We start from the raw sequence: 144,179 nt of genomic DNA on the forward strand, positions 1-144,179 counted from the left end.
CAACAAAATACATAGCCAATACATTGCAATTACATTTTGATATAAATTAACCCCTTAATCACCTTATCGGAAAATAACCACAAAGGTAATTAAGGGGTTAAGCCACCCTGGCCTGATACCTACCCTTCACACATTCATTTGTACAGTGGCTTCATCATGCAAATATATATATATATATATATATATATATATGCAAATATAACTGTATGCTCATCTGCATGTCTTAGGCAGGTATGCAACCCCGCCTTTCCCCATTATCACCCAGCATACAGCACTTCCCCTGCAGCAAGGGATTCTGGGAAATGACATGCAAATGAGCACACAGTGTCACTTTTTGCCTCAATAACCATTTTTAACATGGTTCCCTATAGGCTTAAGCTTGCTGCATGGTCACAGCTTTGAGCACAGCCAGGGTTAAGTTGCATACCCAGAAAACCACCCACAGACAGCTGTTTCGACCTTGATGGGTCTCATCAGTGTGGGGTTGATTTTACTGGGAATGCAAGAGAGGTGAGCATACAGTTATATTTGCATATTTGCTTTCCTGTGGAGGGTTTTTGTCCCTTTTTTACTCACCATAACTTAACTCATTATTATGGTTTAGCCTATCCCATAGCCTCTCTTGCATTCCCAGTAAAATCAACCATTGTATGGCCAATCCCTTCGTGAGCTGCATGCTCCTTAAATGCAGAAGCGCTGCGATTATATATTTGTTTTACATGTTGAGTTACACTGACTGAAAGATGGATCTGTCCTGATAGATTACCGGAGAACAAATCGATCTGTAGCTTAGGTAATTCGTTTTCAATAAAGGTAATCAAAGGCTGCATAAATTAAAACATTTTTTTTAGTTCCGCTCGTATTGCCTCTTTAAATCCCCTGCTTCAACACGGTTAATTAATTTCACTGGTATGTATCTTTGGCACCAGTAGGTGACTGGAGGTGAAAACAGCACAAGTCTGCTCCAGTTAACCCCCTGGTTTAAATCCTGTTGAAAACCCTATTTAGATAAAGGGTGGGATTGCTGCATTAATTGGTTACATTTAAAGCTGCAGTTCAGTCAATATCCTGCATGTGTGTTTTTTTTAATAAATCAGTTCTGTAGTAAGAAAAAATACTTTTAGCATTTTCTGTTTTAAAAAAAACAACTTTTAAACACCAATTTTCTTGTATTCTATTTTAACAGCCATTTGCTAAGGTACAGCCCCTTCATGTCCTGTCACAATCCCTGGCACACCCCTTTGTCAGCCCTGCCCTCCCTCTAGCACATGTCAGTGCAGAATTGCTCATGAATATTCATGAGCTTCCACTGACAGACAAGCAGAATATAAACAGATCCCTTCACTAATTATGTCACCAAATTTCGACCTATCAATACAGTACATGGAGAACGAATTGACCTGCAGCTATACAGTTCTTTAGGTAATTAGAGATTGCACACATAAAACTATTGAAGTAAAAAAATAAATGTAAAAAAAAAAAAAAGACTGAACTGCAGCTTTAAGTGATTGATGTCCTTTTGAACAAAAATGAGACAACTTGAAGTATGTTTCAACGGGTTTGCAAATATAACCCTGTGTGATGCCAAGGTGTTTTCAAAAGGACATGCAACTCGTTATTATTGCTTGTCATTGGTCAGGTTGACGGAACATTCCAAAGTTACCTCAATAATTAAATGTTTACTTTAAGCATGGATACATTTATTTAAGTAAGCAAGTTTATTGTTACAGATATGTCATCTCCAGTCTCATTAACTTATCTTTGAGTCTCATTGATGTTTTACCAAAGTGGTGCCCTAGACTTCACTAGCAGGTCTCACATGCAGGAAGAGAAGGCTTAAAGGTAGTTTTAAAAGAATCAAAATACCTCTATTGAAGTATTGTGTGATAACCTCAATAGTATTAACCTCAAGGGAAAAGAAGTCAAAGCTTTCTATTAGGCACCAAACTGGGTTACATTAAACTCCCTGAAGGGGTTATTCATTAAACTGCGATAGTGCCTTTCATGGTGCTATTGCATGATAATCGTAATTGACATGAATGGGGTTTTTTTTTAAATAGAGCTCTGATTGGTACTATCACAGTGTAATGAATAACCCCCTTTATAATCAGAGCTTCTTAGCAGCAGATTGAAAAAAAAGGAATGTATTAAAACAGAAGTAATAATAAATACAGGCAGTCCTCGGTTATCCGACACAATGCGTTACTCAAAATGGCGTTGGATAGCGAAAAGTCTTAAAGCGAAACACGTTTTCCCATAGGAACACTGTTTAAATGAAAGGTTCCGTTCCTGAAGGCATTTTTAACACTAAAACACACCAAATATTTTACGCAGGCAATAAGATATGTAGCACACACAAATTATATAGTGTATATACTGTATTATATATATAATATAACATGATATATTATATAATAATATAATATATTATATAGTATAATATAATATTATATAATATATATATATATATATGTATATATATATATATATATATATAGGATATACACAAACAACTTTGCAAAGCGTCGTAAGAGCGTTGGATAAGCTGTTTTGGCGTTGTAAAAATGAACATAGGTATGCATGGCATAGCGTTGGATAAGCCATTCGTTGTAAAACGAAGCGTTGTAAAACGAGGACTGCCTGTACATATTTAACACGACTGATGTATAGTGTTCAAGTTCAAAGAAATATTATCCACATATAAAAAAAACTCTGAACTTCTCAAAAGAGAGGAAAAATACTAACGATAAAAGTTCTGGACGTATTGTAAATATATTTAAACATTTATCTTACATTGGGATAGAAAAATGAGGGTCGTAGTAAACATATTTAAACCTCTGGATTAATGTATTACAGCACTCTCAACAATTTTGTGTGTTAGTTTTAAAATGTATTACATTTTAAGAGCTAATATCCCAAACTTGATCTCTCCTTTTTTTTACATTATAGTATATATGCAGCTAATGGCAAAACTGTTGGTTATTGCAAAGCAATACAGAATGCTACAAGTTTAACACAAATGTAAAACCATATATGTCTTCCACATGCTTCCGACACTGATCACTTAAAAGACGTTCCTGAGTGTTAAGTAACAGGAAGTTTGACATTCTTCTATTACCTCATCACAGCGAGCACCAAAATATCATTCTTCAGAAGACACAGAATTTGTCATTTCCTCAATGATTTATTATGCCAGATAAGGTTGTTCTTTAGGGAGCATAGAAGCAAGATTAATGGCAGCAGAAAAAGTATTATGTCTGCACAGCACAAGGCTGATGTGTAATCTTAAGAGATGGGCAAATTAAAGCATTTTATTCACTCAATTTTGAACACAGGTTAAGGAAAATCTGTTAATGTCCCTGGTACAGAAATTGACTGCTGTACATGTTTCAAATGTTGACAACAACAGTGCAACAGATGTAATCTCAATACCGATGAATACCTATCTATGGGTACCTATTAAAGACAAGAATTACAATTAGGACAATAGTTCATGTATTTTTTAATAATACATTAGCCAAATCTAATTGCAATTTTGTTAGGCACAGACATTTCAAATAATTAATCTTTACAAAAGGTGGCTATGTTGAAGATCAACATTCTATAGGTAACAAAAATTAAATGACGTTATGATGTCATAACAAGGAAGTCAATTACAGCTCAGACAGAGGCAGCACGATAACACTATGTCGCTAGGACCAGGAATTAGTTATTAATGTGATTTTTACTTAGGAATTCGCCTATTATGTACCTTACACCAGTGGCAACAGTAGCCATTAGAGGTATGGGAACCTATACCTTAACCCAACACACACTGTAATGGGCAAAATTACTATTATCCAGATCTTGATAATAGCGCATTTGCCCATTAAAAATAAAACATTAGCCAGTCAGCATAAAGTAAATTAAAGTTGTACTTACCCCTGCCAGGATGAAGGCCATCCTCGTCTTCCTCTGCATCTTCTGTGGGCAGCAACAATAAAATAAAAATAAAAAACTTCTGGCCACTAACCCCTTAATCACCTCCCACTACCAACCCGGGTGGCCTATTTACCCTCCATGGGGAAACTACCCCCACCCCTTCTACCCATTGATTGTCACTGTGGTAAACAACACCCACAATACAGGCACGGATTGCCACAATGACAATGAATGGGCAACCAAAAAATGAAAAATAACCACAAAATAAAATACACGACATTTAAATAAAAACAAACTTTTGACAATTAAACCATTGATTATCACTGTAGTAAACTTTGCCCACCATATTGGCATGGATTGCAACAGTGGCAATGTTTGGACAACCTAAAAAAACATAACAAAAAATATAATACATTACAAATTACAATAATTAACAAAAAAAAAAAACTTGCCAATAAACCAATTAATTGTCATAGTGGTAAACCATGCCCAAAATTTCTGCATGGATTGCCACAATGGCAATAAATGGGCAACCTAAAAATTAAAAAGAACCGCAATACATTACATCTAAATATAAAAAAAAGCCATTGCCAATAAACCAATTGATTGTCACTGTAGTAAACCATGCCCACAACTTAGGCCTGGATATCACAATGGCAATAAACCTAAAAAAAAAACTTCTAAAAAATAAAATACAGTATAATTAAATAAAAACAAACATTTGCCAAACAATACATTGATTGTCAATGTGTTTATCTAAACCATGAAAGGGGCATAGATACAACAGAACAGGTTACTAATTGAGCGCCTTGTCCTATCCTGGGTTTTTAACTTATTTTGACACTTTCATTACAGTTAACTTCACGAATGTTACATTGCACCGGTTCATTTTAATATTGCCATCTTATTTTAATTATATTCCAAAAAAGTTACGTTCTATTTTTCCCAGGTGTGCACAGGACCGACGACAGATTTCCCGGGGCCCAGGATTACAGTTACGACCGCTCCCCTGACAGTCTTGTGACCCCCCCCCCCCCTCCATTTCACACATCGCGAGCCCGCTCTGTTTCCCCACATATTTTTCTCCCCTTCATCACACTCCCTTTCATTCTCACTAATCCCCTCTCACTCTACCCCTTCTATCAAATACCCCACTCTCACTCAATCCCTCCCCCGCCTTGCATGTATTTCTCTCCCCTGCGTCTCACTGTTACTCCCTCTTTTCCTCACTCCCTCCCTCACCACCCTGTTACACCCCATCTCTCCTCTCACTCTCCCGGCCCTCTGTCAATTACCCCACTCTCACTCAATCCCCCCTCCTCACTCATTCCCTCCCCCCTCACACAATCTGCTCCATGAAATACATACCAAAAAAACTCACCTCCCCAAATACAAAAAACTTACCCACCCTCGAAATACATACAAAAAAAATTCCCTAGGTAGATGTCATCTAGGTAGGCTGCGACATAAGTCCTATGGGGTCTCAGTACCTCATCCATGAGTCTCTGAAATGTGGCTGATGCTCCATGCAGTCCAAATGGCATTGTCACAAACTGGTATAACACACAAAATCCAAGGGGAGCATGGGGGAGAAACAAAAAAACATTTAAGTGCAGCAGAATGGCAATGTGGAAATAAAAGCCTCCAGATGACTTGGCTCTAATGAATTGACTACTTACAAGATGTAAGAGTCAAATAGGCAGGGTTGACTCAAACAGTCAATGGCAGATGGGTGGTGCAGTTTTCATCAGAGTGGATCAGGTTTCATCAGAGTGGATCAGGTCCTCAGGATGAAGTGCCCCAATATTGAGAGAAAGGAACTGGCATAGCACAGATCACTCAAGGTATAAAGATTTTATAACAATAAAATAATGTACTCACATTCTAACAATTAAAAACAGGCATGTCACACTGCATTAGTGTAGGAAGACTTTAGCCAGCCAGGCTCACCGTCTCGCAGCATTCCCCACTCCTCCGCCTCAGCCTCCGGTCAGCTGTTACACTGTTCCCACTGGCGTCTGACGTCACTTCTGGTTTCGCCGCTCGGTAAGGGCTGGATCTTCCTGCAACTTCTCTGCTGTATGCTCCACTCTGGATGAGGCTCCCACTCTACGTGTTTCGTCATGTGTTACCGTCGACTTCGTCAAGAGTGCTCCATGAAATACATACCAAAAAAACCCGCCTCCCCAAATACAAAAAACTTACCCACCCTTGAAATACATACAAAAAAAATTCTCTAGGTAGATGTCATCTATGTAGGCTGCGGCATAAGTCCTATGGGGTCTCAGTACCTCATCCATGAGTCTCTGAAATGTGGCTGGTGCTCCATGCAGTCCAAATGGCATTGTCACAAACTGGTATAAACCCATGGGAGTGGCAAAGGCTGTTTTGCATTTGGACTTTTTCTCTAAGGGTATTTGCCAGTATCCTTTTGTCAAGTCCAACGTGGATATATGTTCCGCATTACCAAGGGCGTCAATTAATTCGTCCACCCTTGGCATTGGATATGCGTCAAACTTGGATACCGCATTGACCTTTCGGAGGTCCACACAAAATCTTACCTTCCCATCGGGTTTAGGGACCATAACTAGTGGACTACACCACTCACTGCATGATTCCTCATTCACTCCTAAGTGTAACATTTCTTGTACCTCTTTCTCTACCAAAGCCCTATGACTTTCAGGCAACCTATAAGGACGGGAACGTACTTTTACCCCAGGTGCTGTCTCGATCGCATGTGAAATTAAGTTTGTTTGTCCTGGTAAATCAGAAAAACATCATGGAATTGTGTAATTATGGCTAACAAGTCCCCTAATTGTTCAGAGGACAACTGTTTACCCATTGGGATTTTATCATCACTCACGATGTTCTCCCGTGGAGGCTGAGGACCCAAGTCCGTTTCCTCCTCCACCGGGTGAATGAATAGAGACCGCTGCATCTTCCAGGGTTTCAGCAAGTTCATATGGTAAATTTGTTTACCCTTCCTGGACCCTCGTTGAGCGATCTCGTAATCCACATCACCCGTACGGCGGAGTACTTCGAATGGGCCCTGCCATTTGACCAGGAGTTTACTCTCGCAACGGGTAACAATAACATCACCTGGTCTCCTGGGTGAAACACTCTCATGTGCAAAGCAGAGGAAAAGACCTCCAAGCCCGACACTACTAGCCTGGTAGACAGCTTGTATTACGCGCAGGTTGTATTAACCCCCAACACATCGGAGACCAACCATAAGAGAATAAGCACTGTAGCTGTGATGAATCCTTGATCACATTGAATGGGAGAACGCTGGACACGATGGGCCCTTGGTCCCCCTAAGGGAACCGACAGACCCTCGCCTGAACCAGGTAACCCTTAGTGATGCAGGCAGCAGCAAACAGTCACTAGACGGCGTACTCACATCCAGAATCCAGGTAGGTTGAAGTCTCTGGTGTAGGCAGCGTGCATCCAGGAATAGCAGGAACAAGTAAGCAGGAGAGAAAAAACTTGGAGCACAACTATGAAAAAACGAGAACTGGAGGCTAATAGAAAAAATAACAAATTATTTATTGGGACATAACTAATTAAAAAGAGAAACCTCTAACGCGTTGGTGCGCATGGTGCGCTTTATCAAAGAGTAGTTTCAATGGTCTTAATCAAACTCTTATATGGTCTACTCCCTCAAAAGCACCGCCTACCTGTGTCCAGGTAAACACAAATCCCCAGGACACAAATTCCCTGTGAAATGAAACACAGGAAAGGGGCATAATGCTCAGAGGGAAGGGATCCACATAGAGTAAATAAACAGATAAAAAAGTAATAAAAAAGACCAATCACATACAAAAAATATATCAATAACACATATATATCATCTGTGGAAACATAAACATACACATGTCCAAGTCTATAGTGAATATTCAATATATATTTAACCCTTTGATTTGTTAATTTGAATATCATAAGATGGCATATAAATGGTATATCATATCAAACTCCTAGACACAATAGATATGATTTAAAAGAAATATGTAAAACACAATATTATTCTAGAGAAAAATAATTAGAAAAAGTAGAACAAGTAATAAAGAATAGATGCCAAAAGAAAATGTAGGACAATTGAATTAATTAATAAATATATATCTTATATGATCACTTGAAAGCAGAAAAAGATGATAATAATAAATAACTTAATAAACAGACAATCATTATTATCATCGTGAGACGGAAGCATAGCAAGATAAAAAATGTTCATAAAAAATGTTTAAGATCCCATTCTGTATTAATTCCTGCAGGGGATAATGTATCCAAAGAATGGATCCAAAACATCTCCCGCTGGTTGAGGAGCTTTAATCTATCACCCCCTCTCATGGGCATGGACACCAGTTCTACAACAGAAAAATGAAAATTTGATAGACCGCCTGAAGGACAGTCAGTAAAATGTTTGGAACTGGTAACATTAAATCTTTTCTTTTAATGGAACGTATATGCTCCATGATTCTGTTTTTAACAGGACGTATAGTGCGGCCCACGTACCCTTGGCCACAGCCACAGGTAAGAAAGTATATGACAAATTGTGAGTCACAATTAATAAAGGATTCGATCCTATAGTTCTTTTTAGAATAAATAGTCTTAATAGACTTAATTGGTTTTGCATAGCAGCAAACGCAACATTTTCCACATTTAAAAAAACCTTTTATCTTAACAGATTTGTTAGACTTCTTAGAGTATACACGTATGGTTTACCCCCGCTACAGCTTAACTATAGAGCATGGGAAGTGGTGCTGTAAGGGGCATATAACTTGGTACACGGTGGACAGACAGAACCCCTATTAGTAGCACTCTGATCCAGTATGAAATGGTGATAATATAAAAATAACTTTATTAAATGACAATATCGTTAAAATATTGGGGTTTAAAACAATGATTAAATGATACCAAGTGATTCTTACTCTATGGATATGTATATCCAGATGAGTGTACAGTGGTATATTAATGCCCAGTGTTAGGAAAGTTCACTGGCCCTAGTAATCCTCTATAGAGTGGGTTAACTAGGGTTCTTTTGTGGAAGTAACGGTCAGTTAGAGCCACAAATGTAGTGCCCCTGTAATTTAATACTAGTAGGTGCACTAGTGAATGAGACCTGTACTGTGCTGTTTTTATACTGCAGCTAATAGTACATTATAGATACGGTGGAACAGATCTAGGTCTTAGTGCACCTAGTGTTGTGTTCCTAGCACCAACTTATGTAGATGTAGTATATAAGTATAGCTATGAGGTGCTTCACACATATATATTCCAAGTGTTTGATGGTGTTATTGGAATGAACACTAGTATTACTGAATGTATTACAGGTAAATGTGGTGGCACTGCTGTAACTACTGTATAAACTTATACCGAGTTTGCAGCTGAGTACTGCTCCTTATGGGGTACACATACCGGTCAACTGAAAGACCTTCCCCTAGTTAGATCAGTGCTCCTCATTAGTGGTGATGATCTGGCAATCCAGGGGTTAATTACTGGATTGGTTGCCGTTTGCTCAGTGTATTACCCCCTGTGAGTTAAATACTGTAGTGGGGGATTAGCATTCAGGCTTCCTATGTTGGAGTAATAATATGCTGCCAGAATTACTGTGTGCCGTTACTGTTTGGTGACTTTTAAGATCATTGGATCTTACAATAGTCCGTTATTGTGCACGGGCTGAGACACGCTGACTCTTGAATCTAACTGAGTCAGTGTACATGAACTCCGGCTCCGCGCGTGCACGTGGTCACGTGTTTGCCGACGCGCGCGTCTCGCGAGTGCTTTGTCAAGGCGACGCGCGCGTTTCGCGAGTGTTTTGTCAAGGCTAAGGTAATCAGAAGGTTTCCTATGTCTTAGAAGGGTATTTATAGCACTTGGATTAACCTGTAGTGACCCCATTGGATATTGGCGCATGCGCACTGTATGGCTGGTATTTGACTGGGATTTAAACCAGCGATCGATATCCTTGAATCTGAGAGATTATATGGAGCTTTGACATGCTGCTGTGATTGTATATATGGCAGTTTGCTTTAGTATGTGTTAACTATATGTCATCCAAAGTTAACTACTATTGACTATCACTGTTGTGACACCATTACTGTATAAATAAATAAATAATTGATTCAATGTGCTGATGTTTGTCTATGACTGTTTTATTCCTTGTATTGTTGCAATTTCTTTGGTGTTGTATGTGTGTGTTGAATGGCAAGATATGAGACACATGAGGCTGTATCCAAATGTGTGTTAGGAACGAATGCAATGTTGCAGTATGAAGTTAATTTATCTTTTGCATTCATTACAGTCTCTAGCATTCAGAAGTTCTGGGGAGCTTAAATAAAGGGACTGTAAACAAATCCTTCATTGAGGCCTTTGGGTGTGAGAGCTTTAAGGGTATAGATCCATCGTGCTTCCTTCTGTAGGAGCACAGTGTCTATATCACCTTTTCTCTGACCCAAGGAGAATTGGTCTATTCCTGTAAAAAGGATAGACTTGATGTTTCCTTCTTGACAAGAGTTAACATGCCTCGCCAGTGGGGTGTCAACATTGTTACGTATAGTGCCAATGTGTTCCAAAACTCGCTGTTTGAATTGGCGTTTAGTTTTGCCTATGTATATCTTCTCACACTTGCAGAGGCCTTGATAGATAACGCCAAAACTTTGGCAAGTAATAAATTTCCTAATCTGATATGTATGAGAATTATTCCAATTTTGGAATGTTTTGCTAGTAGTGATGTTTTGGCATGCTTTACAGTGATGGCATGAATAGCTACCAAACGGTTTAGGTGATAGCCATGATTTTATGGGGGTTTCCGTGTAGTGGCTGTGGACTAGGATGTCTTTAAGATTTTTAGCTCTCCTGCTCACCATTGATGGATGGGCAGGAATGACTTCCTTGATGTCCTCGTCTGCCTCCAGGATATGCCAATGTTTACGAAAAACTTCCCTGGCTAGATTCCACTGTTTATTGTAAGTGCCGATAAAACGTATCACTTTTGTCTCATTGGTTGGTATTTTATCAGTTAGAAGGTTGGAGCGTGGAGCGTATTTGGCTCTCCTGTATGCTTTTTTTATACTCTTATTACTGTATCCTCTTGTTTTGAAGCGTTGTGCCATTGTTTTGGCCTGTGTTTCAAATTCTGCAGTCGTGCTGCAGTTTCTCCTGAGTCGTAGGAATTGGCCTACTGGTATCCCCCTAATTAGGGTATTAGGGTGGTGGCTCGTGGCCTCTAGAAGGTTGTTTGTAGCTGTTGGTTTCCGGTAGACAGTTGTTTCTATCAGATTATCCTTCCCTCTTGTTAATCGTAGATCCAGGAAGCAGATGGATTTATGATCGTATTCTAGAGTGAGGCGTAGGTTGAGTACATTCTGATTAAGGAAATTGATGAATTCTTTTAACAGTGTGGGTGTACCTTGCCATAACATAAACACGTCATCTATGAAGCGCGTCCAGAGTACGACGTGTGACGTGTAATGTTCCATTTCCTCAGTGAAGACGTATTTGGCCTCCCACCATCCTAGGTAGAGATTCGCATAGGATGGTGCACATTTCGTGCCCATGGCGGTCCCCTGTATTTGATGGTAGATTTTGGTGTTAAACAGGAAATAATTCCTTGTACAGTAAGTACGAACCTCAATAGTTCTATCATAAAATCAGAATGGGTGGAAAAATGTCTACCTCTTGTTTGCAAGTAGTGGTTAGTGGCTTCTAGGCCTATATGATGTAGAATGCTGGTGTAAAGGCCTTCTACATCTAGGCTGACTAGAATGGTGTCAGATGTAATTACAATCCCTTCTGTCTAGTTCATTAAAGGTGGGAACCTAGTCATATTAAATACTTCAGATTATAAGGCCGAAAATCTGAGACTCTTGTCAGACAGAACCTGTTATGAAGTCCTCAGGAGGGACCCCACCTCAGATTATCTGACAGAACTTCACACCATTCTAGACAAAGGACTCCGAAATAAAGTCATTACGCAAAGAGAGTATGACTTTATATTTAACAGAAACCCAAGAATAGCCACCTTCTACAGTGTACCTAAAATACATAAACGCAAAATACCTCCACCGGGCCGCCCGATAGTATCCGGAATGGGAAATGTCACCGAGAATGCCAGCAGCTACATAGATCAGGTTCTGAGACCCTTTGTGGCATCATTGCCATCTTATTTGAAGGACACAAAGGATGTCCTCCAGAGACTTGAAGGGATTGTAATTACATCTGACACCATTCTAGTCAGCCTAGATGTAGAAGGCCTTTACACCAGCATTCTACATCATATAGGCCTAGAAGCCACTAACCACTACTTGCAAACAAGAGGTAGACATTTTTCCACCCATTCTGATTTTATGATAGAACTATTGAGGTTCGTACTTACAAGGAATTATTTCCTGTTTAACACCAAAATCTACCATCAAATACAGGGGACCGCCATGGGCACGAAATGTGCACCATCCTATGCGAATCTCTAACTAGGATGGTGGGAGGCCAAATACGTCTTCACTGAGGAAATGGAACATTACACGTCACACGTCGTACTCTGGACGCGCTTCATAGATGACGTGTTTATGTTATGGCAAGGTACACCCACACTGTTAAAAGAATTCATCAATATCCTTAATCAGAATGAACTCAACCTACGCCTCACTCTAGAATACGATCATAAATCCATCTGCTTCCTGGATCTACGATTAACAAGAGGGAAGGATAATCTGATAGAAACAACTGTCTATCGGAAACCAACAGCTACAAACAACCTTCTAGAGGCCACGAGCCACCACCCTAATACCCTAATTAGGGGGATACCAGTAGGCCAATTCCTACGACTCAGGAGAAACTGCAGCACGACTGCAGAATTTGAAACACAGGCCAAAACAATGGCACAACGCTTCAAAACAAGAGGATACAGTAATAAGAGTATAAAAACAGCATACAAGAGAGCCAAATACGCTCCACGCTCCAACCTTCTAACTGATAAAATACCAACCAATGAGACAAAAGTGATATGTTTTATCGGCACTTACAATAAACAGTGGAATCTAGCCAGGGAAGTTTTTCGTAAACATTGGCATATCCTGGAGGCAGACGAGGACATCAAGGAAGTCATTCCTGCCCATCCATCAATGGTGAGCAGGAGAGCTAAAAATCTTAAAGACATCCTAGTCCACAGCCACTACACGGAAACCCCCATAAAATCATGGCTACCACCTAAACCGTTTGGTAGCTATTCATGCCATCACTGTAAAGCATGCCAAAACATCACTACTAGCAAAACATTCCAAAATTGGAATAATTCTCATACATATCAGATTAGGAAATGTATTACTTGCCAAAGTTTTGGCGTTATCTATCAAGGCCTCTGCAAGTGTGGGAAGATATACATAGGCAAAACTAAACGCCAATTCAAACAGCGAGTTTTGGAACACATTGGCACTATACGTAACAATGTTGACACCCCACTGGCGAGGCATGTTAACTCTTGTCAAGAAGGAAACATCAAGTCTATCCTTTTTACAGGAATAGACCAATTCTCCTTGGGTCAGAGAAAAGGTGATATAGACACTGTGCTCCTACAGAAGGAAGCACGATGGATCTATACCCTTAAAGCTCTCACACCCAAAGGCCTCAATGAAGGATTTGTTTACAGTCCCTTTATTTAAGCTCCCCAGAACTTCTGAATGCTAGAGACTGTAATGAATGCAAAAGATAAATTAACTTCATACTGCAACATTGCATTCGTTCCTAACACACATTTGGATACAGCCTCATGTGTCTCATATCTTGCCATTCAACACACACATACAACACCAAAGAAATTGCAACAATACAAGGAATAAAACAGTCATAGACAAACATCAGCACATTGAATCAATTATTTATTTATTTATACAGTAATGGTGTCACAACAGTGATAGTCAATAGTAGTTAACTTTGGATGACATATAGTTAACACATACTAAAGCAAACTGCCATATATACAATCACAGCAGCATGTCACAGCTCCATATAATCTCTCAGATTCAAGGATATCGATCGCTGGTTTAAATCCCAGTCAAATACCAGCCATACAGTGCGCATGCGCCAATTTCCAATGGGGTCACTACAGGTTAATCCAAGCGCTATAAATACCCTTCTAAGACATAGGAAACCTTCTGATTACCTTAGCCTTGACAAAACACTCGCGAAACGCGCGCGTCGCCTTGACAAAGCACTCGCGAAACGCGCGCGTCGGCAAACACGTGACCACGTGCACGCGCGGAGCCGGAGTTCATGTACACTGACTCAGTTAGATTCAAGAGTCAGCGTGTCTCAGCCCGTGCACAATAACGGACTATTGTAAGATCCAATGATCTTAAAAGTCACCAAACAGTAACGGCACACAGTAATTCTGGCAGCATATTATTATTTCAACATAGGAAGCCTGAATGCTAATCCCCCACTACAGTATTTAACTCACAGGGGGTAATACACTGAGCAAATGGCAACCAATCCAGTAATTAACCCCTGGATTGCCAGATCATCACCACTAATGAGGAGCACTGATCTAACTAGGGGAAGGTCTTTCAGTTGACCGGTATGTGTACCCCATAAGGAGCAGTACTCAGCTGCAAACTCGGTATAAGTTTATACAGTAGTTACAGCAGTGCCACCACATTTACCTGTAATACATTCAGTAATACTAGTGTTCATTCCAATAACACCATCAAACACTTGGAATATATATGTGTGAAGCACCTCATAGCTATACTTATATACTACATCTACATAAGTTGGTGCTAGGAACACAACACTAGGTGCACTAAGACCTAGATCTGTTCCACCGTATCTATAATGTACTATTGGCTGCAGTATAAAAACAGCACAGTACAGGTCTCATTCACTAGTGCACCTACTAGTATTAAATTACAGGGGCACTACATTTGTGGCTCTAACTGACCGTTACTTCCACAAAAGAACCCTAGTTAACCCACTCTATAGAGGATTACTAGGGCCAGTGAACTTTCCTAACACTGGGCATTAATATACCACTGTACACTCATCTGGATATACATATCCATAGAGTAAGAATCACTTGGTATCATTTAATCATTGTTTTAAACCCCAATATTTTAACGATATTGTCATTTAATAAAGTTATTTTAATATTATCACCATTTCATACTGGATCAGAGTGCTACTAATAGGGGTTCTGTCTGTCCACCGTGTACCAAGTTATATGCCCCTTACAGCACCACTTCCCATGCTCTATAGTTAAGCTGTAGCGGGGGTAAACCATACGTGTATACTGTTGACATAGGGGTCCAGCTTACCCCATTCGTGCCCCCAGCTCGCCAATCCAACATATTATGTCTGGTTTCCTTTCTACCTTACCAAACTACCAAGAATGGCAAATTGAGTCAGATAGACTGTTTTCCGCAGAAAATGTACCTTTAGAAACCACTTCTACACCCAATATCTCCAACTACTTTAATGAACTAGATAGAACACTCAAACTCCGCCTCAAAACCTGGTGGGAAGTTACACTGGCGACACACTTTATTCGAGCTCGGCTAGTCCCACGAATTCGGGTATACCCGGGTGTATTGAGGTTTGTGACTGTTTTCTGCCCGAGTGCATTGGGTTATTTTCCAGGCAGGGATTGAAGCATTTTATTCCTGCTGGCTGCAATACTGCACAGTATATATATATATACTGCATTACAATTCATGAATTTATGCCATCTGGTAGACACGCGAAGCATTGCAGCCTATTAAATCCTAATCACTATTATTTAACAGATCAGCCGCCCGTCAGCCAGGCATGAACCCAGGCTGGGAAGGCAAACGCAACAGGGCTTGTCAGAGGTGAGGAGCGGCGCATTCCAGGTATCTGCCAGGTACATACCGGGTATTTGCTCGAATAAAGTGTGTCGGTGCAGTAGCAGCTTTGAAAATTATCTCAAAGCGGAAACCATACCAAGGGGCCTCAGAGCTAATGTAGCACCGGCCCACTACATAACTGACCCAGAATTCCATCGCTCATGGGAACTGATACTCAAACAATGTTCCATCATGCTCATGCAGCTGCTAATAGAACACCAGAAAGAAAGGCTAGAAGCATTTAGCTCAGAGTTGGAGACCAAACTAAAAGAGGCAGACAAGTGGGAAGAAGATCCAAAATTCGATGAACTGGAGAAGAAGCTAGAACTTAACATATCAAAATTCACAGCAGAACTGAAAGAGAGAAAGCGTAGGAAATACGAGAGAGACAAGAAGGATTTTAAAGACGGTAAAATATTCAGATACAAATTTGCTAAAAAGAACAAATATAGAACTAGACCAGCAGATATACAAGAATCCTCTACAGAGTGGGAAACATCTGACACAGAGGAGACAAGATTAAATAGCGGTGAAGGTACTTCAGGCTCACTCCTCACATCCCTGGTTCCACATTTTTTAGACCAACAGAGAGAGGTCCTAACAGGGACAAGAGGTCGAGGAAGACCAGAAGAGGAAAAGGGAAGGGTTTTGCGGAGCAACAGCCCACAGACACAGGGCAAGAAGAGAGGGAAACACTACAGGTATTAACTACCCCTACAGAATTGAACAAGTCCATCATAGTGAACCTCTCAAATTTTGAACTCTCTAAGGACCACATAAGTCTACTTAATAAAGGGTTGTCATTCTCACCTTCATCCAATATAGATACATTCGAATGGGTGAAGGACACAAATCTATTCAGTAGGAAACTCAAATTACATAAATTCCATCGCCTACGAGAACAGAGAATAAGCCAGTCCTTAGACATCCCTCCCAGAGAGCGAAGCAATCAATGACCATAACTCCCTTCTAGAGGAGTCAAATAGGAACCCAGGAGAGGGGCCGTTCACCCAATTAAGACCCAAGTCCAGGTTCCTACCGTTTGGGGACAAATTTGCCAACATAGACGTATTTTGTGATCTCGTCACCAGAGATCTTGAAAATCTACCAAAGTTCAGGATGACTGACAATCTGAGCAACTCTGAAAAAACAGCTCTAAAAGAGCTAACCACAAATACGTCTATAACAATAAAACCAGCAGACAAAGGTGGGAACCTAGTCATATTAAATACTTCAGATTATAAGGCCGAAAATCTCAGACTCTTGTCAGACAGAACCTGTTATGAAGTCCTCAGGAGGGACCCCACCTCAGATTATCTGACAGAACTTCACACCATTCTAGACAAAAGGACTCCGAAATAAAGTCATTACGCAAAGAGAGTATGACTTTATATTTAACAGAAACCCAACAATAGCCACCTTCTACAGTGTTCCTAAAATACATAAACGCAAAATACCTCCACCGGGCCGCCCGATAGTATCCGGAATGGGAAATGTCACCGAGAATGCCAGCAGCTACATAGATCAGGTTCTGAGACCCTTTGTGGCATCATTGCCATCTTATTTGAAGGACACAAAGGATGTCCTCCAGAGACTTGAAGGGATTGTAATTACATCTGACACCATTCTAGTCAGCCTAGATGTAGAAGGCCTTTACACCAGCATTCTACATCATATAGGCCTAGAAGCCACTAACCACTACTTGCAAACAAGAGGTAGACATTTTTCCACCCATTCTGATTTTATGATAGAACTATTGAGGTTCGTACTTACAAGGAATTATTTCCTGTTTAACACCAAAATCTACCATCAAATACAGGGGACCGCCATGGGCACGAAATGTGCACCATCCTATGCGAATCTCTACCTAGGATGGTGGGAGGCCAAATACGTCTTCACTGAGGAAATGGAACATTACACGTCACACGTCGTACTCTGGACGCGCTTCATAGATGACGTGTTTATGTTATGGCAAGGTACACCCACACTGTTAAAAGAATTCATCAATTTCCTTAATCAGAATGTACTCAACCTACGCCTCACTCTAGAATACGATCATAAATCCATCTGCTTCCTGGATCTACGATTAACAAGAGGGAAGGATAATCTGATAGAAACAACTGTCTATCGGAAACCAACAGCTACAAACAACCTTCTAGAGGCCACGAGCCACCACCCTAATACCCTAATTAGGGGGATACCAGTAGGCCAATTCCTACGACTCAGGAGAAACTGCAGCACGACTGCAGAATTTGAAACACAGGCCAAAACAATGGCACAACGCTTCAAAACAAGAGGATACAGTAATAAGAGTATAAAAACAGCATACAAGAGAGCCAAATACGCTCCACGCTCCAACCTTCTAACTGATAAAATACCAACCAATGAGACAAAAGTGATACGTTTTATCGGCACTTACAATAAACAGTGGAATCTAGCCAGGGAAGTTTTTCGTAAACATTGGCATATCCTGGAGGCAGACGAGGACATCAAGGAAGTCATTCCTGCCCATCTATCAATGGTGAGCAGGAGAGCTAAAAATCTTAAAGACATCCTAGTCCACAGCCACTACACGGAAACCCCCATAAAATCATGGCTAAAACCTAAACCGTTTGGTAGCTATTCATGCCATCACTGTAAAGCATGCCAAAACATCACTACTAGCAAAACATTCCAAAATTGGAATAATTCTCATACATATCAGATTAGGAAATGTATTACTTGCCAAAGTTTTGGCGTTATCTATCAAGGCCTCTGCAAGTGTGGGAAGATATACATAGGCAAAACTAAACGACAATTCAAACAGCTAGTTTTGGAACACATTGGCACTATACGTAACAATGTTGACACCCCACTGGCGAGGCATGTTAACTCTTGTCAAGAAGGGAACATCAAGTCTATCCTTTTTACAGGAATAGACCAATTCTCCTTGGGTCAGAGAAAAGGTGATATAGACACTGTGCTCCTACAGAAGGAAGCACGATGGATCTATACCCTTAAAGCTCTCACACCCAAAGGCCTCAATGAAGGATTTGTTTACAGTCCCTTTATTTAAGCTCCCCAGAACTTCTGAATGCTAGAGACTGTAATGAATGCAAAAGATAAATTAACTTCATACTGCAACATTGCATTCGTTCCTAACACACATTTGGATACAGCCTCATGTGTCTCATATCTTGCCATTCAACACACACATACAACACCAAAGAAATTGCAACAATACAAGGAATAAAACAGTCATAGACAAACATCAGCACATTGAATCAATTATTTATTTATTTATACAGTAATGGTGTCACAACAGTGATAGTCAATAGTAGTTAACTTTGGATGACATATAGTTAACACATACTAAAGCAAACTGCCATATATACAATCACAGCAGCATGTCACAGCTCCATATAATCTCTCAGATTCAAGGATATCGATCGCTGGTTTAAATCCCAGTCAAATACCAGCCATACAGTGCGCATGCGCCAATATCCAATGGGGTCACTACAGGTTAATCCAAGCGCTATAAATACCCTTCTAAGACATAGGAAACCTTCTGATTACCTTAGCCTTGACAAAACACTCGCGAAACGCGCGCGTCGCCTTGACAAAGCACTCGCGAGACGCGCGCGTCGGCAAACACGTGACCACGTGCACGCGCGGAGCCGGAGTTCATGTACACTGACTCAGTTAGATTCAAGAGTCAGCGTGTCTCAGCCCGTGCACAATAACGGACTATTGTAAGATCCAATGATCTTAAAAGTCACCAAACAGTAACGGCACACAGTAATTCTGGCAGCATATTATTACTTCAACATAGGAAGCCTGAATGCTAATCCCCCACTACAGTATTTAACTCACAGGGGGTAATACACTGAGCAAACGGCAACCAATCCAGTAATTAACCCCTGGATTGCCAGATCATCACCACTAATGAGGAGCACTGATCTAACTAGGGGAAGGTCTTTCAGTTGACCGGTATGTGTACCCCATAAGGAGCAGTACTCAGCTGCAAACTCGGTATAAGTTTATACAGTAGTTACAGCAGTGCCACCACATTTACCTGTAATACATTCAGTAATACTAGTGTTCATTCCAATAACACCATCAAACACTTGGAATATATATGTGTGAAGCACCTCATAGCTATACTTATATACTACATCTACATAAGTTGGTGCTAGGAACACAACACTAGGTGCACTAAGACCTAGATCTGTTCCACCGTATCTATAATGTACTATTAGCTGCAGTATAAAAACAGCACAGTACAGGTCTCATTCACTAGTGCACCTACTAGTATTAAATTACAGGGGCACTACATTTGTGGCTCTAACTGACCGTTACTTCCACAAAAGAACCCTAGTTAACCCACTCTATAGAGGATTACTAGGGCCAGTGAACTTTCCTAACACTGGACATTAATATACCACTGTACACTCATCTGGATATACATATCCATAGAGTAAGAATCACTTGGTATCATTTAATCATTGTTTTAAACCCCAATATTTTAACGATATTGTCATTTAATAAAGTTATTTTTTTTTTTTTTGTAACTTAAATTTTATTGCATTTTTCCAAACAAGTGATACAGAATACAGTATACATTACATTCATTTTTAGTGTTAATCTCCGCTATAGACAGTACCGTATGTCAGCTTGTGAGACATATCCCGGTTTTTCGGGCCCTACTCGACCGGATTGTTTTGGGTAGACTAGCAATAAAGATAATAACATAATTCACATAGTACGATTGATTCAAATTGACAAACACAAAATCAATAAAGAAAAAAAAAAAAAAATAATAAAAAAAAAAAAAAAAAGGAGGTGGGTAGGAAGGGGGTAAAGGGGTGGCGCGGCCGGAAGAGGAGCATCGACTCGTGCTAGGTCTCTTCACTGCTCCTAGTAAGGTTCTTTGTGGGTTGCGTCCTCTCCAGTTTAACACCTCTGTAGGCGTTCTGTCTATTTGTCTGTGTAGTCGTCGTGAGCTGAGTTTCCGCTCCTAAAGGAGAACGCACCTTCATCTATCACAGCCAGATTGTGTTCCTCTCAACCCCGGGGATATCCGTCTGCGCCAGCCAAGGCGTCCATACTTTGAGATAATTGGTGCCAGTGTCGTTAACTAGACTCGTCAACTTTTCCATCTGGCAGATAAACCACAATCGATTTCGAATCTTTGGGATACTTGGAATTTCGGGGCGTTTCCATAGTGCTGCTATCTCGCTCCGTGTGGCTATTGCAAAATGTGCTATTAGTTTATTGTTTGCTTTGGACAGGCCCGTTAGTGGTCTATTCAAGAGGAATAGCCATGGGTCTGGGGGAATAGTGAGGTCGAAGACTCTCTGTATCCAATGTCTAATTTCTTCCCATAGTGGGGAGATCCGCGGGCAAGACCACAGCATATGTAACAGATCGGCCGATCCTCCGCACTGCCGGGGGCATAGTGAGGAGGATCCAGGCACGAACTTGGCTAATTTCATTGGGGTGAGGTACCACCGCATTAGGACCTTATATGCGTTCTCCTTTAGTGTGGTACTGTACATATGGAGCTTTTTGCCGTGGCCATATATATAGCGTTCCACTCGTCATCTTCTAATGTCTCTCCCAGGTCTCTTTCCCATTGGGTTCTAAATGACGGTGGCTGCTGTCTAAAGCTCGCAGAATCAACTACTTCCTTGTACAATTGTGATGTGAGTCCCTTTGTGTCGGTCTCGGCCAGACAGAGCTTTTCGAATGACGTCAGGGGGGGGGTATGGGGCAAATTTGTTATAAAATGCTCGAAGCTGGAGGTACCTAAAAAATTCTGAGTGGTGTATATCTTTTTCTTCTCTGACGTGATCAAACATTTTAATCTTGCTATTGTAACCCTCCAGATCTTTAATTCGTATATAACCTTTATGTTTCCAAATTGATGCATCTCCCTCCAGAAGGCCAGGAGCGAACTTGGGATTGTTCCAAATTGGGGACATCGAAGAATTACTCGTTGTGAGAGAGTATTTAGTCTTATTAGCCTCCCAGATAGACAACGAGTTGGTCATTGAGGAAAGCGGCATGTTAGCAGATCGTCGTGCTGTTTTAGGTAGCCAAATCAAGTTGCGTATTTTTAAAGGAGCGCAGGCAGCACTCTCTAATTCCACCCACCGTTTTAAATGTGGACTGGATTGCCATTGAACAATTTGGCTTAATTGAGCCGCTTTGTAATATGAGAGCAGGCAGGGTACCGCTAGGCCCCCTGCTAGGACAGATCTTTTCATATTTAATTTGTTGACTCTCGGTTTTTTCCCTCCCCAGATAAATTTAGAGATTGCAGACTGAAGTGAGAGCAAATCCTTCAGTCTGAGTGGCACTGGTAACGTCTGGAAAAGGTATAGGATACGGGGGAGTAGGTTCATTTTGACGCTATGTATCCTACCTATCCAGGATATTCGTATAGAGGACCATTTATGGAGGTCAGCTATCAACGTCCGAATTAGGTTGGGGTAATTTGCATTGTAGATGTCTTTGGTGTTCTTGGCTATGTGGACTCCTAGATATTTTATGTATTTCTGTTGCCAGTGGAAGTTAAAATTCAGTTGCAATAACTTCTCTACGTGTCTAGGGAGATTGATGTTGAGGGCTTCAGATTTAGCTTGATTTATTTTAAATCCCGAAATGCTCGAGAATCTGTCCAATAAATCCAATAGGTTTGGCAAGGAGGTGAGGGGCTTTGAAATAATTAGTAGGATATCATCTGCGTACAGGGCCGCTTTATGTGTTTGAGAATATACGTTTAACCCTGAGATGTCCGGGTTGCCTCTAATTTGCGCCGCCAGTGGTTCTATACATAGAGCGAACAGGAGAGGGGATAATGGGCATCCCTGTCTCGTAATTTGAAAGGGGAGAGATGGAAAGCCCTGGTGTATTACCCTGGCGGTAGGTCCTGAGTACAGCGAGAGAATCGCTCTACTCACCTGATCCCCAAAGCCAAATGCCGCAAGCGTCTCCTTCAGGTAAGGCCAGTCTATCCTATCAAAAGCTTTTTCTGCATCCAGACTTAACAGCATACTTTGTGTGTTATTTTTAGTGGCCAATTCTACCAGATCAATAAATCGCCGGGTATTGTCCGCTGCCTGTCTGCCTTTAATGAATCCGACCTGATCTGGGTGTATAAGTCTGGGTAGGATTAGACATAATCTATTGGCCAATAGTTTAGCGTATATTTTAATATCAGTATTGATTAGGGATATGGGCCTATAACTTTTGCAGTCCAGCGGATCTTTACCTGGTTTATGGATTAATGATATAGACGCCTGTAACATCTCTCTGGGGATGGGGGCTCCTGCTAATATTGCATTGAACACGTGGAGCAACCTAGGGGCTAGTACTTTGGCAAATTTCTTATAGTATAGCCCCGAGAAGCCATCTGGCCCTGGGGCTTTTGAGGGTTTGAGTTCCTTAATGGCTTGTGACACCTCCTCTATAGTGAAATCAGCGCCCATGGCCTCTCTCTCTGCCTCTGTCAATCTCCCTAGTTTTGAGCTGGCTAAGAAATCTCTCAGCTTCTCGTTCGTTTTAGCGTTATGTGCCACTTTCTCTCCATTATATAGTGTTTCATAGAACGAACCAAATTCTTCTACTATTTTCTTAGGGTTGGCCGTGGGGGTACCTGATTTTAAGCGTATAGCTTGGATATTAAACTTCACTTGTCTGTCTCTTAACGCTCGAGCCAGCATAGTATCCGGCCTGTTCGCTTTTTCGTAAAATTTCCTCTTAGACCAACTCAGCGCGTTATCTGCCCTGGAGGTCAACAACATATTTAGTTCAATTTTGGTATCTTTCAATTCTTGTAGGGTTTGCGGGTCTGGGTTACTCTTATGGAGTGATGTAAGGGAATGTAATCTCGATTGAAGCTTCATAATTTTTGAGTCCCTTTCCCGTTTTCTCCTAGCTGTGGTGCTAATTAGTATGCCCTCAGCGTCGCTTTGTGAGCCTCCCATAATACAAACTGGGAATCTACAGAGCCTGTGTTTGTGTGGAAGAATTGAACTATTTCTTCCTTTATTGTCTCATAAATCTCAGGAATTTTTAGGATTGATTCGTTGAGCTTCCAGTTCGCTCCTGGTCTGCCTGTTCGGATGTGCTCGCACCTTAGCTCTATCGGTGCATGGTCAGACCATGAAATATCATGGATCCCAGCTCGGGAGACCATAGGAACCAGTTGGCAAGAGACGAAAAAATAATCAATTCTGCTGTAGGAGCCGTGTGGGTGGGAATAGAACGTATAGTCCCTATCAGTCGGGTGTAGTTCTCTCCATATGTCAGTCAGTTGGTTGTCTTTGAGGCCCTTGCGTAAAGAGGTCCCCACTTTTTAATGTACTGTGCCCGTATTCCCTGATCTGTCTAGATTTGGTTGCATGACCATGTTGATATCCCCTGCGAGTATTACGCCGCCCCTTGCGACGGTGCCTAGAGTCCGAAAAAAGTCTTCAAAGAAGACTGCGTCCTGCTCGCAGGGGGCATAGATTGTGGCTATTGTGATGCATTGCTCCCGTATCGTGCCCACTAGTATAACAAAGCGTCCCTCTGTGTCTCTTTTAATAGTTTGGGCTACAAATGGGATTTTATTATGGAACAAGATGGCCACTCCACGTTTTTTAACCGGTGCGGAGGAAAGGTAGAACTGGGCATAGTCTTTGTCTAGGAATTTAGGCGCGTTGGTCTTGCTAAAATGAGTCTCCTGTAACATTAGGACATCTGCGTGTTTTCGTTTATAGTCAGTGAAAGCTATTTTTCTCTTGGTTGGGCTATTAAAGCCCTTAACGTTATGTGATATAAGGGTTAACGCCATCACTTAATGTGTGAGAAGTGTAACAAACTAACGTTTGATGACTCACCCTGTCCACTTTGTCCCTTGTTCAACTGGCGGACGTTTTTGGTGTTACCATCCGGCAAAGTTCTTGTGTTCCGTCTAGGTCGGCATCCTCCCCGGCCGGGTGGGGAAAGGATTGGGAGGGGTAGGGAGGGAGGAGACAGTACAAGGGAAAACACATAAGGGGTAAAGCAAAATTGGAAACATAAGTTAAATCGCTTTGTAATAATGAAAAAAAATAAAAGAAAAACCAGAGCTCCCCTCGGGGTCCCCCGAGTGGGAGTCTGACGCCCAATGGGCAGGTCGGTATGCCTGACCTTCCAAAATGGCCGGCTTTCCCTTCCCGGGACCGACCCCCCTGGGACTTGTTTGAGGTCCTGATTCGTCAGGGACCTATATGAGGAACACATGTACGACATCGTGGGTGAATCCCACCGGCGCAAAACTGATAACTAACTTAACCTTAAACTGTAGCGTGATTTTTAACTTTATAACGACTTACAGCAGTACCTAAGTTATAGTGAGTGCATATCCATATATATACATGCATATACCCAGCATTTGAATGAACCCAATTATTTAATGATTTAATGAACATATTTAACATATTTAACCCATTAACCCTATATAACATATGAACCATAAATAACATATATAACCTACAACATATACAACAGAAGCAACAGATATTCTATACCATCTAACATACATATAACATAACATACAGAGCCTCATTGAAACTTTATTGGGAAGGGCTCCGCGTCAGATGGTGACAAGTGAATTGAATCTTTCTTTACCCTCTTTCGTTATCCCCCCCCCCATCCTCCCCCATTTTCATCTTATTCCTCCCCCCTCCTTTCATCCTCATCCTCCCCCCCCTTCATCCTCACCCCCCCCTTTCATCTTCATCCCCCCCTTTCATCTTCATCCCCCCCCCTTTCATCCTCATCCCCCCCTTTCATCCTCATCCTCCCCCCCTTTCATCCTCGTCCTCCCCCCCTTTCATCCTCATCCTCCCCCCCTTTCATCCTCGTCCTCCCCCCCCTTCATCTTCATCCCCCCCCTTTCATCCTCATCCCCCCCTTTCATCCTCATCCTCCCCCTCCCCTTTCATCCTCACCCTCCCCCTCCCCTTTCATCCTCCTCCCCACTTTCATCCTCCTCTCATCCCCCGATCTCAGCCCCCACCTCTCTGCATTCCCCCCCCGTGTCCCCGGCCCCTGCGCTATCGCGGACCGTCCCCCTCTGCATCTCGGGCAGAGTCTCCCCGCAATGTGCGCAGTCACGTGGGGCCGCGCCGTCCTCTCGTGAGAGAGCAGCCCCTGGCTCGTCGCCTGGCAGTGACGTCAGCGGCAAAGCCCGCGAAAACCGGAGCCGCTCCCGCGGAGCACAGGGAGGGATAGAGGCAATATGGCTGCCCTCCAAAAGTCAGCGACGGACCCGCTCGCGACCAGGAGGGCAGCCGCAGGTCCGGGAGAGCAGCCGCAGGTCTGGAAGGGCATCCGCAAGTGCGGAAGGGCATCCGCAAGTGCGGGGGGGCATCCGCAAGTGTGGGGGGGCATCCGCAAGTGCGGGGGGGCATCCGCAAGTGCGGGGGGGCATCCGCAGTAGGTGGGGGTTGCTGCAGTAGTGGGGGGGGTAGCTGCAGTAGTGGGGTGGGGTAGCTGCAGTAGTGGGGTGGGGGGTGGGGTAGCTGCAGTAGTGGGGTGGGGGGTGGGGTAGCTGCAGTAGTGGGGTGGGGGGGGTAGCTGCAGTAGTGGGGTGGGGGGGGGTAGCTGCAGTAGTGGGGTGGGGGGGGGGTAGCTGCAGTAGTGGGGTGGGGGGGGGTAGCTGCAGTAGAGGGGTGGGGGGGGGGTAGCTTCAGTAGTGGGGTGGGGGGGGGTAGCTGCAGTAGTGGGGTGGGGGGGGGTAGCTGCAGTAGTGGGGTGGGGGGGGGGTAGCTGCAGTAGTGGGGTGAGGGGGGGGGGTAGCTGCAGTAGTGGGTTGAGGGGGGGGGGTAGCTGCAGTAGTGGGGTGAGGGGGGGGGTAGCTGCAGTAGTGGGGTGGGGGGGGTAGCCGCAGGAGTGGGGGGGGGGGGTAGCCGCAGGAGCGGGGGGGGGGTAGTCGCAGGAGCGGGGGGGGGGTAGCTGGGTCACCGGAGGACGCGCTTACGATGCCTCCCTCTGGGTGAAGCAAGACACTGCAGCTGAAACACCCCAGCTGGAAGGTAAAACGAAAAGGCAAAATGACATGATGAAGGTTCTGAACACCAAAAGGGATCCCTTTTATATGATTATTTCTTTGCTTGAGCACTTCCAAATTTCATGGGGTGAGAACTCAGTTATGGGCCGCTGCTGATCCCGTTGCTCCTGCCGCCGACCGCGGAGCCCCCGCTTTGCTCCATGTGGGTAAGGGTACGTCTGCGTCTCCTGCTTCTGCTCGTAGGGATGCCCGCAAGACCTCCGCCGCTCCCCCTGCGCCCAGCTTGCCGAGGAATCCCTCGCCGTCTTCCAGGCGTCTCAAGGTATGTGCTACCCCATTCCGCAGCACCATTACTGCACATGGGAATAGCCACCGGTATCTAATCTGCTGGTCCCTCAGAATTCTTGTAATGGGGGCTAGGGATTTTCTTTTGGCCAGCGTGGCAGGGGACAGGTCTTGGAACACCTGGAATCTCACTTTATCAAACTCCATATGTTTAGTGTCCCGTGATATCTTGCATACCTCTTCTTTTGTGCGGTAATGGTGGAACCTGATAACAATGTCTCTTGGGGGGTCCCCTGCCTGAGGTCTTCCTCTCAGGGCGCGATGACATCTGTCTAACAGGAGCTCACGGTCTGTCTTGTCAGGGAAGAGTTGTTCTAGCCACTTGGTGGCAAAATCCTCTGGGTCGGTGACAGTCTCAGGGACCCCCCTTAGACGGATATTACTTCTTCTGTCCCTGTTTTCAGAGTCCTCAATCTTTTCCTCTAGGAATCTGACCTGGTCCCTCAGCTTAGTTATTTGTTTCTGAGTTTGTGCCAGTGCAGTAACGGTCTCATCAGACTTAACCTCTAGGGAGTTTGTTCGCTCACCTATGGCATCCATATCTTTCCTGAGAGCCCAAAGTTCTGTTGTAAAAAATTGCTTCATTTCAGCGCAGAAAGCTTTCATATCCTTGCGCCTCATTACATCCATGTCGTCCGATGCAGCACTTGCATTTTCTCCCTCATGGTCTGTCATGGTGGGTTGTGCAGGGGATTCAGGCCTGTCTCCCTGTGCTGTCTCTCCTTTTTTGAAATAAGTAGAGACTGTCTGGGTTTTTCTTCGAACTGTTTTGTTAGAAGCCATCCTGGTATGTTTAGAGATTCTTTACTGCTGGTTGTGTTGCTGTTGTCGCGATTTTGCTGTAGTTATTGATATAACTAGTGCCGGTGGGAATGGAGCTCAGGTACTAAGCAGCCATTCACCTCCCCGTCGTCACGTGACCTCATAAAGTTATTTTAATATTATCACCATTTCATACTGGATCAGAGTGCTACTAATAGGGGTTCAGACTTCTTAGAGTCAAACAAACTTGGAGAAAGATAGTCAGATATGGATTTGGATTTCCTGAAAGTAATGGCTGGACCCTGGTTAACTGAACTATGTAGGTCCTTATCAAGAGTGAGGGTCCCCCAATGTTTATAAATGATAGAACGAATTTGTTCAGCCTGGCGACTAAACTGGGTGACAAATAGAGGAGACGTCACTCTATCCAATTCATGTTTCTTCTTGAACTTCACAGACGATTTTGATAACAAATCGATCCTGTTTGTAGATTTGGCACACAGATATGCTGCTTCAATATCAGTGTGATTGTATTTTTTTTGAGCAAATCTAGTTTTTAATTCCTCTGCTTGATGCTCAAATAAATCGTCATTTGAACAAAGCCGTCTTAGGCGAAGAAATTGAGCCTTGGGTATACTTCGAATTAATGATTTAGAGTGACTGCTGTCTGCTTCCCAACACTCTCATGCAAGCATTCTGATAGTAATGTTTCTCCTGACTGTCCTGGGATGATCTAAGATTCTCCTAGCAACCACATCTAGGTGCTTCCTAAGGTCTAGTACATATTGCAGGGTATTCTTAGAAGGGGACCGCTGTTCGTCCCAGAACTCCTTTATGAGGTCTAGGATACCCCGGGGTTGGCGGCCATAGAGCAATTCAAATGGAGAGAATACCGTGGAGGCCTGGGGAATTTCCCGCACTGCAAACAGCAGAAAAGTGAGAAGTTCATCCCAGGCTCTCTTCTCTGAATCTACAAATTTCCTCAGCATCCCTTTTAGAGTTCGGTTAAATCTTTCCACCAATCCGTCAGTCTGTGGATGGTAGACCGATGTCCAAACAGACTTGACCTCTAGTAACTTTAAGACATCCTGCATCAGTTCAGCCATGAAATTTGTACCTTGGTCTGTCAACATAACCTGGGGAAGTCCAATCTGTGAGAACAGTTCCAACAACTTGTTGGCTACTTGCTTCGCCGTTGCTGTTCTCAGGGGGAACGCCTCAGGATATCTTGTTGCATAATCAACTATTACAAGAATAAACCTGTGTCCTTTCGCAGAAGGTTCTACGGGTCCTACCAAGTCTACCCCAATCCTCTCAAAGGGAACTGACACCAAGGGTAGAGGAACCAAAGGGGCTGTTTTTTGTCATTTTGGACTAGTCAGCTGGCACTCCGGACATGCCGCACATAGCTTAGCAATATCACTATGCATCCCTGGCTAATAGAATCGGGATGAAATACGGTCCAATGTTTTATCCCTGCCCAGGTGACCACCCCAAGGGACAAGATGGGCTAGAGTGAACACAGATTTAACAAACGCCTTGGGAACCAATATCTGTCCTGGTGACCTCCCCTGTTTGTGTCTGCCTATTCACCCTATACAGGATATCATTTGATAGCTCAAAATGGGGGAATACTATCACCCCCTGTGCATTTAAAATCTGCTCATCAATTTTCACCACCTTGTCATACTGTCTATCAAGGACTGGGTCTTCCCTTTGCTTCTGGCGAAAGTAAGGGAGGTACAGGTCTGGTAAATCTCCAGGGCCCATATCCCCCTCCCTCTGGCCATCCCCAGCCATCACTTGTGACCTCTGACTACTAGAATGGTCACCTTGAGACCCAGATTTCTGCAACCAGTCCTGTTTGTCAGAGCGTCTTTGCTTACGAGTCTTTTGAACCCGGTGTCTACTGGGAAAAAGGTCTGCCGAGAAGGGGAACAGTTTGCCAGGGTTCTCCTGAGCCATAGAATGAGGCTCCTCATGAGAGACTGGAGCCATTAGGTCCGAAAAAAAGGCCAGTCCCGGCCGAGCACAACTGGGGCAGGGAGCCAAGGAGCGACTCCTACTTCGAGGTAAGCCTCCTGACCTTTTACCTGTAGCCGGATTTTGGCCGTCGGATAGCGTTTTACATCGCCGTGTATACATTCTATACTCCATGGGGAGTCAAAAGAACACACGTTAGGCGGTAACAGTTCCTGGAGGACCAGAGTTTTCCCAGAGCCCGAATCTACAAGGGCCTGGACGGTTTTTCCCCCAATCAGGGCTTGAAGTAGCCAGGGCTTGTAATTTTCTCCAGTGAAGGCCGAGGCGACGGTCCTGCTGAATGAACACTCCATCAGTGGACAGTCCACGTGCCGGTGGCCTTGTTCAACGCAGGCGGAACAGGGAGAGGGTTCCCTCGCAGGACGGGGCTGTGGATAGCGCTCCGCTGGACCGGATACTGGAGACCAGGCATCTGGTGGGTCCTGTGGGCGACGTCCTCGGAAGTTTCTCTCATTTTGCGATGAGCTGACATCAGGAAGGAGATGAGGTTCTCGGCGGGGACCAGCATTTGGACTCCGTCCTTGCTGGAATGACTGCTCCTTCCGTTGGACTTGGCGGTTGCGTTTGGACGGGCCGTAGGTTCCCCGTTGATCCGACCTCCCTCTTTGGGCATCCGCAAGTGCCGGTGGAGTCGGGTGCAGGACACTCGCCTGCTGCTCAGCCCCAAGGAAGTTCTCCACGAGTCAGACCGCCAAAGCTAGGGTTTCAGCAGCGTGGCGTTTTACCCACGAGTGTGTGGAAGGGGGTATTATTTGTAGAAATTGTTCCAAAACCACCTGCTGAAGAATTGCCTCCTTAGTGCACTCCTCGGGTTGTATCCAGCACGTACACAAGTCCAATAACCGCTGAGCGAGGACACGGGGTCTCAACTTAGCGGTGTACTTCATGTTCCGGAACTGCTGCCGGTAGGTCTCTGGGGTCAGACCTAAGCGATCCAGTATGGCGGCTTTTACTTGTCGGTAGTCCATTGCCTGATCTGCTGGGAGGCCCTGATATGAGGCCTGGGCTTCTCCTATGGGGAGCGGGGCCAAAGCAGTTGCCCAGCGATCTGTAGCCCAGCCCTGAGCTTCGGCAACTCTTTCAAATGTCAGTAAAAAAGCCTCTGGATCCTCGTTCAGAGCCATTTTCCTCAGGAGTATCGGGGGTCTGCTTGCAAGTTCTGGACTGGCAGACCCCTGGAATTGGGTCAGCAGCTTGGCCATCCACTCCTCCTGTGCTGCGTGCTGCTGGGCTAGGAGCTGGGTTTGCTGCTGCAATAGTCTTTCATCTCTCTCTGCTTGCAGCCGGGCCTGCTCCTGCATTAACAGTCCCTGCTGTTTGGTCTGCTCCTGCATTAACTGTCCCTGCTGTCTGGTCTGCTCGCACAGAAACTCTTTAAAAAATGCTTCCATTTTTTTCTTTCTTGTGTGTGTGTGTGTGTGTGTGGCCCTTTAACTGCAGGAGCCTTTTGAAAATTCCAGCACCTCTGACACCATATGTTGCAGGGTAAATGCAACTACACACGCAGGTTCTTTGGATAAGACTTATTTATTTAGCCTTAATTTATACAGCGCACAAAACAAAAATAGCTTTTCATCAGCAAACAAAAGAAAAATGTCTTTTTCTTCAGCAGACAAAACAGTTTCTCTTTAGCAGACAGAGTAAAAATAAGGCAGCTACTCTTTTCTAGGCAGGAGACAGACAGTTCATAAACCATGTACTTTGCTAACAGACCTTGTATCAAGCTGTTCTCTCTCTCCAGAGTTTCAGGGGATTTCCCTGCTTCAGATAGCATACAAATAGACAGACCTTCTATCAGTATTCTCCTGAACAGCTAGGCCACCATGTGTCTATAGCCTGGGTTTTTTAACACACCTTGATTAGGCAGCTGGGATCCAACTAATTGTCCTGAGGTTCCCAGCTGAAGTTAACTTAGTCACTGCTGCACTGCAGACTAAACATAGGTCTGCCAGGCATATAGCTTGTGGCTTTTATTTACCCTGTCACAACCCCCCTTCAGGAGCGACCTCCGGGCAACTCAGGGATGGCTTGTGTGGATACTTGGCATGGAATAGACGGACAAGCCTGGGGGCGTGAAGATGGTGGCGAGGAATCCATGAGCGTTCCTCCGGTCCGAAACCCTCCCAGTGTACCAGATACTGGATCGATACCCTGGAAATCCTGGAGTCCAAGATGGACTGGACCTCGTATTCTTCTTGGCTCTGTACGAGGACAGGAGCCGTAGATGAGTAGGATCGGGGAAGCGGGGTTCCTGGACAGCTGGTTTCACAGGGAAGATGGAGGGAATCCTCATAGATGGAGGAAGACATAGTCATTATGCGACTGGGTTCACTTTTTCCGTGATGTTATACGGACCGATGAACCAAGGCGCCAGTTTCAGCGTATGGACGTTGAGCTTGATGTTCTTAGAGGACAACCACACCCTGTCTCCTGGGTTGAACTCTTGGGTCTTTCTTCGGTGACGGTCCGATGGGGCCTTTTGTCTGGTAGTTGCCTTTTTTAGGTTCTCCTGGATCCCTCTCCATAAATTCTGAAGACTATGGATTCTGTCGCCTGCTGCTGGTACCCCAGAAGTGGGGGTAGTGATGGGTAGAGATAAAGGGTGAAACCATAATTAACGAAGAAGGGCGACTCGGTGGTGGATTCATTGTGCAAATTATGTGCGAACTCAGCCCAAGGAAGGAGATCAGACCAGTCGTCCTGAGTGTCTGAAACGAAACATCAGATATACTGCTCCAGAGACGGATTTGTTTGTTCAGTCTTGCCGTTAGTTTGGGGATGATACCCTGAAGAAAAATGTAGCGCTATCCCTAGTTGCTGGCAGAAGGAGCACAAAAACTTGGATACGAACTGTGAACCTCTATCGGAGACTACGACCAATGGTACCCCATGGAGGCAAAAGATTTCTTTGATGAAGACGTCTGCCAATTTGGGAGAGAATCAGAAACATTTCAATGCAATAAAATGGGATTGCTTTGAAAAACGGTCTACCACAAGTAAGATGGTATTCACCCCTCTAGATACCGGCAGTTCAACTATAAAGTCCATGGACAAATGTGTCCATTTGGGATGGGCAGCGGATGAAGGAGTCCTGGTGGTTTATCCCAGGGAGCCTTATTTCAAGCACATGTCGAGCCCACAGCAATGAATTCTTTGATGTCCTTCTGCATGACGGGCCACCAAAAGGTTTGTTCCCCAAAGGTTTGTTCCACAAGGTCGTGGTCCTTCTTGCACCTGGGTGACCTGAAGACTTCGAAGAGTGACCCCATTCAAAGACATTCTTCCGATGAGGTGGTGAGTTAAACAATCGCCCATCAGGAACAACGAGACCATCAGGGATGTGAGACTGATCTTTTACAATGCCTCTCAAGACATCAAAAGAGTTTTCGGAGAGAATATATTTGGAGGGAAGAATGGGTTCCTGCTGATCCTCTCTTTTGTTATCCACGAGAAACTGACAGGAAAGAGCATCTCCAGTGGTGGTTGTGGGGAGCGCAGATGTCAACTTTCCCAATGGATATCCAAATCACTGAGGAAAGAGCATTGATATTTTTAGAACCCAGAAGAAAAAAGATAATAATTAAAATGGGAAAAGAAAAGCGACCTAAGCGTTGAGTTCCCTCGATATAGAGCAAATTCTTGTGGCCAGTGAGAATAGTGATGGGTTCTCTTTGCCTTCCTCAGATGTCTCCATTCCTCCAAGGCTAACTTGATTGCAAGGAGTTCCCGTTTAACCACGTCACAATTTTATTCCGCTGGAGAAAGTTTTTTGGAGAAAAAGGCACAAGGATGGGAGAAAATAGCACCGGCCCCGACATCTGACGCATCTACCTCCAAGGTGAATAGTAGCTTGGGGTCCGGATGAATGAGGATAGGTGCAGAACTGAAGGTAGTTTTCAAGTGACCAAAAGCTTGGATAGTTGCTGGCGACCATGAAGCAAGATCTGCATCTTTCTTAGTTAAAGCTGTGATGGGATCTACTGCAGAGGAGAAATTTTGAATGAACCTGCGGTTGTAATTCGCAAACCCCAGGAAACAGTGCACGGCTTTGAGGGTAGTGGGACGAGGCCAATCCAGAACTGCCTTTACTTTTGCAAGATCCATGGTGAGACCTGTGTTGGAAATGATGTATCCTAGGAACAATGTGGAGGATTGATGGAACTGGCATTTTTCCAGCTTGGCAAACAAATGGTTTTCATGTAGGCGTAGAAGTACCTGTTTGACATGGCTGACATGCTCCTGTGAGGACTTAGAAAAGATCATTATATCATCCAGATAGATGACGACGAATTGATTGAGCAGATCTCTGAAGATTTCATTAACGAAGTCCTGGAAGACAGCAGGGGCATTACAGAGACTGAAGGGGCATAACAAGATATTCAAAGTGACCGTCACAGGTATTGAAAGCCATCGACGGATCCTTACCAGATTGTAGGCCCCACGGAGGTCCAATTTAGTGAAGGTGTTGGCTCCTTGGAGGCGATCAAAAAGTTCAGCAATCAGTGGTAAGGGGTAATGCTTTTTGATGGTGATCTTGTTATGACCTCTGTAATCAATACATGGACGTAGTTACCCGTCCTTTCTCTTCACAAAGAAGAAGCCTGCGCCAGCTAGAGAAAAAGATTTTTGGAATAAAAAACCTTTGAAATTTTCCTGGATATCCTCCTTCATAGCTTTCGTTTCAGGAAGGGAAAAGGGGTAAGAAGTTACCCTGGGAGGTACAGAGCCAGACAGCAAGTCGATATGACAATCGAAAGGACTATGCGGTGGTAAGGCCTCAGATCTGGCTTTATCAAAAACGACGCAAAATTCGGTGTAGACCTCAGGCAATTTTACCTTCTCTTCTTTGGGAGCAGTAACCCAACCAATTATCTTGATAGGCACAGCGCAGTTCTCAGAAGAAAAGGGGCTCCACAGGACTGGTTCCTTGTCAGACCAATCGATACGTGGATTGTGGAGTTGCAACCATGGGAGACCAAGAATCATGTCACTGAAGGGGAGTGAATGGCATCCAGTTGGATCTCTTCCATGTGGTCCTCACCTGTACAAAGATGAAAGAGAACGGTCTCTAAAGAGATATATGCTGGTTGCAGAGGTCGACCATCTATGGCTTCTAACTGTAAGGAATCCGCTCCTGGGTTTTGCTGAAACCTTGTCCTTACAGAACCTTGCAGCTTCTAGGAAACTTCACCTTGAACCTGCAATCAAGAATCACCTGCTTCTGCAATTAGACTGCAGCCTGCTTCTTGCTGCCTCCTATGCAGCTCTGTCTCATTGGCTGTCTGCTCTATTTAACTCCTGCCCCGCCCTCCAGGAAGTTGCTGAACATAGACCTTCTATAGTAACTGTGTTTGCCACAGCCTGTGTTTGGTCTGCCTGGTCTTCTTGTCTTAGTTCTCAGTTACTGTCAGACCCCGCCGCGCGGCCGCGGTTACACTGAAGCCTCAGTGTTTCTTGTCCTGTCTGCAGTACCTGTTCCCTGCTTCCTCTCCTTCAGAGGCCTGCATTGGTGCTTCCTGTTACCTGCTGCATCTTCTCCTTGCAGAGGCCTGCATCGTTGTTCCTGTTTCCTGCTGCAATCTCCTGCTGTACCCGGCTAGGGGGTGCTGTTTGTGCTGAAGCACTGGTTCCCCCGTTCCTGTTCTTTTCTACGTTGGAGCACCTTTGCTCAAGCGTCCTGTTGCCGAACCCCAGCATGGAAATCGTTTACCCAGCCTTCTCATATCCTGACCCCAGCTTGTCCACGGATTATCCTGCCTTCTCCAGTCCGAATCCTGCTATGTACGACTACGAACTGTGCAATCCGGATCAGCCTGTGCGGTCTAAGGTCGGTGTATATCTATCCGCACTTCAGTCCCGCGGTCTGGTCCAGGTTTGTGGTGTGCACGTACGTTACACTAACCCTACTGGGGATTTCTTGTAAACAAGGGGATGTAATTTCTCTCGGCGAAGCCTTGATTGATACAATTGCCTCCCGACCCAGAATCCATAAAGGCCATAGCAGAAGTGTGGAAGCCCTCGCCGGTAAGCGTAACAGGAAGGAAGATTCTGGTGGGCAGCTGCATACTGTAGCTGTTATAGGAGATGTAGAAAGTGTTCCTATTGTGATTCCCCTGGACCTCGGGAGTTGGCGTTCTCCCGATTTGGGGGGGGAAAAGAGTACCTGATATCCGGGATTGCCACAGTAGAGACAGAGATCGGCGTCGTGTCGATGCTGTTTCTCGCTGGAAGACAACTTGTTTCTTCCAAATGGCATAGGCTCTGGGATATCTGGCAGAAGGTTGTTCAGCTGTACCGGCATGGGAAGATGGAACCCTCTCAGTAAGCTGCCGATGATGGGATCTTTCAGTTCTCCTCTCTTGCAGACATTGATCAACGCGAATACATATGGTGATGATTTCCTCGAGATCAGTAGGACGTTCATGTGCAGCGAGCTCATCCTTTAAAATCTCTGTAAGAACTTGCCATAAGGCAGCCTGTCTCGGCGGCAATAGTGCGGAATTCCAAAGCGTATCAAGACACGGATTGGCTTCCCTGAGAAATATGAAAAAGAGAGGAAGCGGCAGTTAACTTGCGACCATGCGTATCAAAGACTCTGCGGAATTCCTGGGTAAATTGTCTGATATCCTGGGTGAGAGCTGATCTTTTTTCTCAGATGGTTGAAGCCCAGGCCAGGGTATCATCAGGGAGTAGCGATATAATGTTTGCCACCTTTTATCTTTGAGAAATTAATCGATTAGGCATCAGTTCAAACTACATGCAACATTGATTCAGAAAACCTCTGCACCCATATCCATTGGATGTGGCAAGTCGGGGTTCAGATGAGGGAGACATAGGCATAGAAGCAATCGTTGCAACAGGAGGCCCCGAAGGGACCGGAATAGGAGAAGGGGTTTGTACCTGGTCAGAAAGGGACCAAGGCGTGACCGTGAGGCCGAGGTGGGGATTTGATATAACACCAACCCACAACCGCGTGCGCGCATCTGGAATGTAGATTGGTTGAGGTAGCTGGATCGGGGTAGGAGAGGTCTGGATGGTCAGTAATAGCGGAACATGGAGAGGGTTCCCTCGCAGGATGCTCAGTAATAGCTGCTGAGGTCGGTGTTGGAGAGTAGGCAGATCGTCGTGGTACTTTGCCGAGGCCAGTATTGGAGAGGTGCGGATGGTCGTACGTAGCCGAGGTCAGGAGAACAGAAGACCGGAGAAGACTGTGGAGGCAAGACAGCAGTGAACATTTCGCTAGCAGGAAGGTTTATGCTCAGCAGAATTGCCAGTGTGGCAGCTGAGCATACTGCACTGACACACTTTATTCGAGCAAATACCCAGTATGTACCTGGCAGATACCTGGAATGCGCCGCTCCTCACCTCTGACAAGCCCCGTTGCGTTTGCCTTCCCAGCCTGGGTTCATGCCTGGCTGACGGGCGGCTGATCTGTTAAATGATAATGATTAGGATTTAATAGGCTGCAATGCTTCGCGTGTCTACCAGATGGCATAAATTCATGAATTGTAATGCAGTATATATATATACTGTGCAGTATTGCAGCCAGCGGGAATAAAATGCTTCAATCCCTGCTTGGAAAATAACCCAATGCACTCGGGCAGAAAACAGTCACAAACCTCAATACACCCGGGTATACCCGAATTCGTGGGACTAGCCGAGCTCGAATAAAGTGTGTCGCCAGTGTATAGAGGGAGATTGTCCAATGAGGTTGGAGCATACTCAGGAGTATACCTCGCGGTGGTTGGCAGGAGAGATAGCACATGTGTATACACATGCAGAGGAATCAGCAATAGGTGTAGTAAAGACAGAGAAGCAAGGTAGGTGAATGTGCACGAGTGCCGCGCATTGTGGGTGCACGCTGCGCGACTGTAGCACGACCGCACGAGCGCAGCCTGAAGGCGGAGCCAGCGGGACGGCATTTAGTGCAGAGTGTGGTCCGCGTGAACCCCTAGATGGGATGCTGGTATTCGCCGGCAGGTCAGATGTGCTGCAGGAGGCAGGAGAAGCGGAACACCCGGTCGCGGATTGTGGTAAGCGAGGAGCGCGCCGAGGATCACAGACGGATCCTTACAGAGGATGAATACATCTATACCAATCCCGTGAGATCAGCCAATGACATCATCATACAGGGAACCGCTGGGGCGGACAACGACCTGCCTATACCCGCTCCAGTGAGTACCACTCTATCTACACTTAGCATACAGCAGTGTTATGGTCAAATCAAAGGCCGTGGAAGCAAGGTCCCTATGGATCAGGACACTCCCCATGTGCAGAACGTAGCAGGTTGGGGTAGGCCCAAAACATTGGACTCATATAGAGACACTGAGAAGCCTAAGGCCTTAGCCCCTGCAAACTTTGACCCTCCAAAAACTGTTGCTTGGCCTAAGAACACTACTGCTAGGGCCAGAAAAAGCAAGAAACCCCCCAACTCCTCTCAGGACTAGAGAAATTGGGTTTACTCTGAGGACGGTTCAGATGGCGAGATATCTACACCCAGTAGTACTGTATCTCTTTTGGGGGAGTGTCAACTGATTCATTTAAGTCCGAGACATCAGGAATATCCTCTAAGGTGACCTCTCAGTCTGATTTACCGGCACAGGCCGTACCTGCAGGGAAGGTATTGCCATGGTGGGACCCTATGTTCCAGGGTTACATCCCTTACATGCCTAGGACCAGGTTCCTACTCATCAGCGGGGACATAATCGACCATTGGTGGGCAGAAGGGGTGTTCTCCGCAGAAGAGACTGCCGAGGCCAAACATAGATGAGAAAAAGAGATAAAGTTAGGAGTTATAGAAACCACTGGGTTAGTTATAAATTTCTATGTACAGCCCACTCAGGAGCCCTTATTCTGGGTGTTACTAGGACAGGTCTGTGGCCGCAAGTTAATTAATATCAGCAGGGCTGAAAGGTTAGTTGTTCAGTGTTACAGGCAGTCGCATGGGTTTGAGTACCCATATGTTCCCGAGCATATCATCTGGGAGATTGAGGAGAACAGGGACCGGTGGCTAGAGGATGCCATACTGGCTTATATTACATCCAAAATCCGGTATTCCATCTTCCACATGAAAGACCAAATCATAAACCTTATGGGGGTATGGAAAGTGGTCAGATCTATATACATGGACAGGGTAGAGTAACCGTCCAAGTGAAACCCCAAGAGGATATAATCTGTAGCGGTTCTTGATCATACAGGCACGCTTGTTAAAAAGCCTGACCCGTGCCAGGGATCTGAGTTCATCACTGGGATAGTATGTACTTGATGTATTGTATATTGCTTGAAAAATACTACCAACTGTATGCCAAACGCTGTTGGTTATAATCATTGTTGTATTGTTTAAGGTTGTTCAACTGAAGGATGGTACACTAAATTTGGTTCCAAGCGGGTCATTGGATTTTCCACCAGAGGGAGAGTGTAGCCATGCCTGGCTTGGCTACTAATCTACCCTGCATAACATATAAGTCCTGGTACAGTGCAGGCAGTGTTAGGTCCAATCAAGGGATTTACCCACTAGCAAGCAGATCCCTTGAGTGATAAGGGGGAGGCGAGCAATGGCCTGTGTTCTGCCAAATATGGGGCTCAGACCTTGGACCCTCCCCCTCGGTACTTAAGGGGCTGCACTACCAAATTGTTTCAGTTGTCTCTCCCTTGAGAGAGACTGGTCTCACGCAGAGGTGTTCAGGGCTCTGGCATCTTCTGTCCCCTCCCCTTGGGGAGTGGGAATGAGTACCATAACGCCCTGCTCCATCAGAGAGTAGGGTAAGAGATCAGACCACTACTGGTGCCCATGGCTGGGGATGCGAGTCCAGGGACTATATGGAGGCTGGAGGCATAAGGTATCCAGTGTGTGCTGTTATATGCTGTGTGAAGAATAAAGACAGTTGCTGTTATAAAATATACCTCTGAGTGAAATCTATCAGGGGGAGTATCGGTGAGTACTCCTGCAGGGATTGTGTCCACATCCCTGGAGCCTGGAAGAGATGAAGGTGCTGACACCAGAGTGAGAAAGAACCATCATCTATACCAAAAGCTGTCTTCCCCAACAACACCGGTGGAACTCAGAGCTTCTGTACACCAGCAGGTACCAGCACTACATACCTGGTAGCATGGAAAATCTCTCAGAGGGTGGGAGAAACACTGCTACACCTATGTAGCACAAGCCCCATGGGCAATTGATCATATAAACCACATTTACAGTAGTGCAGGTAATCCTATTTCTGATATTGTACTTTTTTCCACTCCTGGGGTGAGAAAATTCTTCATTCGTAATTAGACTGTTACACACAAAACAATTGAAACATTTAAAACAACCCTGTTTGGGTGTACTTAAAAAGTAAGTGTTAGTGTAGTGTTCTTTTCTATCTGCCCTAATTAGCATATCTTTTAAGTTTTCTCCCCGCTCATACATAAATCTCGGTTTGTCATTTTATGCCAGAAATAGATACATTCTATTATATTAAGTGATTTCCACCTAACCTAACTTCTCTTACTTTTCCACTTAACCACTTTTAAAGGATTTATATTTATTTATAACATGTTTAACCAGGAAGTAATATCTTGAGAGTTACCTCTCGTTTTCAAGTATGTCGTGGGCATAGAGTTAAGATGATAAGTAATACATGGTTACAAATACAGTTACATAAGTGAACAGGGTATACATTATATACAAGACATTGCATGCACAGTTAAAGATACAGTAATATATATTATAGGCTTATGTAACAGTTACAGACCAGATTAAAATGTGAGACAGCTTTAGTTTTGAAAGAACTTAGATTGGTGGTGGCTGTGAGAGTGTAGATTGTTCCAGTTTTGGGGTGCATGGTAATCAAATTGATTCTTATGTCATCAAGATTAAAAGACTAATACACCTACCCCCGTGGATTTAAGGTTTATTCATTACAACACTTTTTTTTAATATGTGTACAGTTGTCACATAGTAGTTACAATTAAATTACATCTGTGTTTGTATACTGTATATTATTGAGTAATACAAACAGCTATTATTTTTATTTACTTTTTATGTATTTTTATTCAACTTTTAAAGTTATAATAAAAAACGTGAAGAACACCACATACCTGTGCAGCCGTTTCAAAATCCAGAAAAAGATCCAGAAGGATCTCAATAAAGTAATTGCAAGTGGAAGGACTTCAATATTCATTTGGATATAGTTGGGGTTGACTTCTTCCTTTTGTTTATCTCTAAGATTTAGTATATAAAGACCCTCCAGCAGTAAACTTCTGCCGGATCTTTTCACACAGCAAGTTAAATATCTTCCCTATCTAAAAGTATAACATATTCACTGGATGTTTGTTGGTTTTACACATAATCAAGATAGGTAAAATAGAACCCTTGGTGCAGAAGTGCATTCCTGTCATCCATCAGTTCATAGATAAATGATGTTTACTTGCTTGTAACTTCTCCTATACCAGGAGCAATTGAAAGAGAAAGGCATCTCTTAGCAAGTGCACTCTTGAACCTAAGTTTTAATACATATGCAGTATCCAACCACGAGCATTTTAAGCTAGAGAATACAGTAGAGACCTCTTCTAAAGATATAGTCCACCAATCAGACCACAGCCAATTTCCAGGTCAACGAATATAAAACTGTCAGTCTAATGTTTATCAGGAGCTTCTTCATTCATTCTAATCTCCAACCTTTTGTGCAGATTTATCAAATCACACACAATGGGGCCAGTTCACTAAACTTCGATAAAATCAGTGCATTGCCTATCGACTTTGCATTCTTTTATCGCGCTATAAAACATGTTGGTCAAAATGGTATTCACTAAGAAAAAATCCAAGTTTTTCAAAGTTCGATCAAGAAAATGCAGCATCGAACTTAAGCCTGGAGCCTATTCAAGGCTCTTACAGGCGATCATGCAGTTTCAAAATAAATTTTAATACTAGTCTGCGGGAGCAGGGGGTATCCTGAGCTGAACCACAATGATTTCAGCCTCAGTGACCCCCTAATTCCCATGATATAGGCCCCAATATTGGGTGCCGGTATCCCCACAATGCTTAAATTCTCCGCGTCACGTGACAGGGGGACTTAAATACTGCAGGGGGATACCAGCACCCCATACCGGGCCTGTATCTTGGAAAGTAGGGGGTCCCAAAGGCTGAAATCAACGCAGTTAAGCTCACAAGACCCCCTGCTCCTGCACACTGGTATTAAAACCAAAAGAAAAAAAAACATAATTATCTTAGCAGCTAGCAGCTCACGTGGGAGAATTTAAACATTGCAGGGGATACCGGCACCCCATACCGGGGCCTATATTTCATGAAGCAGGGGTCCCCGAGGCTGAAATGAATGCGGTTCAGTAAAAATTCACATTAAAGCAGCTTCATTAGCTTAGCGGATAACCACTAAGGCAATGAAGGGGTTAAGGCACTGTACCTCATTTATTGGGGGCAGAGGGAATGAGTGAAGGGGATACCTGGCCCAGGGTAAGTTGTGGGATAAGTTAACTCTTTCATTACAATAGCAGTGGTAAATGCTACGGTAACGAAGGGGTTAACCACCCCACGACCCACTCAGGCCTAACCACTCACCCTGGGCCAAGTACCATCTTCACCCAATCCCTCTACCCCCAATAAACATAAAATACCCACTACCTACCAATACACAACCCACTCACCCCCTTTACCACCAACAACACCCCCCCCTAACACATACAGTACAGTAATGGGTAAAATTACTATTATCCAGATATGGATAATAGTGTATTTGCCCATTTAAAATAAAACCAGCCAGCATAATGTAAATAAAATGTGCACTTACTGCAGGACATAGGCCGTCCATGTCCTCATCACGTCCTTGTCCTCCGTTGGCAGGAATATAACAATAAAAAATACAAACTAATGGCCCCGAACCCCTTAATCTCCCTTAGTGGTTATTAACTGCTATAGTAACTAAAGGGTTAACCTCCCTGCCCCGCTACCCACCGGGAGGCCTAACCACCCTCCCCGAGGCAACTACCCCCACCTTCCACCCCCGCTACCCATTGATTGGCACAGTGTTAAAGCATGCCCATATAATATGGGCATGCTTTGCCACTATAGCAATAAATTGGCAAGCTAAAAAAAACAGGCACAAAATAAAACCCATTACATTATCAAAAATATGTGAAATGCCAAGAAACCAATTGATTGGCACAGTGTTAAACCATGCCCATATAATATGGGCATGATTTGCAACTATGACAGTCAATGGGAAACCTAAAAAAAAAAAAAACACCAAAAATACAAAATTAAATAAACCAATCACCAAAAATAAACAACAATAAAAAAACAAACACCAAAAATCAACCAGAATTAAAATAAACAAAAAACAAAAAGAAAACAGAATTAAAATAAACAATCAACAAAAATACATACCACTCAAATAAAAACAAGTATTTGCCAAAAAAGACCTTGTTTGTCATTGCATTTATATATAGCCCTAAAGGGGCATAGATAAAGAAATTGGCAGCCAATGGGCAACCAAAAAAAATAAAATGAAAAATACCTGAAAAATAAAAGTTACATGCAATCAATGTTTTTTTACCTTTTGATGTCTTCACCCTCCAATTCCAAATGCGTCAGGAAGCTCTCGCTCCACGACACAATGCTCCTCAACGTCAGGTAACTTCTTTTCCTCTTTCTTCAGTCTTCTCTTCTCTCTTCTGTATTCTTTCTTCTCTTCTGTATTTGTAATCCAATCCATTGGCCGATGGGGTCTTGTTGTCTGCTTGAGGTCAAATGAGATAGGACAGGCCTTAAATAAGGCCTCTTACATCACATTTGAGTGTCAAATGACACACCTCCAATCCGATTGGATGGTGTACTATGTGACAGAATCATTTTTTTAACGGATGTGACGTCATGTAAAAGGAGGAAAGCCAGACAATCAGAAAGGCTGTGCTTTCCTCCCTTTAAGATGATGTCACCAAAAACAAGATGGCTGCCATCACGTTACTCCAACCAATAGGATTGTGAGATAGTGTATATATATGCCCATACCTACATACGCTTCAGCATATGGTGTTCAACTGGTCACTCATTGAACAGAATAAATGTTAGTCTTGACAGTGATTATTTTTTTATATTCATAATGTATACTCCTGCTGAAATTCTCATTTCCTTTGCATATTTAGAAATTCTCATTTAAGTTTAATTTGAGTAAATAGCATGTATTCATACTCACTACTGTTAAAAAGACTAGGTACCCAAATGTACATTTTTGGATGGTGTCATAAAATAGTACTTGAAATAAAACATGTTGGTGTGTTTTAAAGACAAGCTTTGATGGCACATAAATTTTTTTTTTTTTTGCATAACAATTTCCTACCTACAATTACAGGTAAACCCCGTTATAGCGTGCCCCATTATACCGCGAAATCGGTTATAACGCGGTTTTCACATGGCTCCCGTTTAAAAATTTTTTTTTTTTTACATTTAAAAAAAAAAAAATTTTTGCACACTGCACACACTGCACACACTGCACACACTGCACACACTGCACACAGCACACTGCACACACTCCCAGCACTCACTGCACACACTACCAGCACTCACTGCACACACTCTACACTGCACACACTGCACACACTCTACACTGCACTCACTGCACACACTCTACACTGCACACACTCTACACTGCACTCACTGCACACACTCTACACTGCACTCATTGCACACACTCTACACTGCACACACTGCACACACTCTACACTGCACTCATTGCACACACTCTACACTGCACACACTGCACACACTCTACACTGCACACAGTTCACTGGGATGAAAGTAAATCGTGGTGCAATGAATGGGAGAGGCAGAGATGTGGATAGAAGTTGGAAACAATAGAACAGTTTACCAAGGAGTGGTGAAACAGCAGAACAATATGGAGGGTATATGGAGGGTATATTGAGACGCAGTGCGGGTTATAGGGAGGAACTGCACTTATACCAATTTTCACGTGCAAAAATGTTGAAGGGTCTGCTCTTAATTCGTGTAAACGTCACAGATCTCACTCCCAACTATTTTACCGCCCCGAACAATGTGTACGTGATGGCTCTTTAAAAATACAACCATTTTGAACTTACCCTTTAACTGAAAAAGCCTTTGAGTGTTCAATAAAATGCTATGACAGCAAAAAGAAAAACAAAACTAGGACTGATCATGGAAAAGCTGCCGCTTCTTAACGTCCCTGGATAACATTTGCCCACAGCACTGTTTCCTTCCCCAGCTTTCCCTTTATAGTGTGCACCGAGTTCCGACTCAATACATGTTGGCAGAGGCCCCTGTACCTCCTTCCCCCCCACGTGGGGGATCAGCAGAGGAAAGCACTTCCTCTATGGCCGGGTCCAACTTCCAATTGTAGGGGGGTGGGGGGAGAACCTCGCATTGCTCTATTTCTGCATTTCCTATAATCACAAAAAAAAAATGACGATGACTAAACCCCACAGATAATATTAGTAGCAATATCGCATGCAGTGGCCGCAAACTCCATGGGGGTTTTCTTTGTGTTGCAGCCAGGAGCTCCCCCCTCCCCCTGGGAGGCAGGATGGTTTGGCCGGGGATGTGTGCCTGTGTCCTGGGTTCCGGATGGACGGGGCGTGCGCTGGGGTATGGCGTCCTGCATGAGGGCGAGGACTCTGAGCAAAGACGATGTTAACTATAATCTGCATTTCAGGATGATCAACGATCAGGCGCGCGGCGGCCATTTTTAAAAAAAAAATTAGCGCGACCCCGTTACTAACGCGGTAGTCTCGGGGTGGACCCCGAGGACCGCGCTATAACGGGGTTTACCTGTATGTCAGGGTTTCAAGCTTACCCTTGTTGGTTTAATTTTACTGTAATGGAAAAACGCCACTATACTTTTCTTGAAAATGTGTTAATTTGTCATTTACCTTTTATAGTTGTGTTAAATTTGCTTTTTATTATTATTTTTTTTTAACAATCTATATTTTATTTGACAATATACAACCAACCCCTCAAAGATCCAAAATCCTTAAAAGAGATGGATAGGTTTCGTCATAGAAAGAAGAAGACCACACAGCCCTCCACTATACTGGAATCAAAATAATACATTTATTAAAGGGCAAAACTTTATTAGCGTCCCGGTTCCACTTTCAGATCATTGTCAACATGCACCCATTGTAAGATACCTACTGTTGTTGTAGGTGAGTGAGTGCTTCTCTGTTTTGTTTTGCTTCATACATTTGAATGACTCTTTAAGTTGCTCTTAATTATGACAATTACTTGTGCCACCTGTAATTTAAGCCATTTGCTCCATAGCAATTGATCGCTCTCACTTTTTCTATGATCTGGATTGGGAACAATCCTTTGCATGTTATATAATATTTAGTGCTTATTTTGTAGTTTTATAATAGTGACAAACCACATGTTAATTCGTCTAAAAAATAAAGGATAAACATAAATGGGTAAGGGAAAAGTGGTTGAGCTATTATGATAAAGTATTTGAAGCAGAATAACCCATTTGATTGGCACAATATGTTTAATCTCCTTGTTCCTTCAGCTCAGTAGAATGACCAAGGAGACATATATTTTACATTTTTCAGGCAGAGATTCATTGACAGTTCATTGAGATTCATTAACAGTTTACCAGTCAAAACTATATAAAATGCAAATGTTGAAATTACAAAACAGTGAAAATATTATAGTGCTTATTATGCATTTTCACTGACATTATTGCCATCAGTATTACAAATGACCAATATGTATTTTAGTTTTAGTTTTTAAACAAAGCCAGTTAATCAAGAAAGCAATGGAGTAAAATGAAATAGCAGCAAACAAAAAGAATAGCACAATATTTATACTGAGGAGCAGAAGCAATGTAAGGTATTTACTTCAGATACTGATTAATCATCAGTGTAGTCAGCAAGTGTGGAGATACAGTGTAAGAGCCCATTCTTCAATTTGAATGCGTACAAGAGATAACACAAAGTTATTTGAAGTGACACGAAGGTTTGGACTTTGCTACTGTTGTACTGTTTGATTTTGGCATATGGGGACAATCTCAAGATAATCCTTTATCTGATTCTTGACTGAGCTAATCAACAAGTAGAATAACAGATGTGAGATCTTCCAATTTAATGTCCTAATTCTCCTTTTGAAGTGTTAGATTAATGATGCATATCAGATTGTTGACCTTGCTGAAAATGAATGTCACTATGTGGCCAGATAATTTAGATGGTTACAGGATGATGCATGTCTGAAAGAAGTCCCAGTAAATGAAAAGAAATGGCCCTTGGTTGATTCTCTCAACACTTGCCTGTTATAGAAGGAATACAAGCTTCTATCAATTGTATGAAACTATAAAAACAGAAGTCATCTTTCTAGCAGGCAGGGGATGTGATCTCGGATAATTCTACTAATAACAGGTAGTAGGCTAGGTGATATATTAATGTAATACATGCTTTTAAACCCTACTGCATTTTTTTTTACATTTATTTTATTTATAAAATGTTTTACCAGGAAGTAATACATTGAGAGTTACCTCTCGTTTTCAAGTATGTGCTGGGCATAGAGTTATGATGACAAATACATAGTTACAAATACATAGTTACATAAAGTGAACAGGGTATACATTATATAAAAGACATTGCAGGCACAGTTACTGGTAATATGTGTTATAGGCGTATGTAACAGTTACAGACCAGATTCAAATGTGAGAAAGTTTTAGTTTTTAAAGAATTTAGACTAGTGGTGGCTATGAGAGTCTCCCGTAGATTGCTCCAGTTGTGGGATGCACGGTAAGAGGAGGAGCGGCCGGATACTTTGTAGAACCTTGGGACCATGAACAGTCTTTTGAAGTCAGATCTCAGATGTTAAGTGCTGTGTGTGTTAGGGGTGAGGAGCTTGTTCAGATAGATGGGTAGCTTGCCCAGAAAGTATTTGAAGGCCAGACAGGAAATATGAACTTTGCGCCTAGACTCAAGTGATGACCAATATTATGTGCCGTCATAGAGAGGAGTACATGCACACTGCAATATGGTGCTGGAGGGGGGTACTTATCTGTCCAGGTAGGTCCAGACATCCCAGGGAAGTTCAGTGAAGAGAAGGGAAGCTGGCACACAGGCTTATGCAAAAGAATATTTAATGTGCCACAAAGAAATCCAACGTTGGATTTCTTTGGGACACATTAAATATTCTTCTGCATAAGCCTGTGTGCCAGCTTCCCTTCTCTTCACTGACCAATCTTATGTACCCATATCTTTTTTTTCCATCTCAAGCTAGGCACATTTGATCAATGATTTCTTACATTTTAGATGGTTTTTTTTAAATAAAGAAAGATATTAGGGAATATATATTGGATTTCCACAAAACAATAATTTTTAACCACTGAAGATTAAAAAGGGTTACAAAACAACACATGTCCAATGTTAAAGGCTTACTAGTCTATCCATTAAAATGCCATAAGTTGTTTTTAAAATTAATATAAAATAAAAATCAAAGTGCATCAATCCTTAAGATAGAAAGTAACGTGACAATGATTTTGCTGAAAAATACAAATGAATAATACAACCTCTCTAGGTCCCGAGGTGCTGTTCCCTCAAGAAGACCTTCTGGAAATTATAGACAAGAGTTGGAGTGCAACACCAAAGAACAATACTGTGTAAGGGATACATTACAAAAAAAAAGAAAACACAAATAGTGCAATATTGTAAAGGTCCAGTGAATGCTAAACGGAAAGTTGCTAATGGATGCACTCACCAAGTGGATGTATAAATTGAGCAGGTGTATAAATCAAGCTCATCAGTTAACCACAGGTTTTCTTGAAGATCTTATAAAAGAGATAAAGAAGGAACATAGCATAATACTGTATAAAAGGTTTTATATAGAAATAGAGCAAGTCAATGCACAAACAAAGGAGTTAATTGGCATTTGGTGCCCACAGGCTGAGAGAACAGGATTCTGGCTCTCCTCTCCATTCGTTGTGTGTGTTCCTCCAGACAGCGTCACCTCCAATGATGTAATTTTCAGGGGACCGGGTTGAGTAGAAGACGGGTCACCTATCCCAGCTGCAGACTCTTTAAAATGTCCCATTCTGGACATCTGATGGCCCTACAAGTTTCACAGGATACCAACTTCCTCAGGAGCATGTAAAAGATTTTAGTCCTGTCAAATAGTAAACACATCGAGACCAGCGCGTGATGATGATGGTGGTGGTAATGTTGCTAGTTTCTGAGGTAGTGCTCTTTGGAATATGTTAAAACATCTAAAACCTATGCAAAACTAGGTGTACTTTATAAGAACATATCCTCCCTAAATCCACTGGTCAGAAAGTGCATCACACAGCTCAGGGGTCACACTTGACTCATCTCTCACATTCTCAGCTCACATTAAAAAAAAAGCAAAAACCTATCATTTTTTCCTCCGCAATATTGCAAATATACACCCTTTCCTCTGTTGCTCGACTGCTGAAACTCTGACACAGGCCCTCATTGTCTCCCGTCTCGACTACTGTATCCTCCTACTGTTTGGTCTTCCTGCCTCTCACCTGTCTCCCCTACAATCTATCCTAAATGCTGCTGCCAGAATCACTTTACTCTTTCCTAAATCTGTCTGAGCATCTCCCCTGCTGAAATCCCTCTCCTGGCTTCCTCTCAAATCCCAGATCACACACTCAATTCCCCTCCTTACTTTTAAAGCTTTACACTCTTCTATGCCTCATTACATCTCAGCCCTGATTTCTCGCTATGCACCATCCCAACTCTTGCTTTCTGCTCAAGGATGATTTCTCTCTACCCCTTTCTGTCTAAAGCCCTCTCTCGCCTTAAACATTTCTCACTGACTGCCCCACACCTCTGGAATGCTTTTCCCCTCAATATCCGACTAGCACCCTGTCTATCCACGTTTAAGACCCATCTTAAAACACACCTCTTTAAAGAAGCATATGAGTAGCTAAGTGGCTGATACTATACACCTCATACATCAACCTTGGACCCTTGCAGATGCACTTACCAGAATACCTTCCTCTGTATGTTCTTCCTACATACCAATTAGATTGTAAGCTCTTTGGTGTAGGGACTTATTTTCCTAAATGTCACTTATATGTCTGAAAGCACATCTTCCCATTTGTCTTATGTCTTATATATTTCCGTTATATATATAATGGACTTCACAGGATTGTGTTACTATGCCACTATGTCACTTGATAAAGACCAATAAGGTTGAAACGTTGTATTTGGTTCAATAAATGAGTTAGTTATTCCAAATCCGTTTGTGCCCTGTGTTCCTTCAACTACTCGATGTATTTGTAACCACGTATTTGTCATCATAACTCTGTGCCCAGAATGTACTTGAAAACGAGCGGTAACTCTCAATGTATTACTTCCTGGTAAAACATTTTATAAATAAATAAATGTTGCAACATAATGCTATGATGCATGTGAGGCAGCAAACAGCCTCAAGAGAGGAGGTGGAAGCAAGGGCAGCTAACATTGTGGAGGAATACATTAATGACACAACTTGCCCCTTTGCCAACTCTTCCCCTCTAAATTACTGGGTTGAAAAAATGAAATGTGACAGGAGCTGACATGTAATAGAACAATGAACAACCAGTTGTACATGTGTCATTAATCATCCTATGAATAACAAGAATGATACAATATACTGTATGCACATATAACATACTGTAACTGTGACTAAGTAAGAGTATGAAGTATGATGAGCATAAAACGTAGTGCTCCAACTGTGTATTGTACCATGCACAAGTATCACTAGGTTGCCCATTTTTATTGCCAAAAGGTAAAAAACAGTTTCAGTTCAGCATCAGCAGCACAGTAACACACTTGGAGCAGCAGCAGCAGCAGCAGCAGCAGCAGCAGCAGCAGCAGCAGCAGCAGCAGCAGCAGCAGCAGCAGCAGCAGAGACACCATTCATGATAATACTAATTGGACAAACCCATCATCTGATTCAAAATTCAAAATCTAATAAAGTCGATACCTTGCCTGCCTATTAGTGCCCATGATGAACCAACATCAAGTTCCCCCAGTGTCCTAGTTAGTATGTATTTGATGTGGGGGTGCGGGGGGGAGGTGGTACAGGACATTCGACTAAGGTAATGGGGGCTGCAATAGGAGAAGACTGCAGATTGTGGCATAAACAGGTCTCCCTATGATGCATCCGCAATTGGCTGTGCAGGATAGTGGTACCAAGGTAGGTCCCTTCCTTCCCTCTTCGCGTGGTGGCACTACATAGGTTATAGTGGGCCACTGTTTAATCCTGCACAGTTCCTTCTGATTAGAAAAACAAAAGAAAACAAAATATAGTAAGATAAGTTTGTTGCTCTACACGGATGCCTTTTGGGGTGTTGCTGTTTTCCCTTACAACCACTGTCTCCTCCAGACACCCCTTATCATCATCTGAGCCATGACTACTACTAGTGGTTTGACCTGGTCCCTCCCCCTGAACTGCTTTCCTGTCTGTGCCTTCCATTTCTCTTTCCCCTAAGTTTGCTGCTAATATGATGAAAGTACTAGTGGTGTTAATGGTGGAATGTGTTTTTCAGTCCCACCTAATTCCAAAGCCAGGTGCAGTCCATTCCCCTACCAAGAATTTTACAAGAAACAGAGGTACATACCATAGTTAACTATGTTTTTTACTGCAAAGTTATTGAAGGTCTTAATGTGTTTTGCGACTTTCCACATCACATCTTAAGAAGTGAATGGGCTGCTGAGCCCAAAAGGTTATTAATATAGGCAGACAGTCTCCATAGCAACTGATAGAACTAGAGCATTTAAAGTGACAATCACCCCAGTAAATAAATCATTTTTAAATGCTTAATATCTGCATATAATTGATTATAAAAACAATGTTTAACAAAAAACTTTAATAATAAACATATATTGAAAATAAAATATAATTACAAGGACATTCAAATAAAAATGACATTCAAAAGTGGACTTATTTAGTACATATGTACATATAAAATCTATATGTGAGCACACATAATAGATAAACATACATATATTCATCTTTGGTAAATATTAGTATTATATATTATTGTTCACAAAAGTAACACAACTATAATGCTTCCTATAAATACTATTAAACTAATTAATGGATGGATATAAGCAATATCTTATTATATATCACTTGTGTGTAGAAATAAAAAGTCGACAAAACTATTTCTACTAATTTTGTCTAAAATAATAACATGCACATATATGCACAAACCCTGTCCACAAAAAAACACATAGATATTCCAACAGATCACTATAATTTTTATACATGACTGTACATTAAAAGAAAAAACTCCCACATATGATATCACTTGATTCTTTAGTTGTTTACATATATGTGTACATCTCTAATTGTACATATATGGACACACTCATATTTATTTATGAGGAATCTGCATGTTTATAAAAATAACACAGGTAAATAGAATATTAGGAAAAGCTAACAAATCAATATTCTCATTGAGACCATCAGAAATAAAGTAATCCAATGAAAAATCCAAAAAGCTTCTTGTTGACACCTTGTGGAAAACCTAACTCTACTATTTGCTCTATTCCTAAAAGTTTCAAATCATTGGTAACTTTTTTTCGTGAACTAGACTAAAATATTGCAACAATCTATTATGTTGCAAATAACCTTTGCATATTCCGTTTGTGCTCTAAAAAGGCCACCTTTAGAGGTCTAGTCATACGCCCATTATAATTACCCCACATTTACACTGTAACATGTAAATAACGAAGGAGGATCAACAGTTGATATTGTATCTAATCTCAAAGTTCAATTGGTGTAAGAAGTACAATGATTAACCCTATTGCCAATTAAATTACAAATGGTACAGATGTAATTTACGTTCTTCTCAAGGATGTCTTCTTTCTACCCCCTTTGTATCTAAAGCTCTCTCCCGCCTTAAACCTTTCTCACTGACTGCCCCGCACCTCTGGAATGCCCTTCCCCTCAATACCCAACTAGCACCCTCTCTATCCACCTTTAAGACCCACCTTAAGACACATCTGCTTAAAGAAGTATATGAATAGCACTGGATAATCCTGGACACATGATACATAAAGCTTGGACCCCTGCAGACGCACTTACTAGAATTCCCTCCTACTGTCTCTGTATGTTCCCTACCTACCAATTAGATTGTAAGCTCCTTGGAGCAGGGACTCATCTTCCTTAATGTTACTTTTATGTCTGAAGCACTTATTCCCATGACCTGTTATTTATATTATTTGTTATTTATATGATATGTATTACTACTGTGAAGCACTATGTAAATTTATGGCGCTATATAAACAAAGACATACAATACAATACAATAGATGGATCTCCCAAATTTGTGCAAGGTTACATGAAGAAGTTTTAATTGGTTGCTTGAACACACTGAGAGACTGGAATCTTAGAGGTAGATCCACAGAAGTCCATAGTTTTTGTGCTAATAACGCACATTGAGGGAATTGGGAATGGTTTATTTCATCTTATCAACGGGTATAAACAAAGCTAATGAGATGCAAAAATGGCGTTTGTTAGCAATAGTAGCAGCGTTATTAATGGAGATGTTCATGTTTCAGAGATGCATTCTCCGATACACTGCACATGTGCATTGGTAAAAAGTCTTATTAGAGCACACATTTTGTTATGCGTTACATGTGACTTATCAGGATACCCATGAGAATATTTCAAATTCAAATAAGTAGACATCACAGCCATATCAGCTAGTCTGCTATACAGTTGTCATGGCTGAGTAGGCTTCTATATCAACTGCTTTTACTGCTCCTGCTCCTTCCTGATTCTAATGGTGGGAGGATCCGCACCCATAAGTTTACTGATGAGGAGCTGGAAATACTGACCAAAGGTGTGGTGGATAAGCACTTCAAATTCTTAGCATCACTGTGCTTCAGAACCAGCACTGCTGAGGAGCAGTGGATTTGGGGGGGGCCATACTGCTCCACCTCAAAGCCCTGGATAACACTGTCCATACATGGACAGGATCAAGATTGTTGGACAACCAGCTAAAGGAAGCTGAAAAAGAAGTTGGCTGACCACACAGCCTAGGTAAAGAAGACTGGAAAGAAACCACCTGTACCATTCCCCCTGGCCCATGTGAAGGATGGGTCAGCTCTGTCAATCTTGAACATCAGAACAAACATTACTGTCTTATTTGCAGTGCACTCACACATAGAGGAGAGGAGTACTTACTGTCGCTAAATAATATATGTGACATGCTTACATGAGTGCCCTCAAAAGATTAAAAAACACTATAGGTCATGCCTTCCACCCTGCAGTAACGGAACAATATGTATAAAATAATCCTTTGCCTATTTGAGGATCATATAACTACTCACTAGTCACAAGAACACTAGTTTAATCAACACTTAATGAGTTTCAGTATCTCAAAGAGTTTTCATGTAAAACCTGATTAACCATCTTATGTAAGGTATCTAACCACCCACTGCACCCAGCACTTACAGTTGTGTGAAAAAGAAAGTACACCCTCTTTGAATTCAATGGTTTTACATATCAGGACATAATAACAATCCTTAGCATGTCTTTAAATTAGGTAAATACAACCTCAGATGAACAACAACACATGACATATTACACCGTGTCATGATTTATTTAACAAAAATAAAGTAAAAATGGAGAAACCATGTGTGAAAAACTAAGTATACCTTATGATTCAATAGTTTATAGAACTACCTATAGCAGCAATAACTTGAAGTAATCGTTTTCTGTATGACTTTATCAGTCTCTCACATCGTTGTGGAGGCATTTTGGCCCACTCTTCTTTACAACGTTGCTTCAGTTCATTGAGGTTTGTGGGCATTTGTTTATGCACAGCTCTTAAGGTCCAGTCACAGCATTTCAATTGGGTTGAGGTCTGGACTTTGACTGGGCCATTGCAGCACTTTGATTCTTTTCTTTTTCAGCCATTCCGTTGTAGATTTGCTGGTGTGCTTGGGATCATTGTCCTGTTGCATGACCCAATTTCAGCCAAGCTTTAGCTGTCGGACAGATGGCCTCACATTTGACTCTAGAATACTTTGGTATACAGAGGAGTTCATGGTCGACTCAATGACTGCAATGTTACCAGGTCCTGTGGCTGCAAAACAAGACCAAATCATCACCCCTCCACCACCATGCTTGACAGTTGGTATGAGGTGTTTGTGCTGATATGTTGTGTTTGGTTTTCGCTAACATGGCGCTGTGCATTATGGCCAAACATTTCCACTTTGGTCTCGTCTGTCCAAAGGACATTGTTCCAGAAGTCTTGTGGTTTGTTCAGATGCAACTTTTCAAACCTAAGCTGTGATGCCATGTTCTTTTTGGAGAGAAGAGGCTTTCTCCTGGCAACCCTTCCAAACAAGCCATACTTGTTCAGTCTTTTTCTAATTGTATTGTCATGAACTTTAACATTTAACATGCTAACTGAGGCCTGTAGTGTCTGAGATCTAACTCTTGGGTATTTTGCAATTTCTCTGAGCATTGCACGGTCTGACCATGGGGTGAATTTGCTGGGACGTCCACTCCTGGGAAGATTGGCAACTGTTTGAATGTTTTCCACTTTTGAATAATCTTTCTCACTGTAGAATGATGGACTTTAAATTGTTTGGAAATTGCCTTATAACCCTTCCCAGATTGTTGGGCAGCAACAATTGCTTCTCTAAGATCATTGCTGATGTCTTTCCTCCTTGGCATTGTGTTAATACACACCTGCTAAAACTTTGGCTTTTATAGAGGTGGTCACACTTGCTGACGATCAATTAATCAAGGGCATTTGATTAGCAGCACCTGTCTGCTACTTACTGTAGCATCTTAATCCCTATGGAAGCAGTAAGGATGTACTTAGTTTTTCACACATAGCTTCTCCATTTTGGCTTTATTTTTGTTAAATAAATCATGACACGGTATGATATGTCATGTGTTGTTGTTCATCTGAGGTTGTATTTACCTAATTTTTAGACCAGCTAAGGAACAGATGATTGTTATTATGTCCTGATATGTAAAACCATAGAATTCAAAGAGGGTGTACACAACTGTATCTCCTATGATTCACCAACAGCAACCTGCTTATAGTTTTAAGGTTGACTGATGAATCTTGTTGCTCTTCCTTCTGCTACCGATCACCCCACTGCTTTCGTTCTTGCGCTGTGTCCCTCAAATCATCTTCCTGTCTAAATGCATTTCAGACTTCTGATGTGAGTAATTGCAAACATGTTGGAAATACTGTAGTAACTAGGACATACTTGAAAATTAGAGGTAAATGTAATTGCTCCATAAAAGGGTGATAAACTGTAGCATGCCTCAGCTCTCATTCATGTGCATGGGAGTAACGGGCTTCTAAAGTTTACTAAGATTTTGTTGATTAGCGCCTCTATCTATTCTACTGCTAAAATGTTCCAAAATAAAGGAAAATGTTCAAAAATGGCTGTTTGGTCAAAGCAACTCTATCCAAATACTTACAGTACATGTACCCACTTTCTGTTTGAATGTATTTGATGATATGATGTTTTTCTTTTTCCAGACCATCACACAGATGGCCAGTGTCTGCAGCATCACAGCCTGAGTACCAGGCTGCTGAACTAGTTGTGGAGGAGTACACTGTGACCCTCTTCCTCACGGATTGACTGAGGAAGTCACAGCCGCTGCTCCAGGTGGCTCAGCTGCATCCATGGCTGTCTCCATGCTGCACCCCCAGCTGTACCAGCTGCACTCGTGGGGTCCCCAGTAGCTGCACCCCAGCCGTACCAGCTGCACATCCCGCTGCTTGCCCTGCCACCCCGGCTGCAGCAAGGATACAGACCTTACATGCCACTCATGTCCAGCTCTTGTCGTACAAGATTGAGATGCTGGAAATGCAGACATCAGGCTGGAGACAGTTGGCACTTCTAGATGTCTCAGCATGGTGTAGGGAGGTCAGCTCCCAGAGCATGGAGGAAACAGTCTACTGCAGGGACAAAGCTCCTCAACGCTGTGATAAAGCAGCTCAGTGCCATGACCTACCAGCCCTGTGCCACCAACATGCAATGATACAAGCCATGCACCAGCACACTTGTGCTGTCCTAAATAGCAATGGTCAGATTGCCTACTTGATAAATTGCCTTGCCTAGGCAATCCTACAGGGCCTGGAGGCCATCCGGGACCCCTCATTGGTAATCACCTATGGTATCTCAATGGAGTACTTGCCCTCATCAAGGGTTTCCTTGGTGGTGGAAATGCCACCTCCTCCTCCACCATTCATTGACATGCTCATGCCATCCACACCATGGGGTCTATGCACTAAGCAGTGAAAAAAAGCATTAGACAGTTTTTGAACTAGCCATGTTTTTGGCGTGTTAAACTCGCTGTATGCTTTAAGGGCGAATCCCTGGCGAATGAATGAGCCACCACCATTTGATAAAATGGCGAATAACTGGTGACAAGACGGCTGCCTGGCGAGAAGCTGCCGAGAAGTCGTCCCCTGCCGAGATATGTCTGCAGCAGAGAGAGATCCGCCGCTCTCTCTGCGCAAACATCGGCACATTAAAAATTATTTTATAAACCATTTTTATTCATAGTGTACATGTGCAGGGGGTCTCCGGAGCTGAACTGCATTGGTTTCAGGTCCGGGGACACCCTGCTTCCCGAGATACAGGCTCCTTTATGAGGTGCCGGCATCCCTCTGCATTTAAATGTTCCGATCAAGTGACCGCGGAATGTAAACAAAGCAGAGGGATACCGGCACCCCCTAAAGTGGCCTGTATCTCGGGAAGCAGGGGGTCCTCGGACCTAAAACCAAAGCGGTTCAGCTCCGGAGATCCTCTGCACATCTACAGTATGAATAAAACACCCATATCAATAAACAATCATTCCTTACCTTTGCGGCTATCTGCTATGCTAACGAAGCAGCATGAATATATTTTTTAATAATACTGTATAGTGAGCAGGGGGTCCCCTGAGCTGAACCACATTGCTTTGTGGACCAGGGATCCCCTGCTTCCCAAGTTACAGGCCCCGGTATGTGTGATGGGGTGGGCAGTGTCGCCGCCATCTTTATAGCGTCCCATATGGTACGTGCCGCTATAAAAATGGCGTCGACATTGTAACTGATGCCCCAAACCGGGGCTTGTAACTCGGGAAGCAGGGGGTCTCTGATCCAGAAATCAATGCGGTTCATCTCAGGGGACCCCCTGCTCCCGCACAATATTATTAAAAAACTTTAATGCTGCTTCATTACCATAGCGGATAGCCGCTAAGGCAATGAAGGGGTTAACGCATAATAGCATGTTTATTGGGGACAATTGCCCCCAATAAACATAGCAATACACAACATACAATACAGTAATGGGCAAAATTACTATTATCCACAAATGGATAATAGTGCAGTTGTCCATTTAAAATACATAAATAACAATAAATACATTAAATACATATAGCACTCACCCATGTCCGGCTGCCATGATGAAGGCGTATCCTCATGTTGCCCCATCCGCTTCTGCAAAACAGAAACAAGAATAAAAACATCCAATGTAATGTCCCCTAACCCCTTAATCACCATAGTGGTTAGTAACCGCTACAGTCATGAAGGGGTTAACCCACCCTCACCCACCACTCGGGACTCCTACACACCCTCCCCCAATAACCCCCCACCCCGCGATGCCTAACCACAATCACCCATTACCCACAAGGGAGGCTTACCCTGATACACTTGGGGCCAATACCCCCACCCCCCACCCCAACACATACAGTACAATAATGTGCCAAATAACTATTATCCAGATAGGGATAATAGATTATTTGGCCATTATTAAACACATTAACTAGCATAGTAAAATAAAGAAACTTCTACTGACCTCATCAATAAGAAGGCCCCGTCGCCAGCATAATCCTTGTCGTCCGTTGCCAAAATAATACATAGCCAATACATTGCAATTACATTCACATATCAATGAACCCCTTAATCACCTTATCGGATACTAACCGCAAAGGAAATGAAGGGGTTAAGTCACCCTGGCCCGATACCCACCCTTCACACATTCCTTTGTACAGTGGCTTCATCATGCAAAAAAAATAATAATGAAAAAAATACTATATATATATATATATATATATATATATATGTATATATACACATGATGAACCAATATACAAATAAATGTCTCAGGGTTAACAAAAACATGGAAAATAAATTCAAACCGCGCTCTTGCTTCCTAAACGGATTTGAAGTAGATCAACTCTTCCCTCTTGCTGCTGGTGTCATGTGAAGGCACCAGTACCGTCATGGGATGGCTCCAAACGTCAGATGTCAATGAAAAAATAAACACAGAAGCGCACCAAGGGTCAAGATTAATATAAAACAATGAAATAAAATAACAAGTAAAAACTTACATATCTCTACTATATATTTCTCAAAGTGTCCTATGTGTCGTTGTCTGTCTGTCTGTATGTATGTGTCTCCCTGTGTCCCTAGAGACAATCTCATTGGCTCCCTTGGCCCGCCCGCCCGCCCCCGCACACCTCTCATTGGCCGGACACACACACACACACACACACACACACACCCTCTGTCCGTCCCCCCCCCATCACGTGCGCCGCCCTGCACCGGCTTCGGACGGGAAGTGCGGCCCTCCTACCCTAGCGGCTCCCTTACCTCCCCGGCGCTACCTCCCCCTCAGGTAAGTCATACCACTGCGCGTCCCGCCTCAGCTTATGGCGCCAGTAACTCTCATATTTCAGGCGCGCAGACTCGTGCCTCAGGCCCACACATGGCGCTTCCTGCTGCCACCTGCACGCGCCTCACTCAGCCGGCACATCGGGGGACCAAGCGGGTGCCGGGGGGGGGGGGGAAGCGAGTCACAGGGAACGGGGGGGGCGAGACGCGAGTCACAGGGAACGGGGGGGGGCGAGCCGCGAGTCACAGGCAATGGGGGGGGTGAGCCGCGAGTCACAGGGAACGGGGGGGGGCGAGGCGCGAGTCACAGGGAACGGGGGGGGGGGGCAAGCCGCGAGTCACAGGGAATGGGGGGGGGGCAGCCGTGAGTCATGGGGAACGGGGGGGGCGAGCCGCGAGTCACAGGGAACGGGGGGGGGCAGCCGCGAGTCACAGGGAATGGAGGGGTGACCCGCGTGTCACAGGGAATGGGGGGGCAGTCACGGGGAGGGGGGGCCGAGTCACGGGGAGGGGGGGCCTCACATTTTTACATCTGTTATGTCACCAAAAAAATCGATTGTACTGTGGTGTATTTATAATAAACCATTTTTAAACAACATCGTATTACATTTTATTCCATCTTTCTTTTCAATATTATTATCCAACCTTTACAACAAATAGTCACCTATTGTTCCACCATTTATAAATAATACTACCTATTACGCATTTACATCCCGGACAACGCCGGGTCTCTCAGCTAGTAGGAATATAAAAGTCCAGTAGAGCAGTGCTTTGGTAACAGTCCAGATGGGTTCCTAGGCGCAGCGGGTAGGTGCTGAGGCTTACAGATCAGTCCCGCGCGCTGGGGCTGGCTTTCTCAGCACCATGCTGTTGTCACTTCCGGGTTGCGGCTTCTCGCAGGACCCGTGTTTAGTAGCCCACCACAATCGCCGGTCCTCCAGCATAAATCTCACTCGAGCAAAGAGGAAAAGTCTCTAACTGCTTGTGGGAGAGCTGGAGCTTGTTCTACCAAATGTCTGAGTACCAATAGCACTGTGTGAACTCTGCAACGCGTTTCACACGATACAGTGCTTCACCAGGCCAAGTTTAGGACACCTACAGGGGGACCTTTTATACAGTCACTCCAAGGTCCCAATTAAATAATTAATTATTCAATATGCATAGCGGGCACTGTAAGTGCAGTGCAGCAGCAAGAATGAGAGAGTGTGTAACACTCATCTGGTAGTACATAGTGTATAATATAGCATAAATATATGTGTCATTGTATAAATATATAATAAAGTGTATATAAAAGGTAATCAAATAGTAATAACATTTTGAAGGGAGTGTTAAGTTAATGTACTGCTAAAGGCCACCCGTGTAGACGATAAAAACATAAATAGTCTGGCAATAATACTATAATATCACAAGACCACATTTGATCACAATAGTACATACAATAATATACATAAAAATACATTGAGGTGAAAAGAAAGAAAGGGGGGAGAGGAAAAGAAGGGGGGGAAAGGGGGGGAAAGGGGGGGAGGAAAGGGGGGAGGGAGGGAAGGGAAAGAGGAAAGGATAGGGAGGGGGAAGAAGGGAAAGGAGGGGGGCAGGGTAGGGGTATTATGGAAAGGGGTGGGGGGGGAAAAGGAAGGGAAGGGGAGGGGGGGGGGAAGGGAGGGGAAAAGGAAGAGAAGTGGGAAACCAAAGGGGAGGGCGGGGGAGGGAGGGAGGGGAGGGGGTGGGGGGAGAGAGGAGGGAGAAGTGGGCAACCATGGGGAAGGACGGGGGAGGGGGGGAAAGGAAAAGGAGGGGGGAGTAGACAACCAAGGGGAAGGACGGGAGGGGGGGGGGGGGAAATGGGGAGGGGAAGGGATGGGGGAGAAGGGGGTGGAAAGGGGGGGGAAAGAGGGAATGGGTTAGGGGGGGATAGGAAACAAAAGCAATAAATGAAATTGAAAACCTGAATGGTCATATTACAAACACTACTCCCCATCTATCTCAAAAAGGTGTAAGTTCAATATAGTCATTGAGACCTCCAGGGTGTTTTGACTGCAGGGTAAAGATCCAAAATTGCTCTCGTTTGGCAATTTGTAGATCTCTATCTCCTGCTCTTGTATCACCCATAATCATCTCAATTCCCATATATTGTACACCCACTGTACTAAAATTATGCACATCTTTGAAGTGGGCCAAGAGGTGGGTGAGGGGTTTGGAGGTGGCTTCTAATTTGGGAATATTAGTGATATTGCGTAGGTGCTCCATGATGCGCAGCTTCAAGTTTCGCTTTGCTCTGCCCACGTATTGCAGTCCACAACTGCACTGCAGTATGTACACTACATACGTGGACAGACAATCAATGTAATTCGATATTTTATAATTAAGCCCTGTAACATGGGATTTGAAGGTTTTGTGCGTTAGCATCTTTGGACAAATCTTGCACCATCGCATCTGTGGTTTCCCACTACTCCTAATGTATCCATTAGATCTCTTTTTAATTGTTTATCTGTGCCTTTTAGCAGGCTGGAGGCAAGAATAGTTTTTAGTGTTTGTGCTTTTTAAAAAACAATGGGTGGGGTTTTTGGCAAGGAATTTTTTTAAAATTGGATCCATAAGTAAAATGTGCCAATGTTTGGTCAAGATGTTTTTTTTATGAAATTGTGAGATGAATTAAATTGGGTTACAAAAAATGGCGTCTCCTGTTTGACTTTAATATGGTCTGCAGAAATGGATTTAGTTGCATGTATATTGTCAGCATATGAGCCATTATAAGTACTTAATTTATTTTTAGCAGTAGACTGTTTTCTGTTTTTCTTTTTTAATAGTGATTCTCTATTTTTATTCAATGCTTTAAGGTAGGATTCAGATATAAGCTCCTCCTGGTAGCCTTTTTGCCTGAAATGTTCAATAAGTACTTTTGACTGTTCCATATAAGTATCAACGGTTGCACAATTTCTTCTAATGCGGAGAAATTGGCTATATGGAATATTAGCAATGATGTCCACTTTTAGCATGTACTGTAGGTAGGAATTAACGTTCGTTTCTTTAAAAAAGGTTTTGGCTAGGAGGGAATCCCCCTGGATGTAAATAGATAAGTCCAAGAAGGTAACATGATCCTTCTGGACATCACTGGTAAAAATAAGATTAAAGTTATTAATATTAATCCTGTCAACAAAGCTGTCAAATGACGCCTTATCGCCATCCCAAATAACCAGAATATCGTCGATGTATCTCCTCCAAAGTTTTAACTGAGGGGGGTGATACCTCGGAACCCCAAATATGCACTGACTCCCACCATCCCATGTAAAGATTGGCAAAGGATGGTGCAAAGCGTGTCCCCATTGCAGTACCACAGTGTTGTAAATAAAATTCGTGCTGAAATACAAAATAATTGTGTTGAAGGATAAACTCAATGGAATCGTGGATAAAGTGACGTTGTATAAGTGGAAGTGTATCGTGAAGTACTAAGTAAAAATCTATAGCCTCTAGAGAATCACTATTAAAAAAGAAAAACAGAAAACAGTCTACTGCTAAAAATAAATTAAGTACTTATAATGGCTCATATGCTGACAATATACATGCAACTAAATCCATTTCTGCAGACCAAACAGTAGACGCCATTTTTTGTAACCCAATTTAATTCATCTCACAATTTCATAAAAAAACATCTTGACCAAACATTGGCACATTTTACTTATGGATCCAATTTTAAAAAATTTCCTTGCCAAAAAAACACCCATTGTTTTTAAAAAAGCACAAACACTAAAAACTATTCTTGCCCACAGCCTGCTAAAAGGCACAGATAAACAATTAAAAAGAGATCTAAGGGATACATTAGGAGTAGTGGGAAACCACAGATGCGATGGTGCAAGATTTGTCCAAAGATGCTAACGCACAAAACCTTCAAATCCCATGTTACAGGGCTTAATTATAAAATATCGAATTACATTGATTGTCTGTCCACATATGTAGTGTACTGTACATACTGCAGTGCAGTTGTGGACTGCAATACGTGGGCAGAACAAAGCGAAATTTGAAGCTGCGCATCATGGAGCACCTACGCAATATCACTAATATTCCCAAATTAGAAGCCACCTCCAAACCCCTCACCCACCTCTTGGCCCACTTCAAAGATGTGCATAATTGTAGTACAGTCGGTTTACAATATATGGGAATTGAGAGGATTGTGGGTGATACAAGAGCAGGAGATAGAGATCTACAAATTGCCAAATGAGAGCAATTTTGGATCTTTACCCTGCAGTTAAAACACCCTGGAGGTCTCAATGACTATATTGAACTTACACCTTTTTTGAGATAGATGGGGAGTAGTGTTTGTAATATGACCATTTAGGTTTTCAATTTCATTTATTGCTTTTGTTTCCTATCCCCCCCTCCCCCTTCCCTCTTCCCCCCCCCTTTCCACCCCCTTCTCCCCCATCCCTTTCCCCCCCCCTTTCCCCCCTCCCTCCCGTCCTTCGCCTTGGTTGTCTACTCCCCCCTCCTTTTCCTTGCCCCCCCCGCCATCCCCAGGGGTGTCCTTCCCCATGGTTGCCCTCTTCTCCCTCCTCTCTCCCCCCACCCCCTACCCCTCCCTCCCTGCCCCGCCATCCCCATTGGTTTCCCACTTCTCTTCCTTTTCCCCTCCCTTTCCCCCCCTCCCCTTCCCTTCCTTCCCCCCCCAACCCCTTTCCATAATACCCCTACCCCGCCCCCCCCCTCATTTCCCTTCTTCCCCTCCCTATCCTTTCCTCTTTCCCTTCCCTCTCTCCCCCCCACACCCTTTCCCCCCCCAGTTTCCCCCCCCCTTCTTTTCCTCCCCCCCTTTCTGTCTTTTCACCTCAATGTATTTTTATGTATATTATTGTACGTACTATTGTGATCAAATGTGGTCTTGTGATATTATTGTATTATTGCCAGACTATTTATGTTTTTATCATCTACACGGGTGGCCTTTAGCAGTACATTAACTTAACACTCCCTTCAAAATGTTATTACTATTTGATTACCTTTTATATACACTATATTATATATTTATACAATGACACATATATTTATGCTATATTATACACTATGTACTACCAGATGAGTGTTACACACTCTCTCATTCTTGCTGCTGCACTGCACTTACAGTGCCCGCTATGCATATTGAATAATTAATTATTTAATTGGGACCTTGGAGTGACTGTATAAAAGGTCCCCCTGTAGGTGTCCTAAACTTGGCCTGATAAAGCACTGTATCGTGTGAAACGCGTTGCAGAGTTCACACAGTGCTATTGGTACTCAGACATTTGGTAGAACAAGCTCCATCTCTCCCACAAGCAGTTAGAGACTTTTCCTCTTTGCTCGAGTGAGATTTATGCTGGAGGACCGGCGATTGTGGTGGGCTACTAAACACGGGTCCTGCGAGAAGCCGCAACCCGGAAGTGACAACAGCGTGGTGCTGAGCAAGCCAGCCCCAGCGCGCGGGACTGATCTGTAAGCCTCAGCACCTACCCCCTGTGCCTAGGAACCCATCTGGACTGTTACCAAAGCACTGCTCTACTGGACTTATATATTCCTATATGTAAGTTTTTACTTGTTATTTTATTTCATTGTTTTATATTAATCTTGACCCTTGGTGCGCTTCTGTGTTTATTTTTTCATTAACAAAAACATGCTTAAATAAAAATACCACTTCTCTTTAACATCCACAATGAAATACAATGCTATTTCCAAAACAAATTAAATGTAATCATCCAATCAAAAGCCTCAAATGCCACTGAAAAAATTGCATTTACACTGTATACATGATGCATTAAATCTAAGCAACATGTAGACGCTGCAAATCAATGTTAACCATACAATATTCCAATGAAAATAGCATTCAATCAAAAAAAGTATACTATGTAATCCAATAAAGTCAGCATCAATCAATTTGCATACATTAATTACATCCCAAAACAATTAAAATAGCATCCATACAAATTACACAATTAACTATAGCAACCGTTAAAGAGAACAAGTTACCATCATACAAAATAGAAGGACACCAAAAAATAAAATATACAAAAGCAAGCCTCACCATGATCTAAAGTACAGCATACAAGCCCAAACATTAGATCTATCTAATTATAAAATACATTCAACACACATCTATGCATAGCAGCATAGCCAAAATCTTTTAAAATAGTGTAAAGCAAGCTTTTCAAACACAATCATTTCTTACCCTGTATGATATATCTCTCTAGACATACATACATAAATACATACAGTGGCAAGAAATGGTGTACAAAAAAAACCCAACACATGTAAAAAGCCAAAAAAAACAAGTTTGATAAAATACATTTTTTTTGTTCACTTACCATTACTTCACCCACTCACCGACTCCCATTGAACAGCTTACTCGCGAACCAATCCACGAACAGAAACCCATAAAATAATAAACCAGAAAATAATAAACATTAAAATAATAAATCAAAACAATGCACGGGTCTTCTAGTTGTCATCCATCTTCATTTGTATTCTTCTTTCTTTCAGCTGCGGCTCTGTTCCGGGGTCTTCTTACCGTCTGCTGCCATGCCCTGTTCTTCTTCTTCTTTAGGAGGTCCTTCCTCCTCGGCGTCTGGCTTCAAAATGAGACGACATAGGCTTTTAAAGGCCTATGACGTCACATTTTCATCCTGGTTTCCAAGGCCCTGATTGGGCCGTGAAAACCATGTGCTTTGGCCGAAAAAAAAAAATGATGACGTCACTTAAAGGCAATGAAAGCACAGCCAATCAGAATGGCTTTGCTTCAATTGCCTTTAAGATGACGTCATTAAAAGAAACATGGCCAGCCTCACATGGTACGGTAGCCAATCAGAGCGTGGGAACTCCATCCCTACTCTGATTGGCTCTAGTACCATGTGACAGGCTTTCAATGGCGTCATATTCGTTCTCCCCCAAGCCTCTGTCACATTGTGTACTAGAGCCAATTAGAGTTGGGATGGAGTTCCCACGCTTTGATTGGCTACCGTACCATGTGAGGCCGGCCATGTTTCTTTTAATGTTGCTTAGATTTAATGCATCATGTATACAATGTAAATGCAATGTTTGCAGTGGCATTTGATTGGCATTTGATGCTTAGATTGGATGATTACATTTGATTTGTTTAGGAAATAGCATTGTATTTCATTGTGGATGTTATAGAGAAGTGGTATTTTTATTTAAGCATGTTTTTGTTAACCCTGAGACATTTATTTGTATATTGGTTCATCATGTGTGTGTGTGTGTATATATATATATATATATATATATATATATATATATATAAACACAAAAAAACAGGCGCACTCATAGCGTATAAAAGTATAACAATAAATTTATGGCGTCAAGGATAAAAATACACACTCACAAACATAGCAGAATAAAAGCAGTTATGAGTGTAACTCAACCAGCCAGGCACAGGAACCAGATGATGGATAGTTTCGGTGAAGTGTCCTGTACAAATGGGCTACAGCAACCTCTGTAAGTGCCTCCGGAAATCAGCCAAACGCAGAAACCAGATGACGGATGACTTCAGTAAAGTGTCCGGTATAGGTGAACTGTGGCAACCTTAGTAAGAGCCTCCGGACCCGGGGAGCACGAGGGACGCCGCTTTCCTCTCAATCAGGCGTCACACAGTGAGTTCTCGGCTCCAAATGCCGCGAGAACTCAGTGACGTCACTGGATTCAACCGGAGAGTGTTCCCATGCACGCAATGAATGACCGGCCGGTGATAACTGCAGCGGGAGAGCAGGGACTTCCTCCTTTGGCAGAGGAGGAAGTCCCTGCTCTCCCGCTGCAGTTATCACCGGCCGGTCATTCATTGCGTGCATGGGAACTCTCTCCGGTTCAATCCAGTGACGTCACTGAGTTCTCGCGGCATTTGGAGCCGAGAACTCACTTTACTGAAGTCATCCGTCATCTGGTTTATGCGTTTGGCTGATTTCCGGAGGCACTTACAGAGGTTGCTGTAGCCCATTTGGACCGGACACTTCACCGAAACTACCCATCATCTGGTTCATGTGCCTGGCTGGTTGAGTTACACTCATAACTGCTTTTTATTCTGCTATGTTTGTGAGTGTGTATTTTTATCCTTGACTCCATAAATTTATTGTTATACTTTTATACGCTATGAGTGCGCCTGTTTTTTTTTGTGTTTTTATAGATATCTTCAAGGAAGTGGTGTTCCCTTCATTCGGGCTGCAAAGACTTTTTTGGATAGCATCTGGAGCAATTTTTAGGATTTGTATATTTTACGTTTTTTGTATTCTTTTTTCTGGACTTTGTCATTTGGTATTTATATCTATATACTTTATGTATTGTCTTTATACATTTTTTATTTTTTCCATTTTTTGTATAGCATAGGCATTTTTTCATTATATATTTTCATCTTATATATTTATAGTGGGTTTAGGTTGGCGCCATTTTTTCTTCCTTTTTTGTGTTATATATATATATATATATATATATATATATATATATATATATATATATATATATATATATATATATATGTATTTTTTTCATTATTTTTTTTGCATGATGAAGCCACTGTACAAAGGAATGTGTGAAGGGTGGGTATCGGGCCAGGGTGGCTTAACCCCTTCATTATCTTTGCGTTCAGTATCCCATAAGGTGATTAAGTGGTTCATTGATATGTGAATGTAATTGCAATGTATTGGCTATGTATTATTTTGGCAACGGACGACAAGGATTATGCTGGCGACGGGGCCGTCTTACTGATGAGGTCTGTAGAAGTACTTTATTTTACTATGCTAGTTAATGTGTTTAATAATGGCCAAATAATCTATTATCCCTATCTGGATAATAGTTATTTGGCACATTATTGTACTGTATGTGTTGGGGTGGGGGGAGGGGGTATTGGCCCCAAGGGTATCAGGGTAGGCCTCCCTTGTGGGTAGTGGGTGAGGGTGGTTAGGCATCACGGGGTGGGGGGTTATTGGGGGAGGGTGTGTAGGCGTCCCGAGTGGTGGGTGAGGGTGGGTTTACCCCTCCATGACTGTAGCGGTTACTAACCACTATGGTGATTAAGGGGTTAGGGGACATTACATTGGATGTTTTTATTCTTGTTTCTGTTTTGCAGAAGCGGATGGGGCAACATGAGGATGGCCTTCATCGTGGCAGCCGGACATGGGTGAGTGCTATATGTATTTAATGTTTTTTTTTGTTCTTTATGTATTTTAAATGGGCACATTCACTATTATCCATGTGTGGATAATAGTAATTGTGCCCATTACTATACTGTATGTTTGGGAGGTATAGGGGTTGTTGGGGTAATTTATATATATATATATATATATATATATATATATATATATATATATATATATATATATATATATATATATTTATATATATTTATATATATCAAAACAAAACGAAAAAACGAAGTAGCGCCTCTAATATAGCCAGAACAAAACTGTGATTTAATTAGCCTAACTATGAATGCATCCAGTGGGTGGCAAGAATTAGCAAAATAAACTAAAAACCAGTATTAACCAAGGATATAAAATATATGTATAAAATATATGTGATATATAAAAAATGCTATATGTAATAATAACACTAGCCTAATACTTTAATATTACAATAAAAAACATATAAGCATATACTTAGGTTCACTACTCCCTGATGATACCTATGAAAAAAGAAACGAAAAGAAACAGGCGCACACCTAGTGCATTAACGTATAACAAAATGTTTATAGAACATTAAAATCAGTCAAATGCCCGCTCACAAAGGTACAAAGTGTAAAAGCAGGTATGAGATAGGCTCTCATTAGCCAGTACTGCCGTCCGATTTCAGCAATGGCGTCCTCTCCTGTCTGTCCTCCGTGTAGTCAGATAACTGGAAGTGACGTCCCTCTGACTGGGCGCCCTGCACAGGAAGTCCCTCCGGAAACCAGCAACTCTGATTCTTCAGTGCTGGCCAATGATACACCGGGGGAATAGGATCCAGCATCTCTCACACAGCCTGCAGCGTCTCTCACACAGCAATTTCAGAGTTCGTGGGAAAGTGACAGCCTCAATCTAGTGTGGCTAGATAGGTAGGGGTTGGGGGGAAGGCAGGTTTGGGAAGGGGGGAAGGTGGGGTGGGGGGGGAAGGTGGGCGGGGGGCATTTTGGTGGGGTGGGGAAGGTAGGGGTGGGGTGTGGAAGGCAGGGGGGAAGGCAGGGGCGGGGGGGTAAAAGGCAGGGGCAGGGGGGGAAAGGCAGAGGCGGGAGGCGGGCGTCGGGTGGGTGAAAGGCATGGGTGGGAGGGTGAGGGGCGGTGGGGGGGCGGGAAGGCAGGGGCAGCAGGGGGGCAGGAAGGCAGGGGGCGTGGGGGGGTGAGGTAGGGTTGGGGGGAGGCAGAGGCAGGGCGAGGGAAGGCAGTGGAGGCAGGGGCGGGGGGAAGGCAGGGGTGGGGAAGACAGGGGTGGGGTGGGGAAGGCAGGGGGGAAGGCAGGGCCGGGGGGGAAGGCAGGGGTGGAGTCAGTGGCGGGGGGGAAGGCAGGGATGGGGGGGCGTAAGGCAGGGGTGTCACTCTGTCTGGCAGTGTGTCTGTCACTGTGTGTGTCAGTGTGTCTGTTATTGTGTGTGTCAGTGTGTCTGTCACTGTGTGTTTCAGTGTGTTTGTCAGTCACTGTTTGTGTCGGGGGGAGGCAAAAACGGAGCTGGGGGGGGGAAACGGACCTGGGGGGGGCAAACACGGAGCTGGGGGGGATCAAAAATGGAGCTGGGGGGTCACAAATGGAGCTGGGGGGCAAAAACAGAGCTGGGGGGGAGGGGCAAAATGGAGCTGGGGGGTCAAAACAGAGCTGGGGGGGGCAAACACTCACACGTCTCAGTTAAGGCCCCCGCAGCAGAAGCATGAGCCAGCACCACCACCACCAGGAAGCATTTCCTCACCTCAGGCAGCAGCAGCAGCAGCAGCAGCAGCAGCAGCAGCAGTGTGGCCGGGGGTTGAGAAACCCTGGGTTCGAGCGCACTGGCCAATGAGAGCCGCGGGGGGCCAGGACACACGGGTGGGGGGGCAAGACACACCAGCCAATGAGAGCCGTGGGAGGGCGGGCTGACCGACGAACCAATCAAATTGTCTACAGATACTCACAACCAAGATTTTCAATTATATATATATATATAGATAATTATTTTAAACACACCAGTATGTGACAGTATGTACTGCTATATACATATGTAGCAAAATAAACCCTATTAGTTCAAAGTACTGAGATTGTGTCTAGTATGAATCTCTCATGATCTAACCTTAGTGTTGTATCAAATAAACTGGTTAGTACCATATATATCCAGTATCTCCTATAAATCTGACCCCGGAAGAAGCTGTTATGTTCAACGGCGAAATGTATGTCGGGTCTTTGAGCTGGCAGCACTTTATCTCACAGGTGTTGCACTTATCCTCAATCTCTCCTGATCCCTCTCCTATTACCTATTCCAATTCAGAAGTGACAGGTTTTCCCCATTGTCTGTAGCCGGTACTGATCTGGATAGCATTAGGGACTCTGGGCTCTCCTTTTCCCTATCGTGTTTGTAAGTCCTTAAGGTCCGTGCGCTTCTCTGAGCATAACCATGATCTGTTACGTGAACCTACCAGGTGCACCCGGAAGCATTATGTGGTCGGACCGCACAGTTAAGGTACACTGGCGACACACTTTATTCGAGCTTGGCTAGTCCCACGAATTCGGGTATACCCGGGTGTATTGAGGTTTGTGACTGTTTTCTGCCCGAGTGCATTGAGGTATTTTCCAAGCAGGGATTGAAGCATTTTATTCCCGCTGGCTGCAATAATGCACAGTATATATATATATACTGCATTACAATTCATGAATTTATGCCATCTGGTAGACACGCGAAGCATTGCAGCCTATTAAATCCTAATCATTATCATTTAACAGATCAGCCGCCCATCAGCCAGGCATGAACCCAGGCTGGGAAGGCAAATGCAACGGGGCTTGTCAGAGGTGAGGAGTGGTGCATTCCAGGTATCTGCCAGGTACATACCGGGTATTTGCTCGAATAAAGTGTGTCGGTGCAGTATTAAGGATAACCGATTTAAAAAGTAGCCGGTAATGATCCGGACTAATTCCAGGGACTCAGGGCAATGCATTCCCTACTCATAAACGTAGCAGAATCAAAATAGGGCTGCCGGGGAACATTTCCTCTCTAACATAAATAGGGCGGACTATACATGCTACAATAAGACTGCTATGATAAACAGAACAAGGGGAAGCATTTAAAGCACTTAGCAATAATTAATATATACCTGTCTGCTCCCACTCCTCATACATTTATATGTTCATACAAACCATGTGTTCAATTGACCATTCTGCATAGAGGTTTTCCATCCAGGGCCCAAGCATAGCATCAAGAAGTGCTTTACCTCATATATTACACAATCAATGATTTCACGTGGAATCTGTATGTATATATGTGCGTATATTTAATTAGATATAATTTCATTTAATCTATATTTTAATTAGAGTGAGGACTCTAATTTTGCTGGGAGCAATGTTGCGTCCGGTCCAAAATCCCTTTTCTTATCAGATTATTATTTGGAGGCGTTTCGTCAAAAATATTATCGTTCTCTAAAAGGGTGTTGAGTCATCAGTCGAATTTTTGAAATACCACAACACTAATGTAAAAAACCTCAATTTTACCTTTAACAAGACCCTATATCCATTGATTTTTTAGATCTTCGACTGGAGGCACTTTCTCATGGCACAGTGAGCACCTGTGCATTCTTTAAAGAAGTCGACACAGATAGCTTTTTACAAGCATCAAGCAATCATTGGCTTGATGCTTGTGTATTGACAAAATACCTTTGGGCCAATTTATTAGCTTGAAAAGGATCTTTAGCATATACTGTATGGTGTCTTCCAGAAGCAAGCCTGAGAACTTTACAGTAAATTTATTGACAGAGGGTACCGTAGTGATTTACTAGAAATTGCACTCAATAAAACCAGGAAGATGGACAGAAAGGAACTTTTGATCCAGAAGAAAAAAAAAACAATTCCAAGAGTTAATGGAATAACGCCTAGTGTCAATACAGTTGATACTGGGAACAATACTGGAACTGAGGGAATCTTTCAGGGCAGTGTGGAAAAAAATAACACTGTTTCTGTCCCTTTTATAATGAACTACAATTGCTTTGGTAATCAAATTAAAACAATTATGCAGAAACATTGGGGAATATTAGAAAGGGACCCTACATTGGGTTCTGTCATCTCCAAAAATCCTAAGGTCATTTTTAGAAAGTCCACAAATTGGTTACCTGAGAGACCTATGGCCTATGAACTATTTTGCCTTTGATAGATGTTTAGCCTGAAGGATGCTTCACCTGCTTACCGAGTTACTGGTCCTGGTATTTAAATCCCCCGATCACGTGACACGCACGATTTAAAAATGGTGGCGGTACCGGCACCCGATGCCCCAAACCAGGGCCTGTAACTAGGGAAGCAGGGGTTCCCTGAGGTTCAACTTAAAGCGGTTCAGCTCAGGAGACTTCTTGCTCCCGCACAATATTAATAAAAATTACATTAAAGCAGATTCATTACCTTAGCGGCTATCCGCTAAGGCAATGAAGGGGTTAAGGCACAATAGCAGCTTTATTGGGGCAGAGGGGGTGAGTGAAGGGGATACTTGGTCCAGGAGAAGGTTGCTGGAGGAGTTAACCACTATAGTAATTAAGGGTTTAACCCACCCTTCCCCGCTACCCACCCGGGATACCTAACCACCCACCCCGGGCCCACTATACCCACCGTCTACCCATTGATTGGCATAGTGGTACATCATACCCATATAAAATGGGCATGATAAGCCACTATAGCAGTCAATGCTCACCCTAATAAAAAAGCATGAAGGACAAAAATACACAATAATAAAATATTTACACAAGCACCTAAACACCCCAATTCAATAAATAAAAGCACTAGCCAACCAATTAAATAAATTAATAAAAGCACTAGCCAACTAATTCAAGAAATAAAAGCACTGTCCAACTGTAAGATATGTGTGCAGAGGTACATATAATGGAAACCAATTTGGGTAAAAATTATATCTTGGCTTTATTGAGCCTGTTCCTTTATCCACTCAAAACATACAAAACAACAAAATAACAAACCACTATCCCTTTGTAAGGGCTAACTTACTTCCCCAGACCATATCCACAGGGCTGGAGGGATAATTCCATTACCAGCCTATCACCCCAAAGTCTCAGGAGGTACCTTAAGGCAGGTGGTCCTTCATGTCTATGGTAGGTTCCTGGGTCCTCTGTGTCCAGGAATATAGGTCTCTGGGTGTCTGGGTGTCTTGATCTCAGCACACGTTTGTGCTCAAGACTGTGTCTGTGTGCAGGCTTCTCTGCTTTCTTGTGTCAGCCCAATTGTGAGCTAAGGAATCCCTCTCCTGTTTATCCCATCAGGCTTTTTCTAAGAGTCTTAATCAGCGAGGTAGAGTCTGGTTGATCGCCTGTGTGCAATTATCCAGCACACTGCTGGATTTAGAGGCAGATTTTCTCAGTAGGGAAAAGTGCCTGTTACATACCTCCCCTGTTTGTGGGAAGCCTGGGCTTACCACGGCCAAAGCCCATCCTTCCACTCTCACTTGAGATATCTCTGCGGCTCAAATGAGAGTAGATGGAGGAAGAGAGCCCTTAGTCCCACTGGGATTTGAGTCCTTTCTCCAGGTCAGTAATGTCTCAACAAGAAGGTGCTTGAGCTCAGCACTCTCCAGTCGCTCGAGGAGGACTTTTTTCAAGTACAGTCTTTCTACTGACCGCGTGGTCATATTATTTCCCCTGCGTCGGGCGATCCTCTCTTTGTAGGCAGACTGTATGGCGACAGTCTCAAAGCGATTATGCAAATAACTTTCTCTCGCCATCTTTTCCATGGACTCCAATTTAGCACAAAGTGTCCATTAATTGTAACCCTTGCTCAGGTCTTGCAAAGCCTCTGCCAGCTTACTTTTGAATTCTGTCTGATGTTCGGAATCTATTTCTACTATCCTAGACTTGTGCCATTTCATTGTATCACTTAAAGAGCATTCAAGAACAGCTATTTGAGTTTTCAGCTCTTGAAACTGACCATCTGCACTTCTTTTTCAACTCAATGCAGTTGCCAGTTCAGCTTCTTTGGAATCGAGTTGTGATTCCAAATCTCCCAGTTGACCCAGAGCAAGGCTTAAATCTGTTTCCTTTTCTCTATTTCTGATCTGCAGCTGCCGGTCCTCCTCCCAGATGTTGTCCAGCTCCAGCTGCAGCCGGGCCCTCTCATTGTCTACGTGGTCCAGCAATTTACGAGCATCGGCCATCTTGTCCTCATAGTGCAGTGTCAGGTTGGCTACTTGACTAATGGACACCTCTTCACTCTCTTCCTTATTGGCGTGCTGTATCTTGAGCTCAACAATCTGTGTCTGCAGAGCTGCAAGTTGCTGGGATTTGTGTTTAGCTGCCAGCTTTAGCTCTTCTACTTCTAGGATTTGCTGCAATTTCAGCTCATCAGCGAGAGATCCCTGTTTCTTGAGTGCATCCTGCAATTCTCCTGTCAGGGTCTTCATCTCTTCACTGTGCTTTCTTTGAGCTTGCTTCCACGTATCCTTCATATTTTGGAGCTCTGGAGATTTAATCACCAGGGTCGTTACTGCTTGCGATTTCCACGCCTCTTTCTCCTTGGTGTACTGAATTTTGAGGATGGAGCAGCCACTCTGCTGCTCCATCTCTTGCTCTATTTTCTGGACCTTCTCGTGCTCCCTCTCATACAGAGTCATCTGGCCTCTAAGCTTGGCCTCCAGCAATGTTCTGGTGATCCCCAGGGTAGCCTTCAGTTCCTCATGCTGCTCTGCGGGAACACACTAGGTAATCAGATGTCCCTGCAGCACTTGTACTTCATTAGTAGTCTACAGATTTTATTCCTGTATGAGTTCGCTGCTTCTCCTCTGCATTCTGTAGATGCACACGCAGCTCTTGCAGCTGGCTCTGCAATATATCCTCTGCTTGTGTACACTGTTCCAATGCTTCTAACGTTTCATCTTTCAATAGTTTCTTTATTTTTTCAAGCTCATGCAGCTTTTCATTATTTTCATTGATGTGGTCAGTCAAATCAGAATTTTCTTCTTTCAGCCTTGTATTTTCTCTTTTTACAGTCTCTATAGTATTCAGGGCCTCCTTACAGTCCTCCTTCCATTTACACACTTCTAAGTTGAGACTCCCAGTTTCCTGTCATGAGACTTCTATCTCTAGGTTGAGGGTGTGAAGCTCCTACTGAGAGACTTTAAGATCCATACTAAGACTGAGGATAGCTTTTTCAGAGATGTCAAGCTCCTCAGCGAGACTGTGAAGTTCCTTTTTAGAGACTTCCAGTTCTGTGCGGCAACTGCTGATCTCTTGGTGTGAGGCATCCATGTAGGCGGAGAGTATGAACCTCATTCTGCGATATGTCCACCTCAGAGACTAATCTCTTTCAGTGCCTCCTCATACTGCTGTTTCAGATTAGCAATCATTCTATCAGATTGGCTCTGCTTTTCATCCATGGCGGCAATAGTAGCATTTGCTGTCTTCAACTCAGTCATCTGGTACTCTAAGTTACTACGTAAGCGACGCTCTGTGTTCCTCACTGTCTCACAGTCAAAGGCGATTGAGAACAGATCACACTGTGGGCTGGCATTAGCTTCCATCTCCTGTTTCAATCGTTTACAGAGCAGATCACAGTTATGCCTGGCAGCCAGCAGTGCATCTTAAGGGCCGGTCAAGGGATCGTCTCTCACTGATTCCGGTTCCGCTTCCCTGGTATGGTCGGTTGAGGGTTCCTCACTGTTGGCACCGGACACACACTTCTTTGGGCTACACGACTTCTGCCTTGAGCCCTATGGATATTCTGTCATCCGCGGGATGATGAATTCTCTATTTTCTCTAGGCTGCAGGGCATCTCGGACCCCCTTTTTCTCCGCGACATCTGCGAACATGTCTGTTCCTTCCATGGTAAGTGAAGAACCACTTTTCTTTTTCCGCCTTTTTGTTTTGGACGACTCTATTTCATCAGGGATACTGGGGTCTCCGTCTTTAATTGAAACTTCAGCAACTTCACTGTATTCACTAGGCTTTTCTTACAGTTGCGTTAGGTGGCAGAAATATTCGGGGTCATAGAGACCTGTTTGTTCGGTGCATACCAAGTTTAGGCACCGCCACCATTCTTGGGGTGTTTTGTGGGTGTGACTTGGTTTGGGTTCCCCATAAGAGATATCTTCATCCTTATCCGTATCCTCATAGAACCGTAAGGGCCACTCTTACGTGGGGTAGGGTTCTTTACAGGAACGCCACACCTTGTCCTCCATTTTGGGTCTATCAGGTGTATTGTTCTTCCTGTCCTCATGAGGTGCTATTGCAGCTGTTTTCACTGTATTCGCTAGAACCCCAGCTGGTAGTATTACACGTGGGCAGATTTTGCTTGCAGAGTTTGTAGCTCTCACAGGTGTCTGTAGACTATTTCTTTTTCTACTTTACTTTGGAAGGTTCTGAAACATCATCAGTCCTGTGCAGACATTCTTTCTCATCAGTGATACTGGATGTGCACTTGCCAAGTAAAACTTCTGTACCTTCCTTGAGACCACAGTGCATTGCTTGCTGCTGCCATTCCTTGGCTAGTTGAAATAAATATTCCTCTGGCTGCTGCCCTCTTTCTGGGGCCAAGTAGAGATCGTCCTCATCGTCCGAATAAGGCCTGACGGGACAGTGCTCCATGTGGCTGGGCTCTTTACACCAGGAACACATTATCTTCCCCATTCTTGCAGAGTCTGTATTTGACTTCAGCTGGAAAGCCATTTTAAAATCCCATGGTTTTGTTTCTTCTTTTCTTTTACGAGTGTTGGAGTAAACTCTGGTCACAGCATCAGAACCTTGTGTGGGTCACCATCTGTCACAGTCCTGGCATTGTGGTCGTTTTCGTGCGTGGATGTGTAGCCCTTTAATTCTGGTCACTTCTGCACATGATTCTTTGTTTTGTTGCTCAGGCTGTTTGCAGGAAATATGCAGGCAAATCCACAAAAAATTCACTGACAGTCTCCGGGACCCCTTTGAAATTCAAGGGCCTCCTCTCAACCCAACTTCTGACACCATATGTAAGAGATGTGTGCAGAGGTACATATAATGGAGATCGATTTGGGTGAAAATTATATCTTGGCTTTATTGAGCCTTTTCCTTTATCCAGACAAAACATACAAAAATAACAAAATAACAAACCCCTATCATTTTGAAAGAGCTAGCTTACTTCTGCAGACCCTATCTGCAGGACTTGAGGGATATTCCCATTACCAGCCTATCACCCCAAAGTCTCAGGAGGTACCTTAAGGCAGGGTGGCCTTCATGTCAGTCTCTGGACGGTTCCTGTGTCCTCTGTGTCCAGGAATATACTGTAGGTCTCAGGGTGTCTTGATCTCAGCACACCTTTGTGCTCAAGACAGTGTCTGTGTGCAGGCTTCTCTGCTTTCCTGTGTCAGCCCAATTGTGAGCTAAGGAATCCCTCTCCTGTTTCTCACATCGGGCTTTTCTGAGTCCTAATCAGCCAGGTGGAGTCTGGTAGATTGCCTGTGTCTGAGTCCTAATTATCCAGGGGTAGTCTGGTAGATTGCCTGTGTGCAATTAACCAGCACACTGATGAATTTAGAGGCAGTTTCTGTCAACATGGATACGTCCCTGTTACACCAACAAATTAAAGAAAGAAATAAAAGCACTAGCAAACCAATTAAAGAAATAAAAGTTCTAGCCAGCCAATCAATGCAATAAATAAAAGCACTAACCAACAAAACAATTGATTAATTTGAAACACAAGCCAAGAAAACAATTAATGAATTAAACCAGTAGCCAACAAAACAAATAATTAATTTAAAACACTAAACAATCCTAAAATGTACTAAAAACAAGCCATCCAAATTCCAAACCATTGAATCAAAACAATAAAAACAAATAGAAAAAATTACAATCAATTCAAAACAAGCATTTGCCAAAACATGCATTGGCTGTCCCTGTATTTATCTGAACCCTAAAGGGGCACAGATTAATACATATTAAATACATGGGCAATCACAAACATAAAAATAAATAAATACAAAGAAAAAACCTAAAAAAAAGACATTTACATACATCCAATATTTTACTTAACTTTTGAGTCTTCACCCTCCGAATCCCGTTGTATCTGCAATCTCTCGTTCCGCGACATCATCACCCACAATCCAACGCCATATACCTTGAAGACCAGCATCAGGTAAAAAAAATATTCTCTCTTTTATCTTCTATCACCGTTTTCTTTCTTCATCTGTCATTATTTTTATCTTTTCTTTAATCTTCTATCTTCATCTGTCAATCCAAAACCCAATGGTAACTCCAGAACAGGATGTTCTCTCGTCGGCTTCTTGGGGATAAAATGAGAAGTACAGCCCTTATATATGGCCTGTGACATCACATTTTCAGGTCAGATGGTAGAGCTCCAATATGATTGGATGCTATATCATGTGCTCTTTTGTTTTTTTTCAGGATGTGACCATCTCCAAGGGAGGTACGTCAGATCCTTAAAACCACATGGTATTACAGCCAATGGGATTGAAGACAATCCCATTGGTTGCTGTACCATGTGATAGGTTATATTAATTCAAAAGTATGTGACATCAACCCTTAAAATGATGTCACATCCTTTTAAATTAATGTAATTTATCACCCCCTCTGCCCCCAATAAACCTGCTGTTGCTCTTTAACCCCTTCATTGCCTTAGCGGTTAGCCGCTAAGGTAATGAGGTTGCCTATAAATGCATTTTTATTGCATCTGATTCATGCCGGGGGCCACCGATGCTGATATTAATGTGTATCAGCTCTGGAGACTCCCAGCATCAATCCGAGGCAGGAAAATGCATTTTTTTTCAAAGTCCCGTCTCGCCGCTTCTAAGCAGCTTCTTGCCGCCGTCATGGCAACTTACCCTGACGGGAGGATTTTGAGAGGAAATCGCCATTCTGGAGCCCTGATTGGCCCCGATAACTTACTCAAGGTGACTAGAATTGCACGAATGTGAAAAACTGGCAATAAATGGCTTCTCGCTGCTCATTTGGTGATTTTTTTTCTCGCCAACATAATATGCTGAAAAGTACTTTTATCTGCGACTTATCAGGGATTGCTAAATAGCTGTAGGCTTTTTTTGGCGAAAAGGCCTCGGTAAGTGGCTTATCAAGGCTTATAGCATAGGCCCCTATATCGTTTTATTTATATTAGGTCACCGACAAGTCCTCCATTTTTATTACTTTTTGACGATAAGCTATATGATAGTCTACTTTTTGAGGTTATTTATTTTATCTTACTATATTTTTATGTGTATAGCCTCTGCGGAGGGGTAATTTTTTTTTGTCTCTCTATACACTTATTAATAGGTTTGCTCCATTCCCTTATCGTATTTCTCCTATACTGTAATTCTTTCTAGTGAGTCCTAACAGGGTTCCTGATATAAATGTTATATAGATCCATGTATACTTTTTCTCCTTGATACAATTTAAAACATATGTCTTGTACTTTTGCAGATTCCAAATATATTGTATCAACTGTAAACCATATGGAAACAAATTTGGAGATAGACAGCACACAAAGACGGATAACTGGATCGAGGGTGCTTAAGGAAACGAGGAGGACCCTTATTCCTCCTAATAAACATGGAGAAAAGGGGGGGGGGGGAGTTCCAGCACTCCCTGACCATTTAATGATAATTAAAAACTAGGAATATGCCAAAGAATAAAATATTTAATTGAGAAAACACAAGAATAAAACTATGGAACAGTGTCATACACTATATAGCAGCAAAAAGGTAACAACAATGGTAATAAATACTCTCTAAGTGCAAAACAGGGGGAGAGGAGGACAAGGGAAAACCACAACAGGGTAAGAAAACATGGGGGGAAGGGAAAAATTAAATATAAGAGGGGGGCAACGTTTCAGGTGATGACCTCTTCCTCTGGCCCGTTCCCTAAGGTCAGGAGGACCAAAGGTACTTCCCTATGTCCTGTTTCCCACATGCAAAAATATACCCAAACTCAAACAGCTAACACTATTGAATAATAGAAATAGAGTGCAAGGCACAAATTGCAAAGTTCAATGGGTATATAGAGACAAGAGGAGATGTATATACTGCACTTGTATCTGGATAAGTCCAGCTGTAGAGTCCTCCGGCCCGTCTCACTGTTGAAAACACCTGCTGCTGATTATATTGATGAGCATTTTGCACTTAGAGAGTATTTACTACCATTATGGTTACCTTTTTGCTGCTACAGTATATAGTGCATGACACTGTTCCATAGATTTGTTCATGTGCTTTCTCAATTAAGTATTTCATTCTTTGGCATACAGTATTCCTAGTTTTTGATTATCATTATATGGTCAGGGAGTGCTGGAAATACCCCCCCCTCCCCCCCACACCCCTTTACTAACTGTAAACCTTATCCTCTGGGTTTTCCCCCTGTATCCCATTTATTACAGCACTGATTGAAGATCAAAATCTCATTCATATAATGATGTATAAGATATTACGTTATCTCTTGTATATATGCGTGTTTGTATATGTATATGTGTATATATATATATATATATATATATATATATATATATATATATATATATATATATATATATATATATATATATATATATATATATATATAATATAAAATAGATTTTACCAGATTGGAGTCCGGAAAAAACGAGACAGCACACAGTCCAGTAGTTCCAATGAAGCTGTATTCAAAGTAACATGGCACCACCTCCAACGTTTCGGTCCACTCAACGTGACCTTCCTCAGGGACGTGCAATAAGTGAATGCTAATCCACCCCCTTATATTCCCAAACAAATCAAAATTAAAATGAACTCACCCGTGTAGGGGCAACATTGCCCGCGAAACTGCGCCGCTGTGACACGCATGCAAATGCTGGAACGCATCGCCATCTTGGATTTAGTGATGTGGATCGTCCTATTGAACTACGGTGGCCTCTATGGTCTACCTAGTGGCAGGATCGCGCATGCGCGGACTTCTCATTGCCCCTTATGCCGTGACCCGCAATGAACTGCTGGAACGCATCGTCATATTGTATCTAATGCTTCTGCTTAGCTAACACAACTACGGTGGCCCGAATGATGCCTGTAGCCACTACAGTGGCGGTTCGCGCATGCGCGAACCTCCCCAGGCCCCTCAGTGAGCAGAATGCAGTAGAACACAGGATCTTTACAACCCTAAATCTGTCCCCACTACGCGCATCAAGGCGCCTGCACATAGACACAACCCAAAGGACATATATGTGGATCTGATATAATGAATGCCCAAGCTCTATGCAGAGGGGCTCCTAGCAAATGGGACCGCTCTAGGGAGGCTCTAGTACGATAGCACAATAAAGCGTATTGATATGTGTGTAGTTATTTGCTTGAAAAAATAAGCAAAAGGACCTGTTCCAGCACATGAACGCATGGCACACACAGCAGACATGACAAAAACCAATTAAACAACAAACATGTGAAACACTGTGTGCATCACAGTGAGGTATATTGTTATTAATGTCCCACTATAATAAATACTATAACTACAATGACTAATAAAGTCTAAAATCGAAAACAAGATACCATGTGTGGTCAAGCCAATCTATTCTTAAATAGAGGGACCAATGGGCATATGGCATATACGCCTAACAAGACAACTTGAAATGGACAAGAGTATGTCTACCCGGAGCCAATGTACATATTGCACTCCGTTAGCAATCTCTGTCCTGAGACAGCTTGTAACCGACACGATGTATTTAAACAACATGTCAGATATTTTGCAGTCTCAAATGCAACATGCTGTATCTAAGATCTCGAAGCGGGACATTGTGAACAATCTTGATGCACACACCATAACCATAGAGTGATTTTGTGAAAATAACAGTACAAGGGCACATATAGAAATAACACATGAAGAAGTGATGAAGATATATAAAAAAGGACAGGAAAAAACACAAAACAACAAAACAGAAAACAATTGTTCAGCAACGCAAAATGTCATAGTCCTGATTTCATTCATAAGAAACATCCTAACGAAAAATCTTCGTTTAAGCCAAAAGGGGCCACTGTTTTTAATTCAAAGATGTGCCTCGCTTCGCTTTGCAATAACAGTCTGTTTCTATCACCCCCTCGTGCGGGCGCTCGGATCTGAGAGATTGCATGCACCTAAACGTTGCCAATGAATGTTTGAAGTCCCTGAAATGTTTGGCAACAGGGAGACATTTAAACTCCAAATCCTTGGCGTCTGTAGATAATGCTTTACGAATTGTTGAACGATGGATAGCTATGCGCTCTTTAAGCATTCGCACTGTCTTCCCGATATAAAGTAAGCCACAGAGACATTTAATCAAATATATGACAAATTTTGATTCACAATTCAGATGTTGGTGAATTTTGATTTTGGTCCCACTGTGTGGATGGCAATAGAAAGGCCCCACCTGCATATATTGGCAGTTTGTGCAACCCTTGCACCTGTAGGCCCCAGGTTTTTGGGCTAACCAAGTTTTGTCCTTGCTATATTTGTCAGCTGGATCTGCTTGCGTGATCATGTCCCCAATTGACGGACCACGGCGGAAACAAAACAAGGGGGGTTCACGAAAGAATTTGCCTATTTTGTCGTCATTCGCTAAGACGTGCCAATTATCCCTAATGCCACGTTGTATGCATGGGGAGGCAGTGCTGAATGTGCTTATAACATTAAATCTTGAGCTATTTGTTTGCTCTCCCAGATCAGTATTAGCACGATCTATATTGTCCAATCGGATCACACGATCAAGTGCATCTTTGACGTCGACCGGACTATAACCTCGCTCAAGGAACCTATTAGCCATGTTAATAAGAGCAGTTCCAACTCATTATGATCGCTGGTGATTCGCTTCACTCTTAGTAGTTGTGAATACGGAAGACCCTTTTTCAACGGGGCCGGGTGGTGGCTTGTGGCATAGAGCAGTGTGTTTTTATCAGTTATTTTTTGATATAGCCTTGTGGCCAATTTGTCACCTGCTTTGTACACCATCGTATCCAAGAATGGAATCTCAAGTTCACTGTAACACAGCGTAAAATGTATCTTTGATGGAATATCGTTAAGACGGTTCACAAAGTCCTGTAATTCCACAGTAGAGCCACTCCAAACAATAAAAATATCGTCAATGTAGCGTAAAAACTTTCTGATGTAGTGTGCATTGGGCGCATCGCATAAGATGTGGGTTTGCTCATACATGTCCATGTAGAGGTTAGCATATGATGGAGCCATGTTTGAGCCCATGGCTGTCCCACTGAGTTGGAGATAGTATGAATTTTCAAACCTAAAGAAATTTTGTTTAGGATGACTTCTATCAAGAGTAGTAAAAATTCGGACGGGGGTCCAGTCTGCAAAGTGCTCGTTATCAACTTACTCCTGATAGCCTCCAACCCCTCTTTGTGCGGAATTTTCGTATAAAGACTTGCTACATCGAGGGTAGCCAATATGCACCCGGATGGATCAAATGCTAGATCGTTGATATGCTCCATGAAATTGGTAGTGTCCTTGACAAATGTAGCCATGCCAGCCACCAACGGTTGTAGGTAAAAATCAACGTATTGCGAAATCGGATGACATAGTGACGTCCGAGCCGAGATGATTGGTCGACCTGGTGAGTGTGTTGTAGACTTGTGAATCTTAGGGATCGTATACATGACAGGTATTCTGGGATGCTGCTGGGTAAGGAAACCGCCGGTATCTTCCGAGATCCATCCATTAGATATGCCCATTTGTATTATGGCATCGATTTCCCCTTTGTATGCCACAGTGGGATCCTTGACCAGCTGTTTGTACGTTTCAGTGTCTCCCAGTTGGCGCAACACCTCTTCTCTGTAGTAAAGATAGTCCAAAATGACGATTCCACCGCCTTTATCGGCGGCCCGGATGATGATACTCTTGTTGTTTCTCAGGGACTTGACCGCCAGTCTTTCCTCATTCGTCAAATTGAAGAAGCTGGTTTTCTGCGTCTTAATCTTGCTTCTTGTGGCTTTACCTAAAAGGTTCATAAATGTTGCAATACTGGGATTAGACACCTGTGGATCAAACGTACTTCGTGGCCTAAAGTGGGATCTTACGTGTTCAGGTGCTGGGTTGGCTTCTGATTTTGAAAAGAAGTCCTTAAGTTTGAGGTGTCTATTCAATTTAAAGAGGTCCACTTCCCACTTGAATGGGTCTTGCTTATAAGTTGGCACAAAGCCAAGACCTTTATGTAAAACATTTGTCTCTGCCAACGAGAGGGTGTGTTCGGAAAGATTAAAGATTACCGTTTCCTGGGTTGTTGTTTTGGACCTCTCCCCCTGTTTGGGTGGCGCTCCGGATATCGTCGTCTTTCGGCCTCCTCGCCTGATTTTCCTTTGGCATCTCCGACTCCTATAGGCGGTTTGGCTCTCCCATCCGGGCCTTGTCCTAAAAAAGAAGGTTCTGCAGACATGTTGTCACTGGCAGTGTTCGCGGCGTCCGAGAAGTCTGTATCACTGGTGTTGTACCCAGGCTATCTATACCCCCCCTGTCTCTGGCGGGACTGGCCCCTCTGTTGACCTTGTGCACCTGTGGGTAGATCACTTAACCCCAGCAACCATCTGTATACCTTACGATCTTTGTAATCTGATTCAACAATTTTGAGTTTCTCTCTCTTATATTTAATGAGATTGTTTCTGTATGTGTCTATGGAGGACTGTATTTTGTCCGTCCAATTCGTTGAAGTGTCAGTCTCTAAAGTTGTTCCATGTTTGGAGTAGATGGTGTCTATCTCTTTTTTAATCTTAATGATTTCCTTACTTGATTGATCGATTACAAGGATGATCAAGTCAAATGCACATTTATTTAGTATCGCAATCCATCTTCTACAAAACTCTGGATCTGTTCTCCCTACTGTATAGTGGGCTGGTTTTTTATTCTAAACCCACGGGGTAGAAATTTCTCCTTGTGATAGTGCGACAGCGTCACACCGTGCAGATAGTAGTCAACTTCCCTCTTCTTTAATTTAATTAGGTCATTGTACACGTCACTCGCTCTTTCAGGTCCCAAAACAGATTCAAAGGATTCCGTGTAACGGATGCTGGAAATCTCAGCCTCGCTAAAGCTAGCTGACTCAGAGATGGCCGAAAATACCCCAAACGTATCTGCAAACTCCTCCATGTTATTTCTTTACGTGGATAGAACCAACATTCATTTATGATAAGGCCAATATGAACAAAACATCCACGGAATAGGGCAAAAAGCCGTGGACCAAACACTTTAACCCCTCGCAGGGTACTTGGTATCCTTTTGCTGGCAGGTGCCCAACTCATATAGTTACACATGAAAAAATCACACTCAGTTGGCACACTGTAAACAATAGTAAGATGCTGATGCTTGCCCCATATGCACATGTAAAAAATAGATTTTACCAGATTGGAGTCCGGAAAAAACGAGACAGCACACAGTCCAGTAGTTCCAATGAAGCTGTATTCAAAGTAACATGGCACCACCTCCAACGTTTCGGTCCACTCAACGTGACCTTCCTCAGGGACGTGCAATAAGTGAATGCTAATCCACCCCCTTATATACCCAAACAAATCAAAATTAAAATGAACTCACCCGTGTAGGGGCAACATTGCCCGCGAAACTGCGCCGCTGTGACACGCATGCAAATGCTGGAACGCATCGCCATCTTGGATTTAGTGATGTGGATCGTCGTATTGAACTACGGTGGCCTCTATGGTCTACCTAGTGGCAGGATCGCGCATGCGCGGACTTCTCATTGCCCCTTATGCCGTGACCCGCAATGAACTGCTGGAACGCATCGTCATATTGTATCTAATGCTTCTGCTTCTGAATGCCCAAGCTCTATGAAGAGGGGCTCCTAGCAAATGGGACCGCTCTAGGGAGGCTCTAGTACGATAGCACAATAAAGCGTATTGACATGTTGTTTAAATACATCGTGTCGGTTACAAGCTGTCTCAGGACAGAGATTGCTAACGGAGTGCAATATGTACATTGGCTCCGGGTAGACATACTCTTGTCCATTTCAAGTTGTCTTGTTAGGCGTATATGCCATATGCCCATTGGTCCCTCTATTTAAGAATAGATTGGCTTGACCACACATGGTATCTTGTTTTCGATTTTAGACTTTATTAGTCATTGTAGTTATAGTATTTATTATAGTGGGACATTAATAACAATATACCTCACTGTGATGCACACAGTGTTTCACATGTTTGTTGTTTAATTGGTTTTTGTCATTTCTGCTGTGTGTGCCATGCGTTCATGTGCTGGAACAGGTCCTTTTGCTTATTTTTTCAAGCAAATAACTACACACATATCAATACGCTTTATTGTGCTATCGTACTAGAGCCTCCCTAGAGCGGTCCCATTTGCTAGGAGCCCCTCTGCATAGAGCTTGGGCATTCATTATATCAGATCCACATATATGTCCTTTGGGTTGTGTCTATGTGCAGGCGCCTTGATGCGCGTAGTGGGGACAGATTTAGGGTTGTAAAGATCCTGTGTTCTACTGCATTCTGCTCACTGAGGGGCCTGGGTAGGTTCGCGCATGCGCGAACCGCCACTGTAGTGGCTACAGGCATCATTCGGGCCACCGTAGTTGTGTTAGCTAAGCAGAAGCATTAGATACAATATGACGATGCGTTCCAGCAGTTCATTGCGGGTCACGGCATAAGGGGCAATGAGAAGTCCGCGCATGCGCGATCCTGCCACTAGGTAGACCATAGAGGCCACCGTAGTTCAATAGGACGATCTACATCACTAAATCCAAGATGGCGATGCGTTCCAGCATTTGCATGCGTGTCACAGCGGCGCAGTTTCGCGGACAATGTTGCCCCTACACGGGTGAGTTCATTTTAATTTTGATTTGTTTGGGTATATAAGGGGGTGGATTAGCATTCACTTATTGCACGTCCCTGAGGAAGGTCACGTTGAGTGGACCGAAACGTTGGAGGTGGTGCCATGTTACTTTGAATACAGCTTCATTGGAACTACTGGACTGTGTGCTGTCTCGTTTTTTCCGGACTCCAATCTGGTAAAATCTATTTTTTACATGTGCATATGGGGCAAGCATTAGCATCTTACTATTGTTTACAGTGTGCCAACTGAGTGTGATTTTTTCATATATATATATATATATATATATATATAGACCATACGATACCGGTTGCAAAACGACATCAAGGGACAGCACGCAGGTAAGTAAATGATACATTTTCTATATTTGATAGAAGACACAAAAAACGACGTTTCGGTCCCCCAGTGGGACCTTTCTCAAGGTGGTGCGTCCCATTGGAGGGACCGAAACGTCGGTTTTTGTGTCTTCTATCAAATATAGAAAATGTATGATTTACTTACCTGCGTGCTGTCCCTTGATGTTGTGTTGCAACCGGTATCGTATGGCCTGTTGTTGCTTTATGGGATAAACACCAAAACGTATTTACTTGCAAATGGTGTGCCGGCTGTGCATTGGATTATATATATATATATATATATATTGTGACAAACGGCTTACTCCGGGGCTCCGCCGTCTGTCCGGGACTGTTAGAACACGGTCTTTTAGGGTAGGTTAAATGATGAGACGTCACGTACTGTTCCTTTAAACAGGCTATGCCTGGTTTATTCAGTCCCAGGCACTGAGACTGCCACAGTTTAAACAGAAAACAAAGCCAAACAAAAAGCTGCTCGTCTGAGCGATAACTTAAACTTAGATGTCCCTGACTCAGAGTTGGAAGTGGCTTGTCCACTTCCACCAACAAAATAAGTACCTTTGCAGTCTTTAGACAAACTAACAGAATGAATGAAGCGATTTGGGAAAGAGGCTTTCTCACCCCTCTGCAGTTCAGCAGCCTTCCAGGCTCTTGGGCGGGGCCCAGAGGAAACAGGAAACAGGTCTTATATACCTGAACTCTAATCAGCATGACAGGTGACAGAAAACAGGCAGCAGACAAACTGTGGAATGGAGTGCCTGTACCACGAGGCTGCCCTGTTCAGCTTAGACAGGACAGAAACTGTTCAGTATCCTGGGAGCCCTGTATATGGAGTTTATTACCAACCCCTGGTTTCTGTCACATATCCTCCCCCCCAGCTCAGACCTCGAGGGGTGAGCGACCATGGATATTAGGGAGTGCATCCTTGACAACCCGTCGGCATTGCCATGTTTGTGCCCCGACCTGTGTTCCACAGAAAATTTAAAGGGCTGTAGGCTTAGGAACCACCTGGTCACCCTAGCGTTCTTCTCCCTATTTTGACACATCCAGGTAAGGGGTGCATGATCTGTGACCAATCGGAACTTTCTCCCCAACAGATAATACTTGAGTGTCTCTACAGCCCACTTTATTGCGAGACACTCTTTCTCGACTATGGAGTAATTTTTCTCCTGGGGATTTAGTTTCCTACTTAAATAAAGGATGGGGTGCTCCTCCCCTTGAGACTCCTGGGAGAGTACCGCCCCCAGCCCTACCTCAGATGCGTCGGTTTGGACTACGAACTCTTTGGAGAAGTCAGGTGTGACCAACACTGGTTGGGCACAGAGAGCTTCTTTCAGGCTTCTAAAGGCCTGTTCGGCTTCGGGGGACCACTTTACCATTAGCGGTCCTCTTGCTTTTGTGAGGTCGGTTAGTGGGGTTGCCTTAGTTGCAAAATTGGGAATAAACCTCCTATAGTAGCCAATTAACCCCAAAAAGGTCCTTACTTGTTTTTTTGTGACTGGCCTTGGCCAATTTTGTATCGCCTCTACTTTGAGTGTTTGTGGTTTGAGTAACCCTCTACCAATAGAATACCCCAGATACTTGGCCTCCTCCAGACCAATAGTGCATTTAGCGGGGTTAGCAGTTAGTCCAGCAGACCGAACTGCGTCGAGCACAGCTTGGACCTTTGGAAGGTGGGACTGCCAATCTTCACTATGGATTACCACATCATCCAGGTAGGCGGCAGCGTACCGAACATGTGGTTTTAAAATTTTATCCATCATTCTTTGGAATGTGGCAGGAGCTCCATGTAAGCCAAAAGGCAGCACCTTATATTGAAAGAGGCCGTCTGGGGTTGAGAAGGCTGTTTTTTCTTTTGCCCTTTCTGTGAGGGGAAGCTGCCAGTACCCTTTTGTTAGGTCTAGGGTTGTGAGATATCGGGCTTTGCCCAGTCTCTCTACAAGTTCATCCACCCTGGGCATAGGATAAGTATCAAATTTTGACACCGCGTTTAGTTTCCGGTAGTCATTACAAAACCTTGTTGTACCGTCTGGCTTTGGGACTAAAACTATAGGGCTGTTCCACCCACTTTGGGATTCCTCAATTACGCCTAGTTTTAGCATTTTTTTAACCTCTAAACTTATAGCCTCTCTCTTGGCCTCTGGGATTCGGTACGGTTTAAGTTTAACTCTGACCCCCGGTTCAGAGACTATGTCATGTTTAATTACGTTAGTTTTACCTGGCTGTGTAGAGAAGATTTCTTTGTTCCTTCTCACTAAACTCTGGACCTCTCGTTTCTGATGCACGGACAGTGTTTCAGCTATGCTAACCTCTGGGTCAGTTTCTTGATTCTCTGACGGACCTGGGGGTACTAGGGTTAACAAGACCTCTCTATCTTTCCAGGGCTTGAGTAGGTTTATATGGTAAATTTGCTCAGGTTTCCTCCTACCTGGCTGCCTTACCCTATCATTTACTTCTCCCACTCTTTCCAAGACCTCATATGGCCCATGCCATTTAGCAAGGAATTTACTCTCCACGGTGGGAACCAGAACTAGTACCCTATCACCTGGAAAAAAATTCTGACCCTAGCACCCTTATTATACGTATTCCTCTGTGCTTCTTGAGCTTTCTCCATGTGTTCCCTCACTATGGGTAGGACTGCAGCAATGCGGTCCTGCATTTGGGCAACATGCTCTATTACACTTCTGTAAGGGGTAACCTCGTGTTCCCAAGTTTCTTTGGCTATATCCAGTAAGCCCCTTGGATGTCGGCCATACAATAGTTCAAACGGGGAGAAGCCTGTGGATGACTGGGGAACTTCCCTAATGGCAAATAACAGGTATGGTAACAAACAGTCCCAGTTTTTCCCATCCTTATCGACCGCCCGGCGTAACATGCTCTTTAAGGTTTTATTGAACCTTTCCACTAAACCATCTGTTTGTGGATGATAGACTGAGGTTCTGAGATGCTTGATTTTTAGGAGTTTACATAGCTCTTTTGTTACTTGGGACATAAATGGTGTTCCCTGGTCAGATAAGATCTCTTTAGGAATTCCGACCCGGGAAAACAGAAGTACTAACTCTTTTGCTATGTTTTTAGCAGAGGTGCTACGTAGGGGAACTGCCTCCGGATATCGGGTAGCATAATCTAATATTACCAATATATGCTGATGTCCCCTAGCAGACTTTATTAGGGGTCCTACTAGATCCATAGCAATCCGGTCAAATGGTACCTCTATTATGGGAAGGGGTACCAATGGGCTGCGGTATGCTTTGAACGGGGCGGTGATCTGACATTCTGGGCATGAGGAACAATAGTTTGTAATTTCTGCCAGAACCCCAGGCCAATAAAAGCTTCGGAGAACCTTTTCTTTTGTCTTTTCCACCCCTAGGTGTCCCCCCAATGGATGACTATGTGCGAGGTGTAATACTACGTTACGGAATGTCCGTGGTACCAACAATTGTTTAGTTGTAACTGATTTTCTTTTATCAACCCGATATACTAGGTCGTTCTCTACCTCGAAGTAGGGGTAAGCAAGTGACCTACACTGGCGACACACTTTATTCGAGCTTGGCTAGTCCCACGAATTCGGGTATACCCGGGTGTATTGAGGTTTGTGACTGTTTTCTGCCCGAGTACATTGAGTTATTTTCCAAGCAGGGATTGAAGCATTTTATTCCCGCTGGCTGCAATACTGCACAGTATATATATATAAACTGCATTACAATTCATGAATTTATGCCATCTGGTAGACACGCGAAGCATTGCAGCCTATTAAATCCTAATCATTATCATTTAACAGATCAGCCGCCCATCAGCCAGGCATGAACCCAGGCTGGGAAGGCAAATGCAACGGGGCTTGTCAGAGGTTAGTAGTGGCTTATTCCAAGTATCTGCCAGGTACATACCGGGTATTTGCTCGAATAAAGTGTGTCGGTGCAGTATCTGGTTGGCCATGAGTACTATTCTGGTCCCGTATATTTCCCCTTGCTACCGCTAATGTGGGGTCCTCCCACTGGGCCTTCTTAAAACTCCCAGGACTGACCTCTAGGTCAGTGAGGGTCTTATCCTGTACTGGGGTGGTAAGTGCCTGATCAACATCTTGATTTGGGGTATTCCCTACCAAAGTAGTGATGGGGAAGGGAATTTCACAGCACTCCTCCTTTTCCCCCTTCTTATTTGGGCCCTCGTCAACCTCCATTTCTGAAAAAGGGAAAGGATTTGTTTCTTCTAACACTTCGTTATGGTCTGCTATTGAACTCTGGGCGCTATTCTGAGCTGGGGACCACATTTTTAGAAAATGGGGAAAGTCGGTCCCTATTAACACATCATGTGCCAGTTTGGGTACAACACCCACCTTGAAATCTAAAGAACCAAATTCTGTTTAAAAAAAAACATCAACAGTGGAATATTCATGATTATCCCCATGTATACAACAAATTGCCACTCTTTGTGAACTGTTTACCTGTTTCTTCTTAATGGGCAATAGGTATTCGGACACTAGTGTGACCATACTCCCAGAGTCAAGAAGTGCCCGAACCCTCTTACCATTAACCTTTACAAATGCCCACAGATGGTTATTCAAGGGGTCCTCTGGGCTAGGGCCCATACATTGGGACAACAGCGAATAAGGTTCCACGCTGTTGCATTGCATGGGCTCATCATTTAGTGGGCAGATTTTTGCTGTGTGGCCCCTCTCATGACAATTTACACATTTAGGTACATAGTCTGTGTCCCACTTAGAGCCTTTTCCCGGCTCCCCATGTTGGCTATTGCCCTTAGTGTGCGAACCACTGTTGCTGGAGCGGCGTGAAGGTGGTCGCCGCTCTTCAGCGCCCCTTAACCCCGGTACCCTTTTACCGTCTCTGGAAGAGTCCTGGAACCTCGGATAGTGGGGTTGCTCCACGACTGTGGGTTGCGGGTGCTCTTCTGCTGCACTGTATCTTTCTACAAGGGCCACAAGCTCATCCGCATTGTGGGGGTCACTCCGACTGACCCAACGGCGTAAGGCAGAGGGAAGTTTCCTCAAGAACTGGTCCATGACCAACCGTTCCATGATGTGGCTTGCTGAGTTGATCTCGGGTTGTAGCCACTTCCGGGCGAGGTGGATGAGGTCATACATCTGGCTTCGGGTGGCTTTATCCATCGTGAAGGACCATGCGTGAAACCTTTGGGCACGAACAGCCGTGGTTACGCCGAGGCGGGCGAGGATCTCGAACTTCAATTTTGCATAGACGTTAGCTTCGGCTGGCTCTAGATCAAAGTAAGCCTTCTGGGGTTCGCCGCTTAGGAAGGGTGCGATTAGACCAGCCCACTCAGCTTCTGGCCATCCCTCTCTCTGTGCCGTGCGTTCAAACGTGAGAAGATAGGCTTCCACATCATCCGAGGGTCCCATCTTCTGAAGGTAGTGGCTTGCCCTGGTCATTTTCGGAACTGGGGCTGCCTCTGCCAGTGGAAGGTTACTGATAGTCCCCCTCAGGATCTCGAGTTCCTGCTGTAAGCCCTGAGCGAACCGCTTTTGCTCCTCTCTCAGCAGGCGGTTTGTCTCTTGCTGGTTTGCATTAGTCTCTTGCTGGGCTATTAACAGCTGTCGCTGGGTTTCACTCGCCTGTTGCTGGGCTTCATTCGCGTCTTTCTGGACAGCGACATTGCGTACCAGCGCACTCACCACGTCTTCCATCTTGTTTGGAGAGAGAGAAAAAAAAAACCTTCTTTTTTTTTTTTTTTTTTTTTTTTTAAAGTTCTTTAACCCCCAGACCTTTCAGTGTTCTTCCCGCATTCTCCACCATATGTGACAAACGGCTTACTCCGGGGCTCCGCCGTCTGTCTGGGACTGTTAGAACACGGTCTTTTAGGGTAGGTTAAATGATGAGACGTCACGTACTGTTCCTTTAAACAGGCTATGCCTGGTTTATTCAGTCCCAGGCACTGAGACTGCCACAGTTTAAACAGAAAACAAAGCCAAACAAAAAGCTGCTCGTCTGAGCGATAACTTAAACTTAGATGTCCCTGACTCAGAGTTGGAAGTGGCTTGTCCACTTCCACCAACAAAATAAGTACCTTTGCAGTCTTTAGACAAACTAACAGAATGAATGAAGCGATTTGGGAAAGAGGCTTTCTCACCCCTCTGCAGTTCAGCAGCCTTCCAGGCTCTTGGGCGGGGATCAGAGGAAACAGGAAACAGGTCTTATATACCTGAACTCTAATCAGCATGACAGGTGACAGAAAACAGGCAGCAGACAAACTGTGGAATGGAGTGCCTGTACCACGAGGTTCAGCTTAGACAGGACAGAAACTGTTCAGTATCCTGGGAGCCCTGTATATGGAGTTTATTACCAACCCCTGGTTTCTGTCACAATATATATATATATATATATAGACATATGGAGACCAGGGGATCCTGATAGCCAAAAAGAGACAGCACACTGCAGGTATGGTATCAAAAAAGTGTATTCAGTAACACAAGGCCGCCAACGTTTCGGTCCTCCCAACGGGACATTCCTCAGGCACTGCCATGAGGAAGGTCCCGTTGGGAGGACCGAAACGTTGGCGGCCTTGTGTTACTGAATACACTTTTTTGATACCATACCTGCAGTGTGCTGTCTCTTTTTGGCTATCAGGATCCCCTGGTCTCCATATGTCTACATACTCTCTATGGGACAAGCATCTGCCTCCTGCAACAAAACCGTGAGTGCTAATCTCCATACCTGACTATATATATATATATATAGTGGTCGACAAATCACCAAAAAATCTACTCGCCGAACAAAAAAATCTACTCGCCACCTAGTACCACACGTGTGCTGCTTGGGCCAATAGGAGCTTCCACGATGTTAAATCCACTCGCCCGAGGTGTGCAAATGTATAGGTTTGTCGAACACTGTATATATATATATATATATATATATATATATATATATATATATATATATATATATATATATATATATATATATATATATATATATATATATATGCTAAATGTAGTTTCAAATGACATCCCATGTGCTTTTTAAGGTTTTTGTATAAAAATAAATGTTATATATGTGTTTCTGTCATTTTAAATATATGTGATTGCATTATACGATTATTAACCAATCAGAGACTTTGATAGGGTTTAAAAGCGTGATGAAATTCCTTAATTTTATTCCCTGATGAAGTGGCCACGCAGTCATGAAACGCGTTTGATGTTTTGCTGGATCGCGACATTCTGCTCACACTGAACTCTTATCTGTGAGGATTTTCCTCTTTGAGATTTGCCGGTTTGGAGGACGTTGACATCACTGGGTGTACGTCACCAGGTACGCATCAGCAGATGGATATTCCCCCTGTCTGAACAGGCAGCTCTGACACTATGGCACAGAGTGGTCATCCTGGCAGAAGGAGACGTGAACGTCTCCCGAGGAGGACCTGTCCAAAGATGGAGGTTTGGACAGCTGCCGTTGATGATCCTCGGGTTGAGCAGCTTCTTCCATATTTGCTCCATAACTCTCCAGGGCAGACGTCCCCTGTGACCCCGTATATCTTTTGAATGGGAGTGTGATGCAACGATTTGTGGTTCTCTATCTAGATTGACGTTTTTTAACCAACTGCTTTTAACTATTATACTTTTGTACATGCATATCAAACTATTTTTATTTATTAAAATGTATATGAATTACTACACCATGAGAGGTTTTGCGCTTTTCTATTCTTTGCCCTAATTCCCAGATGCCCAGATGCTAACGAATGGGCCACGGTGCCAGCACAGCGCAGGAGTTCGTGTGGGCAGAGGGCATGTCCATCAATATAATATTCTATGATGTCACCGTTCTTGGTATCCTATAATCTCAGTACTTTCATTGGTTCATTGTCATTGGACATAGGGCATATCCATCAATATACTTATGTGTGTTCATAGGGGTACAATACCACTAATTTATTTTCACTGAAACACAGGTAGTGTTAGGACCTGCATACTGGTCATGCCGTGAAGTGGCTGAAAGATTATAATTCTTTGGCCAAAGGGTTTAACTAAATGACCCTTACTCATGAGAATACTAACATTGAAGTATTTAACTATGTATTTTGTCACATTGGATGTAGCATTGGGTATTTTTGTCCTTTGTTGTATACATTTGGCCATGCTCAGTAGCACTCCTTTTGACACAAATATATATATTATATATATATATATATATTATATATATGTAAGGATGTGGTAGGAACCTCATATGTGTGTTCAGTTGGTGTTGACTCTGTTCAGTGAGAGACATGTGGAGTGTCTGCAACAGTGTTGCAGTGTGTTAGAGCAGAGTCAGACAGGCAGTGGCTGATGTAATAGCTGAGCTGTGTGTCTGTGTAGATTAGGCAGAGAGGCTCCGTGGATAAACTACAATTCCCATGAGCTCCTGGGCAGTCACCTGATGTGAAGAACAAATCAGAAGGCTAGGGTGACAGGGGCAGGAAAGGGAAGCGTGGGGGAGAGAAGGGTTTTGGAAGGAACCGCCTGCCTAGGCTAGCTTTACCCCGCAGGCTATTAGGAGAAACCCCTGAGCTACAGTAGGTTGCTGTGCTGCAGGGATGCCCATAGTGGTAGCGATCAGTCACCTTACTGTGTAGACAGTTAGGGACAAGCGTGCGGAGCAGGTTTGCTGGTGAGCTGCTTGGGACCAGACAGCTGCACTGCGGACATCAAAGACAAGCAAGGATTCGGCTGATCCTTTTCGAAGCATTACAGGTCACCGCCATGACCGGAAGGTATTTACGTTAAGTGCACCAACACCGGTCAACAGGCGCTGATCCCGCCTTAGGCGTAACTCTTTGAGGACACTAGTGAGTGACCAAAGGCCTAATACACGGAGTTATTCTAGCTACTAGCGCAAGGACACGGTGTGTGGGGCACGCGGTGGCGGGACCTGGACATACTCATTAAGAGCGTGGCTGAGCCACTACTGTACAGGACAATACTCATTAAGAGCGTGGCCGAGCCACTCATGTTATAAGGACACTACCAATTAGCTGCGTTAAGGTTATATTGCATTATAGGTTATGTGTTTAGTTATATGCTGCGTGTGTATTAATATGGTAGAGTGCTAAGGTTATTGTGCATATAGTAAAGTTGGTTGCATCATACATGTGTGTGTATATGTTTCTTGCCCAGGGGAATCTCACATCACGGGGATCCTGGGTAAGTGGAGGCGCTGTGCTATAAGTGTTATCCCAGGCTCCCAGTTAGCGGAGGCTCCCATCTCCTGGAGCCGCAGGTGCGTGCAGTTACCCGTAGTCGCTTTAGCATGTCAGAAAAAGGGCTATATATATGATGTGGTGGGTTCTGGGTTTTTTAGAGCTTGCTGAGATTGTGTGTGCATTAATTACAATACCACAGTAATTTATTATCACTGAATCCTAAATACTCACTCACTATTACATCTGATACTCTGTCCCTATTTGTACGTATTAAGTCTAATATTGCTTTCTTGTGAGTGGGCTTCCTCACTAATTGCTTGAGGGATACCCATGGCTTCTGGTTGAACCTACAACACATCCAGTCCAGGTCAGACCATTTTAAAGTCTCCCCTTATTATTACTTCTCCTTTAAATGTCATCCTCGTGATGGCCTCCATTAAAACACTGTTCAATTTCTCTTTCTGTCCATGAGGTCTGAAGATCACACATGTACAGTACAAATGATAACCTTTTCACTGGTGTCCAGGGTTGCCCAATGTGGCGCAGTCCTTTCTTCCACGCCTTGTATTAAATTAGCTTTTAAGTTGTTTTTTACTTAAAGGGCAACTCCTCCACCTTCCTTTCCATCATGTCCTTTCTAAATGAAGAGTAATCAAGTATAGCTATTTTCCAGCCCTGATTAGAGATGTGCAAATATTTCCTCCAAGTTGGAGAACCATGCAAATGTCGCCCATTTTTAGCAGGAACATTTTGCAAGCAGTTTACCAAGTAAATTCTTGCCAGACTCTGAAATATAACTTTTGCTGGAGAGACATACAGTAGGGAGAGGCAGAGAGAGATAATATTTGACATATTCAAATTATCTATTTCCCAGGTAACTCAGGTGTGTTCATACATATCTCTCCACATGTTGTATAGGTGTTTTGGGACACATATAAGTTAATGGGTACTTAGCTAAATATTAAAGGCTCCTTCTGTCCCTCCCTCCCCCTCCAGCAAAAGCCATATTTTAGCATCTAGATGTTGTTTGAATATAAAAATTTGCCAATTTTGCAACCATGTACAATAAGTTAATTTTTCTAGAACTTTTCTAATTCCATGAGACTTTTAGAATTTGTTTTGCCTAAACAATTCAAGCAAACTTTCAGAAATTTCAAATAAAAAGTTTGCAAACCGAACTTGGACAAGTTCTCACATCTTTGATCTTAATTTTCACTGTACTATGACTCAGTAATAGCCACAATAGCCATATCCTTCCTTGTCATTATTGTAGTTCTGGTATTTTATTTCCCAAACAATGAGCATGTTTACACAATGCCTGAAGACTTGTAACACTGCTGATCCTAATCCCACCTGTTAGTCATGTACTTCTTCCTCTGACTTTGTTATTGATCTTATTTCTATTTAAGCTTTCCTCTGTTTCTCTGGATTTGTTTTCTGCTTGAAATTCCCACCCAATTGCTACCTCTTACTGGGGGGAGGCAGGGGGTTATCCTGACATTTCCCAGCCACCCCTCCTTCTCATCTAGTTTAAATACTTGCTAATGAAGAAACTGAACTACTCACTCAGTGTTCTGGTTCCCCTTCAAGATGGATGTAGGCTATCTCTTTTGTATCGGTCCATATCCCGCCAGGTACAACAGCTATGTCTGTTTCTAATATATCCAAATACCGCCTCTTGGCACTGCTTCCTTAAAGCAAGCATTAAGTCTTTGGTGTGAAGAAGTCTGCCTTCCCCACCACTATATACTAGCAATACGTCTGAAAAAGCTCTTAGCATTGCATATGCTTAAGAGTTGTATATAACCCCATAAATTCCTCCTGCACTACCCTAACTACATAACTAGAAAAAATTTAAGTAAATAAGGCACCTGGCCCCAACGGTATACATCCAAGAGTTCTCAAGGAGTTAAGTTCAGTAATAGCCAAACCATTATATTTAATATTCAAGGACTCCATTTCCACAGGCTTAGTACCACAAGATTGGCGTAAAGCAGATGTGGTGCCTATATTTAAAAAGGGAGCTAGATCACATGCGGGGAATTACAGACCTGTAAGCCTGACTTCAATAGTGGGAAAACTACTTGAAGGTTTAATAGGGGATAATATTCAGGAATACCTAATGGAAAACAAAATCATTAGTAATAGTCAGCATGGATTTATGAAGGATAGATCATGCCAAACTAACCTTATTTGTTTCTTTGAGGAGGTAAGTAGGAATTTAGACCAGGGTAATGCAGTTGATGAGGTCAACTTAGATTTTGCAAAGGTTTTTGATATGGTTTAACACAAGAGGTTGGTGTACAAAATAAAGAAAACTGGACTTAGTAATAATATACTGCACCGACACACTTTATTCAAGCAAATACCCGGTATGTACCTGGCAGATACCTGGAATGCGCCGCTCCTCACCTCTGACAAGCCCCGTTGCGTTTGCCTTCCCAGCCTGGGTTCATGCCTGGCTGATGGGCGGCTGATCTGTTAAATGATAATGATTAGGATTTAATAGGCTGCAATGCTTCGCGTGTCTACCAGATGGCATAAATTCATGAATTGTAATGCAGTATATATATATGTAGTGTGCAGTATTGCAGCCAACGGGAATAAAATGCTTCAATCCCTGCCGGAAAATAACTCAATGCACTCGGGCAGAAAACAGTCACAAACCTCAATACACCCGGGTATACCCGAATTCGTGGGACTAGCCGAGCTCGAATAAAGTGTGTCGCCAGTGTATGCACCTGGATTGAAAACTGGTTAAAGGACAGACAACAGAGGGTTGTCATAAATTGACCTTTTTCAGGTTGGGCTAAAGTCGTGAGTGGAGTACCTCAGGGATCGGTACTGGGACCCCTGATTTTTAACTTGTTTATTAATGACCTTGAGGTTGGCATTGAGAGCAAAGTCTCCATCTTTGCTGATGATACTAAATTGTGTAAGGTAGTAGAATCAAAGCAGGATGTAATTTCTCTCCACAAGGACTTGGAGAGACTGGAAACTTGGTCGGTAAATGGCAGATGAGGTTTAATACAGATACATGTAAGGTTATGCATTGGGATGCAAGAATAAACTGTCGACTTACAATTTAAATGGGGATAAATTGGGGGAATCCTTGATGGAGAAGGATTTAGGAGTGCTTGTAGACAGCAGGCTTAGCAATAGTGCCCAAAGTCATGCAGTATCTGCAAAGGCAAACAAGATCTTATCTTGCATTAAACGGGCAATGGATGGAAGGGAAGTAAAGCAGCACTATACAAGAACATGTTATTATTATTATTATTATTATTATTATTATTATTAATATTATTATTATTATTATTATTATTATTATTATTATTATTATTATTATTATTATTATTATTATTATTATTATTATTATTATGCCCCTTTACAAAGCATTAGTAAGACCCACATCTTGAATATGGAGTACTATTTTGGGCACCACTTCTTAGAAAATACATTCTGGAACTTGAGAGAGTGCAGAGAATAAATGAATAAAGGAGATGAACAATCTAATTTATGAGGAGAGGCTAGCTAAATTAGATATATTTACATTAGAAAAGAGGCATCTAAGAGGAGATATGATAACTATATACAATTATATTCGGGTACAGTACAAGGTGCTTTCAAATTAACTATTCGTCCCAAGGGCAGTACAAAGGACTCTGAGGCATCCCTTTAGGTTGGAGGAAAGGAGATTTCACCAGCAACAAAGGAAAGGGTTCTTTACAGTAAGGGCAGTTAAAATGTGGAATGTATTACCCATGGAAACTGTGGTGGCAGATACAATAGATTTGTTCAAAAAAAGGTTGGACATATTTTTAGAAAGGAAAGGTATACAGGGATATACCAAATACGTATACATGGGAAGAATGTTGATCCAGGGATTAATCTGATTGCCAATTCTTGGAGTCAGGAAGGAATTTATTTCCCCTTATGAGATATCATTGGATGATATGACACTAGGGTTTTTTGTTTGCCTTCCTCTGGATCAATAAGTAAGAAAAGATATTGGATAAAGTATCTGTTGTTTAAATTTAACATAGGTTGAACTTGATGGACGTATGTCTTTTATCAACCTCATCTACTATGGAACTATGTATCATTAGTCACTAGGTCAGTGGTCTGAAACCCGCGGCTTTTTGAGTAAATACATGAGGCTCTGTCCAGAGGCCAGCCAGCCAGTGGTGAATGTTGGGCCTGGCTAGAGATTGGGTGCACTTCTGCATTCCAGCTGCTGGGGCTGGGCCCTCACTTTGTAGCCAATCTCTCTCCCCCCCCTCCCTGCGACTCCCCGCCTCTCTTAAAAAAACATTTTGCACAGAATAACAATGAAAAATAACAAACAAAGGTATTTATTGTTGTGAGATACATTTTTTCCCCAAAATAGTTGTTTTCTTTCCCTAAATTCTGATTGAAGTAAGTTTTGTATATACTGTATAAGCATTAATATACAACAATTGCTGCATGTACAGTATATGTATGTATCATGCATGTGGTTTGGGGAGTTGTATTTATATACATTCATATGTTGCATGTCTCAAAATATTTTGGTCAAAAAAAAAAAAATGGCTCTTGAACAGTGGCTTGCAAGTTTGCAGACCCCTGTACTAAGCGACAAATCACGACTACAGTACCTCTCTTGCTGCTTAGCAGTTCCCAGAATGTACCGCTTATCCCTCTGTGCTACCTACTCCAAAATCCATACCCCTAACTAGAGATGTTCGAAACTAGCCAAAATATTTAGTGTTACTTCTGGAGAAATGTTCAAAAAACCTTAAAAGGCAAATATTGCAGTAATTCGTCTTCGATTTTGCCATGACACATATCTAGGCAGTGAGCAAAACATGATGTGTGCCCTAGTAGTCTCAGCATTAAGTGTATCCTACTCACTGGAGCAGCAATAAACAGTAAAGAGAACACAAGAGGTAAGTAAAAGGGTTTATATTAATAAACAATTCACAGCATCTAAAACGTACACTTTAGTAAGATATATGGGTTCTGACCAGCATGGCAACAAAACTTCCCAAGTCCAAAAGATCTTATTCAGCTCATTGTGGTCCCTGGACATCAAAGGGGAGGTTTGAGTACTGTGTACTTGTGTGTTTATGATATGCCCTCATAGTCAGGAATAGAATCTGATGCCCTATCTAATTAGTATTAACACAGGTGATTGGAGGAGTCCATGAAAGACACACAGAAAGATAGAAAACTACTGTCTGAAAAATAAATGATAGTATTAATACTGCCTCAACAAAAAGTATATAGCGGTATTTACATTTTTAATATTTTGCCTGGTTCGCAACATTGAGCAATTGCCAAGAGCAGTCTCATTTTCCTGGCTCTGTGCTTCATATAAATATCAGAACTCTCACCTCATGTCCATTGTACTGGGTGCTTCTGTGGTGCCGTTTTGACCTGATTAAGAAGAATAAGATTTGTGCAGTTGCACAAATTGTTGGATGTGTCTGTAATATACAACTCTCCTGGAGCCCACAATACTTTATATGGCTTCCACCTGGCAGGCATCACAGTCAGCGGTGGCCTCTCAGCTGGTCCATGTGTGGCACAAGAGGATGCAGATGACTTATCTATTTCAGCCTGCATTCTAACCATTTCCTCTTGCAACAGAGAGAAGTGATTTTTGAGGGGACATTCATGTGAAGGTCCAGAATGTCCCACTTGCTTGTGCAACTCTTTCCGCTGCCAAACTCTGAGGCCTATTCTAGTAGTTTTGATGTTATCACTGTGAAATCTAAAATTTTGGCATGATCCTACCTCAAAGTCTGACATTTGTGTTATCGCAAGTCAGAAACCGTGAGGTAGGAGAGTGCCGTACCGCTCAGGATAGCAGTGAATTTAACAGCATCTAGCCGCACAAGTCTTACAGGCGATCACACTGTTTCTATTTGATTTGATTTGAATAACACAGTTATTGAAGAACGCTGTCTCCAGAGCTGAACTGCATTCATTTTAGCCTTGGCGGACTCCTGCTTCCCGAGTTACAGGCCCTGGTATGGGGTGCCGGTATCTCTCAATTGTTTAAATCTCCAGCTTCACGTGACCGGGACATTTAAACAATCCTCAGAGATACCGACCACCCCATACCAGGGCCTGTAACTCATGAAGCAGGTGTCCCCGGGGCAAAAATTAATGCGGTTCAGCCCCGGTGACCCCCTTCTTCAATACTGTGTTATTACATTTAAATAAAAACAACTTCATTAGATTAGCGGCTTAGCGGCTAGCCACTAAGGTAATGAACCGGTTAAACTAGAGTACATGGTTTGTTGGGGATAGAGGAGGTGTGTGAGGTGGGTAGTTTCTCTAGGATGGGTAGTTAGGCCTACCGGGAAGGTTGCGGGAGGAGTTAACCCCTTCATTAACTTAGCGTTAGTAACCGCTAAGGTAATGAAGGGGTTAACTACTCCCGCAACACTCCTGGTGGGCATAAACACCCACCATGGGCCAAATACCACCTCCAACCACCCCTTCTACCCGCAATAAACAGGGCACTAGTATTTAACTCCTTCATTACCTTAGCGGTTAGCTTCTAAGGTAATGAAGCTGCGTATAAAGGTATTTTTGTTACATAGCATTGACGCAGGGAGTCTCTGAAGCTGATATTAATGTGCCAGCTCCGGAGACTCCCGGCTTCAAAACAATACAGTAAAAATATTTTTTTTTCTCCAGTGTCACATTGCAGATCTCATCTCTCCACCCTCGAGGTGGCGAGATCAGAACCTGCAAGTTGTTTGCGTGTAGCAGCCGCGATGTACATCTCTGAGCTACTAGAGTAGCTCTATTTGGCAAAAAATGAGCATGGTTTGTCTGAGCGGGAGCACTACCAATCGGGGGCCAGCACTTCCCAAGCAAGTTCGGCATGATATCAGAGCTTACCGAATAGCTACACTTGCAAGCTCATTCGATAAGTGCCAAAAATTCTCGATAAGTCACTTATCACTTATCGAAGCTACAGTTATTAGAATAGGCCCCTATGACTGCACACTATATATACAGTACCTTTGTAGGCATTTAAACTGTACTTTATAGGCACTGACATATTTAATTTTACTTTGCAGCCATAGAATAACTACAGTAACTTAGTGGTGTACTGTAGAAATAAAATACCACAACATTCAACTGAGTAAGCTAATACTTCAGATAGAGACACAATAAATGACCTTTAACCCCTTAAGGACGAATGATGTGAATTCGCCTCATACCGTTCAATGACTTTTTCATCTGATGATGTAAAAAAAAAAAAGAGGCATTAAGGGGTTAGCAAGACCTCTAAAGTTGATCTCCCTAACTTGTAGTACATTAGTGATAAACCATTTTCTTTGATAGTCCTCACTGTACCTGATACCTTCCTAGCCAACATTCAGAGAGGTATATTACGTTTCAATAGGGTTGCGAGTACCACATCACTTCATATGCTCTGTAATTTTCATTGCCCAAAGGAGAGAAAAAGTTGATTGTTCCTCTACATGTTCAAGAATTAAGAAAATACCTTTAATTATCATTTTTTAAAGTAAGGGTAGTGTCTTAACAAATGTAAGGTATTGTGTCTGATTTTTAAATAAAAAAAGATAATTTAATAGACACAATTCAAACATTGTGGCAAAGCTTTTTATAACGTATTTTATTGAAGATGTAGATGTTAAATACAATACAGTGGTACAATAATAACATAATAAGGGATGGGAGAGAAAGTGGGAATGTACATACAGTATGTGAATGTTCAGGGGGAAGAGGGTTTTAAGAGGTCACTGTCATCATTTCCTCGCACAGTTCCTTATTCATATTAAGATAGTCTTTTTGAAATCTGCCACGTACAGTACACAGGTCATCAGTTCAACTTTTGTGTTATTAAGTCATTCATACCTATCCAGTACTTTTCATGCCTGTCTTCAAAATAGTTTATGTTGTCTTTAAGAGAACAGGGCCAAAAATAAAATGTAGTAGAGCGGTCACACCTTAGGGACTCATCTCCCAATCTGTGGTTCCCAGATCCTATATAATCTTTTGGTAGTATGTCTCAGGAAAGATGTTAGTCTCTCCATGAGCATAACTTCATTCATTCTTTGTTCTTCAAGGCCTACGGATGGGGCCCTGTGATTGCAGCATGCAGCTGCTAATTAGAGAAGGGGGAATCTGCCCAAATCCGTGTCCTGGATTTTCTTTCATTTTCAACCCAAAGTCCGTTTCGCGGTGGAAAATACGCAAACGGATTTTGTCGGTTTTAATCCACGCAGATTCATCAAAAACCACCATTGGATACAACCCGTGACGGTTTTGTAGAATCCCATCTGCGGATTCAGCAATCCGTTGCTGGATTCCTAAGAGTGTGCCAACGGATTACTGAATCCACAGATTGGATTCTACAAATCCATTGATGGATTGCAGAATCTGCGGAGTGTATTGGTAATAACAATTAAAAATCTAGATATTTAGAGATCACCTCTAAATTTGAGGTCTTTGTGGTAGATCTCTGTCTCCAGGTTATATGGGGGCATAATCTGACCATGTTATTGGGCCTATTTTCATTTTGATTACCACCTCAAGTATGTCTTTGGAAACCAGTATGTGGCCCAACCTAGATTATGAATTATGGGACGCAGAAAAAAAGGTGTAAGCGCTCTGGCCTTGATGCATTAACTTCAATTAACCTATTATAGAAAAAGCTTCATTACTTTTCTGAAATGATTTGCTATTTTATGTACTAATGTATAATGGGATTATTCAGGGTTATTTGATTTATCCATTTCTGGATTATGTACCATATTAAAATCTCCTCCAATAATCCATGATTTTGAGAATCAGGTGTCTATAGTTTCTAGTAGAGAATAACGCTGTTGTGCGCTCAGGGGTGCGTTAATTCCAATGAGGGAAGGTAAATATGGATTGGGGGGAGGAATTTGTAAGAGCTTCGTCAGGGTAGGATATTGTCCTGGAATTTACAGTATTGCGACTGATCTCCGAATCCGGACAGAGATCAATCCCATCAATATGTGAAATCTGTTTCGCTCCATCGGGGGACTAGGTGAGGGTTAATGGAGGTAAAGGAAGCCTTCCTACCTTCTAGTATAGACCATCCCGTGTAGATCCAAGTCCCGCCATCTGCTAAGATTCATACCACTCGTCCGCAGCAACGATAAAGCCTCCTCCCCCCCCCCCCAGGTGCCACCGCAAACAAGGAAGTAGCAGAAAAATGTGACGGTTTTCCAGGACACTCACTGAATTTCCAAAAAAGATCCACAATATGTTCTAATTTTCCACATTCTGGGTCCCTGTTTTTTCCTCCGTGGATCTTTTTGGGATATTCAGTGAATGCCCTGGAATACCGTCACATTTTTACATCTATAGTTTCTAGAACCTTTCCTAGGAATTCTAATTGACGCTCGTTGGGAGAATATATATTGACAAGTGTTATATTTTCTCCTGTGAAGAGAACATGTATTATTAAGTATCTGCCTTCTAGATCCATTTGGACTTCAAACTCCTCTCTTTTTGCTTTTAAACGATTAGAAGAATGCTGTTATGGTATGTTATTTTTAATGTATTTTGGGGGTCTTGATCATTAAAGTGGGTCTTTTGTGGGAATATTACATCTCCTTTTAATCTTTAAAACTCTGTTAATCTTTAAATCTCTGATTGTGCTAGTTATCTTTTCTTATTAGAGTGGAGGCCCTTCACATTTAATGGTATAAGTGTATTGGGTTTAGTTCAGCCATTCTATGTTTGTGTAGTGATTATTGTCTAATTGTTTTCTTTTTGCAGAATCTCTAGTGTTGTGCTGATTGTCAGCTTGATGTACAGGTAAGTGAGTTATTTTTGGGATTAACACCTGGGGCCAGGGGAGGGGCTGAGGGAATCCAAGAACATCAGGGAAATTAACTTGGTTAAAATGAAAAGGGTTTGAAATTGAATCCAAGGTGAGGGAAGGAAGGGGCAGCACAATCTCCCGTGGGGAAAGGAAGAGCTAATCCTTAAAATGGATAAGAATTTTGGGCTTTAAGATCTCAGGGGATTGCACTAGTGTCGCATTCTGGATTCATCCAGGAGAGCTTTTTTGGGGGGTGAGGGGGGGGGGTGACATTGGATGGACAGAGACCATCATATTATAGGTTACACCCCCTCTGCACTTCTATCGCAATGTTCCTCATCTGGCCCAAAGACCCGAGAGCTACCTTATTTAAATGTACCTTTAAGCCCGTTGCCTGACCTGAAACTGTGTATTACTTATTTATGTGAGATGTACTGTTTTAAGGTTTAATAATGTGCTTGGTGGGTTCCCCGGACATGCAGGTATGATATCCCCTTATTAAACCTGCATGTCCAGGAAACCAGGGTTCCACCCAGCATCAAGGTCTTGTGTGGTGTGGGAAGTAGAATGGAGAAGGTGGATGGTCAGCCCTCATTTTTGGGAGATGCTGGTCTGGAAAGCGGAGCTTTTGTATACCTCCAGACACAGAGGTGCTATCATGGCGGGAGATATCTAGCCAGCCAGGGAAAAGGTTGTTAGGCAAGCCTCGATAGGCACTATTGCAATTGACCGGTTCTAAGTCCCCACTACCCTCTGAGTCCACCCCCTGTGTGTTGTTCTTGCCCCACCAACACCTTCCAGCCCGGATTGGCCAATCCAGACAAGCCCTCATTTTTTGATTGATCCAGGTACAGCATCCGTACTGTGATTGATCGCTACTCCATTTCCCATGCTTTCAATGGAAGCAGGGAAACTATGTAAAGTGGATCCTAATCTGAGCTCCAGCGTTCATTCTGCTGCTGGAGTGGAAGCTGACTAAGCTGTGTGCTCCGAGGGTTTTGCTGGAGACACCCGGAATGAGGCTTAGGCCATTCCGAGTAGGAAATTCAAACCTGCTTGTGCCTTGGAACTTGGCTACTTGCTGGAGACGTGGAGAACAAGGTTCAGGTGTAAGGATTCTGCTCAATCCTTGCCAAGTTTTGCTGCAGTTTGGGTTTACCAGATGGCCTGCCCTTTTTGCTCAGTTCGGCTTTTTTGTTTACTGGCAGCCAGCTATATAAGGCTGCAGTTCCTAGTGGGAGTCGCTGAGCAACGTTCTTGTTTTTGCAGCTCCTGTTGGTCTTCTCTGTCACGCTATTCCCTTTTGCTTGTTTGGATTCCTCTGTTGCTGACCCTAGACCATGATCCCGACCTCACTACTTTCTGCCTGCCCTGAACTCTGTCTGTCGCCTGGACTTTGCACCACTGTTTCCAGCCCTGATCTTGTCTCCCTGACTGCACCACTGCCGCCAGTGTTATGGATTACAAGTATTTTATGGCATATAGCATAATTAATACAGGTCACAGGTACATATATAGTATCATTATAAGGCCTAGTATAAGGCCTAGTACAGCTTAGAGCATATTGTTAAAATCCTAGCTATTTTGTCTTAGAAATAATAGGTTGTTTTGATACGAAGTGAACAGGATATTTGGACATAGGTAGCTACACATAAAAGGGGAACTAACTCGGGGTAAACAAGCAGTGGTTAGGCATGTGGTCAAACTGTAGATGCTGAAACACATCATAAGTAAATAATGGTAAACATCATACATCAGTAACCACAGAGTATGATATCATATCACGTACGCAGCAAACAATAAGATGCAATATAAGTTTGCGTGACTCCATATTGATTAGAACCGAGGTGGGGAACCACACAGATGAGACTTAGCTGAGACTGGCTGACCTATCATAATATCTTTTTGTTTGTGAGTATGACAATGCATATTAGCTATATAATCTCTGCATAGTTAGGAATGGATTGTTAGCATGCGGTAACTGCTAGCCGTTAGCTTACAAGTAGCTTGTTGTGATATTTCTGATTATTGTTGTGATACCATAAATGACAAACCTTATCTTATACAAACTCTGAGTGACCTTTCTTTATAATAATCTCACAATACTCTTGCAAGTGAGTGTGAACCGAGAAATCTACAAGTACGACATTGTGATTTGTGTTTTTGCTTAATGCAAGATATAACTTATCATGAGGCATTACTTGGGAGAGGAAGGTTGGCAAAGAGCCCAGATTATGGACTATGGTTAAGCTTCTGCCAACGAGAGTATAGGTATTTTTCAAAATCTCAGGAACCATTACTGGTTTTTGTTCTACTGGTAAACATCGTATTTGTCTTTCAAGGTCTATCAGCAGACCCTGGCCCTTAATCAATGCCTTAAGACAACTCCAAACAAGCTCATGGTTACCTTGTGTAAAACGTAGCCCTAAAATGTAAGCTGCTACGATTCCACTAGTCTTATTAACTTGTCCTAGTGTATCTGCCAGTGATGAAATAGTTACCTTCCCGTGAGTTTTCTCATACACATTGCTGATGACTGAATCCCAGTCTCGTGCTTCAGCCAATGTGATTGAAAAACCCGCAGGCAGCAAGGAATTCACTAAAGCAAGTTTTTGGTGTGCGGTCGGTGTAGGATACACTCCATCTAAAGAGTGCGTTCTTTCATTAAGCCACAACGCAATGTCTTTTGGATTAGTTGGTAACTGACCAATTGTCGCTTTAATATTGGCCATAGGGATACAAACTTGTACCCGAGCTGGTACTGCTGCGACACACTTTATTCGAGCAAATACCCAGTATGTACCTGGCAGATACCTGGAATGCGCCGCTCCTCACCTCTGACAAGCCCCGTTGCGTTTGCCTTCCCAGCCATGGTTCATGCCTGGCTGACGGGCGGCTGATCTGTTAAATGATAATGATTAGGATTTAATAGGCTGCAATGCTTCGCGTGTCTACCAGATGGCATAAATTCATGAATTGTAATGCAGTATATATATATATACTGTGCAGTATTGCAGCCAGCGGGAATAAAATGCTTCAATCCCTGCCTGGAAAATAACGCAATGCACTCGGACAGAAAACAGTCACAAACCTCAATACACCCGAGTATACCCGAATTTGTGGGACTAGCCGAGCTCGAATAAAGTGTGTCGCCAGTGTACGTCAATTAACGCTTGAGCTCCTCTTGTTGCTAAGAGGACATTAATAATTTCTCTTAGCAGCGTGATTTCTGCAGTAGCATTAGCACGCTCTGTCGCAACATCCCGTGCAGCTTGTGTTAACTCAGGTAATGTAACTGGTGTAAATAAGTGTGTGCGATTCTCCCCATATTTCGCACCAGAATTAATAGGACCATGTCTGTCCACACCTGTAGCAATCACAGGCTGTTGCCCCAAAATGACAGTTGCTGCATTATATGTCAAATTGATGATCGTGTGTGTCAACGGGTTATATACCTGTTGTATGTATTGATATTTAACTGGATCAGCTGTGGTGTCTATTGTGAGATAGCAGTATCTCGCCCCAGGTCCCCACGGGCCAAATTGAATTTCAAATGCCAGAATTTCACCATCAATCAGATCTCTATGATACTGACTTCTCATTAAAACATTCAGATCTGCAGCTAGTGCAAAATCCATAACAGCCATGATATACTATATATATATATATATATATATATATAATGAAAATTGTACCTTCTCTATTATAAAGAGGAAATAGCAGACACGTGTTCTTTAAAGATTAAATGGGTAACATACGATTTATGACTTATTTATACAACTCATGAGTAATTAACCACGTTTGGGCGCCATAATCTGGGCTCTTTGCCAACCTTCCTCTCCCAAGTAATGCCTCATGATAAGTTATATCTTGCACTAAGCAAAAACACAAATCACAATGTCGTACTTGTAGATTTCTCGTTTCACACTCACTTGCAAGAGTATTGTGAGATTATTATAAAGAAAGGTCACTCAGAGTGTGTATAAGATAAGGTTTGTCATTTATTGTATCACAACAATAATCAGAAATATCACAACAAGCTACTTGTAAGCTAACGGCTAGCAGTTACAGTATGCTAACAATCCATTCCTAACTATGCAGAGATTATATAGCTAATATGCATTGTCATACTCACAAACAAAAATATATTATGATAGGTCAGCCAGTCTCAGCTAAGTCTCATCTGTGTGGTTCCCCACCTCGGTTCTAATCAATATGGAGTCACGCAAACTTATATAGCATCTTATTGTTTGCTGCGTACGTGATATGATATCATACTCTGTGGTTACTGACGTATGATGTTTACCAGCATTTACTTATGATGTGTTTCAGCATCTACAGTTTGACCACATGCCTAACCACTGCTTGTTTACCCCGAGTTAGTTCCCCTTTTATGTGTAGCTACCTATGTCCAAATATCCTGTTCACTTCGTAGCAAAACAACCTATTATTTCTAAGACAAAATAGCTAGGATTTTAACAATATGCTCTAAGCTGTACTAGGCCTTATACTAGGCCTTATAATGATACTATATATGTACCTGTGACCTGTATTAATTATGCTATATGCCATAAGATACTTGTAATCCATAACACCAGCCCTGATCTCCTGCGTGCTTACCGACTTCAGATACTCAAAAAGGACTCTATCCCTGGGCTCTGGTTGGTTATTCTGCATCCCTACCTCAGCACTATGGGACCGCTTTCTGATTCGAGACGAGCATCGTCACATCGGTACAATGCATGTAGGAAATTCAAACCTGCTGTGTGCTCTAGAACTTGTACTTTTGCTTGAGACTTGAAAAGTACTGTAGGCCTTTGAGTGGGTTTTTTAAAAGCAGCACAAAGGTCTGGATGGTCCCTAACCCTATGGAGTGTGGAAGCAGCCCCCGGGTAAGCCTTTGAAGTGGCACTTGGCATCTAGTCAACTAGGATTCTGCCCATAATCCCCTGTCTGGTGAGTGTAAAATATGTTTGTAAATTTGTGCTCTGTCTGCTGGCTCCGGTTTGAATAAAGGTACTTTATTTGACTCCTGATTCCTGTCACAGTGAACAGTTCTGGTCTTTTGTTGCAGACCTATTTACATGTTTTATACATTTTCTACAGCAACTTATTATTTTATATATCTGTTTAACTCTAACTACCTACCTACCATCAGACCCATTTTAAATACGTTAATTTATTCTGGAAATGTTTTCTGATTTTCCTTTGAACCCTTCTGCTTTTCAACTGTTATTTTATATTGATAGCGTCAGCAGAGAGCCCGTACAAACAACCCAATATCTTTTTACTTAAACCATTGCTTTTACTTCTAAGCTACTTCCCCCACCCCCACCAAAGAGCAGGTAGTGAGATACAGAGAGAGACAGGGTGGGGTGGTGGTCGGGGGGACTGTCACGGTGACTTTATGACAGGCTGTAATTTACACCAAATATATATATATACTATATATAACTGGGTTGAACTGGGACGAGACTTAGATATGATAAAATATAATTTATTCCTTGATAAAGGTGAACACAACAGATATACAAATAACAGGCAAAATATGGACACTTACTTAAAATGGAAGGATGAAACAGTGCCATCTGGACTGGCAGTTCATACAGCAATCTTCATAATCATCAAGACACCAAAGACATGAAAGACCTCTGGCATGAAGACATTGCATAGCATTTCTCTCAGCAATCAAGATGGTATAGAAAAACACAGGATAAAGGGTTGACCACAGATTATATACCTTTTGTGACCCTATCCTTAACATTAAGTACAGGTGATTGGTTTTCAATTACCTCTAGCCACTCACAAACATGGGAACACATTTTGATCTATGCCCCCCTGCTAGTTGGCACATGTGCATTAGAACTCTGGGGTCTCATTTCTGTAGCCCCACATTTGCATCAGGGATGCCAGCCAGTCTACTAAATGGAATTCCTGGCAGAATACGCTTTGTTGTAAGGTGTTAAATGGGACACTTAAAGACTGCTTTGGTTTGAGCCGTCTCCGCCCTCAGGTAAACAGTGAGGGTGACAAAATCCTTTGAACAATACTTAAGTCCTAGACATTGGGTCACCTCTCTGGGTCCATACTCCGTCGGGTTGGTCCAAGAGGGTCAAGGATGGTTCTGCAGCGATGCCGGAGCAGTGACTACAGGTACCCCAAACCCTGATCCTCTGGACCCTCCGGAACCGAAGCTATGGATTCCTAAATTTCAGCTTTTCACACTTAGCCGTTTTCTTGAGCTGTTTCTGCCGCCGCCATTGGAACCTATGGCCCGACCCGCTCTTCTCGGTTCGACCCTTATCAGGGGTCCAGGATTCGGGGACCCGGTGGTGGTCGAGTGGGGGGAGGCCTAGGAACTAGGGGCAAAAGAATTTTATTTCTAGCTGCTCTAGAACTGTATATTCCCACGCCACTTGTCGTTGAACTTGGCTAATAAGTGATCAAAGTTCTCTTTTAGAAAAAGTATCTGCTTTGCGGTTTTGCGGTTTGGACGGCAGCCAACTCATTCCTGGAAAGCTCCTTCGAGGAATCTCCATTGAAGTCAAGGGCCCATTGACTTACAATGGGAAACCGCCGCTCCTCCTCTCGGACGCAATCTGCTGGTCTTCACAGGAAACAGGACCAAAACAGCAAGATTCGCCATTAGGATGCATTGAGCCCTAATGGCGGCCTATGGGACCCTGCAAAATGGTGCCTGAAAAGGCGGGAAAATTACACAAAGGGCTATAATCATTAAAGGACTATTAACCCTTGTACTCCCGGATGGATCCTAGTATGTGTGTGATGCAGACACTGATATAACAATAAAACCTGGGAACAGAGGAATACACATTTTCATGTTATAACAAGGGTTAAATCACATTTCTGGACCTCAGCCCAGTTAACCCCTTGTCTCCCTGGTGAGGTCAGGGGGTGGCCAATTGGTGTGTAACCCCTTTAATCCCGGGCCAAATCATCCCTATCGTCACAGGGACGACGAACAAGTACAAAACCATTGAACATACAAAAAACATCAACCAAACATAGTGGGTGAGGGGAGAGGGGTGTAATCTCTCTTAGTCCGAATCTACTATGAATCCTTGAGTCTCCTCCTACCAACTGTGATATCCGCAGGGGATAATCAGACTTCTAGTTCTCCATCAAAGGTCCACTGTATCCCCATTTTTCTCTCTCCCCTAAAGATTGGCTTATGCATACATACTGTACATTGGTCCATATATCTTAGTTACCCTTTATTTACTTTTATTTTACATATTTGCTACAATATTCAGTGTTACTTGATCTAGTCCATAGTCACCTGGATATATTCTCATCTTTCTAGATGTGACTCCTCGCTCCTCGGGGAGGGATAGGGAAAGGTCAGGGCTAAATGGGAGATGAGGCTGGGGGGTGGGGGTCACCAAGTTCCAGATTCAGTTTGAAAACCCCAGAATGGATCCTTTCCTTTTCCTGTTGTTCTGTGTCCTTTTTCCGCATTGTTGCATCTCCTCGCTCTTAGTTGACGGACTCCTGTTTTGTGTGTGGGCCTCTTAAGTTCCCATTGTCTCTTTGAGGTTAGTTCTGTCTTTGTGATAACCTTGGGGTCTTGTCTCTATTTCATAGAGTTGAGAGGGTAAAGTATATCCCTTGGTAGACGTTGCAGTCCCTTCTACTAGTGTCTGTCTAGGAAGCTCTCAGTTCTTTTTATTAATTTTACTTTTCTTATTCACTGGCTGAAGCCTTCTGCTCCACTATTCTCCCTGATTGTCAGGTCCTCTCCATCTTGGGTCACTCGCCAGCTCTTTTTGCTGGATTTTCCCCCAGGTTATCTAAAAATCCATCAGCCTTTGTAGGGTATGACAGTGAGTGCTGCTTACCATTTTTTTTAACTATTAATCTAAAGGGGAATCCCCATAGGTAACAAATGCCTCTCTCCCGTAGGAGAGCTGTGAGTAGTTTCAATTCCCATCTCCTCGCAATTGTTACCTGTGACAAGTTATTAAATAGCTGAAGAGAGTTGTTTTCCAATTTGATCTTCTACTTTTCACTAGAAGAGGCAATTATTTTTTTAGCTTTCTATTGATGCATCCTTATCACTACATCTCTTCATTTGTTTGGGTATTCAGATTTTGGTCCTAGAGCCCTATATGCCCTCTTCATTTTAATTTTGCGTTCCTCCAAGGCTTGATAAATAGATGTAAAAATTTTATTCAAATATGATTGGATATTTTCTGTGGTCACCGACTCAGGGATATTTCGAACTCGAAGATTCTGTCTCTTTTTTCTGTTCTCTTGATTATCCCTTAATTCTCTTATTTTATTTTTTAATCTAAGGATTGTCATCTGCATTCGTTTGGAGTTGCAGAGATTCCTCCATTTTATTTTCTACTTCTGTGGTTCTTTGGTCCAGGGATGGTATTCTCTTCATTAAATCCCTTACTGCCTTGTTGAGATCTGCTTGGAGGGAGTCTTGCATATTTCTGAACAGACTTTCCAAATATTCCTTAATGATGCCTGCATTCTTTCCTGTGCTCAGAGCTACATTCAGTTCTGCGCTAATTTCTGTGCTCTCTTCTCTCTCCACCTCCGTACGACATGGCTCACACAATGCGTGCCTGCCGGAGCCACTATGGTCTAGATCTGCTGCAGGTAAGTTCCCTTTAAAGAATCTTGATACCTCCTGAGTGGTTGGCTTTTATTTAACTTTAGGGGCATCATGGTGTCATTGGGCATTATGGAGGGCATTTATTTTTATTATTTTCACTGTTTCTAGTTGCTGTAAGGATTTTATGTGCAGAGGTCCCCAGAGCTCTCTCCCTAGATGTCCATGCCCATTGACTTTACCTGCACGTCACCATGGCAAAGCTTTTAAAATGTTTTTTAAAAAGAGATCTGATACATTGTAAGGAACCCCAACCCTCTCTAATAGCGTGTCTGAGATTAGAAGCACGTCTGAGATCAGATGTATTGTAAGTAAGGAATCCCAACCCTCGCTAATGGCATGTCTAAACCACTCTGTTTGGTACAATTTTCAATGTGGGCAGAAGAACGGGAGCACAAGGGTCATGAAGAAGTTCCCATGAACGAAACACGTTGGGTGTTTCTACAAACGAAAGGAAGATTGCTGAGCACTGGTGTATCTCGAGGGATTGTCCACCTAGGATTGGCTCCTTGTTTCCTGTGAACCGCCATGGACAGCCACCATGAGGTTTTCCAGAGAAAGAAGGAGCGTTGGACTCTCCTTTATTATCTGACCCAGGGTGGTCCCTTTGCTTACACCCTGTGTTTGTGAGTGTTAGTGATCTTTTAATATTTTCACTGCTATAAAGCAACCTGCACCATATCCATTGTCCTCTCTTTCATACCATGGGAATCTCCTCCCCACGCTCCTGATGACCTACTACTCATCTGACCCGAGCTGGTTACTCATAAGAACCGCAAGGCTTTATTACTCCAACTATATGTGAGTAAGATAATTTCTACAAATCAATCTAGAATCTTTTTCTATACTCTATTGCACTATTGTATATTCTTTTTTCTTTAATATATACACCTATCTGGATGTGAGTATGCTCCAGATCTTCTGCCCTCTATGGACCTGGATTGAATCTATTTTAGGAGCAGCACCCATCGCAGGGCTGTATCTACACTTCTTGCCTCCGTTTTTTAAGTATTTATTATCACTACTCTGATACGGTATTTGTGCTCATTCTTTGCTCTCATTTGTCACAATTTCCAATTTACCTGAAAATCCCTTTATAGATGCCCGGGGGAGCCCAAGGGCTCTTAGCAACCCCTGTTGAAAAACCCTCATTGAAGTGATGCTTATTGATAACACACTGTAGATCGTTTATGCCTCTAACAAGCAGGTTAATCTAAGGAAGTCCTTTCCCCAAATGAGCTGTTTGATACTGTTGTTTAAGCAGTTCATATCATACATCATATGTTCCGTAATTTGGAATCAATGTATTTGCTAATGATTACTTGCATGCGTTTCAATGTCAATAATAGTGTTCTTAGAATGCCTTTAAAATTTGTACAGTTTTCACTTCAATTTTGCCTTAGAGAAGGGTAGCTCAGGAATATGCAAAGAATAGTGCGAACTTAGGTGCAACATTTTCACCAAAATACCATAAATGCCATAAATGCCACAAATGCCATAATTCACCAGAATGCCATACATTTACAAGAAAAAAGCTGAATATTTATGGCCATATGACATGAAGCCATTGCTTTTGTTGATATTTACAATGCATATTGACTTTAACTGCATTGTGAATTATTTTGAGCTTGCTCCTTTTGTGAATTTAATGCACATACTATAAGTACATTTTTAGATAATTTTGCAAAATTCAGTACATCTCTAGTCAAATCTAATATGCAAGATAAATTGAAACGTTGTCTCTTTTCCTTCTGACACTAATCTCCCAAGGGATTAACTTCTGGTGAACAATTGTGAATGATTAACCTGCTGTATAGTTCCAACCTACTGTATAGAGTGAATGACAAACACAAAGGTATGAGGAAAACACTGTTTCCTTTCCTGAATAATCTTTACATGGCATCTGTGTAATAGTGGCAACCTTATATACATTTTACATTACTGTAGCTATACTTTGGTTTGTGCTTCTACAGTATGCCCGTTTCTTTTTCTTTAACTAAATGCAAATCTGTGCAGCCAATTATTTAAATCTGTAATATCAATTAGTACGAAATACATTGTCAGACACCCAGTCAAGAATATTGCTTGTGGTCCTATTGTTTTTTGTCATATACACTTACATGTTGAACACGAAAGGTTTAATTGTGTCGATTTAGTTCTTTGTGTTCTACATGTCACTGGATTTGAATGGTTTGCATGTAAGAAAAGGGCGAATCGACATCAAAAGCATTCACAATGCCAGTTGAAATAACCTAATGAGGTCATACTAGGTTTAGATCTCCCAAGATGAACCTTTCATTGGCTCATAGGCAGCTGTGAAAACTGGCATTAGAGCCTGTCCAAAATCATCTGGTGGTCGATTTAATTTCTACGCCATGGGTAGGTCACAGAAAAGCAATGATATACCCAAGAAGACTTGCATTTGTATGTTACTGCCTCTAAAATGTGTGACGGACATTAGGTATGGTAATATGTGTGACACTAGTAGTTGGCCATAAGGTTATAAAATAATGAAATATGCAGGCCAGTCAAGTCCCATTTATGAAATGCTCTTTTTTATTATGAAAATAAGACTAAAAATGGTAAGAATGAATAAAACCAGCAGGAATTTCCTGCACTGATTCCATATGGAAAATATTTTCTCTGGTGGGACCTATTAAAAGAACAATCCAAATGCTTGTTTTATTTTTTTTTAATACACAGAATGGAAGAAGGGGATCTTCAGAGCTGAAGCGCATTAATTTCAGATCCGGGAAACCCCTGCTTTCAGAGATGCTTACCTCTGTAGGGAGTGCCAGTAGCCATTCCGGCTGAGCTATCTGGGGTGTAAAGTTTAAAGCTCCCGCATCACGCGGGCCAATATGTAGCCAAACTTGATGATGTCACAGCTTCCTATTGGTCCGCCGGTTGCGAGAGCTTTGAAACGCTGCCACAATGTGAACCCTAGTAGGCAAAATGAGCATCTACGGCGCCCCCAATGGAGGTAAGAATCTTCAGAAGCAGGGAGTCCCAAAGCTAAACTGAAAGGGTTTCAGCTCGGGAGTCCCCCTGCGTCAATCCGGTTTAAAAAAATAAAAAATACATGTAAAAAAAAAAGTGCAGGGGTTGCCGTTTTAAAGAGGACCAGCACAGTTTTCTTAAACTATTTTGCAATTCAGTCATGATACAACTTATTACAACTCTGCATAATTAGATGAGTTCATGATTAGCGCTTAACAAAAGTTGCAGGCATTGCATATATTTGGCTAGATAAGGGAAGAATAACTATTAAAAGAGTAGAGATTGTATCATATCGCTTTGGGCTTTTATTTTGTTGTAGCTTCAGTGTGTGTCGCTACATGGAATAGCACTTTTTAAAAAGTCTCCCATGCTTTGACTTCCATAGGAGCTCATGATTAAATAATAAAAAATAATCCTGTATTATTTTATACATTATAATGTATATATTATTATTGTTATTATAATTGTGTATTGTTTACATTTGTGTTTATCTTTTAAAGATGGAATGACAAAAGTATTTGTCAGTGCTCTTGTTTTTCTCTTGTCTGTTGTCAAACACATGTTAATGAGTGATCAGCCATAGAATGGCATAATGGCATTCTGCTTTGAGAGGCCAATTGTGGCCGAAACGTCAGTCAATTTGTTGGCAATACATTTATCTGGAAAATTCCGTGGAGCCCTGTTTCTTATACTTTCCATTGTAAGCTGATCATCACAGAGAATCCAGAGCCAGGAGCACCGCTAGTTGTATCTTTTTTATTATTGTCATGTGGTGTGCAGCTTTTTCCCTTTAATGAGTGATTAGCATCATTCCAAGTTTCCTCAGGGAAAGATATATAGATTTTGCATGTTGTCATTAATAATACAACTTACCAACAATGATTGTATCATTCTCGGCCTGTAAATTCAAGTGCACACTTAGAAAATGTGTTCACAATCTTCAAATGAAGCCTCATTTATCCTAGTAATGTAGACAGAGAGGTAAGACTCAACAATCTCCATCAAACGGTCATGGTAGCAAGACACTGCAACTGAAGGATCTTCGAATACTTATGTGTGAAAATGTGCTTAAAATAAACATTTGGGCATCAAACATGTATATAAAGCAGCATCTCACTTTATTGCTGACGGTAGTCCTGAGGGACAGTGAACTCTGGAGATATATGAGAAACACACTAGCCAAATACTTCAGACTACAAGCCAATATGGAGAGATCATTAGGGTTAAGACTGTGGTATATTGAAAGAGGAATATTGGAGTAGGATCAACATTGTTTGACATTGTTAGCTAAATACTCCCGCTGTTGGGAATATGCTTATTATTGTTATGTTAATATTGGCATTAACCATACAAATAAACAAAAATCCTATGGGTTCTCGTTTGCTCAGCCATACAAGTAGTTCATTGCAGAAAGAAAAGAAAATACTTTGATCTCAGTTAAGTGTTAATTTGTAGGATTTTTAGGGTGTTGTTAGGACCTTAGAAAACCAGGCTCACTATATAAACAATACTAGTTATCTAGTATGCTATTACTGACACATTACTATCTTAACACGTATTCATTTACACAAGTGTTTGAAGACAAGACTATGTGTCAATAAAAGAATTAGACCAGACACCTTGAGTCCATCAGGTTTATCTCGGTTTGCTGACAGGAACAGTAGGTGACACAAAGTAACAGAAATGCTTCAAAGCTTCCTAGTCCTGGGATTTCTACTGAAGACTAACACTGTTTACAGATTTGGTAGCAGCAAACAATAAGTGGTTAAGACTACAGCTGGAAGATAAAAGTGTAGGCCTGTTAGCAAACACAAAGCTTTTTTACATGCAGAATTCCCATTCTTTAACTGGGCTTCATTCACTTGTTTTTTATTCAAATAATTAGCAACTTTATCCTTGTTCATTAAACGGTCAGTAGAAACAATATCTTCTTTAAAAGGGAATAAAAGAAAGACATGAGTGCTTTTAAAAATCCAAAAGTTCAAAGGTTTTTTTTCCCCAGATAAGAAAATAGGGTCATTTCACAGTGGTAGTTAATCTTAACTCTTCGACTGCTGAAAGACCTTACAATGCAAATAGTTAAAGGAAGATCATCCATTCAACCACGTCTTACTTAAAACAGTACCCATGCTTGTTATAAATAATGTTTTACTGCCTTAATTTATACTCCTTCAGATGTCTCTGCAGATTATTCTGTACATGGTACATATTTCATAATATCCACTGGGGCGTGTATCATTCTCTACAGTTTATATTTAGAAAAGACAAGGAACAGTACTTAGGAAATACATTATATACAATACAAGTGTCCACAATTTTAAAATCTCTATACAGATTTATTCCTAAATACAATCTATAAACATCTATGTTCCATACATTTTACCAATTTCCTAATTTAAACTACTACGGACACATACATTCCAAGTTCCTGTCATTCATATTTAGCAGTTTCATTTCAAGAGGGTAACACAAATCAGACTAATTTATACTACAGATTAAAAAAATATCTATATCATATCAATGACTTATAAGACACAGTTTAGGTAGCGCTAACTATATGGATAATCAATCCCTGAATTAGGGGGCTGCCCTTATACTAAAAACTGACCCCCTGGTCAGATAACAAGAAAGGAAAAAAAGGATTAGTAATATACAAGGCGCCAACATGAAAGGATATAATCACCACCAGGAGGAGACCGATGAGGCTTCCAGGTGATAAAGATGTGCTTAAAAAAAGAGTAAAAAAACACAGAACATAGTGTAATACTGTTAAAACAAACAACATATACTATTATTAATTGTATATCAGCTGAGATCAAGGGTGAATTGAAAATAACAACATTTAATAAAATAATTAAAACACTGGACATACAAAACATATACAAATGAAAATTACAATGGGTAACAATTAAGGACAATTAATATGGGACCATGTAACAGCTGCACTGGGTGGATTGCCCACTCACCGGACGAAAGATATATATATGCAGTGGATATATCTGAGAGTATCCCCTCTCCTTTTTCCAGCTACCACTGCTATCGCATCCGCATCAGGGCCAGGGAGAAGGTTGCAGCACGCCAGACTGTGTGTGCCTCTCTGGATCCTCGTTTCCCCGCAGCTGGGCAGGTGTAGCTCAGTGAATTGGTGCAGCTCTCACCGCTGCTGCGCCGAGTGTTGGGCCAAAGGGGAAAGGCTATGCACGCTAGACAGCGTGGGACTCCCTCCGCACTGGCGTTCTCTCCTCGCGGTAGTTGGAACTTTGCAACAGCAGATTCGAGCGGATTTACTGATAGTCAACAGTGGATTCGTCACGGAGCTTGCAGGCAATTGCAATGCACTGGTTCAGGTCCCCACGGATTAACCCTACGCGTTTCGAGAGCGAGCTGCTCTCTTCCTCAGGGGTTCTAACAATGTGTCCCACAGTGTCCTCTTATATAGGTGTCCAAATAGGTCCAATTAGCACCCTAATTTAATTGTTGCACATGCGCAATCAACAGTGTGTGGAGATCAATGTCCTTTTACTCACACATGCGCAGTGGTTCTCAATGGTGGAAAAACAAATATAAACATGTTAAAAATAACGATCTCAGCTGTATATATATATATATAAACATATTAACATATTATAATATGTATATGATGAATTATAGCACTAAATTGGTGATATTAAAAATAAAAATATAAACCATACGGTGAAAAGTGTCTTTGTGCAATGTGTTATAGTGAGTATTAAATAAAAGCACTGAAAACAGTTGCTGTGAGGAATATTTAAATTGAGTTTTGGAATAATGTATATAGAACATATAAAGTGTACTATGTGATTTTCACCGTATGGTTTATATTTTTATTTTTAATATCACCAATTTAGTGCTATAATTCATCATATACATATTATAATATGTTAATATGTTTATATATATATATATACAGCTGAGATCGTTATTTTTAACATGTTTATATTTGTTTTTCCACCATTGAGAACCACTGCGCATGTGTGAGTAAAAGGACATTGATTTCCACACACTGTTGATTGCGCATGTGCAACAATTAAATTAGGGTGCTAATTGGACCTATTTGGACACCTATATAAGAGGACACTGTGGGACACATTGTTAGAACCCCTGAGGAAGAGAGCAGCTCGCTCTCGAAACGCGTAGGGTTAATCCGTGGGGACCTGAACCAGTGCATTGCAATTGCCTGCAAGCTCCGTGACGAATCCACTGTTGACTATCAGTAAATCCGCTCGAATCTGCTGTTGCAAAGTTCCAACTACCGCGAGGAGAGAACGCCAGTGCGGAGGGAGTCCCACGCTGTCTAGCGTGCATAGCCTTTCCCCTTTGGCCCAACACTCGGCGCAGCAGCGGTGAGAGCTGCACCAATTCACTGAGCTACACCTGCCCAGCTGCGGGGAAACGAGGATCCAGAGAGGCACACACAGTCTGGCGTGCTGCAACCTTCTCCCTGGCCCTGATGCGGATGCGATAGCAGTGGTAGCTGGAAAAAGGAGAGGGGATACTCTCAGATATATCCACTGCATATATATATCTTTCGTCCGGTGAGTGGGCAATCCACCCAGTGCAGCTGTTACATGGTCCCATATTAATTGTCCTTAATTGTTACCCATTGTAATTTTCATTTGTATATGTTTTGTATGTCCAGTGTTTTAATTATTTTATTAAATGTTGTTATTTTCAATTCACCCTTGATCTCAGCTGATATACAATTAATAATAGTATATGTTGTTTGTTTTAACAGTATTACACTATGTTCTGTGTTTTTTTACTCTTTTTTTAAGCACATCTTTATCACCTGGAAGCCTCATCGGTCTCCTCCTGGTGGTGATTATATCCTTTCATGTTGGCGCCTTGTATATTACTAATCCTTTTTTTCATATCAATGACTTAGCTTCAGTAACCAACAATACAACTTCCTGTTGGGTTTAGAATAATGTGTTCCTACAAAAAAAATGTTCTCATGCTGTTTGATATTGCTATATTTCTATCCGAGCTCAAGATAGATAATATATCATTACTATCTCTGAGCTAAGGAAGTCGTACAGTTATCATGTAATAAAAACTAACAGTCAAATAAGGTTTGATGATTTAATAAAGAGGTGATATTAGAAATTAATCCCCAATGCTAATCGACCGACTTGTGCCAGTACATAGTTCATAAAACAATATATACATTAATAAGCACTACACTGGTATATTTAGAACTTACAGGAGAAATCAATTCCTGACTCAAAGAGCTCACAGTCAAATGTTTAGAAGTGAATTCACAGGGCGTTAATGTAACTGTACTAGAGTTTGGCAATGGGTCATGAACCAGGCTCCACTACATCAAAGGCTAATACCTTTACCACTTTTCTCTAAATATATAATTTCTTACCAAGAAAATTAAACTTGTAACCATAAACCATAACAAAATGTCAGGAATTACCACCAGCATTGTATATATACTTATAATTAATCTTTTTTTTTCTTTATGTTGACAAAACTTATTTATTGGAATAGCATCTGACACTTTGCTTTCCCATAGTTAAACAGTTCCAGTAGAGGTTAATAGGTCATCCAAAGCAAGCAAGACCTCTTTGATCTCAAGATTGCGGACAGCATGTCAAAAAGGGTACAGCACCTGTAAAACTAGTATGGCTGGAATTCAAAACAGACTGAAATGTGCTGTATCTTCAATATGCACTGTTTCCAGATACTTAATATGATACCTTTAATGATTTTAGCTGAGAAAATCAGTGATAATAACTGTAAAAGCTGCATGAAAATACAAAATAACAAAGATCTATAGTTCTCCAAATGCAACACTCCACATGTCCTTATATATTCATTTAAGAAAATGCTGATTTGCAATTTGTGTTACATTATTTAGTCTTACTGCTCGTGATAAACATTTCAAAGTTCTTCAATATGTCGTCTATCAACTAAAGTTAGTTAAAGGATATAATTTTAAATTTCTTTGAGGTTTTTTTTTTAATTCTTTAATGACTTCCCTTTAAAAAGGCATAGCTAATGTGGACATTATGAGACTTAGATCGTGTCAACAGCGTCTGCCACTTCAAACAAAAATAATAAGATTGTTCAAATATTTTCTTTTGGGAATCCTTTTAGTTTTTTTCATACATATGTTGTGTGACCATGTTAGAATAAAAAAAGTAGCAATAATGGAAATGTATAAATACACATCTTTTGTCCTAATTCTTTATTTTTTAAGCTAAGATACTTAATGCAGTATCAACCACATATTGGGGGAGGGTAATGTGACTGCTTTAGATATATAACACAAATATCCCCTCTGCATTGGCAGGGTAGCATTGGCATCTTAAGAGTGATGCATTTAAAGTGATCATTTTAAGTGACAATATATAGTTAGACTATAGTTTGACTAGAGGTGACTGGGGACTGCATCCTTTCTGCAAACTCTCTTACTCAAGGCAACAAACGGTGAGCTTATATGACCACACTTTGATCCCATGCTTATTAATCTGCATATTTTAACCCCCCATCCCTTTACAACTTATTTCACTTCAGCCTCTCCCAAAACTGACTGCACAAAATACCTCCCACATCCACTCAGCACACTGAAACCCTGAATTAACTCCAGCATTGCAATGCAGCAAACATTTGACATGGAATAGGCACACCCCTGCTGTTTAGTATGCACACACTCACTTTGCTCACAATAGCTCCATGCAGCACTGCCTACTTCTGGCATAATGAACCTGCTATGTATCTTAACTTTTTTCTTTCTCCTGGCCACATGGAGATGTTACTCCCTCTATACACTACAAACTCCTCCATCCTGGCCCACACCCAACATCACCATACACCCTGGACTACTCAAAAGCCTTGCACTATCTACTGAATGTTGGTGGAGAACTCTAAAAACCAGCACACCAACCACTGCTCACTCGAATGGCAAACACCACAAATGTACAACTTGCAAACAACTACCCAAATTTCTACTCATAAAATTACTCTCGTTAGCAGGTGATATTCAACCTAACCCAGGTCCTCCCATTTCAACTCTGTCCCATGCCCCTGAGAATTCCACCTTTAAATTCCAAAAGGGGCTATCTGTCGCCCATATAAATATCCGGAGCCTGCTGCCCAAACTGGACAAACTAAGGGCATGGTGCCTTATGCATAAACCCAAAGCCATCATTCTTACAGAAACATGGCTAACCCCTAATACCCCTGATGCAAATATCATCATTCAGGGATACTCTATTTTTAGGAGAGATAGGTGAAAGAGAGGAAGAGGGGTGTTATTTTATATTGCAGACACCTTACAATTTTTGAAATTCTAGTTGGCAAAATCTGCCTCCCCTTTTCTAAGCCCATCTTGCTCGCTGGCATCCACCGCCCCCCTAAAGCCCCTCTACAATCCCTGACTGATATCACCCAGTTTCTTGGCTCCATTTCCTCTCTGAATGAGAAGAGTGAGCTGCTAGTCCTTGGGGATTTCAACTTCAATTGGCTTGACCCTAAAAACCATAAAATCCAGATACAACTCAAGTCACTTAACCTATCACAACTCATTTCCCAACCCACACGGACAAACCTGAAATCGCATAACCATTCCTTGCTAGCCTGGATTCTTTCCTCAAACCCCAGCAGAATCCAATCCTCTGGCATCCTTCCTGATATTTTCAGTGACCATGCAATAGAGTACTGTGTAAGGAAAATTAAACCGCCCCATTCAAGCCATAAAGTTCTCCTCACTAGAACATTTAAAAACTTGAACCCACAACAGTTTCTGGATGACCTTACCAACTGCCCATGGCACAGAATCGATTTAATTACCGACCCTGATTCTGCACTCAATCTTTTCTAATCCGAGTACTTAAAATTCTGCGATACCCATGCTCCACTACGCAAAATAAGGTTACAGAGGGCCCACCTTCCATGGGTTAAAACAGACCTTATTGCACTATACCAGCTCAGGGATAACTTGTGGAAAAGCTACAAAGTAACTGGCACTACCAAGGATCTCAATCACTACAGATGCTTGCGGAACATGTGTACAAGGCAAACAAAAGCACAATATTACTCTTACAATCTCCACCAAAATACATCAAACCCAGCTAACTTCTGGAAGGTTATCAACAATATATTCCAGCCTTCTAACCATCAACAACCAAATAATATCACTAAGGGGGATATTACTCTGACAAACCCCACTGACATTGCAAATGCATTCAATGATTACTTTGTGGGGTGTGCCACTAACTTATTAGCGAAACGCAGCCCAAACCACAAACCTGTATCTCATCCTGGGAGTACCTACATAGCCCCACCCCCTCCCAACACTGCCCACAATTTTCAATTTGGCTCAGTATCTGAAGAGGAGATTACACAAGCGCTCCTCAAATTAAAACTAAGCAGCCAATGCGGACCCACTTACTACAATCTAGGTTCCTACGACTTGGTGCCCCAGCCATTGCCAAACCAATTGCTTCCATAGTCAACTCTATCCTGTCTGCAGGCCATATCCCTAAGACCTGGAAAACTGCCAGAGTTGTCCTAATCTTCAAAAGTGGGGACAAAACACTGTCTCAAACTACAGGCCAACCTCACTTCTCCCAATTCTATCCAAAGTCATGGAAAAATGTGCACACTCCCAATTAAGCGATTACTATACCAAGACAAATTTCCCTAGCCAATTCCAATCTGGCTTTCGTCCCAAACACTCCACTGTAACTACCCTGCTAAAAGTTTGCAATGAAATCCAGTGTGGAATGGAACAGGGACAACTGACTGGTGCAGTATTCCTAGATTTTGCAAAGGCCAACATGTGTCCATCTCAGGCTCTAACTCCAACCCCCTGGGTATCACCTGTGGTGTCCCGCAAGGCTCTGTTCTGGGGCCCCTACTCTTCTCAGTATTCATTAATTATCTTCCCACAGCTTGTAGGGAAGCCTTAATACACATGTATGCAGATGACACAATCCTATATGCACACTGGCATAGCCTCTCTGACCTTCAACACATATTTTAGTCTGACTTTTTGAGACTCGAAAACTGGATTTCCCAAAACAAACTGTTTTTAAACACTGACAAGACTGTAAATATGGTATTTGGGACCAAGACTAAATTTTTAAAGCTTCCAGCGACTGAGCTCATGATTAGAACCAACGCTAACACCACCCTAATCCGTGTCACTAGTTTTAAATACCTGGGCTTATGGTTTGACTTCCACTTAACATTCGGGATGCACATTGATACCCTGACAACCAAGACCTATGCCAAACTAGGGGTACTTTACAGGAACAAATCCTCCCTAAGTCTCCTGGTCAGAAAGCGTATCGCACAGCAGATGCTAATGCCAATTATTGACTATGTAGACATAGTATACGGCTCGGCACCTCAAACCCACCTTAGCAAACTTGACACCCTCTACAATTCAATTTGTCGTTTTGTTCTCCAATGCAACTACAACACACATCACTGCAAAATGCTCAAAGAACTAGATTGGTCAACACTAGAGTCTAGGCGCAAAGTTCAACTTTCCTGTCTTGCCTTTAAATTCTTTATGGGCAAGCTACCCAGCTACCTGAACAAGCCCCCCACCCCCTCCACTTGCAGCACTTATCACCTGAGATCAGACTCCAAAAGACTGTTCATGGTCCCAAGGCTCAACAAAGTATCCGGACGTTCCTCCTCCTTCCGTGCACCCCAAACCTGGAACAACCTACCGGAGACTCTCACATCCACCACCAGTTTAAGTTCTTTCAAATCTAAGGCTGTCTCACATTTTAATCTGGTCTGTAACTGTTTCTTACGCCCATAAACTGTCATGCAATGTCTTGTATATAATGTATACCCTGTTCATTTATGTAACTGTACTTGTAACATGTATTATTTGTTTTACTCTGTACCCAGGACATACTTGAAAACTAGAGGTAACTCTCAATGTATTACTTCCTGGTAAAATATTTTATAAATAAATAATACATCTTCCCCTGATGTTAACCCCACAAATCTTACAGTATGGTATATATATGTCATGCAATGTCTTGTATATAATGTAGTATATAATATATATATATACCATACTGTAAGATTTGTGGGGTTAACATCAGGGGAAGATGTATTATTTATTTATAAAATATTTTACCAGGAAGTAATACATTGAGAGTTACCTCTCGTTTTCAAGTATGTCCTGGGTACAGAGTAAAACAAATAATACATGTTACAAGTACAGTTACATAAATGAACAGGGTATACATTATATACAAGACATTGCATGACAGTTTATGGGCGTAAGAAACAGTTACAGACCAGATTAAAATGTGAGACAGCCTTAGATTTGAAAGAACTTAAACTGGTGGTGGATGTGAGAGTCTCCGGTAGGTTGTTCCAGGTTTTTGGTGCACGGAAGGAGGAGGAACGTCCGGATACTTTGTTGAGCCTTGGGACCATGAACAGTCTTTTGGAGTCTGATCTCAGGTGATAAGTGCTTATTTTATTCCCCAGGGCACTAAACCTACTGTATATTCCTTTTTCATATTGGGCTTATTTTAGACTTTTAGAGAAGAGTATTTATATAAAATAGATACCAGAAATATTATTAGGATCCCATTCCTATTACAGTTAGTTCATATTTTTTTGTCCTGAGATCCCTTCTCTTTTCTCTTTACACACTCTGTCTAGGTGACCTAATCACATCTTTTGGGTTTAAATATCACCTCTATGCTGACGACACACAAATTTACCTTTCAACCCCTGACCTTACACCTGCTATAGAGACCAAAGTTTCTGAATGCCTCTCTGGAATATCATCCTGGAGGGCAATCCGCCGACTGAAACTTAACATGGCAAAAACAGAGCTCCTTATACTTCCTCCCAAACCTGGCCCTGCTACCTCCTTCCACATTACTATGGGAAATACGATCATTCACCCAGTAGCCCAAGCACGCTCCCTAGGGGTTACCCTTGATTCCTCTCTCTCATTCTCCTCTCATATTCAAAACGTTTCTAAAACTTGTCGCTTTTTCTCCGCAATATCACAAAGATACGCCCTTTCCTCTGTTACTCGACTGCTAAAACTCTGACTCAGGCCCTCATTCTCTCACGTCTCGATTACTGCAACCTCCTGCTGTCCGGCCTTCCTGCCTCTCACCTGTCTCCCCTACAATCTATCCTAAACGCTGCTGCCAGAATCATTCTACTATTTCCTAAATCTGTCTCCGCATCTCCCCTCCTGAAATCCCTCTCCTGGCTTCCGATCAAATACCGTATCTCACACTCAATTCTCCTCCTCACTTTTAAAGCTTTACATTCTACTGCCCCTACTTACATCTCAGCCCTAATTTCTCGCTATGCAACATCCCGACTCTTGCGTTCTTCTAGAGGATTACTTCTTTCTACCCCCTTTGTATCTAAAGCTCTCTCCTGCCTTAAACTTTTCTCACTTTCTGCCCCGCACCTCTGGAATGCCCTTCCCCTCAATAGCCGACTTGCACCCTCTCTATCCACCTTTAAGACCCACCTTAAGACACATCTGCTTAAAGAAGCATATGAATAGCACTGGATAATCCTGGACACATGATACATAAAGCTTGGCCCCCTGCAGACGCACTTACTGGAATTCCCTCCTACTGTCTCTGTACGTTCTCCCTACCTACCAATTAGATTGTAAGCTCCTCGGAGCAGGAACTCCTTTTCCGTAATGTTACTTTTATGTCTGAAGCACTTATTCCCATGACCTGTTATTTATATTATTTGTTATTTATATGATATGTATTACTACTGTGAAGCGCTATGTACATTTATGGCGCTATATAAATAAAGACATACAATAAAATACAAACAATCCAAAAATAGTACCAGCACTCTCTGTCTCACAGCTACAGATATAAGCGAATACCAGTGTAGGGAATATGAATAATTTAATGACACTAATAATAAACTGAAAATATAGCAACAATAGCCAATACGCCAATGCAAGAATAAATATCACCATAGAGGAAATAAAAAATATATAGGGGGTAGAAGGGAAAGAAGGAGAAGGGGAAAAAAACGAACTCGACAAGGCACCAGGAAGAGGGTTTGCTTATACTTGTTCACTGATTGATATCTGATATCTGCATATGCTCTGTGTCTTTCACAATATTCTTGTATCTACATTCAGTGGTTGATATTTGATATCTGCTTATGTGATTTGCCCTCTTTAGACTTTAGATTTATATCATTAGCTGATTGTGGGATCATTTGACAGTGGGGAGGGAAGGCTTAGGGAAGTACCTCTGGGACCCTTTGGGACCAGGGGGAATGGGCCAGATGAAGAGGTCACCCCTCGAAACGTCGCCCCCCTAGTTTGCTTTCCTTTTTCCATTTTTGTGATTTTTTGCTTTTCTTTTGTGTTTTTTTCCCATTCTCCTTCTTTCCCTTCTACTCCCTATATATTTTTTATTTCCTCTATGGTGATATTTATTCTTGCATTGGCGTATTGGCTATTGTTGCTATATTTTCAGTTTATTATTAGTGTCATTAAATTATTCATATTCCCTACACTGGTATTCGCTTATATCTGTAGCTGTGAGACAGAGAGTGCTGGTACTATTTTTTGGATTGTTAGTACTTCTGAAGGGTATTAGGGTCCCTTCCTGTTCCGTGCACCCTGCAACCTTGCTGAGTCATTGTGTCAGAGTGCTGTCTATCACCCCCCCTTTCTACTATACAATAAAATACAATTTTATAATATTGTTACATTTATCTAATATTAAACCACTGAGCGCTTGAGAGCCATGAAATTCTTGATTCTGCAATGCCTCTTCTTGCATTGAAAGTGTTATAGTATTACCGACTTAGGGGCCTCATGCACAAACCTCCGATAGTGATAGAAAGAGAGAAAAGTTGCGCCAAAAAAGTGTTATCCTACTGTTCAGTATATGGCTCCTGTCCTTGGCACAATGCAGTTCCGCAGCCTGAGTCTCTCAGAGGTGATTCACCAACCTCTGTATGGATACTGGTAGAAAAAAAGGGGGGTCCTCCGGCGCGTTGCTCTGCTTGTGGCTCCACGGCGTTTAAAGCATATAAGTGAGGGAGAGAAGAGAGGGGACCACAATAAGGGACCAACACAGTGATTATACACAGCTCTTCATTTGATTAGGGAGGGGGGAGGGAGTAGGGGTGTTAGGAGATCAATGGAGATTAAAAGGTAATGCTGAATGAAAGGAGACACACTTACATCAAAATATCTAATATCTTGAATTCTTCTACTCTTCTCCTTATATAGCTGTGTTTTGTTGAGGGTGAGGAAAAACCTCCTGGTATCCTCCTTAGCAAAAAAATAAAGGGAAAAAAATAGTGCAATAAAATTTATTAACAATAGAAAAAAAGAGAGTTTTTAAATCGCCAGGGTTTTTAAATCACCATTTTTGACAGCGTTGCTATCACGGTATGCAGAAAGCCCCAAATACCAGTGATAGCAAAATTTGCAAAAATGGTGAGTAGTCGGCGGTGTGAAGATTGCCACTCTGAATTTTATTACTAGTGTATTGTAGCAGGGGGTATACGTAGTAAAACCGCATTGATTTCACGTCCGGGGAACCCCTGCTTCCCGAGATACAGGCCCCGTTATGGGGTGCCGGTATCTCCTATGCATTTAATTCCCACGGTCATGTGACATGGGACATTTCAATGCAGAGGGATACCAGCACCCCATAACGGGGCTTGTATCTCGGGAAGCAGGGGGTCCCCGAGGCTGAAATCAATGCAGTACAGCTCAGAAGACCCCCTGCTCCGGCACACTATGAATAAAAATTAAATAAAATCAGCTTCATTACCTTAGCGGATAGCCACTAAGGCAGTGATTCTCAACCATATTCCTGTTCCGTGGAGCAGTCCCAGGGGTTCCTCCGAGCTATCCGCACTAACTGCGGCCTGCGACAGCTCTCCTCCTCCCTCCCCCTCTCTACTCCTCTTTAGGAGCGTGTTCTAGCAGTCTGGCACTTCTGGTGCCATGTGCTAGCTAGAGCACCTCCCACCCACCACCTCGAGCCTCCTGCCTGCCGCCACGAGCCTCCTGTCCACCACCTCAAACCTCCTGATCACTGCCTCAAGCCTCCTGCCTGCCGCTTTCTGCCACCACTGCCTGAGGTAGGCATATGGGATGGGATTGGGGAGGGAGATCCATATGGGGGATCGGTAGTACCATAGCATTACCAGCATAGCATGCAGGAGGGGGGGACAGAACATGGTCTGCTGTAGTAGGGTGTGTAGTAGGGTGCAGGGAATTGGGATCAGTATGAGGGGAGAGTGGTGCACGCAGAGGGGGAGATCTGGGTGGCTTGTGAGATCCAGGAGGATGGAGATGCAGGGGAAGTGTTTTGTGAGGTGAAGGGGGTGGTGATGTGAGATGCAGGGAAGTGGGTATATGAGGAGGATATGGTGAGGGTTGCTGGGGGAGAAATGAGGAGGATGATGAGGGGTGCTGGGGGAGATATGAGGATGATGAAGGGTGCTGGGGAGATATATGAGGAGGATGAAGGGTGCTTGGGGAGATATATGAGGATGATGATAGGTGCTAGGGGAGATATATGAGGAGATGATTAAGGGTGCTGGGGGAGATATATGAGGATGATGATGAGGGGTGCTGGGGGAGATTTGATGATTATACCCATGCGGGCCGATTTTTAAAAAATATGTATGGGAAGGTGGGTTGGGGGTCTTTTAAAATTGTATTGGAGTGGTTGGGGTCTTTTAAAAATGTATTGAGGCGGTGGGGGTCTTTTTTATTATGTATTGGCGGGGTGGGTATTTTTATTATGTATTGCGGGTTGGGTTAACATGTATTGTATTGTATTGTATTGTATTGTATGTCTTTATTTATATAGCACCATAAATGTACATAGCGCTTCACAGTAGTAATACATATCATATAAATAACAAATAATATAAATAACAGATCATGGGAATAAGTGCTTCAGACATACTGTAAAAGTAACATTAAGGAAGGAGTCCCTGCTCCGAGGAGCTTACAATTTAATTGGTAGATAGGGAGAACGTACAGAGACAGTAGGAGGGAATACTAGTCAGTGCGTCTGCAGGGGGCCAAGCTTTATGTGTCATGTGTCATGATTATCCAGTGCTACTCATATGCTTCTTTAAGCAGATGTGTCTTAAGGTGAGTCTTAAAGGTGGATAGCGAGGGGGCTAATCGGGTATTGAGGGGAAGGGCATTCCAGAGGTGTGGGGCAGAAAGTGAGAAAGGTTTAAGGCGGGAGAGAGCTTTAGATACAAAGGGGGTAGAAAGAAGACATCCTTGAGAAGAACGCAAGAGTCGGGATGGTGCATAGCGAGAAATTAGGGCTGAGATGTAAGGAGGGGCAGAAGAATGTAAAGCTTTAAAAGTGAGCAGGAGAATTGAGTGTGAGATACGTGATTTAATCGGAAGCCAGGAGAGGGATTTCAGGAGGGGAGATGCAGAGACAGATTTTGGAAAGGGTAGAGTGATTCTGGCAGCAGCGTTTAGGATAGATTGTAGGGGAGACAGGTGAGAGGTAGGATGGCCGGACAGCAGGAGGTTGCAGTAATCGAGACGTGAGAGAATGAGGGCCTGAGTCAGAGTTTTAGCAGTTGAGTAACAGAGGAAAGGGCGCATCTTTGTGATATTGCGGAGGAAAAAGGGCAAGTTTTAGAAACGTTTTGAATATGAGAGGAGAATGATAGAGAGGAATCAAGTGTAACCCCTAGGCGTATTTAGGGGGTTTGGGTTTTTTGGTATGTATTTTGTGGGGGGGATTGAGTGAGAGTGGGGTAATTGATGGACGGTAGGGGCAAGTGAGAGGAGAGAGGGGGGAGTGAGTGAGGAAAAGAGGGAGTAAGAGTGAGACGCAGGGGAGATAAATACATGCGAGGCGGGTGGGGGGGAGAGTGAGTGAGATGGAGGGGAGAGAAATCCATGGGTAGTGGGTGGGAAATAGAGTGGGATGGTGAGGTGTGAAATTAACCTAATATGTGTCAGCCAGATAGGGGTTCCCCGAGATTTTTCTAAAAACTTCAAGGGTTCCTCCAAACAACAAAAGGTTCTGAATTACTGTGCTAAGGCAATTAAGGCGTTAAGGCACAATACCTACTTTAATGAGGGCAGAGGGGGTACTTGGCACCTCCTTCCCCCCCTCTTCCCCCAATAAACATTACAATATGCACTAAACACCTATACACAACCCACTCCCTTTGCCACCCACATAGGCGGGTGTCCCTGGGGGGTCCCCATGGGTGTCAGTGGGCCTCCAGGTGGTCCCCGTGTGTGCCCAGAATGCCCAATGGGGTGTCCGGGTATATTCGGGTGGTCCCTTCTGGTGTCTGTGGGCCTCCAAGTTCTCCCTTTGGGTGTCATGGGGTACCTGGGTGGTCCCTGCAGGTGTCTTTGGGCCCTCTGGTGATGCCCACGGGTGTCTAGGGGCCCCTGGGTGGTCTCCGTGAGTCCTCAGGTGGTCCTGCGGTACCAATCCTGTATATACAAAAAAAAAAAAATTGGGCATACATTGCAATAAATACACCTTCCCCCCACCCCCAACACAGTACAGTAATGGGCAAAATAACTATTATCCATATATGGATAATAGTTCACTTGCCCATTATTAAATCAAACATTAGCCAATAAGCATAAATAAAGTAAATAAACATTTACAATTTTGCAAGCTGCAAATGTCCAATGTTTACCATTTGTGCAAGCTTCCGTGAACGTTTTGTGAACTTGTGCAAAAGGTTCGCTCATCTGTATTAGTTGATCAATGAAAAAGGCATGTGATGTGTAGCACATGTGCACTATTACATGTATGGAAAGTTCTCATTGGTATAATAATGGAATCACAACTTACACAATGTGCCGCCATTGTGTTCTCTTATTGGGAATGTTACCAGTGGAATTATGCTAATTAAATACAAAACTACTTACTGTTGCCATTATGAAGGGCGTCCTCATCAGCATACTGCACAACACAATGTTGACTCGTCGGCTTCTAGAGCTCAAATGAGGCATCAAGGCCTTAAATATGGACAATGAATTCACATTTTTTGGTCAGATGGTACAGCTCCAATCTGATTGGACGCTGTATCATGTGCCCGCCTCTTTTTTTTTTTTAAGGATGTGACGTCATCTCCAAGGAAGGTACGTCACATCCTTCAAACCACATGACTATATCACATGGTATTTGAGCCAATGGGATTGAAGACAATCCCAAATGGTTGCTGTACCATGTTCATGCTGTTACATTAGTTCTAAAGGATGTGACGTCACTTTAAGGCATTCCAAGTTGTAACTACAATTGCAAAATACATTGTATCAATTCTATGCTAATTAACAAATAATAAACAGATTTCATTTTATTTATTTTTTTCCTACCTACTGTAGCTACCCAAAGTGCAGAAGTGGGCCCTCTACTCTTTAAGTATTAGATAGTGAAAAAATCACTCTTGCTCTCATCATTCATTACCATTGTAGTTATTTTAAATATAATTGCCAGGAAAACAAGCTTTTTGTGCAGATGACAAGTCATTTATATCTAAAAACAAGCAAAGCAGGGCTAAGTCTTACTTGAATATAAATTGACATAAAGGATCCCTTACAAATGTAAATAGTATATTTGATCAAATTGCTATTAAGACCTAACTCAGCAGTGATCTTTTAGTATACAGTATATTTGAGGTTTGGGCAGGCTATATACACTGCTGAATATGTAGAAAACAGCAGCTGGAAGTGATAGAATAACTTGCCTAACCATAAATTGTTAGTATAGCATTTATCAGAAGCATAATAAGACACAGGCGCCGTGTCTTAAAAACCTTGCAATGAATTATTTGGTACCCAAGTGTGGCAGAGTATCTGCCCACATATTGAGTTAGCAGATGGTAACTTGGTGCTGGATGATGCTAACAGAATTTAATAGGTATATATAGATATAAATATGTATATATAATTAAACTGCAACTAGTACTACTTATGTATGTTCTGCTAAAATGCTTTTTCACACCACGTTTTGAAAGTGTTTCTTGTTGTAATGTCCTTTCTAAATAAATTAGAGAAAATTGCAAAATGCATAAAACATTCGGATGATATGTACATTATTAATTCATTCTAATGTTTTTTTTAATAGATTTCTTTGGCAATAAAATATTATTGATGATGAACTAATAAAATATATTGAGCAAAAAGAAAATCAAAGATCTGACTACGTGTTTTGATGTACCAAAAGTACATCTATCACTAAAACTAAACAAAGTTAGTGTTTTTTTTTTTAATTTTATAAAGAATGGGTGTCTATAGTGGGAGGCAGTTAGGTAATTGCTCAATGATCACTAAGAGAAATGGAGCTATGCTTTCTACTATAAACAATCATCATTATATCAGAGTTCTACTGTAATTCTATCCACTAATTACCCTTCAGCCTTCCGGTTGGAAACACTTAACATGAATCTTTTCACAGGTTGGAAGGTCCCATTTAAAACAACAACAATAACACATTCAAAGAAGCTTTTCTCTTTGAGAATGTTTTTTTAGTCCCCTAAGGTGTTCCATGCTGTGAAGCAACATGTTACGTAGCGTAAATCATATTATATTACTTAAAAAGATTGATCAAGTTGAGCTTGTTAATGCACTTACGACTCAGAACACAAAAACTCTCTCTCTCTCTCTCTCTCTCTCTCTCTCTCTCTCTCTCTCTCTCTCTCTCTCTCTCTCTCTCTCTCTCTCTCTCTCTCTCTCTCTCTCTCTCTCTCTCTCTCTCTCTCTCTCTCTCTCTCTCTCATACAGTATTAGCAACAACAAGAGCTAACTTATCCAACAGTGAAACAGTAATTGCTTGTGTAGATACCACAATAGCATATCCACCCCTGAGAGCTTTATGTACTGTAGTCAATGCAAATAGTTGCAAATGTTGACAGTTTTGCAAAAATTTAGCAAGCTGCAAATGTCCAATGTTTCCAGTTGTGCGGAGCTTGCGTGAACGTTTTGTGAACTTGTGCAAAAGGTTCGCTCATCTGTATTAGTTGATCCATGAAAAAGACACGGGAAGTGTAGCACATGTGCACTATTACATGTATGGAAAGTTCTCATTGGTATAATAATGGAATCACAACTTACAAAATGTGCCGCCATTGTGTTCTCCTATTGGGAATGTAACCAGTGTCAATATATGTCCAAATCTTTTTTTTAAAAGTTTGAATTCTTGGAATTATGCTAATTAAATACAAAACTACGAGACCAATTTATCACAAAGGCTAGTTCACTAAATATTACAGGGTTTAAGCAGTGCCCCGGCTTCAAAAGTGGGACAAAAAGTGTTGCAAAAATAGCATCCGATTTATCAAAGAAATAGATCCCAATGGAGAGTTTTTTAATTTAAAAAATAGTATGGTGCTATTTCTTGCATCAAAATTCATAGCAGTATAGCACACCAGTAAGGAGTGTCTGAAGAAGGTCTTTCTATAGACTGAAACGTTGGCTTGCCTGAGACTATGTTTAAATAAATATGTAAGTTTTTTTGGTGTGCTTTTGGTGCTTTTGGTTCAGTTTTGATGCATGTTTTCTGTAGTTTGCTGGGTACACAAGCACAGCACCAAAGGGATGATCCACTAAATAATTATGGTTGGTCTCATCTTTAAAACAAATAAATACTTGCCATGTTGTAGATTTCGCAGATTTGCTCAATCGTATCTACATTAGTGTAAAGTTTTGAAAGAGGTCGCCACAGAGGAATTCATAGAGGTTCATATATTTGATGTATATATATGAACTACTGTGTAAAAAGAGCACGGGTGGGTTTACTGATCATTCCTAATAGAAAAGCAAATGTGTGGTGCTGCAAACAAGAGCCTTTTAAAACAAAAATAACTTGATAGAAGAATCCTGAGGTGCAACCCCCCTGTGGTTGAAGGACTGAATAAGCCAAGACAGATTGGGTGACCGCTGCTAATCAAACTCCAATTGTTAACCGACTAGTGGACTAGGGTCCCCACAAGCAATGCAGTAAGGGACCTCACACTGATGTGAACCAACATATAATATCGGAATGGAGAATGTCCAGATAATATCCAGATATTGAGATAAAGTAATTACTCACTCAGAGCCAGCTTGTCCTCCCTGTCATCCCTGTAGGTGTATCTTCATCCAATTGAGGGGGGTGTACATCCTTTTTTTCATGGGTCCTGAAAGTATGCAGATAGGAAAAAGCAGGCACAGGCAACCACACAGGATCATTTTTTTTTTTGGTGTCTTTTCTTTCTACTCCGTCTTGTCCGTCTGAACCCTGCCTGTTTTTTGACATACCAAAAAAAGTCTTACTTTCATGTACTCGGTCTCTGTTGGAGTTGGGATTAGGTTGATTAGTACCTCTGGATCCACCGCGGCCATCTTGTCGCTGTTCACGCTCCTCTCCGTCCCTGTGTGTAGATGTTGTAGCAGCTGAAAGAGTCTCAGTGATCCTGTGTGGTTGCCTGTGCCTGCTTTTTCCTATCTGCATACTGATCATTCCTACACATTAAAGTTAGAGGGCTTCATGCAGTAAGCGTTTATAAGCCACTTGTCGGCCAAAATGCCTACTCCGATTCAGTAAGCCTCGATAAGTGAGCGATTAATTCCTGAATCATCCCAAAAACTTTTGAACAAAACCAAATCGCCGAGTGAGCGGCAATAAGCCACTTATCAACGCTTTTCGTAATGTTCATCAACTCGTGCAATTCTAGTAGCAGCGAGTAGGTTATCGACGCCTATCAACGCTTTAGAATGGCGATTTTCTCACCAAAACCAAATCGCCAGGAAAAGTTGGCAAGTTGGTGGGGAGAAGCTGACAATGAGCAGCGATAAGCGGAAAGACGGAACTTTTTCCTTCATCAGATTGATGCCGGGGTCTCCGGAGCTGATACACATTAATACCAACACCGGAGACCCCCGGCATGAATCCGATGCAGGAAAAAAGCATTTGCAGACCACTTCATTACCTTAGCGGCTAACCGCTAAGGCAATGAAGGGGTTAACCACCCGTGCCAGGCTTATTGTGGGTAGCAGGGGTGGGTGACGGGGCTATTTGGCCCTTAGTGTGTGTTTTGGCCTTGCATGAGGGTTGCGGGTGGACTGAACCCCTTCATTACCTTAGCGGTTAATACCGCTACTGTAATGAAGGGGTTAACCCCTCCCGCTACAAACCTGCAAGGCCTAAACGCCCATCCTTGGGGCTAATACCCCCTTCATCCACCCCGCTACACACAATAAAATCAATACACACACAACAGCCCTAATACCCACCTCCTAGGCCCCAATATACATTGCAAATTTAATAAACACCAATACACCACCCCCACGTGCCCCCCATAATGTAAAACCATGATTTTGGGGGGATTGAAGGATTGAAAATGCCACTCAATGCACATCTTGCCACATGTATGTGCACTTGGTGCAGCTGTTCCAAGGAGCATACCGCTGTGAGAAGTGTGAGCAGGTGGTATCTTTAGAATCAGAGATTGCTGATCTGAAGAGGCAACTTGCAATATTGAGGGACATTGGCAATCTTGAAAGGGAATTAGAGCTCACTGAGCAGGCCCTTGCTTCGACTAGTGGTGCAGATGGTGGCGCTTTTAGTGAGGAGCAGGTAGGTAGCTTAGTTGCTGTTAGTGAGGAGCAGGTAGGTAGCTGGGTGACAGTTAGAAGGGGAAGCAGGGGCAATAGGGAGAGGCAGGTCGTTTCTGAGCTGACACATCCCAATAGATTTGCCATGTTGAGTGAAGATATTGGGAATGTTGGGGCAGAAATGGCAAGGCTGGGGGAGACTAATTCCTCTAGCAGCCAGGGGAATAGTTCCTCCAGCACAGTGGGGACTCAGGATGCTCAGATGCAAACAAAGATTGTGGTGGTAGGGGACTCCATTATTAGGAAGGTAGATAGGGCAATCTGTTGCCGGGACCGCATGAACCGAACAATTTGTTGTCTCCCGGGTGCTCGGGTTCGGCACATTGCGGATCGGGTAGACAGATTGTTGGGGGGGGGGCTGGGATTGAGCCGGTGGTCTTGGTACATGTTGGCACCAATGACAAAGTTAGAGAAAGTTGGAGGGTGCTAAAAAATGATTACAGGGATCTAGGCCAAAAGCTTAAGGCAAGGACCTCCAAGGTAGTATTTTCTGAAATACAACCAGTGCCATGCGCTACCGCAGGGAGACAGTCAGAGATCAGGGAGGTTAATGCATGGCTAAGAAAGTGGTGTAGGAAGGAGGGGTTTGGGTTTTTAGAGCACTGCGACTCCTTTTCTCAGAGGTGCCATCTATATTCTAGGGATGGATTGCACTTCAATGAAGAGGGATCTTCTGTGCTAGAGGGGAGAATGCTAAAAAGGTTGGAGGAGATTTTAAACTAGGATGGAGGGGGAGGGGAATGAAACAGATAATGAACTAAATGGAATAGATGAGGATACAAGATGGTATGGAGGTAGAAAGGGGGCAAGTGCAAGTTTGGCAAGCAGTGAGATACCCATAGTAAATAGAGATAATACTAGAAAACTTCTAAAAACTAAACCAAGTGGGAGCAGAAAGGAAGGAGCAGATAAGATAATAGTACAGGCTGAAAAAAACCTTAAATGCATGCTTGCTAATGCAAGAAGCCTTACAGATAAAATGGGGGAGCTTGAATTAATAGCTACAAGGGATCAGTGTGATATCATAGGCATTACTGAAACATGGTGGGATGAAACTCATGACTGGACAGTTAATTTAAAGGGGTATTCTCTTTTTCGGAAGGATCGAACAAATAGAAGGGGAGGTGGAGTATGTCTATATGTTAAGCCGGATCTAAAACCTATTATAAGGGATGATGTCTATGAAGGGAATGATGAAAATGTAGAGACCTTGTGGATAGAAATTAGCAGTGGAGGTAAAAGTAAAAGGTTTTTGGGGGTGCTTAAAGATAATTATATGACCCAAATTATTGAGGAACCAACCAGGAGAGGGGCAGTTCTGGATTTGGTCATATCAAACAATGTAGAAGTAATAACAAATATTCAAGTCGTGGAACATTTTGGTAACAGTGATCATAACATGGTCTCATTTGAAATAAATTATCAAAAAACAGATTACTTGGGTTCAACAAAGACTTTAAACTTTAGAAAGGCAGATTTTAATAAACTGAGGTCTAATCTAGTAGTAATACAATGGGATAAAGTTTTTGCAGGGAAAAATGTAAAAGATAAATGGGCAGTCTTTAAAACATTGTTAGAAAAGCACACTTATCAGTGTGTACCCTTGGGTAATAAGTATAAAAGAAATATGTCAAAACCTATATGGCTAAATAAACAGGTAGGGGAGGAAATGGACAAGAAGAGGAAGGCGTTTAGATTCTTTAAGTCAGAAGGGACAGAGACATTGTAGCAGAATTATAAGGAATGTAACAAAAATTGCAAAAGGGCAATTAAATTAGCAAAAATGGATAATGAAAAAAGGATTGCAATAGAAAGTAAGGTCAACCCTAAAAAGTTCTTTAAGTACCTTAATAACAAAAAAATGAGAAAAGAAAATATAGGACCCTTTCAGTGTGAGATGGGTAGGCAGATTATTGGAGATAAGGAAAAAGCAGAGGTATTAAACAAATTCTTTGCCTCTGTGTTTACCAGGGAAGAATCAAGTTCAATAGTAGCACCACAGGAGGAAGCCACAACCTCCATATTAATGACCAATTGGTTAACTGAGGAAGACGTTCATAAGCGACTTGAAAAAATTAAAGTAAATAAGGCACCTGGCCCCGATGGCATACATCCAAGAGTTCTCAAGTATTTAAGCTCAGTAATAGCAAAACCATTATATTTAATATTCAAGGACTCCATTTCCACAGGCTCAGTACCACAAGATTGGCGTAAAGCAGATGTGGTGCCTATATTTAAAAAGGGAGCTAGATCACACCCGGGAATTACAGACCTGTAAGCCTGACTTCAATAGTAGGGAAACTACTTGAAGGTTTAATATGGGATAATATTCAGGAATACCTAATGGAAAACAAAATTATTAGTAATAGTCAGCATGGATTTATGAAGGATAGATCTTGCCAAACTAACCTTATTTGTTTCTTTGAGGAGGTAAGTAGGAATTTAGACCAGGGTAATGCAATTGATGTGGTCTACTTAGATTTTGCAAAGGCTTTTGATACGGTTTCACACAAGAGGTTGGTGTATAAAATAAAGAAAATTGGACTCAGTAATAATATATGCAACTGGATTGAAAACTGGTTAAAGGACAGACAACAGAAGGTTGTCATAAATGGAACTTTTTCAGGTTGGGCTAAAGTCGTGAGTGGAGTACCTCAAGGATCGGTACTGGGACTCCTGCTTTTTAACTTGTTTATTAATGACCTTGAAGTTGGGATCGAGAGCAAAGTCTCCATCTTTGCTGATGATACTAAATTGTGTAAGGTAATAGAATCAGAGCAGGATGTCATTTCTCTTCAGAAGGACTTGGAGAGACTGGAAACGTGGGCAGGTAAATGGCAAAGGAGGTTTAATACAGATAAATGTAAGGTTATGCATTTGGGATGCAAGAATAAAAAGGCGACTTACAAATTAAATGGAGATATATTGGGGGAATCCTTGATGGAGAAGGATTTAGGAGTGCTTGTAGACAGCAGGCTTAGCAATAGTGCCCAATGTCATGCAGTAGCTGCAAAGGCAAACAAGATCTTATCTTGCATCAAACGGGCAATGGATGGAAGGGAAGTAAACATAATTATGCCCCTTTACAAAGCATTAGTAAGACCACACCTTGAATATGGAGTACAATTTTGGACACCAATCCTAAGAAAAGACATTATGGAACTAGAGAGAGTGCAGAGAAGAGCCACCAAATTAATAAAGGGGATGGACATTCTAACTTATGAGGAGAGGCTAGCTAAATTAGATTTATTGACATTAGAAAAGAGGCGTCTAAGAGGGGATATGATAACTATATACAAATATATTCAGGGACAATACAAGGAACTTTCAAAAGAACTATTCATCCCACGGGCAGTAAAAGGACTCAGGGCCACCCCTTAAGGTTGGAGGAAAGGAAATTTCACCAGCAACAAAGGAAAGGGTTCTTTACAGTAAGGGCAGTTAAAATGTGGAATTCATTACCCATGGAGACTGTGATGGCAGATACAATAGATTTGTTCAAATAAAGGTTGGACATCTTTTTAGATGGGAAAGGTATACAGGGATATACCAAATAAGTATACATGGGAAGGATGTTGATCCAGGGATTAATCCGATTGCCAATTCTTGGAGTCAGGAAGGAATTAATTTTTCCCCTTAATGTAGTTTTTTGTTTGCCTTCCTCTGGATCAATAAGTAAGTATAGATATAGAATAAAGTATCTGTTGTCTAAATTTAGCATAGGTTGAACTTGATGGATGTACGTCTTTTTTCAACCTCATCTACTATGTAACTATGTAACTATGTAACTATTTTACATACAGGATTCATACCCCAGACCGACGGGGGTCCCTGTTGGGCCCGACGGGTGTAAGCAGGCCCCACAGTGCACCCCAGGGGTGCCCACGGGTGTCTGGGGGCCTCCGGGTGGTCCCCGCTAGGTGCCGTGGGCCTCCAGGCGGTACCTGCGGGTCACCGTGGGCCCCAATGTCTGGGGGCCCCAGGGTCATCCCACAGGTTTCTGAGGGCCCTCGAGTGGTTCCCATTGGTGTCTGGTCCCTCAGGTGGTCTCTGTGGGTCTGCGGGCCCCCACA

The sequence above is a fragment of the Ascaphus truei genome, chromosome 8 (genome assembly GCF_040206685.1).
Source record: "Ascaphus truei isolate aAscTru1 chromosome 8, aAscTru1.hap1, whole genome shotgun sequence".
In the NCBI taxonomy this organism is placed as follows: Eukaryota; Metazoa; Chordata; class Amphibia; order Anura; family Ascaphidae; genus Ascaphus; species Ascaphus truei.